Raw genomic sequence first — 144,179 nt, 5'->3', positions numbered from 1 at the left:
GGGTCCCTGCACCAGCTCCACTCAGCTCAGCAATCCTGTCTGTCTGAGCTCTTATTTCAGGAAGTTCACCTGGAATCTTCTTTGCTGTCAAGACACCTTGTGGCACGAGACAGGAACATAGCCTAACCTAATGCCAAAGTCCCCTTGATTTCATAGTGTTGCAGTTACATGTTTATCTTTTTTTTTCACTGAAGTCATGAGGTCTAGAAGCATAGTAATCTGAGACTCACAGTGAGCATAGTCTGTCTATCTCCCTCACATACACCCTGTCACTTGCTTCAGTTGGGGGCTTCAGTTGGTTGGGATTGTGCAACTAACCAGACCAGTGTAAAAGCAGACAAGAAAACAAAAACAAAATAACCCAGTATGTTGTCTAGCCATAAGACAGACCGTTAAGAACACCATTCCATACAGCTTCTGAATCTTTCAATATCACATATACAAAAAAGTCTTCAAGTTGTGTTATTCTAACCCTACCACCACTACAAGCCCCACATTTCCTAGATATCTGATCCCTCCAGCAATTGCTGTAGAGCAACTGGGGACAGCAACGTTCTCCTGTTTCACTGTTTTGGCTCCTACGATAAGCAGCAGGGCTTTGAATGAGGAGGAGGGAGGGGACAGAAGCATTGTCCTGCAGCCTAAAGGAAAGAATTACAAGTCAGCTTGGAAGTGGCACAAGTATGTTCCACTTAACGGAAAAGGACATGAAGGGTTCAAACATCAGAGCTGTGGCTCTGTTTACGTCTGTCTCCAGCCCTTCCAGAGTGAAATGTGTTTCTCTTCTACTGCAGTGTTAAAACAATAGAACATTAGGGATTGTGGTGCCTGGAGATCCCTTAGAGGATTGTGGTGTGTGTCTGCAAGCCTCCTTCTTGGTCAAAGGAAGATAGTCGTTTGTGTTCAAGCCTAGACTTGTAGATCATGCTCCTTCTTGTGGGCAGACTGGGTGGAGGGGGTGAAGAAGGATTTGAGCTCTTTCTTTGGCTCACAAGCTGTTTGTCTGGCTGAATTTCTAGAGGCTTAAGAAAATTTTTTCTGAGAGAGCAAAGGTTGTCTAAGGTGTGTGTGGGTTTTTTTGGCTGGGAGAGTCTTTTTTTCCTTTGACTGCATTCTTGGCTTAATGCTGTATTGGTATTTGTGAGAAGAGAGTGCTCTCTGGTGGCTGTAATGCTTCTAACAGTTGCTTGCAACTATTAAGTGTTGCTTGCAACTGGAAGTAGAAGAGTTTGGAACCCCCCCCCCCCTCTTCTCTACCATGTCTCAAAGTGGCATACAAACTCCTTCCCTTCCACAACAGACACCTTTTGTGAGGTGGGTGGGGTTGAGAGAGGTCTGAGAGAACTGACTGGCCCAAGGTCACCCAGCAGGCTTCAGGTGAAAGAATGGGGAAACAAATGGTTCACCAGATTAGAGTCTGCTGTTCATGTGGAGGAATGGGGAATCAAATCCAGTTCTCCAGATTAGAGTGTACCTGCTCTTAACCACTACACTGCTTTAGGTGAAGTGGAAGGAGTCTTCAGCAACTTGACCTAAAGTTTCAGGATTTGAGTTTTGTTTCTCATGGTCAAATCTTTATGCAACGTTAGGGGTCTCAGCTAGCCTTTGCCTTCTTGTTATATAGCGCTCAAAATAAAGAATGGCAGTGGTCACTGCCAGTAGATGTAACCATGGCAACAAGAATAAGTGGCTTTAAAAGGGGATTAGACAAATTCATGGAGGAGTTTTCACTAATGGTTACCAACCATGATGACTACATGACAGTTTCATGTGCAGAGGCAACATCAGGAGAAGGCCTTTAGTAATCCAAGATAATTGCATGACCACTGTATGAAACAAGCTGCTGGACTAGAAATACATAGTGTGGTGTGGTGGTGAAGAGCAGGTAGATTCTATTCTGGAGAACCAGGTTTGATTCCCCACTCCTCCACCTAAGTGGCTGAGGCTTATCAGGTGAACCAGAAGTGTTTCTGCACTCCTACATTCCTGCTGGGTGACTTTGGACTAGTTTCAGTTCTTCAGAACTCTCTCAGTCCCACCTACCTCACAAGGTGTCTGTTGTGGGGAGAGGAAGGAAAAGGAGCTTGTAAGCCATCTTGAGACTCCTTACAGGAGAGGAAGGTGGGGTATAAATCCAAACTCCTACTCCTCCTCTTCTTCCTCTTCCTCTTCCTCTTCCTCTTCTTCTTCTTCTAAAATACCTCACAAGGTTGTTGTGAGGATAAAATATAGCACAGCAATGTAAACCTCCTTGAGTCCCCATTGGTGAGAAAGGGGGGATATAAACAGGGTTGTCAATTCTGAGTTGGGAAATATCTTGAGATTTTGGGGATGGAGCCTGGGGAGGGCGGGGCTTGAAGAAGGGAGGAGCTTCAGTTCAGCAGAATTCCACTGAGTCTACTTCCAAAGCAGCCATTTTCTCCAGCTGAAATGATACGTGTTGCCTAGAGATTTAAAAGGGAGAGATCTCCAGCCGTCACCTGGAGGTTGGCAATCCTAGATATAAATGAAATAAATAATAAGTACATCAAGTGAGTTTTCTCTGGGTCTAAGAGGGCAAAAAGAGTTTGTACTGAACTGTCTATTCTTGATGCTGTTTCGTTGTTTCTGCATCTCTACACAGTGGCTTTGAAGCCTGTCACATTCTGAATGAGGATGAACCCTGGAAGGCCGGGGAAGTCTTTTAGCATTACCATCTTTCCCTTTAATTGAACAGCTCCTTGTTATTGCAGGACAGAGAAGACCATACCTCACGCTCAACCTTCTCAATGGTAGGTGTTATTTGATCCACTTCTTTATTCCATTCTTGTCATAAACAGGAATAACCTGTCTGAGTTCAACACTCACTTACCTCTACATGGGGGTGAGGGTTGCCAGCATCCAGGTAGAGCCTGGAGATTTCCCAGCATCCCAAGTGCTCTCCTGACTACCGGGATCAGTTCCTCTGGAGGCCAATGGTTGCTTTGGGGTGTGGACTGTATGGCATTCTATCCTGTTGAGCTCCTTCGCAAGTCTCCACCTTATAAACCTCCAGCTATTTCCCAACCTGGAATTGGCAAGCTTGCATTGTAGTTTTAAAATATTTTCCCTCCTTTTTGGTCACTCTTCATTCATTCCCTCACTCCCCCTGCCCCCTGATTTAAATATGAGGCTGATGAGGCGAAAGTGCTCCTTGAAGACAACATGTTTGTGTGGTCTCCTGTAAGGTGTCCTGGGACTCATGAAAAGCAGTAGTGCCTACTTAGTGAGTGTGCTGGCACAATGCCTGCCAAGGTGATTTGACCTCTAGGAAATAAGGCCTTGAGCTAAGGATGCCAGGTCTCCTCTGGCTTCCAGCAGGGGATGAGTTGCCAGATTTAGGTTGGGAAGCTCCTAAAGATTTGGGGCTGGAGCCTGGGGAGAACAGGGGCCTCAGAGGGGGTACAATGTCCTAGAGTCCACCCTCCAAAGTGCCCATTTCCTCCAGGGCAACTAATTTCTGACGTCTGGAAATGAGCTGTAATTCTGAGGTATCCCCAGGTCCCACCTGGAGGCAGGAATTCCTGCCTCGAGCCTGCAGAAAGTTACATGGGGAAACTGCCTTGCTTCACTGGTGACACATTTAAATCAGGCCTCTGAGGAAACAGTGCTGTATACAGGATTCCATTCAGGGACGAACAGCTGTAAAATGGGTGGAAAGAATGCAGGTTACACATTTGGAATGACCATTGTGAGGGTGTGTGGGATCCAGTGTCTTCTCTAAGATCTAGGATTGTCAGCATCCACCTGGGGCCTGGAGATCTCCCAGAAGTCCAAATGAGAACCAGACTGCGGAGATCAGTTTCTCTGGAGCAAATAGTTTCTTTGGAGAATGAGCTACATGGCATTATATTCACTCTACCCTTCCCAGGCTTTATGAATTCTTCATGAGTGTCCCTGGGGTTGGGACCCATAAAGATCAGATGTACATGATCACAACTGTTAACATAAAAATGTTGTGGGGCTAGCCAACCATATTTCTGGCAGGGCTGCAGGGCTTTTTCCAGCACTCTGAGGAGAAATGTAATAGTTGAAACCTTTCCCGGACAGTCATCTGCATGTCAGCAAACACTTCACCTGCTGAAACAACAGGAGAAGAAGGCCACCTACTGGCATTTAACCTGAGGGTGGTCAAAAGCTTTTGTAGCAGGAGAGGAAGGTAGGGAAAATCAACATATTGTCGAAGGCTTTCACGGCTGGATTCAACTGGTTGTGGTGGGTTTTCCGGGCTGTGTGGCCGTGGTCTGGTGGATCTTGTTCCTAACGTTTTGCCTGCATCTGTGGCTGGCATCTTCAGAGGTGTATCACAAAGGTGTATCACAGAAGGAAGAAGGACACAGTGTGTAACAGATTTCCCTCAGTGATACACCTCTGAAGATGCCAGCCACAAATGCAGGCGAAATGTTAGGAACAAGATCCACCAGACCATGGCCACACAGCCCGGAAAACCCACCACAACCAGTAGGGAAAATCCTTTTGCCAGCTGAGGAAGATGATCACAAGAATTTAGCCTAGGAATGGCCAGAGACGTTGACTGAAAGATTCTTGGCCTAAGGGAAAAAAGTGGGGGTATAGATGTCTAAATAAATAAGTATTCTTCTGTTGCTGAAAAGAATTCAGTCACTGAGCCAACCAAGACACTATTTTCTGTTTGTGGAGGGTTAAGCAATTCCCTGAGTCTCAGGACCACATTTTCAGGGGGCTCAGGGGGCTGTAGCAGAAACATGATGAAAGTCCTACTCTGCCTAATGTACACATTGGTTGGATACCTGCCATTCTGTCCCAACTGTAGATATTCTGCACTGGGGAAGTCACCAAGCCTGCAAACCATGTTCCAGATCCGAGGGTCTTTCCTTAAACTGGATGATCTCTACCCAGCTGCTAAAACATCTAACCTTTGTCCTTTTAGAATGTGCCCTTCCGCATCACCATTGTCTCTTTTCAATTTGCATGGGAGTCGTTAATAATCTCTCCATGTTTTCCAGGAGCCGGTTTTGACTACATCCTTGAACTGTTTCCTCCGCTGTTTGGCTGTGGTGTGTCCTGAAATAAAAAACATCCTTGATCCATTCCCAGAAGACAGAGAAAGACATGCAATGAGCAAAGGACACAACAGACAAAAACCAATCTTTGGGGAAGCTAGAAAATTGGTATTGCTGCTTCTCTGTCTCAGCTCCAATCCTCTCTTGCAGCTTTACCTAGAAGGTAAGCCTAAGCAGGTCTGCTCAGAAGTAAATCTCATCGACTTCAATGAGAATTGCTCACAGGTAAGTCTCCACATGACTGTAGAAGCCTTAGTAACTGCAGCTGTGTTTAATTTTTGTTAAAACGTTTTAACCTCCCTATTGAATTCCTCACCTTTACTTTTTATTATAAAAAGTAAGTTTATAGTCCTCAGGTTGTAGAACAAGCCTTCTTGTGGGCAGTCAGGCCTGGCAGGAGAAGCAATCTGGGGCTTCTTCCAAATGTCCCTAAAGTCACCTCAGTTCAGTCCTGCCCTGTTTTTTCTCCATTCTTTCTGTCTGGATGACACATAGCAACAAAGTCCTGAAAAGTTCCACATTCCAGCCCTCCCTGGCCTGCAAGAAATGGAATGAAAAACCTCCAGTTCTGGAAAACAAACTAAAAAGCACACAAAATGAGTAGATTGTTACAAAACTGGCCATTTTACATAATGTGTACTGATATTTTCTGTTATTATTAATCATGATGCAATGTTCAAAATGCAAAATGCCACAACACCTGCTTGTGATCCCCAAAATTGTTTCAATGTACCAGGTTTGCAAAATGCAGGCATTTACATGTTTTGGAAGTGTCCTATATTTTACAAAGCAAAGGAAACACAGCTTGGCATTGAGTGCTGGCAACATGGAGGTGCTCCTAGCAGGAAGAAGAGGAATGCAAGTACTTCATGCTCCTTGCAATGTTAAGGGCAAGCCAAATTCTCAGAGCCCACTAACTCCAAATTTATGTGGCTTTCAAAAATGTTTCCTCTTTTGCTTACATTCAAAAGTTTATTTGACTTAAAATATGGAGAGGCTTTAGGACTGAAGCCAAAGAAGGAATGAGTCACCTACAGTGAAAGACACATCTGATTTATACACTCTCAGAAATACCTGTTATGGCTTTGACCTTTCCTGTTGTCTTGCAAAGAACATTAGCATCAATAAGATGACCCAAATATGCTGTAGCGTTGGGTATATTAGTCACATTTGTCCTTGCAAACTTTTCCCCCTTTTAGTCCTTCAATCTTTGTAAGGTTGCCTTGATACGTTCACCTTGGCATGCAACATCTTTTTGGGTTTTGCTGGCCGGCTGGATGTTACTTAGAGGTCAGTTGTATATTGGAGCAAAAGAAATTATATCATAAAAGAATGTATTTGCAGCCCAAAGTGGCTTGCCAAATTGTTCTCCCCTCCTTCCATTTATTCTCCCAACAACTAGGAGAGAGGTAGGTTAGTCTGGAGAGTGTGGGACTGGCCCAAGGTCACCCAGCAAGCTTCCATAGCAGACTGGAGACTCTCCCGGATTCTAGTCCAACAGTCTAGCTCAGGGGTCTGCAACCTGCAGCTCTCCAGATGTTCATGGACTACAATTCCCATCAGCCCCTGCCAGCATGGCCAATTGCCATGCTGGCAGGGGCTGATGGGAATTGTAGTCCATGAACATCTGGAGAGCCACAGGTTGCAGACCCTTGGTCTATCTAGCTACTAACCATGTTGGCTGATAAACAAAATGGAGCAGTAGCAATGCCCCAAATGGTGGGTACCATGGAGAGTACCATGGACAGAGATCAGTGGATACCATGGTGGGTACCATGGAGAGAGATCAGGTAAGATGGCGCAGGCACACAACTATGCTGACTATTTTTTTAAAAAAATACTGGAAAACAATACTGGGGTATTAAACGCGGTGACTTGCCCAGGATACAAAAAGAGCCGATTTCAGATCCAGAATGAGCAGAAGACCCCTGAAAGATTATTATGCAACCATAGCAATGTTGTCCTCACATTGCAATGCTGAAACAGGCTGCCTTATTTATAACTTGCAAGCTTTACTGTATGGCCTTTTCTGAAACTCTGTTTGTTCCTAAAATTAGAAGTTGATTTCTGCAACATGACACCCAGATCTCTTCTATATTTCTGCGTTATTTGAAACTCTGGCCAAGTTAGCTGGGGCCCAGTCCAAGTATCAGTGCTCCCACTTCATCAGTGCTAGCATCCATATGGTACACACATTCGTGGAGTTGGGTCCCCTCCCCATTTCAAAGGAACACAAGGCCCTGGAATCCAAAAATGGTTGTAATGGATCAGACTTGTGATCCCTTCAGCCTCACAGCTGATGGTATTTCAGAGGATGGAGCAATAAAACTGCACAAATAACAGATGAGGGATCAACCAACTTTTCGCCTTCCACATTGCATGCCCAATTGCAAACACATGTGTATTCACACACATAAGCCAGACACATCTCCCCACAATCCCTCCTTGTCAGAAATTGCCTGAAGCGCTGGAAACTTCTTTTCCTTGCTCTTTCTGTTTAAAAGCCCAAGCCTTCCTGGAACATGCCTGTATTCTTGGTTCTCCCAGCCATCTATCAGGCACTTTACTATGGATTATTGCTCACAGCTGGTTTGAGTGAACCATAGAGGGAAGGAGGCTGTCGGGGCAATCCTAAGAAGAGTGACACTGTTCTAAAACCCATCCACTCCAATAGACATCAGAGGATGTAACTTTGCTTAGGACAGCTCTGGTAACTTTGCTTAGGACAGCTCATGCTGTGTGGATATGGAATGGTATGATCTAGCCCAGGGGTAGGGAACCTGCGGCTCTCCAGATGTTCAGGAACTACAATTCCCATCAGCCCCTATCAGCATGGCCAATTGGCCATGCTGGTAGGGGCTGATGGGAATTGTAGTTCCTGAACATCTGGAGAGCCGCAGGTTCCCTACCCCTGATCTAGCCCAATCACAGTTCTCAGGAGCTAAGCAAAGATGGGGGAACCAAGAGAGAGAATCAATGGCAAACCACCTCTGCTTCTCCCCTACCTCGAAAGACCCTGGATGGGGTCACCATAAGTCAGTCGTGATTTGACAGCTTGTATATTAATATATATCATGTGCCTCTGTTGCAGGGGAACAGTTGTTAACAAGAAGGGCAACCTTCAACACAAGCTGGTGCTGGACGGCAGCAGTGCTGCCACCAGGGTAGAAGAATTTTCTGTCTGGAAAAGCCCACTCCATAAAAGCCACATTGCATCTCATGTCTGGTTCCACTTTCTGCTTGGAATCATGTAAAAGGCCCCTGAGGAGCAAAGCTGCGTGGTTCTATTGACAGTCAGGGTCTACTAGATGTGCACTCGCATACTATACACTGGCTCCAAATCAGGGAGGCTGTGAACTTCATGATGAATGTGTTCACTGGTTGAACTTACTGTTTCTGAAGATATCAATCAGACACGTGCCGATCGCCCAGTCTGTTTAGTGCATGCCAAACAGCTGTGGATGCCTGTTGAGCAGATTTATACTGGGTAGATGCAAAACTGCACATGCTCCAAAACACTGCCATTTCAAAGCAACTGGCAGCTATAGCAAGACCAACAGGAAAGGGTGTGCTTTTATTAAAACAAACAATTTATTTATGACTGATTTGTGATTTAAATAGTTACCTGCTGAGAGGAGCACTCATTTAGCAAGGACCAGGGCGGGGAAGTAGAATGCAACTGAGCTGTGTGAAAACACACACGTGCAAAAAGAAGATTCTGCTGGACCACATGGGTAGGAAGGAATACAGCAGAGCATTCTGCCAAACTGATCACAAACAGATTAGTGAGTAGTTGAACGGATCATCACAAAACTGGCTCTGCATTCATGACTTTCAAATAAGATGTGAGGGGCCAAACCAGAGGGCGTTAAGCATCTCTGCCCTAAATTTGCCCACCTATGTATATACACCTATCATTTTTAGCCTACTGCTCTTGAGACTGAGTTAGTTTCCTTCGTGGATCACATCAGGCCAGCCTAGTCTCCATTTTCCTCTCACTTCTAACCACAACTATATCATTGGTAGTTAACTCACAATGTACAATGTGACATTGAAAGTGCTTTTGATGTGCTGCTGATGGCCTTAGGGATTGTTTACCATGTGTAAACTCTGACCAGGTGGGTAATGGGCAAATTACACCCTGGTAAATAAACCCTGAACCAGCTCAGGGGAATCATAAGGTCTTATTGTGCCATGATTTTGCTCTCCTCCTTCCCCGTGACATAGTGCTGGGTACTTCGTTGTTCCTGTCTCAATACAGTAATGGAGGCGCAAAAACAAAATAGAAGGATACAGATTTAGTTGGAGGGTGTGGGGAACTCTGTTAAAAAACAAGAGGAAATGGAAAGAATTCTAAAAGCTTTCAAGTGGGCTGCTTGGAAAATGTGGTCTTTCGTAGCAGCAGCTAACTTCCATCTGTCTGATTAATGCAGTTGCCATGGCAGATCACAGCCACAAAGACGCAGACGGTGTCTGACCTACGAGACATTCTCACTGAGACTGAGCCACTTCAGATTGCAGGTGGGTACTCATATAATGGAGTTCCATTGGGGGGGCGGGGGATAATTTCTTGTAGAAAGTCAGCATGCCATGTGGAAGGCTAAGCTAGACTTTCTCCCTGAAATCTATTTTTCTATGAGCAGATTTGGAAGGGAGTTGGGTATGGAAAGGAATTCAGTTATATGACCCCCCCCCCCCCGCAACTGAGATTTGAAGTGCTGTGAGCCAGATGTTCCTGAACACATCGAATCATTGGTCTACCTAACAAAATGCTGTCTACTCCAGGGGTCTGCAACCTGCGGCTCTCCAGATGTTCATGGACTTCAATGCACATCAGCCGATTGGCTATGGTGGCAGGGGCTGATGGGAATTGTAGTTCGTGAACATCTGGAGATCCGCAGGTTGCAGATCCCTGGTCTGCTCTGACTGATAGTGGCTCTTACCTGAGATTCTTCATTGGAAGATGTCAAAGGCTGAACCCTCTGCATGCAAATCATTCCAACCCTCCTGTCCCCTCCCATTGCCAGCTCAGTCAGCTTTGTTGGCCATTAGATTATCATTGGACCATAAAATTCATTCACAACTGGATTTTAATTTGTGGGAAAGAAACGAAGCTTCCTTATAGTCAGGGCCAAATTAGATGTGGCCCAATCCTCACACATTCCATAGGGAAGCCAGTTTCGTAGCATGGTGTAATGGTTAAGAGCAGTGAACGCTGATCTGGAGAACCAGGTTTGATTCCCCCACCCCTCCGCATGAGCTGTGGACTCTTATCTGGTGAACTGGGTTTGTTTCCCCCACCCCGCTCCTTCACAAGACACCTATTGGGTGACCCTGGGCTAGTCACAGTTCTCTCAGAATTCTCTCAGCCTTCTTCCTCATCCTTCCAGGCACATTTTCAAGGGTCAAAACAGCTGGGAGTGGTAAAATAGGCAGGGCGAGAAACAAGAGCGCCTCAGCCAATGGTGTGCTGCGGGTCAATCAGTATCAGATCCTAACAACACTTTTCAATCACTTTAAAATTCTGGTGTCATCCTCGTGGCAGACAAGAATGCTGACACATCTGGTTTGACCCTGAGATACTTGTTCTGCCAAGGTCAATATTATCTTTGCTGACAGGCAGTAGCTGTGCAGAATTCAAACAGAGGATTATTTTCATCATCTACCACTATGATGCTTTTATCTGTACATGCCAGGGACTGAACCTGAAATCTCCTGCATGCAAAGTAGATGCTGTGTCACTGAGCCGTGGCCCCACTCCAATCTAGCTGAGAGCCATTGCTATAGCACAACTGTAGCATGATATCCAATGATGTGAGGGTGCAACCTGTGTAAGAACCAGGCTGTAAGTAACAAGCCTTTATTGGCATAAAATAAACATACAAAATAAGCATACAAAATTTGCCCATTATTGCTCACAATTATAGACACTGGTACTAAAATACTAAATACTAAAATATATACATGGTCCTTCTGTAACTATAGGACATTCCTTCAGCTAAGTTGACTCACTTAAACGTCCTCGGATGCTGACAGAAGCTAGAAAAATTACTGCTGGCTATATGTGGTCATAATACATAGGCGTTGATTGGTATTCATCTAGACTTCGTCTATTATCATTAGCTTAGAAATTTTTGCTACATTCGCACACTGTGGGATCCATGTTGTTCAAAAGCATAGGTATCTTAAGAGCATCGGTTGCCAGATTGTTATACAGAAATGGGATAAGTGCAGATTAGCGACATTCTGATTTTGCAAACCTTACACAATGAAAGAGGGTATGATCGAGTGTCTCCACCTGACCCATATTGCATGGACATAGCCTCCTCTGTTTATCCAAATTTGTTGATATCTGCCATAAGAGCAGCATAGAAGGCATTAGATTGAATCTGGCCAGTGTTAAAGCTCTTCTTAATTTAGGGTTGGTGATTCCAATGTAAATAATTGGCCATGTGTCCTTGTTCAATTGGAATAAGCAGGGTCAGGGAGACACGTTTCCTTGCAGCTGTTATCATATCCCGATACTCTTGTTCTAATAGCTTAGTTTTTCAAGCAGCTATATGCTTCTGATAGGGAAGAGGGACTAACAACTCTAATGAAAGCCAAGAGTGTTGATTTTTCCCTCAACTAGTTTCAGCCACCTAGAATTTGCATAGTCTGAAAGCATGAGGTGTAGCAAACTGGAGTGATCCTGCAAATGAGTGGATCGTAGCCAGTATCTGACAGTTCTCAGCCAGGCCATGCGTGGCATATGATATTTGCCGAGTTCTAAACATAGGGCTGCATATGAAGCACAATTTGGTAAGCCCATAATTTTATGGAAGAAACGGGACTGGGCTGTGTTTATATTTTTATTTATAGCTCCGATCCAAATTGGTGCTCCATAGAGGAGCTGAGAGCCGCATTTAGCATTGAACACCTTCAATGCTTGGGATGGTATATACTACTGGTGGCCCACAGTGAAAAGAAACGCTGGAATTGCTAGGGCACTGTTGTTAGCTGCAGCGAGTGCTAATTTCCTATGTACTACTTTGCCACCCAATTAAGGTTGCTGGTAAGAGTTATGCCCAAATATTTGAACTGGTTGACTTGTTCTATGGGTCTGTTATTGATGGTCCATGTATGACCTTCATTGAGGGGTCTTCTGGCGAAGACCATTATTTTGAGATTTTTCATAGTTAATTACCAGTTCGTTCCTCTTACAATATTCAGCACAGCAATTTAAGAGACGAGTGAGACCAACTTTAGTGTGTAGGAAGAAGAAGCGGTAGTATTCGTCAGCATAAAATAACTTGTAGACGCGTGTTTAGCACTTAGTTTGGGAACATGCCCATTGGCCTTCTGGAGGGTTGGCACTAGATCACTAAGGAATATATTGAACAAAGTGGGGGCCAATGTACAGCCTTGTTTGACCCCTCTGGGAACCAGGCTGTAGTTGAGACCTGATGGGTTTCAATCCGCTTTCAATGCCCTTTGCCGCTGGATTGTCCTGTGTGAAATGGCAAAACCCACTTGCAAATAATGAAATGTAATGTAAGTGCATTATTCAGCATGTGTGAAAGTCCCACTGAAGTCAAGAGAAAAACTATTAATTTGACAGGATATTAAGGAGGGAGATCACGGCATTTGTTCTACTCACGTTGACGGACTTTATGGACACTGTATTATTGGGATGATTTAGTCCCTTGGGTGTAAATGTTTGAGATATGGCCTGCTGTTTCTGGGAACAGATCATCTTAAATGAATGAAATCAGACCATGAGTCTAGGAAGGTCATACTGTCTACTCTGACGGGCTGTGGTTTTCCAGGATTTCAGGTCTTGGACCCAGCTTATTACCTGATCCTTTAATGAGGGATACCAGGCCTGGGACTGCCCGAATGGAAAGCAGATACTTTACCACTCTGCTGCAGTCATTCTCATCTTAATGGGGTTCACCACCATTGTGAAGGGAAGGGGTTGACATCAACCAGACCATCAGCTGATAATAATCCAACCCTGACTAAGGCCTTAATTCAAGACTCAGGTCACCAGATATCTGCCATTTTTCATGAACAGGGTCCAATAAAACTGGGATAGTCCCAGTGTTGTGGCATCTGCAGCATCTTGAGCACAGCAAGACAATATACAGCTGCTGAAATCCCTGAGATGAACTAGCCTGGCAACTTCCAACTTCAAGCTCAAGATACATGAACACACATTGAATGGCTGGTCTATCGAGGTCAGAATCGCCTACTCAGAATTTATGGTACCTGCTACCTGATGCTTGTAACTGGAGAGTGTGAAGGATTGAACCAGAGACCTGCTGTATGCAAAATATGAGTTCTGCCACTGAGCCATGTCTCCACTTCAGCCAACATAACCAAGGTACTTTCTGGAGGACTAGGTGCATGGTGTCCCACCAGTGTCCCCAGTCTGTCCCTGGAATCCAACACAAAGAACATACAATCAAGGCTGGCAATTGTATTCAGTACTGGCAAAAGGAAGATTCCCTGGAGGATTATAGCCTTTCTTGTTCCTCTAACCCAGTGTTTCCAAACATTTTCAACGTCATGGTACCCTTGACCTCACTCTTCATATCTAATGGTACCCCTGCCACCCCCACCTTCCCTTCCCAGTGCCCCTGCCTGCCACCCCCACCACCTTCTCCTCCCAGAGTGAAGGGAAGCTCTGTGGGGCGGGAAGTGGCTGCTGACCTTGCGGCAGGCCCTGCCCCCTGGGCCAGCTCCATGTCCTTACTGGCACCGGCGGAAGACACCGCAAAAGTGAGAGGGGCTGGTAGCATTGCCACGGTACCCCTGGGACATGCTCATGGCACCCCAGGGTACCACAGACCCCTGGTTAGAGTGTTACCAGGGTTGATAAGGGACTATGTATGCAGCTGATAGCAACTAGGACAGAACTGGTCTTCTATCAGCTGCAGGGCATGGGGTCACACATGCCATTTGTCTATATCCCTCTTCTCTAATAGTTCACAGAGATCTTATTTGTGACAAGACCTGGAATTCAAGGACCTCAAGGCTTGAAGAACATATGGTTTACTCACTGTCACTTCAACAGCTCACAAAACTCTGTTTTAAAAGAAGAGGGAGAAACAGTTCAAAGGCTTTATAAGATGGGAAGACATGACCAACCCAAAGAGTCAAAGACTGCTCAAGGATTGTGAGACTTGTCAAAGAATAAAAAAATTGTTCACAGCAGCCATTGTCAGAGTAGTTTGTACTCCATCAGTTTTTTGATGTGATCACACTTGACTCCACTCCTCACTTCTGCTCCCATCCTGCATAGTTTTTTTCAATGCAAGTTTCATGGTGCATACAGAGACTTTTGGGTGATTCAAAGGACTTTTTCTGCTGCTTTCTTCTACTGAAAAGCTGGCAGGATCCAACCTAGTTATTGGAGAAACCACTAGTTTCTCTGTAGAAAGGTGAAGGATGACATCTAGTGGCCAGAAAACCAAACACTGGCACTTGTACATGTGAAGTGCTATTGAACGGCAGCCAGCTTAGCTTTCCAGACCAGAAAGTTCTCTGAGAGTTTCATGCATTTAACAGCAACGAACCCACATCTGCCAACATGCACACTCAGTAGAAAGTCACAACCTAACATGGTTATCTAAGGAGTGTAACTTATTATATACATTCATATTTTACATTTTATGTGCACTCTGGCATATGCTTAAGATGTATATGAAGTATCTTCCAGGGGCTTACAGGTGCATAATCTGATAACTGATGATAACAAATCAGAGGCCCTTTCCGCACGGGCGGATTAGAGTGCCCCAGGGATGGCAAAAACGCCGTCCCTGGGGAAGCGTTCACACAGGAGCAAGGTTTTTGAAAAGTGGCATCTTCCCGCCGGTGCAGTGTGAACTGCACCGGCAGGACGCCACTGCTTTTCCTGTCGCCTCCATTGACTTGCCTGTCCAGTGTCGTTCTGGAGGGCTGCAGAGACCTGCCCACACTGCCCTCAGACCCCTGAAGGTTTGAGGGCAGTGTGGGCAGGTCCCTGCAGCTCTCCAGAGCAACGCTGGACAGGCAAGTCAATGGAGGCGGTGGATTGGAGGCGTGCGGAGCCACCTCTCTGGTGTGCCGGATCTGCAGGACTGCTCACACGCTGCCGTGCGAGCAGTCCCCGAGCTTCAACTGGCATAATTTATGCCAGTGGAGCTGCGTTTCCGCTGCCATGCAGAAAGGGCCAAGGAGTCCAAGAAGCTTTACTTTAGAAAATCACTCAACCCTCTGTTTTGCAGGTGAATTCTGCAATTAAAACCATCCCAACTCTTTGCAGTACAGCTACAGTGACTGGCTTCAGGATGCTAAATCATGCCATGATTTAGATGGTTTGTTTCATGTCATAGATTAGGAACTATGTAGCAAAAAGAACCATTTGTGAAAAGAGAAAACCTGACCTCCCTTTCTCAAAAACTCTGCTGAAAAGAGGGAGAAGGCGCTGTTTCCCAATCTTCTCTCTTCTTTCATGCAAATCACACACGCAAAATAGCAACACAGAGTTTCAGTTACAAACTGGAAGAGCTCAGGTCAAAAGCATCAAGAACAGAGTGTCAGAAACACAATCCGAACTCCTAGCAAACCCTTTGATTCTGTAGTGAGGCCACTGCATACAGAGAAAAAAAACCCATTTCCAGTGTACAAATCACCTGTGGATGAACACTCTTCTCCATCAAGGCTGAAATCTTCCAAATATTCTAAATGAACATCCAGTGTACCATATACTGAGCACAGGCAATTCAAAACCTTCTCTTGTATAAGCTCAGCTTGGTCTGTGGGGAAATAGTCATCCAAGCTGGACCGGGCTATTGTCACAAGAGTGGGCTTTGGCAGATTCCTCAAGAGATGCGTTACATGATGTGGCCATTGGCTGATAATTTTGTATCTTATATATGTATCTTAATAGATTGCATTTTACATCTTTCCTTCCTCTTGAATGGTCTGGTGGATTGGGCCCACTTCCAGATGTAAAACAGAACTATGTTTGTTTATTGGATTTGATATACCGCCCCTAAGGGCTCTGGGTGGTGTACAAGTCAACAACAAACAAAATCAGCAACCACAATAAATAATAAATGTCATCTTGTTAAAAACATATTAAAATATCAAATAACTCCAACCTTACAGATCTAATAACTTCCGTAGCCCAGCTCAGCGGCATTTATAGATGTAGTTCCAACAATGGAATGGAACATAAAACAGCATACCAGGGACAGTATATACAATGTTCTGAATTGTGTGCACCAATTTTCATCCCAACATATTTATATACAAGGGAGCTCTATTAAATTACAAACAGACCCCTCTCCCCAATGCTAAATGAAGGTGGGCTAAGCCAAGATTTCAGTTCCCTTAACTAATTATTCAGTCACCATGTAAAAGTATTATCTGGACTGACAGGAAATAAATGTTTTTGCAAATGTTTGTGGGTTGGGGGGGGGGCGTGAGCCTTAAGCAGGGAGACAAAGATAATTTTAACATGCTAGATGCAGCCAATTCCATTTCACGGCTTCGCTACAGGAAGCCTCTTTTTCCGCTGTGTAGCACAGATGGGTCCTTGGCATAAAAAGTACAGCTTTTAAAATGGATATCGGTTGGGCTGCTTTGGTATTTTTTGCTTTGCTCCAAGTCAAAAATAAAGCTCTACTTAAAAAAAAATAGTCTGCAGATGATCTGAAAGTTCCCATAACAGATTGAGGAACACAATTGTGTTGCATCAATATTTCACACCAGATAATTTGCAATTTCACACCAGATAATTTGCAGCCCAGTCCTACCCTCCTTTGATTGTAACAGCCGCCCACTGGTTTTAATAGGACTTGCTTTGAAATGATTGCGCATGAGTTGTAGTCTTTAAACACAAATACAGACATCCCATCATTTTCATTCGGTTGTCTGAAGGCTTCTTTCTTGTTCTGGTGACAGATCTCATTTGGGACTTCACTGGGGGAATTCTCATTTGTTCCCCGATGTTTGCTCTCAGAACGACAACCTTTTGACCATCATACCTCACTAGTGGTCTCACTCCTGTGTATGAAATAGTCTGTGTTAGCATTTCTATTCTTTTCCATATCATTGACTTGCCATGTCCCAAGAAAGCATCTGATATCATTCTTACTAGTGAACATAAGGTAGCTGCCACATACTAAGTCACTCCAAGGACTGTTCTCACCCAGCGTCCTGACTGGTAAGAACATTTCCGACCTGCCTTTGAACTGGAAAGGTCAGAGCTTGGAATTCAAACCTTTGATGCAAAGCATGTCCTCTGTTGTTGAGCTACAGTCCCTGTTCTAGAGAGCTTTTAAGCAAAGGGTTGAAATGTCTTCTGAAAAGGCCTTATTTCCTGTACACAATGGTACGAAACCAGCTCTAGTCATGGACCACTAGTCATGCATTAAAGTCTTGTTCAGTTTGCTTCCAGCTATGCCTCCAGCCATTTGAACACAGACAGAAGGCTGCTTCCATGCACAAAATCTTCCTTCTAGTGAGCAGAAGATATAAGGTGTGTCTCACTGCTCTTTAGGAGAGCTCAGTACTACTTCATCCCAGTTTGGTGATAGATCTGAAGATTTTAGAGGATGATCTTTAGTTAAGAAGTACTTGTGTAGAGCAAAAGCAGTTTCCTATCATGCCACTCAGGGTCCAACTTGATGTGACGTTTTTAAATCAGGCCCAGGTTCCCAAGGCCCAACTTAAGAGGCAGAGCGAGGGGGAACTGCCCCCACCCCGGAATGCTCCGAAACAGCCTGCCACGCCCCCTCCATGGCTCAGCCATGCCTCCACCGCGCCCCACTTGGCCCCATTGGCGCTATGCCACTGCCCAACTTCCTTTCCCTGCAGCTGCACAGTGACTGCAAGGAACTAATGGGACAACCGGACTGAGGGGGGTCAGTACTGACATTACTGCTTGACCAGACAGCAGCATTTGGTCAATCGTGATCTCTTGACCTACCACCTTGCCAATGTTGGGATATGTGGGACATCCTTACAATGACTGTGCTCATTTCTCCTGGGTGGAGGACAGAAAGTAGCAATTTGAGAGAGGACCTTGATTCATTGGTGTGAGGGGGTGGCACAGGGGGCGACTCTTTCTCCAATATTATCTAACATCTACATGTACTCTCCTGCCACATTGATCTGGATCTTTGGGCTGGGATGTCATCAGTTCACTGGTGACACCCAGCTACATCTGTTGATGGTCAGATGGCCAGATAATGCCCCACACATTCTGGTCAGCTGCCTGGAGGCTGTGGTGATTTGGTTGAAAGGGAATTACTGAAGCTAAATCCATTGAAGTCAGAGGTCCAGCGGCTGGGTCGGAGAATGGCTGGGTCAGGTCGGGGTGGCCAACTCCCAGCTCTTGATGGCATGCAGTTAACACCTATGCCAACTGTCAAGAGTGTGGTTATGATCCTTGATGCCTCCTCATCTAGGGAGGGTTAGGTCACAAATGTTGCCCGCCTGGCTTTCTACCATCTTTTTATCTTCTTTGCCAGATGAAGCTCTTGGCTCCCTACTTGTCCCAATCAACTTGGCCAGAGTGATCCATGCAATTGCCATCTCTGGGCTGGACTACTACAACTCGCTCTGTGCAGGGCTGCCCTGGGCTTGCTCCAGAAACTCCAGTTGGTGCAGAATGCAGCAACGTGGGTCCTTACTCGGACCCTGTGGTAGCACTTATTCAACCTGTGCTCTGCCTGCTGCATTGGCTCCAGGTAGAGTACCAAATCAGGTTCAAGGTTTTTCTGCTTACCTTCAAAGCCCTAAATAGTTGGAGCTGTCATATCTGTAAGATCGCTTCTCCCGCTATTTTCCTTGCAGAGCATTATGCTTGTCTAAGAACAACTTGCTGACAATACCGGGCCCAAAGATTGTCTGGCTGTCCTCAACTTGGGCCAGGGTGTTCTTGGCCCTAGCCCCAGTTCTGAGGGAACATGCTGTCAAATGAAACCTGGGCCCTGTAGGATCTGTCACAATTTTGCAGGGCCTGTAAGACAGAGCTGTTCCTCCAGGCCTATGGCTGAAGCAGCTACGGGTTTCCATCGTGGGCCTCCCTTTTCCTTTCCCGCCTTCCTTTTGCTTCTTTTCTTCTTATGCTGTATGAGATGAGGAGTGTAGGAAATGTTATCAATTTAACTTGTTTGTTTTTTAACGCCATCTGGTTGAAATTACATTACATCATTATAGGTTTTTAAGATATTGTGTATATTTTATTGCTACTTTATGCTGGAACCCACCTTGAGGCGGCAAGGAGAAGAGCGGCTTATAAATAGATGAAATGAATGAATAAATAAATAATTTTAAAGCACCACAAGGGCTCCAATTCAGATTGGGATTATGTCACAGTGGCAGGAGGGGCTTCTTGCCTTCGAACACTTGCTCCAGTTGCCTCTAACTGAAGTGGCACCAGGGACATTATTTAGAGCTACACATCTATGGAATATTGAAAAAGAAGGAGGAGGAGGAGGATAAGGAGGAAGAGGAGCTGGATTTATATCCCCCCTTTCTCTCCTGTAAGGAGACTCAAAGGGGCTTACAAACTCCTTTCCCTTCTCCCCTCACTACAAACACCCTGTGAGGTAGGTGGGGCTCCGAAGAACTGTGACTAGCCCATGGTCACCCAGCTGGCACGTGTTGGAGTGCGCAGGCTAATCTGAATTCTCCTGATAAGCCTCCACAGCTCAAGTGGCAGAGTGGGGAATCAAACCTGGTTCCTCCAGATTTAGAGTACAACTGCTCTTAACCACTACGCCACTGCTGCTCCTGTGTGCTGTGTGGCTGTGGCAAAAGAAAGTTTGGTTGGACAATATGGATCTGACAATTAAATATATTATGTCTAATTCATCCCCTGGTGATGTCTGAAGCCTCTCTACAGCCTAAAGAGCCTGCCTCCAACGGTGCTTGTTCGGCTCCAGAATTTGCTGAGTGGTGGGATACAAGCCACTGTAATGTATGTGCAGGACTGCCAGCTCAGAGCAGCAGGAGGAGAAAAATATTTTTAAATAGCAGAGCCACATTAAGTGGTTCATCACATAGATAAAAAACTGAAAAGATAGGGTAGTTCTAGGAATCAATGGAAACTTTACAGTAAAACCACAGAGTTTCTGTTGATTCTTAGAGCGGCCCCATGTCACTTCTGCTTTTTTTTATTGGCAGTGATTTAACACCGCAGCCAGTATTGCAGTCTTTCCCCACATCTGCCCTTGCTCATACACTCCTGCCAGTTTCCAGGCACAGAACAATTATTTCCAGTAGGAGGACAATTATTTCCATACAGCCTGAATTATTTGTTCTTTTTGGCCGCTTTCTTTTGGTACTTCTGTTGTATCGAGACAATAGCATTATGAACTGCTTCCAGGTCATAATGAGACCTGTGGGTAAAATTTCTGTTCTTCACAGGCATGGTCCTATGGGAAGTAGCTATGCCACTTGGTTGAGTAATGGAGTCTGCATCAGGCTCTGAGACGGTCATGTTGTAATTGGAGCCAACTGGGCCTTCCGAGCAATGTAGGTTGAGCTTTGAGTCATATTTCTCTTCTAGGCCAGAAATCAGCAAGCCCGTTGAGGCAAAATGTGGCTCACTCTGGAAGAGGGGTTGGCTGGTTGAGGGTGCTTGTTCTGCAGAATGCTGGCTGTTAGTGGACGCCCCTGTAGTAGCTGAGTAATACCACATGCTTAGAGGGGTGGTTGAGAAGTGGGTAGAAGGACGACTTTCAGATTCTGGTTGTGCCAATGACTTTTGGCTAGGAGAAATCACCACAGAGCTGTGTGGAGTATTCACTTCCACGGCATTCTTGAATGTCTGTAGCACACGCTCATCCTTGTCCTTCTCCTTCTTCTGCCGTATTTCCTCCAGCCGTAGCTGCCGTCGCTGGTCATACATCATCTGGTTCCGTGTATCCACCAGGCCTCTGTGAAATAACAGAATGAAGGCGAGGAGGAGGAAGAGGAGGAGGAGGAGGAGGAGGAAAAGGAAAAGATAAAATCAGAAGAAGTGAGCTGAAAGTCTTTATGGGACAAAATTATCTATCCCCTTTCACTTACTGCATTGATATCCAAATTGTGATTAGTGGAAGCATGGAGATCTGAGAATGGTTTCAGCAGATGTTAAGGGCAGGGAATGAAAAAGTGAAGAAGTGCTTCCGGGTCAAAGACTACTCTTCAGTTGTAAAAAAACAAAAACCAGAAACAACCCCCAAAAGACAGAGATTCATGCAATACATGGTTTCCTCCTACTATGTACATCTGCTTTTGGGCTTTCATGATTTTTTTTGTTTATTGCTGTGCTTCAAGTGTTGCTTTTCTCCAAGCATCACAACTGTCTGGCTGTGTTGTTCTACTAAAAACACATTCATTTGGCAGTAATTGGGTGCATTCATTCGGATGATTTTATGCTATGTAACAGGGATGGCAGACATTTTGCACTCACCTGGTGAAAAGTAAATATAAAATAGACATCCTCTCCCTGTTCTGGCTGTTTATATTAGTGGTGGGGATGGGGAGTAGAGTTGGGGAAATGATGCTGTCTCTGTGAAAGGCAATCTAGGAGCTTCTTCCTGGTGCTGCATGAGGCTTCTGGCAAAGGAGCTGCGAGATGACAGTCAGATGGTTGGCAGCCAAGTTTGACTCTCGAAGAATATGGAGCAATTGCTGCCTTCTGCTTATAGTATTGCCTGGTGATGTCATGTTATCACATGCTTGCTGAACACAGGTGGCATGAAATCAACTGTGAGGTGGGCTCCTTTTGGACTAGTTAGAACAACAGTATTACCTTCCCTTTAAAGTACATCCATGACTAATGTTGCAAAGGCTGTTGATCTATTGCAAGCTGGGATTTCATCCCAGGTTTTGTTTTCTTGGTAAGAACCTAAGAGTCACTGTTTTGATACATGGGAAACTTCTGTCTATCCCACTATCTGGCAGCAGCTAACCAAGTGTCCAAGGATGCACTCAAGTAAAGCTTTTTGGAAAGAATAATATCTCTATGGTTATTTTATCTCTCCCCGAACTGCCCCATCAGATCCCTCCACTCATCGGAGGAAACCTGCTGGAGATCCCTGGCCCAAAGGATGTCCGTCTGGCTTCTACAAGGGCCAGGGCTTTCTCAGCCCTGGCTCCTCCTACTTGGTGGGGATTTGAATGAGTTCTGCAGATCCTGTAAGATGGAGCTTTTCTGCCAGGCATTTCCATCTAGCCAGCCAGCTTGACCGTTATCATTATTGGCCTCCCATGGGTGCAGTAGGGGGGTGGATTTCTTGCCATCTGTAGTTGCTTTCACTGTTTATGATTTGTTGTTATTGCTGCTGATCTATTAATGTTTGTTGGTATTTGTTGTTGTTCGTTGCCCTGCCTTGGGGAGGGCGGGATATAAATATATATATATATAAAGATAAAGATATTTGAGGTCTTCTGCCTCTGTGTGTAGATGTTCATTTTCTAGCTATCGTGTACACACACTCACAGACTCTATTCTTTCCAAAAAAGCTATTTGTGCTAATAGTTATTGCAGTGAATACTTGGAACTAATTGAAAATGATGAGAAGAAGTCCTTTTGTTTCTTCTGAATTTATAACCAGTCTATTAGCAGATGTAAAACAGAAGGACAACATGAGCTATATGGTTGTGTCAATCCCCCTCCACAAGGTCATCATGGAAAAATGTTCTGAAAATCAGATTGCTTAGAAGGAAGTGTCAGTAATTACTAACTCCAGCATAGTCACTGCACTCAGTGGAAGAGGAAATTAAGCACAATTCATGTTTTGATGTGTACCTGCCCTCCTGAAGATACTAGGTGCCAGTTATACTGATATAGGTACAAATGCAACCGAGATTGGTTGTTCTTCCCTGTTGTGTGTGTGTGCAGTCCCTGGTAAAACCTGGGAATGCCAGCATGTCAAGTGTGAGGCCACAATGTCCACACAGAGGGTAGAAGAGTTAATTGGTCTGTGCTGTTGCCACCACTGCTGTATGATTAGGTATATTAGCTCCTAGTTGGAAAAAAATGTTAACATTCAAAAACCATCTGAGAGTATTTCTACATCAACACTAGTCCCCAATATATATGTCTCAAAACAGACTAGAAACAGCTGGTATAGAGAACCTGGCACAATTTAACAGAGTGGGCTTCATAGCAGAAGGCTGAACCCAAGAAATTGTGGCTGCAATCCAACGTACGCTTATCTGCAACTGAGCCCTGCCTGACTGAAATCGACCTTAGGCTTTCATAGGGTTATGTTGTTAATGGGTTGATAAAAAGGTAGAGAAGCAGATGGAGAAGCTTTATCAGAAACCTGTGTCAGTTCTGTGGCAGCCCCAGAGGTTCCTGGCAAACCTTCCAAAGGGTTCGCTTGCTTTGCTAGGGCCCATTCTCTTCTTATCTAGAGCCAGAGCCAGCTGAGTGGGACCTTACTTCCACTGTGAATGCTGTCAGTTTTAGGGAGTGTCTTCTGGAGGGTGGGCTGGTGAATTAACTTCTCTTGGCAAATTAGCAATCAAAAATTTCTTTCCCTTGGATGCTGAAAGACCTCAGCTACCATTGGGGGGGCCTTCTTTGTCTTTTTCCTGACAGGCACCTTCTTGGGTTCACCCTTTCCTGACTGGTTCTGGAATGCCAGGCAGCATTTTTGCACTGATGGAAGCCCCGTAGTAGCACTGAATGGTAAGCTGCAGTACTGCAGTCCAAGCTCTGCTCACGACCTGAATTCGATCCTGACGGAAGTCAGTTTCAAGTAGCCAGCTTAAAAATTAACTCAGCCATCCGATCCTCCAGCGTCAGTAAAATGAATTCCCAGCTCTACTCTTTTCCACGAAAAGATGACAGTAAATTTGTATATTAATCCAGCATTTCTGGGACCTTCTTTGAAATAGAATGCTCCGTGGGGGCATTCTAGGTAGGAACTAGGACCCCTGTGGAGCATTCTACTACAAAGGAGGTCCAGGAAATGGCAGATTAATAGACAATTTTACTGTCATCTTTTCGTGGAAAAGAGTATCGTTTGGGGGTAAATTGTAGACAACTGAGGAAGGCAGTTTTCAAACTACCCCATAAACACAGGCTGCCTAGAAAAGACTGGGACATGCCGTCACCATGAATCAGTCATGATGACCCAGCGCTTGCACCTTTACCTTTCTAAGGTCTTTTACATGGAAATGCAATTAGTAGCTGACACTGGAGCTGCTAGGCAACAGTTGAGGAGGCTCATCTCTTTTTTTGGCTGCTGTCTTGAAAATTAGCAAGATGCTTTCTTTCAATTATCTGGGATGACATTTCAAGCCTTCTAAGATGTGTTGACAGAACAATCAGATGGTTAGTAATTGCCAGATGAACTGCGCCATTCATCTCCTCTGGCCAGGTGCTTTGTTTATGCTGCGCCTGCCAAGCAGTCGCTTCTTTTTTGTAAGAAATGGCATTTACAGTATCTTAATTACCAATGGGTTTGGCTGCTGCTGCTGCTTAGCAGTTGCTCCTAGCCAGGCATTGTACAGAGCAAAAAGTGATACAGTCCCTGTGTAGAAGGGTTCATAATTCTGGAGCAGATTGACACTGAAAAGCAGCCCTAAACATGGGCCCACCCCTGGCTTTCCCACCTCCCCGCAAGGGCGGGAAGGAGAAGTAGTGTGCCTGTCCCCAGCCCCACCCCCTCCCACCCAGGGAGAGGTAGCCTGCCTGCTGAGCTGCCTAACTCGTTCAAAGCCCTGCGTGAGGCATGGGTGGGCTTGGAGCATCCCCTTCTAGGATTGCCAGACATGGAGACCCCCCAGATGACAACTGACCTCCAGATGACCGAGTCCAGTTCCCTTGAAGAAAATGGCTGCTTTGGAGAATGGACTCTATGGTGTTATACGCCCTCTCCAAACCCCGCCCTCCCTAGGCTGCACTCCCAAATCTCCAGGAATTTCGCTACCTGGAGTTGGATATCTTTTTGCAGGTCTTGGACGCTGCTCCTGGGCTCTACAGGCTTTTGGCAGACTATGTTCTGTTTCCCTACATGGGCTGGGGTTTTTTTTTTTTACCATTGGGCTGACTCTGCTCAGGCCAAGGGTTAAATCACTTTCCTGCTAGGAGACGTGCTGACAGATCCAGTGGCCAATCCGCCCCTGATCATTGTTGGTTTCCAAAAGGATTTGAGCCCAATCTATCCGGTAGATTTTTCTCCTGCTCCTCCTCCGAGGATCTCAGGGTAGCATTCAGCATTCTCCCTTCTTCAGTTTATCCTAACAACTCTGCTGAGTAGATTAAGCACAAGGTCTTCCAAAAACTTCAAAGTGGAGATTTGAAGGTCTCTCTGGTTCTAGGCTAGCACTCTAACAAATACATCATGCTGGTTCTCTACCTATGTTAGATTTTATTCCATTCCTGCTCTCTTTCTTTCCTACAGAGACCAAGTAAAGACTTGAAAGGAGGAGACATTTTTCTGACTGGATCCTTAAACCTGCAAAAGCGAGAGGTATGACCTTCAGGATGAACACTTCATATAGCCTTCCTAGGCTTATTTTGTTCTCTGCGAGAAAGGAGTCAGTGGAGCTGCAGCCTCTATTGTAGTCATAGGAACGACTGAGCCATGACAAAGCATTTCCCATCTTACCCTGGATTCTGAACAAAGACTGTACAGCCCTCAGGTGGCAATCTACAGATCTTGGGAGGTGGGCAATCAGAATTTTTTTTTTTTGCAAATGGGATTTTGAGTCTCTTCCCCACCCCCCCACCCCGAAATAATTTCTGACAACCAACAGAAAAAAACTACTTGGACAATAAAATCTCAAATCCCTGATTTCTCCCTTTCAAAAAGTGATCATGTACACGTAGAATCTTTGCTTCTGACTGTGTCTGTATCGTAGTATGACTTTGCTGTCTGTGTAGAAGGTCACATTGTCAAATTTGAGGTCTATTCCTCGCCTTAGCAGCTCTGTCAGTGCCACAGCTGACAGACAACTCCAGTCCTAGAGTGGTGGGCCCTTGTGTTGGAGCCAGCTTAGCCTTTTCCATGACAAGGCATATGTACATTTGGCTCTCCCCGCCATAGACTCTGAGATAGGCTGTGGCTGCTATTTCCTTGGTTTATGCATCCAAAAAGATGTGCAGTTTTCTGCGGGAGGCAGTGGTGGGTGAGATTGGCTCATGGGTGCAGGGAATGCACACTGTCTGCAGGCTAGAGGGGGAGTTCCTCCATGCTTCCCCTTCCTGCCTCTAGGAAAAGGAAGAAAAGGCTTGTCCCAATCTTTCATGCCTAATGAAAGTGTTTGTAAGAGGTACTTCCCTTGTCACAGGCGATGTGAACCTTAGAGGACCGAAGAGGCTGTTGACAGTTGACAGAATACCTTATTTTGGACATTCCTTTTCCTGGGCTGGTACCTGGAAGGTGAAGACATCCGTTGTGACATCCCAATTAAACCCATGGCTGTCTTGGATGAAAGGCATGCTGACCCCCAGGCCCAGGTCCTTCACACCTTTGGTGCAATGTTCCAGATTGAATGCCTCCAGTACTCATCGACTGTTGGACATAATTTTGTGAAGCTTGAGGTTGGCCGCTGCTAGCGTCTGCTGGCCTGGCAGTCCTGAGCCAAGAGATTGTTGGCCTCGCAACTTCTGAAGCAGACTTTGTCTTCCTTCAGAAGGGTATTTTTCTCATCCAGTGGTTTACCTCTGAACTCTCCACACTTGCCCAGAGGGTGCAGCTTCTTGTGCAGCAGACAGTAAGACTCCATCATCCTTGTTGGTTTGGGCTTGGTCATGACATCCGACATGTCTGTCTTTCTCACTGAGACCCTGATAGCTAAAACTACATTTCCCATAATGCTTGATCTTAAAGAGAAATTTCTGTGTGTCTACAGCTAATACAGTGCTATTCTCGCTAATACAGTGCTAGTCTAGCAAAACTAAAACCTCTTGGTTCAGCACAGCTACTCAAGGACTGTACCCTTTACTGACAGATAGTATGGTATGGAGCTTAGACAAGGATTTAGGAGACTGAGGTTTAAATCCTTACTACTCCATGGATATTCGATGGGTGACTTAAGTGGGCCATCCATACACATTCATCCAAAGCTACCTCACAATGTTGTGATGTGGATAAAACAGCAGTTGAAAATGATGTAGGACTGACCCCTATTGCAATACACTTATTGTGTGTATCACCTTGTTTACTGCATGTCTTATGCTGTCTGATTGAACGGTGTATGTATAAACATAATCTGTGTTGGGAATGGCAGCTAAAACTGAAGTAAGTAAATATTCAAGAAGAATATTTGGGTCTCAAATAAAACCGCACGTAGCCCAATAACTGTAATTCAACTATCCAGAGTTTGTTCATCTTTAAATTACTGATTAATGAGGATCCAATACATCATCTCTTCCATTTTCTGCTCTTGCTGCATCAACACAGAGAAGTTTCATAGAATAGAGCAGTTTCTTTGGAGATGAAATAACCTGCATTTTTGCAACACATCTAATCTCCCTTTGGAATTGGCGGCTTGCAAAACAGCTGAGCAAGGAAAGACGTGCTCAGAGCTCTTTACAAAACCTGTCATTCATCACTTGCAGAACTGGCTTTGAAAACAGCAAAATGCTCATCAGCTTAGAAAGCACTGAAAGTGCTTCTGACAGTCTCGTGGTATCTATGCTTATATATCATGACAATCCCAGATGTGTAGCTGCAATGGGAAAATAAAGCAGGAGCTAAAGAGCACCTTAAAGAATAACAACATTAATCCAGATGAAGTGTTTGTGAGTCAGTGCTCACTTCAGCAGATCCACTAAGCCAGGAGTCCCCAATATGCCCCCAAGTATTAAAGAAGTGGGTGGGACCTGGTAGGGCTTTTGCTCAGCCAGGCTTCTGATTGGCTACAATTTTTTTAAAGCATTGCTTTGGCAACAGCTGCCATCTCAGCGCTAGGATTTGAACTGTAAAGTTAAGCTATGGTAATCATTTAGTGGCTGGTTCCATTTCCTACAGCAGTCATTTTGTGGCAGCCATTTTGTTGTTGCACCTACCAGAATTCCAAATGTCAGAATTCCAAAAGTGCCTGCAGGTTCAAACGGGTTGGGGACTCCTGCACCAGGTACACAGGTGAACATTTCATCCATCCGGTGAAGTGAGCCCTGAGCTGGGAAAGCTTATGCAGGAACAGCCATTGTTGCTGCTGGAGTTGCCACTGGACTCCTGTTTTATTTTGTCTTATGTGTCTTCACTCCGAAATGTTAGATGATGACAATGATTAAAAACGACGAGTAGTTCACAAAATGGCACAAGCATGGGTGAGAATAGTGGTTGTTGCTAGTACCATCAGAGGAAGTCCCACAGATGCCCAAGAGACTCACACAACCACATTCCACATAACTGTGCAGCCACAATAGCAACAGATGAGCCATTACAAGGAAAGTACTATATTTTCCTTGGGTACAAAATGTTGAGTGCTAAAACATAACACCGAGGTAAGTTATACAGGCAGTGTGAAAGGAAGCAGAGGCAAATGCACTTTCACTGCACACATGAGAAACAAATGAACCTTCCTTGAGTATAACGGGGGGCAGGGGTGGGTGGGGGATCATGAAGAGGCCTTTCTGCCTTCCTGTTCTGGATTTATAGCAGACAGCAGGTATTGCAGTATATTTTATTGTTCGAATTCAAGACCAGTGATTATTAAAAGACGTCTCGTCCTCCAGGCTTCATCCCCCCTCCCACCCCGGTGTGTATCTTTCTGAGCTTCCTGCCAGTACTTATCCTTCCATCTTTTACCAGCTGATCTGACTTCTGGACCTGATTAAGGCTCTTCCTCTTTATTCTCCTCCTCCTCCTTCTCCTCTATAGGCTTCAGTTCTGGCTCCTCAATTTTATATTTACTGATTTGAAAGATGAAGAAAAAGAACCCAGTGAGGATTTCTCTTAAAAAAAACAACTTTTTTTTAGTTACTCCCTCCTCCCCCAGTAACATGGTAGAGACCATCTGAAATAAGCACAGCCATAGTTACAGGGAAAGCTCTTGCAAGGGCTCTTCAAGTTTCCCTTTAGCCCACTGCATAAAATGCCCTGGTGGAGGCTAACCAGATGTCTTTCAGGCCAGGGATCACTAGTAGATTTTTTTATTTCAGAGTGCAATGCTCTTTGAGGGAAATATCAGGAAAGATGGTCCCATAGGTATGTTGACCCCAGACTTTTAGAGCTCTGAAGGTAAGTACCAGAACCTTGAACTTGGTCTGGTACTCCACCGGGAACCAATGTAACTGTCGAAGCACTGGGTGAATGTAGACCCGCAATGGGGTCCCTATAGGGACCTGAGCTGCTGCATTTTGCACCTACTGGAGCCTCTAGAGCAGGCCCAAGGGTAGCCCTGTATAAAGCAAGTTGCAATCATCTAGTCTGGAAGTGACCACTACATGGATGTTTTGCTGAGCACCTCGGTAGTTCCTTCATTTGCTGTTAAAGGCCCCTTCCGCACATGTCCACTTTCAGTGCACTTTGCAGCTGTGTGGAATAGCAAAATCCACTTGCAAATAATTGTGAAAGTGGATTGAAAGTGCATTATTCTGCATGTGTGGAAGGGGCCAAAGAGAACAAACTTGTTCTTCATGATTGGGGCGGGGGGGGTGGGCGGCATACAAAGTCAATGATTGTGAAATCCCTCCAAATCTCCCCCTCCCAGACAGTGGCGTATTGTCCCCGGGCGCTACTCTTCTGGTCATGTGGGGGCGCAAAATTGGCCCCCCACCTGAATAGAAAGTCCTGCTGTCTCGTCGTTTTCGCGTGCCTCGACCCCGTCCGAGGCACGCAAAAAACGATGAGTCAGCAGGACTTCCTGCTGCCTCCAAGCGCCCTCAGTCCCTCTCTGGATTCCCCCATCCCTTTCTTCCCCCCCCCCCTGCTGGCTAGGCTCCCAGCCAGCAGCCTGCAGTGTCTTCTGACCTCCCCTCTGGGCAGGCCAGAAGAGACTGCAGTCCCTTTCTTTTATAAGCACTGAGGCCAGGGGTGGGGCTTGGGGAGCAGGAAGTTTGACCCCTTCCTGCTCCCCAAGCCCCACCCCTGGCCTCAGTGCTGATAAAATAAGGTCTCCGAGGCTGGGACTGCAGTCTCTTCTGGCCTGCCCGGAGGAGAGGTCAGAAGAGACTGCAGGCTGCTGGCTGGGAGCTCAGCTGGCAGGGGGAGTCTGGGGGGCGGGGGGTGGGAGGTGGGCACCCTAGACCTTGCCCATGTCCATGGTGACATGGGCAGGGTCGAGGGCAGTGGGGGTGGAGCCTGGGGGCATCAGGAGGTGGAGCTGGGAAGGGCAGAGCCTTGGGGGCGTCCTGGAGACAATTTGTCCCCGGGCGCCATTTACCCCTGGTACGCTTCTGCTCCCAGATTAAAGAAGCTCTCGGAGACTCAAGCAGATTAATTTTTCTAACTCATTTTTTCCTCCTTTGACTTGGTAGATATAGAAAATAGTAACATTCGGGGTGGGGTTGGGGGAAATGTATAGATATAGCCTGGTTCAAAAGGTGCATGCTTATTTAAACATGAAAGAGAACAATGAAGCAGGAATTTGTAAGAGGAGTATAATAATATTTTTTTTGCTCACCTGTAGTCCACTTGCCCAGTCTTCCCAGTGTCCAGCCTGCGTACCAGTTCACTAACCTGCACTCGGTCCAGAGGGATCTTGGATTGCTTGGGAAACAAGAAGAACATTTTGGTATATTCCTTTAGGAATTGATGACTAAGTATTTTCCCCACTATGGAGAGGCTACAGGGTCAGAGTGCCAGCCTATCTCCTCTTCCTTATCCCATGACACTTTGGAACCAAGGGAAGCATGCTGACCCACCTGACTCAATTCCTTTCCCCTTAATATGGCTCATACACACCAAAACGGTTCTGTAATGCGAAGATGCCCTGAAACGCTAGGCTAGGCAGAGATTCTGCCTCTATCTACCCTTTCTCACTGCTCACTAGGTATCATCAGTATGCCAGTGACAAACCGCTTATTGGACTGCCCCATAATTTATCTGGAATGTTAGTTCTTGCAAGTGAACAGCCCTGCTTCTAGCACCCCTGCAAATCCTATTTCTAGACTTCCTCCAATAAGTTTCTAGCACCTCTTTATTTGTTTGACTTTAGATCATGCCTATTCTCATGGAACCAAAGTGATTTTCAGCCACAAAACCATAGCCCTTTATTGGGGCATCCCTGTGGATTCTCTTGGACTTCTTAGGACTGGTTCCCAGATTACAAAATATATGCGGCAGACAAATGGCTGCTACTGAATACTCTGAATCACGATGCACTCTGAAGTCCTCACAGGGAATGCAATTGCCAGGCATGTCTGGGCCCAATTTGGATTGGGGTCCCGGTGCACAAGGTAATTTGGTGGGACTGCTGAACCCTGCAGCACTTGTGCTATGGAGCTCCATTTTCTCCCCCACACTGTTTAGCATCTAAGTAAGCTGTCTGGAGATGTGGAATGAGATATCATCAGTATGCTAATGACACAGTACGCTATTTTTCTTTGCTGCAGAGGTGAGATGGTGGATGTTCTGAACAAGCGCCTGGAGGCGGTAATGAATTGGATGGGGGCCAATAAATTGAAACTCTAGACAAATAAAATTAAACTGCTATTGCTCAATAATTGGGCTAATGATGGAACAAGGATCCAGCCTCATCTGGATTGAGTTGTGTCCCCTGAAGAAGCAGGGTTTTCAGCTTGTGGATGCTCTTAAATCCATTTCAGCAGATGGATGTTCAAATATCACTGGTAACATGAAGGAGCTCTAATCCATTTTGGCTGGTACATCAGCTGCCACCTGTCTGGAGAACCAGTATCTGGCCATGATCAGTATCAGGTTAAATTGCTGTAGGATTGCCAGCCCTCAGCGGTGTAACTGGAAGTGTGGTCACCACATTGTGGAATGTCTTGGGTTCATCTGAAATTTTATGGAAAAGACCATAGAGTTCTGAATGAATCCTAGAGCATCCCACAATGTGGGGATATAATTTCCAGTTAAGCAGGAGCACATAGTGTTGCAGTGTAGCAGGATGCCATCACACACACACCTCCCCCCGCCCACTTTTCTTCTTTAATGGTAAATAACAGAGATGGGAACAATAACCATCTGATGGTAACTAGATTACCTTGATATTTGCTAGTTTAATGTATTTACTTTACAAATATAAATCCTGCATTCTGCTTTTCACATAGTATCTTCCAAGAATACTTAAAAATATAATAAGCATAAAATCAAAGCATGTACTAGAACCACATTTATCTTAGAGGGTATGTCGAAAACTATACATTTGGACTGGAATCAGATTTGCTTAAGGGCTAAAATATACAATACAATAAAAAATCCATGTGTCAGTGCATGGATTCCCAGCCTGATTTACAGCTGTACATTCTAGTGTGAGGACTCACTTTTAAAAGGCTCTCAGTTCCTCCATCTGGCAACAAAAAGGGCGAAGCAAGGGAGGGGCTTCAGGCTTATTGCTAACAGCATTTTTGCCACAGGGGAGCCTGTCTGCCCCTTCCTGTGGCACCACATGCTCATCCCAGAGTACAAGATGCCAGAGGAAGGGGCACATAAGGTCTCACCTGTGCCATTTCCTGTGATGAAAATGCTACAAGATGAAAGCCAGAATCTCCTCCTCCCCTGAGGCGTGTTTGCAGCCAACAAGAAAAATGGAGCTCCTTTCAAAGGTGAGGAACCCATGTCCTGACACGTGGATTTAATACAGTGTATTTTGGCTCTGTCATCACTTCACAAGCCTCAGCATCCTTCTGAATATATAGTGTTGTTTCAGGAAGCCAGGGCCATTAAGCAGTCCAAGCCCCTTTTAAGTGTTCTGAGTCATACCTGCAGCATAGCTTTCCGAAATTCTGCCACACCAATCCTTGTAGTGCCGTCTTTATCCATCTTCTTAAAGAAATCCCAGAGTCTCATCTTGTTTTTATCCAAGTAGTTCTAGGGATTAAAAAAAGAAAGAAATGCAAATGAATCCAAAATCTCATAATCTAATGGGGAAGATACATGGGAGAAGATTACTTTTAGTGTTTTCTTTTCAGGTTGTGTTTATTTTGGGTGGATACTGCATATTTTAATATTCACTTGATATATGTTTCAAAATAGATATGGTATTCACGATGAGTTCCCACTGGGGAAGAAAGGCTACCACAGAAAAAAACAGAAAGGAATGAAACCTAATAGTAACATACAAGCGTGTAGAAACACACAACTGTTACAGTGTGCCGTTTTGCTGATTTTAGTTGTCTTAACAATTGATGGGTCCGCTAGTGTTTGTTATGTTCTAATTTGTTGGGTACAAAAATTACTGAATGAATGAAACCCTGAAAGGGAGAGGGAAAGCTTATCTCATGACTTGATAAACACCATCTAGGGAAACGCTGATACAGGGAACCATTTAAGTGCTCTGGAGAGACAGAGCCCTTCACAACAACTTGATGGGTAAGTAGTTGGGCCCCTCCCCCCCCCCCCAAGGGGTGTGATGAAGCCAGAGGGGCCATAGGCTGGAATAAGAGCATAAAATGGATGCTCCCTATAAAATGGATGGCTCTGAGAGTTTTGGGATCAGCCTTGTGTGTCAAGCCCAGGCTTGACACACAAGACGGATCCCAAAACTCTCTGAGAGGAGGCTGGCTGCTGAACTTTTCTCCTGGCCATATGATGTCCCTGGCTGGACAATGGGGCGCTAGCTAATCCCCATTTGCCTGCTCATTTGAGAATTTTCATCCAGGACCACCCTGGTATACATAGATTGGCGATCCCAGTTACCCCTTCTTGTCTCTGGGCCTTTCCCCACTTACGTTTTGCAGCACGCTACTCTGAGTGCAAGCGATTTCCGCCGCGGGGTCATGTTCCCCACTGCCCCGCGCAGAAGGTGCCATTTTCTTCAGCGTCAGAAATGACACGCGCTGAAGGGACGTTAGAGCGCAGAGTCGGGGCTGCTGCGTTGTTGCCGCCCGGACTCATGGGGAGCACCGCTGGACCACGCGCTATTTGGGGGCAGTAGCGCGCAGCAAACGGTAGGTGGGGAAAGGGCCTCTGTCTCCAACTAATCCCCCTTTCCCCACCCCACTAAAGTGCAGACTGCCTACTTAGGGGAACAGACAAGTCTTCCTAACAACCTGCAGAATAGTCACATCACAATAAAGACATATGTTTGTGTGGCAAAAACAAAACAAAACCCTGAGAAACAAAAATGTTGGAAAGTATTGATTTTACATATTTTTAGATAACTTTAACATTTGTGGAAGTTATGTTACTTGTCTAACATCTTAGGTTCCAGTTGTTTTGATTGTTTTGATTTTGTTTTAAGTTATAGCTTTGCAAAAGAACCATGCTGGTAAGAGTTACTCAGTGTGCAACAGAGGAAGGGTGAATCTATGCAAAATAAAAAATTTGTCTCACATCCAAGCATAAGAACATAAGAAGACTGCTAAGTTTACTCAGGGACTTTTGGTGAGGTACTTGTCAAAAATCTTTTGAAAGTCCAAGTATACAATATCTACTGCATCTCCACATTCTATGTACTTGTTCACTTTCTCAAAGAACTCCAAAAGGCTGGTGAGACAAGCCTTCCCTTTGTAGAAACCGTGCTGATTTTCCCTCAGTAGGCTTTGTTCCACTATGTGCCTAATAATTTTATCTTTCATTACAGTTTCTACTAATTTGCCTGAGACAGATGTTAAGCTTACTGACCTGTAAGTTCCTGGTCCCCGTCTGGACCCATTAAAAAAAAATTGCTATAACATTTGCTATCCTTCAGTTTTCTGGCGCAGCGGCTGAATTTAGTTACAGGTTACATATATGGGTTGGTAGATTAACAATTTGACATTTACGTTCCCTAAGAGCTCTCAGGTGTATGCCATCACGACTTGGAGATGTATTCATTTTTTAATTTTAGTTCCTCAGCAGGGCTAGAACTTCATCTTCAAGCATGTCTTCAAGCTCTGGGTATTTAAGACTGTTAAACACAACGGCTTCTGATACTAGAAATGTTTTTTGTGGGAACATTTCTACCGCAATACAGTGGCATTTGGCCTTGGGGTATGAATATAACCTGGAATACAGTATATATTTGGGGTTTTTTTGCAGGGCTGTAAGATGGTTAAAGTGATAGACATGCATTCTTGCTATTCATATTCTGAGCTGCTTGTGTTTCAAATTCAACCGTTGCTGTGTGCAGAATGTGGCATTTGAGAGTTGGTTCTCTGGTTTGGAAAAGACAGAGCCTTGGAAATGCCTGGTGAGATTTTGGAATCCAGAGTAAGATCTGAGCAGGATTTTTGTCACCATTTAGAGAGCCTGTGCTCTGCCAATTAACAAATGTGCTTGTTTAATATAGCCTGTAGAATTTCTGGGTGCAAAACTTTGATTTTGGGGGGGTTTTTGCACAAAGTTTCAATAATTTTTAGCACCAGAAAAGATGGCCAAGAGAATATAGTTAAGTGATAGGCTTTAGCCATTTGCACCAGATAATAATACCTATTATAATTTTTAAAAAATTCTTCAGCACAACAGCACCATCTGGTGAATCTTGCAGAGAAGGCATGCTTTTAAAAATAATCCAGAATCCACAAAAACTTCCAGTCTATAGCATTCAAAGGACAAAAACAATTATTGTAATGCATGGGTTAATTATATTATTGTGGCATAATCAAAGAAAAATATATGGATATATAATATTTACAGATGCAGATTGTGAGCTAAATTAACAATGTGGAATCCAATGAAAATGGCACACACCAAATTAGCCAAGAACTGAACTGTTGATACCTGCAATACACAGCCGAATGGGAAACAATTTCCTTTATGACTAAAAAATGGTGGGAAATGATTTCATAAATTTTTGTTCAGAAGTTAAACTGTGTTGCTTGTAAAATATGTACAAAAATTGTACATTGTGTACAATATGTACAAAAATTGCACATTGTGTTTATAATATATGTAACTAAACCATAGAGTCTGCAGGGAATCCTAGAGCATTGTGCCACTGCCAACATTCACTTCCTGGTTTTTAGCCAACTGTGGCTTCATTAAGTGCAGACAAAGTAGTTGCATGTCAAACCAGAACAGCAAACCAGTTCACCCTAGGAACTGAGCTGCAAATTATAGCTTGCTGTTTTGGCTGAAATCACAAACAGAGGTTTGCTGGCAACTGTCAGAGAAGGGAGAAAATGAACATATTTTTATTTTATTAGATTTATATCCCACCCTTTCCCAGCCACGGCTTGAGCTTGAGACTCTTCTCCATGTTCTCCTCACCCCCGCCCCAAGACTTCTGCCAGTTGCTGGCTGGCAAATCTACTCATATTAATTCTTACATGTCATGAGAGAACAAAATATGTTATTTCTGAAATTAAATCCGTATGTAGGGTTGTCAACTCCAGGTTTGGAAATTCCTGGAGATTTGGGAATGGAGCCTGAGGAGGGCAGGGTTTGGGGAGTCCATCCTTGAGTCTGCCATAGAGTCTACCTTCCAGAGTGGCCATTTTCTCTGTTGCCTGGAGATCAGCTGTACTGGTAGGAGATCTACAGCCACCACCTGGAGATTGGCAGCTCTCTCAATACTCCATATCATGGTAACAGGCTTGCAGTCTGACTCAGGCCTCCCCGGACCCAGTAAAGTATACTCACTTCCCCACTTCCTGCTTAGGCATACAGCAAACGTACAGGAATTGTTCCCAAGACCTGACTCAGTAGAAAGGCCTTTAGAGAAACAAACTTTGCCCTCTGTGCAAATGCAGGAGGGAGTCCAGGCATTGGAAGGATGAGGAAAGCACCAAGACATCCTCACCTGAATCACCTTCATAGGATCTGGATGATGCTCTTGCTTCTTGGCTATGTGGCCTCCAACCCCTCCATAGACGACATCTAGTTCAGGACGCATCTCGCACATAACATCCAGTAGTCGGACAAAGCCTTCATTGACCAGCACATTCTGAAGAAGAGCAGAGAGCAGGTGTTATGTATGATTGACTAATGGGGTTTTAAATATAATTGCTTTGGGGTTGTATTTTTAACTATACTGTTTTAAATGTGTTTGTACACTGCCCTGAGGCCCCTTTGCACAGGCAATGTATAATGGGTTGCAGTCAGGATAAAGGAACCCGTTTTCATGTTTTCACATTCATACGCATCTGAGCAGGCAGCAATTGGAGCCCAGGGAAACAATCCGAGTTGCAGTCTTGCCTTCGCACGGAGAAAAAATTTACTTGCCACACACGTGTAGCTACACAGTCATACACAAACAAATCCCAACAGTCCTGCTAATGTCTCATGATATGACCACCTGCATCTGCATAGTTACGCAGATGTAAGCTGCAAAATTAAAAAAGTAAGGAAAACGGAGGCGAATAAAGTGCCGCCAGCTCTTTGCTCGCAAGCAGCTGCAATCTGGGATTTTTGAAAAGACTCGCTAGTTTAAGGATTTTCAAAAAATCCAGTTTGGGGAAAATAACATGGGGCAGTCTCGTTTTGGAGGCGGGATCTGTGCGAAGCCTCCCCCCAAATGGTTTTTTTAGCATCCTACACAGTGGTGGGATCCAAAAATTTTAGTAACAGGTTCCCATGGTGGTGGGATTCAAACAGTGGCGTAGTGCCAATGGGGCTGGGTGGGGCACGATGGGGGCGTGGCTGGGCATTCCGGGGGCGGGGCATTGCTGGGCGGGGGTGTGGCAAGGACGCAGCCACTGCGCCGGTCCTTGGGCGGGAAACGAATGCACGCAGGCGCAGGCTGCCACGCACGCCGGTGCACCTCCTGCTAGACTGCTTCAAGTTCTGCGTGCTACTGCTGAGAGGAGGGCGTAACTAAGCCAAAAATCACGTTGCAAAATCCCCAATTAGTAACCCCCTCTCGACACACACAAATAATTAGTAACCTACTCTCGGGAACCTGTGAGAACCTGCTGGATCCCACCTCTAATCCTACACCCATGTTTATTGGCCCGTGCGGAAGGGGCCTGAGCAGCCAGGGGGGGCTGGATATAAATATAAAAAAATAAAAAAATCACAGCTTCTAATATGCTTAGAATATTCTTCATTTTATCAAGAACCCTGAAACTTCTTGAGTCATTTATTATCAGGAATAATGGAAATGGCTTACTAGAATACAAAGGAAGCCTTCATGAAGCATTATATTATTTGCAGAGTCTGAAAGTGATAGATCATCTTACTGAGATGTTGAGTTCTTCCATCCTGGATTTTGAATTTCTTCTGATGCACGTGAGGAGGGCAAGGGCACCTTCCACTGTTAAGGGATTCTGTGACATCTGCAAGATAACAGAAAGAAAATATTAGCCAAATGTTTGCAAGGAATTCACTTTCTATAAATTAATCACAGGCTGTACTTCTGGGGCTAGATATTTATTTGTTTGTTTTACAGAATTTCTGCCCAACCCTCAGAATTTCTGCCCTCATAAAGGCCACCAATGGGGCTAAATGATGTATAAATGTATACATCATAAAATCACATCTTAAAAACCATTAAAACCAACAAAACACATCCTTAAAACAATTAAAACCTGAGTTAAAATATACATATAAAATATAAAAACAATTAAACCATTGGGCAGAAAGGAGGCCCCACTGAAGGGATGCCAAAAACAACAAAAAAAGTCTTCACCCAATGGTGGAAGATAACAATAGAAAAGGACAGATGGATCTAACTGGGGAGAGAGTTCCTGATTTTTGGTGCTATGACTAAGAAGGTTGCAACCCAACCTCAGAAGATAGAAACAACCAAAGTAGTACCTTGGCAGAAGATGGCAGTGGTTGGTTAAGTTCATAAGGGAGTCGGTGGTCTTCATGTATGCTAGTCCCAAACTCAGAGGCAGAGCGAGGGGGAAATGCGCCCAGAGTACGCATGCGCCCTGCGCCCCTACTGCAGCACCACCTGCCCCCACCCCGCCCCAAAATGCCCCCAGAATGCCCCCACGACAGTATGCCCATGTCTCTGTTGCAGCTCCACCTGGGGCATCGCCATCCCACCCCATGGGCGCAACACCGCTGCCCAAACTATGTAGGGCTTTGAGACTAGCACCTTGAACTGTGCCTGGAAACAGATTTGGAACCAGAGTTGACAGGCCAAGACTGGAATGATATGGTCCCCATGATCCACTCTGATTAAAATCCTGGGTACAGCATTCTTCACCAACTGAAATGTCTTGCAAGGGCCGTGTCACATAGATCACATTGCAGTAATCTTATCTCAGTGTAATTACGGTGTGTACCATAGTAACTAGATCTTTCTGTGCGGGAAAAGTTGCAACTGGTTAACTAGATGAAACTAGTAAAAGATATTTCTGGCTTTAGATGTCATGTGCTTATCCAACAGTGGGCCTGTATACAAAAAACCCCACCTCCACCCCCGACTGTGGATCTGTTCCTTCAAGGGGATTGCATCCCCAACCTGAATAGGTGGCAATTTTTTATTATTATTATTATTATTATTAATACACATAACAACACAGCACAAGTGTCTGGAATTAATCTCTGAATATGGAGTCCTTCTCAACGACCTAGGATATTAGAGGTATTTGCATAGAATATGTGCAGTTCCTAGAAGTGCTGCTTTCTGCAGCATGTGGACTGATGTTCTGTCCAAGTTTAGGCTTTCCAGATGTTTTTCAAAATTTCTTGGGATTCCTCCTAGAGCACCGACTACTAGTGGGATTACTGTTGTTCTTTTTTGCCACAATAGTTCAACTTTTTTAATTATTATTATTATTATTATTATTATTATTATTATTATTATTATTATTATTATTATTATTATTATTATTGTCATCGTCATCGTCATCGTTGTCGTCGTTGACGACGACGACGACGACAACAACAACAACAACAACAACTTATATACTGCCCTCCCCCAGAGGGCTCAAGGCGGTACACAACATGAATATAATAGATAGAGCAATATAAAATAATTAAACCATAAATAAATAAATGTAGGCTCTATAATATTAAAATACTAACCCCATTAAAATACAGCGTTCCAAGTTACCAATTACTAATATAACAGGTGGCGTCCAGCAGCTAAAAACCCTCCTGAGAGGGTAACAGCAGGGTCTACCGATGTTATAAAGGGGGGGGGGTGCAATCAGCAGCCGGCCTCCTCAAAAGCCCGGTGGAATTTAAATCCTAGGTTAGACCTTATGCTCACCAGAAGCTCGTCAATCTTGGTAGGATTAAGCTTCCCAGTAGTGTAGCGGGGGGGCGGGGGGAGGACAGGGGTGCTAGAGTCCCAGGTGTGCCGAAAGCAAGATGGGGGGAGCCACTACAGCCCCAGTAAAGCCCATTGTAGGGAGAGATGCTTCTTCTTCCACCCTTTGCTAGGGCCCATTGCATCTCCCCCGCAATGGGATTTGCTGCTAGTAATCATAATAAACTTCAGTAACATAATGAAGATCCTTTGGCAGCAGCTGCCACCACAGCAACATTTTTAAAAATCTGAAAGCTGGGCAAAAGCCCTACCTGGTCCCCCCACTTCCTAAAAACACTTGGCGGTTGCCTGAAAAAGTATTGGCAGACTCTACGGTGCCCATGGGCACCACATTGGGAACCTCTTAGAGTTAAGAAACCACTTCGGGCACTTTTTGGGCAGAACTGTAGTAGAAATTCTGTAAATAAAGAAACAATGCAGCTGACAGCCGATGTTTTGTCAGTCTGAAGGCTTTTGTTGGCTTGACCTCAGGAAACAACAGCCTACCTTCAGGCTTCGGAGGCTTCCATTGACTTCTAACCCCTTGCTCAGTTTTATAGCCCCTTCATTGTTGATGTGGTTGCTGCTGATGTCTAGCTCAACCAGCACGGAGTTGACTTTGAGAGCTTCTCCAAGAGCGAAAGCACCTTCATTCCCAAAACCATTCCAGGAGACATCAAGCACTTTCAGTGTTCCGTTCGTCTGGAGAATGAATATGAGCAGAAGTTGATGCCACTACGGCACAGCTGGCCAGTGCAGCAATCCTCTTCTCCTACGGGCCTGGCTCTCACAATGATCCAGCTCCCAAAGCACTGTGACGGTGTCAGCCCAATTCACTGCAAGGTGGCTGTAAGAATGCCCTGAAAGTGAGGATGGGAGTCTCCAACTGAAAGGGAAAATCCTATCTGTTCCTTTAAGCTCTTTTCAGACATATCAGGAGCCTCCCAGCTGTACATTAATTCTCCTGATGTGCACAGCGACATTGTCTGATCTGAGTAATACACATATTTTGCAGCTTCAGTGCATGCAAACTAACCACTAGGCTTTTCGGGATTCTTGCTCATGCATATCAGTGTTGTTCATGTGTACAAAATATATATGTTGCCCCATTCGGACGGCAAGGCAACCCCACATACTTGGAGTATTGTGTGCTCCCGATATGTGTTCTTACTGGGCTCCTGCTGCATGCGGATGCAATGTCTTAAAATGGGTTTTATTGTTAGATAGGACTATTTCCATACCTGTTATCTAGGATTCTAGGATTCTACCTTCCCAGTGCCTAATTCCAACTGTGATTTCTCCTTGGTGCCAGTCTAGACACTAGCAATTTGTCATCCATCATATGGACCTACAGGCAAAGACTTTTCTCACAGTGCCAGAGGACATTTTTGTGGGTTTGTTTTCTCGTCAGCCATTACCTCCATCCAGAATGTCCTGTTGTGTCAAAAACCAGAACTGAGGAGACAGCTGAATAAAGTGTGAGAGAATACACTGAAAAAGAATGTAATTTGCATTTCTGCCATATGAGGTAGGACTTTTCCTAAAAGGTTTACAGGGCAACTAAGCCGAGCAGTTTACCGATAAAATATAAAAACAGAAAGTGCAACTAAAGGAGAAATAATATGCTGCGGAGATAAAATATTTTGCAATAGCTTCACTTGGATTTGTGCCTAAAATGGATCCTTCTGAAAAACTTGGTGGTTTGGAAAGTTTTTACAAAAATTAAGAAGTTAAAGTGATAGTTAAGAGAACTCTATCCATTAGCTGATATTTTGAGACATTTTGGTGCCTGATGCATGAATAACTTATGTCAGCCCTGCCTCAATAAAAAGCATCACGTAACAATTTATTACAAAATTAATATGTGCTAATATGTCACATGATACAGTTCTACTACTAAAACTGAATATGTCTGTGCTCTAGCACTCTCTGGATGAGGCCATCTGAGGCATATATAACCCGCTCCAAGCTTTTGTAGAGGAAAAGCTGTGTGTACAATTAACAAATAAAGAATAAAGGTGAATAGTGTCCAGCAAGCGTGTCCTGCCTTCTCTCAACCCACATTTCCTTATGTTTTTTAAAATATTTTTATTTTGTAGAGAAGCTTATTACTGCTTCCTGGACACCTGATGATTAATTTGTTTGTTACACATGCAGAGTTCAACATTCCATTTTGTTCCCTGGTTGCTGCTGGTCCCCTCCTCAGCCTTGCTTCAGCCATTCTGTTCTGCCTCACATCTCTTGAACCCAGGACTTTCCCTATGTCTCAGCATGAGAAGAAGCTTACCCTGATACCAGCACCCAGGGCTACCGCCCCCTTCATTCGCATCTGGTTCCAGCTCAGCTTCAGAACCTCCAGGGATTCGTTGTTGGCTAAGAAAAAAGGAACACAGGAACTTGCTGAAGAAACAAAATTGGGTGGGCGAAAGGAAACGTCTTTTCAGGGGCACGTGAAGGGGCCTTGAGTGTTTTAATATCAGAATCACATGTTGTAATATATGCTTTTTTAAAGAGGTCAGGTGCATACAAACACTCAAATTCTTCAGCCAGTTGGGATCATTTCTAAGAATTAAATATCTCAGGGGACAGGGAAGTATTTTTACTTTGGCACATGTGCCCTTAACTCCAAGTGCCTGAAGACACTTTTAGAATTATGAGATTGGGAAGTGCGCATGACTGAGGGCAATCTGCAGAAAACTGGAGAAGGAAGGGTCATAGGGGAAGGATGTTGGCGATGGTGGGATGCCATTTCCAGGAAAACCTGGAAGTAATGTCACATCTGTCTAAGAATAAACTGGAAACGATGGTTCTGCTGACTCCCAGAGTGGACTGATGTCACCTGAGTTTTCCCCAGAAGCGATGTCATGCTAGTGACATGATAGCCATTTTTTAATGTTTCTTCCTTTGCTGTCTGAAGAGGAGGTAAGAAACAAGCACCAGGGAAAGGCAAGCCTTGCACCACCACAAAATGGCTGCTATTGGGCTAGGGTGGGGCCTAGAGGTTTCTCTGAATTGTTTGATATTCAGGCTACAGAAATCAGTTCTCCTGGGAAAAAATGGCAGCTTTGGAGGGTGGACTCTATAGCGTTACACCCGACTGAAGTCCCTCCCCTCCCCCAAACCCTACTCTGTACCCCCAAACCTCCAAGAGTTTTCCAACCCAGAGCTGGATACACTAGGGATCAATCACAAAACAGCTTCCATGGGGATCTGGGGTCAATCACAAAACGGTGAGAGGCTGCAAGCTAAGCCTTCTCCTACATAATGGCAGATCTTTCTGAATGGCCACTCCCTGTAGATAGAAAGATGAGGTTTCTTGATCCACTGATGTGAAGGAAAGCTAGGTCTGGCTATTTGCTATAACGAAGAAGCAGATGGGCACGTGGAAAACCATCAGCTAACGTAATGGTTCCATTGGCATGCCTCATTGGGGTTCACTGCTCTACTGAGTATGAACAGCAGTTCACTATTTCCTTTTCAACATCCCCCTCCCAGATCCAGAGAGTAGATGTTTCTGAATGTCTTTGAACTGCAGCTAGTCTCCAGTAAGGGACTAAATACATTTTCGGTGGGAGAATAATGTTTGGATCTCTCAATATATTTTTGGTGATGCTTACTTTTATGTAGCCTCTGGAGACTCCATAAATGATCAGCACAATGGAGTGGAGAAGATGTTTAATCCTTTCCTCCCTATGCAACTTTCACTGATTACACCCCCACCCCCCACCCCCCGCCCCGTAATGTAACAATCCACTGAACTGCCAGTGGTTGGAGTCACACAAAGAATTTATTTTTCTTTATTATTTGTTTATTGATAGCCTGCCATTCTCACTGGTTCACACAATACGACACTGAAAAAAGATTTTAAGAAGATTTTAATGTATGCAGGGTTCATATGGGAGCAAGAGGTCCTTCACAAATTCAGACTTGGTCTTGAAAACAAACTGGCAGTCTGGCAGGCAATGATATTAACATGAGAGTGACATATGATCCAAGTTTCTGGCACCCAAGTTATCTATCTGGTCACCACATTCTGAACAAGCTGTAGTTTATTTATATTATTCCAAGGCAGCCAAATGGATATAGCATCACAGAAGTCTAATCGAGATTCAACTAAGTTATGTTTTACACTGGGTAGGTTGCTGTTTTTTGAGACAAAGGGGCTTTTGGGGAATTAACCCAAGCTGGTAAAAACATGCTTCTGGCCACCATTATCACCTTAACATCCTGGTGTAGGAATGGATTCAGAAGCATGCATCACATGGTGAGGCTAATGGGGAATGCAGTCCCATTCAACACATAGATCAAACATATCATTTGCAATGATGACTGATGTTCATTATTATTTTTTTGAGATTCAAGATTACCCAGCATCTGTCCCAGAAGCTCTCCTGCCTTCTCAGAAAACTCATTGTGGCTGAGGTCCAGCTCAATCACTCTGTAATTGCCCTAAGGAGAGAAATGGGGCACATTCTTTGAACATTTGCTGAATTCAACCAAAGTTCCACAAGCTTCAGCCATCCAGCTACATGAGGCACAATAAAGATACGCACATCTCCAGAATGGTGCCATATGCACATGTAACTACACTGGTAGTACACATGCATGAAATACCCATGTTGGAATGGTGTCAGGTATGTTAGCTATATCCTTATGGCAATCCCTCCCCCCTTCAGTGAACATTACCTGTGGCTACAGGATAGTCTGATGTTTCCCAGATTCTCTGTTGCTAACTGTCATGCCCCCACAGAGGCTTTTGTTATTTCCTCATTAAGCTTTAATTTCCCCTTAGTTAGCATGGTTTTAGTTCATTGTTAAGTCTTCTAAGTTAGCCCCTGTCCCTTTAAGAACTTTCCCAATAGGCAGTTTCCTTTTTTTAACCCAGCTATCCCCTGTTTTAGCTCTAGCCAGTCAGTCAAAGTGAGGTGCCAAGGGTAGTTGGAGACTGGAATATTCGTGATGTACGTATCAGTATATGGTGGTCCATAGAGCATAAGTTAAGTTTAACAGCAGTTAGAACTAGACAAAGACTGAAAGAACTGAAAGGAAGCAAGACACAGTGAACTTTCTTGAAAACGGCCAAGAGAAGACACAGTCTACAGCTTCAAATCTGCTCAAGACAAGCAAGTACTCTGATTTCGATAGACCCAAGGAAGGAGTTAGGGTCTTGATGCTCTCCAGTAATAAACCTATTGTTGAACTGTTGAACCTGGCTTGTGTCTCCCCCACTCTGTCCTAGCCAAGTACAGGGCACCAAAAACAGATTCACTTGGGGGGCAGAACCCTAACCAGCCTGTTCCTTAATTAACAATTTTAAATTATGTTTTAATAAAGCTCTCTTTAGACCAGGGGTAGGGAACCTTTAACACTCAAAGAGCCATTTGGACCCGTTTTCCACGGGAAAAGAAAACACTTGGAGCCGCAAATAATTTTTGACATTTAAAATAAAGATAACACTATATATATAGCGTTTTTTTTAACCTTTTACTCCGCTCATTCAGAGAAGCGCATGGATGCGCCCGCAAGGATGAAGCTGGCGGCTCAGCCTTGCCGGCCGCCGGGAAAGCGCCCGCCCTGCTCCAACGGGGCGGGCGAGAGAGGAAGCCCGCGGTGCGGCCCAGCCGACCGTGGGCAGTTAGTGCGCCTGCCCTGCTGCCTTCAGGGCGGGCAAGGATGGGGCCAGCGGCTCGGCTCGTGGAGCCACAGTGCAAGGGCAGAAGAGCCGCATGCGGCTCTCGAGCCGCAGGTTCCCTACCCCTGCTTTAGACCCTCGCCCAAGTGCCAGAATGCAAAGCTTGCTTGTTTGCTATCTTAGTATGTCTCCATAGACTGTACTGTGAAGGGTGTGTTCCTCCAGACATACTACATTTGAAGTGTTGTGGGATTTCCAGGTTGTACGGTTGTGTTCCAGTAGCATTCTCTCCTGACGTTTCACCTGCATCTGTGGCTGGCATCTTCAGAAGATCTGAAACATGACCATACAGCCCAGAAACCCCACAACACCCCAGTGATTCCGGCTGTGAAAGTCTTTGACAATACGTACTACAATTGGTTCAGTACACACCTTACCCAGGTGTTATCCCTAATTGGGGCTTAGGATCAAAATACGCATGACAAATGTTGGGCCATGGATGCCTAAAATGATTTTTCACACACCAGATTGCTGTAACACACTTGGAAAGTGCTCTGTTGCTCTGTGCAGTGCCAAACACTGTGAGATAAGGGCCTCAAGCTTCTCTGCAGTTCCATTTTTGCCAGTGCAAATGGCCATGGGAGGGCCTGCTTGCCCCTTCTTCAGACCTGTGGAGCCTGACAGAGGGGCAAACAGCCTCCTGACAGCTGTTTCTACTGGCAAAAACAGCACAGGAGAGAAGATTGAAGCCTCTTGCAGTGTTTGGAGCCATGCAGATCCATGCAGATCCACACATGCAGCCATGCAGATCCACACAACACTTGCACAGTGGGTTACGCCAATTTAAAGTGTGATAACGAATTGGGTTGGATACTCAAGTCTTGACTTATGTGCAATGTATCACCCTTAAGTTCAGGTTTTTGGGGGGGGGGGGTGAAAGCTAGCATCTTGCTAACATGGCACTAACTCTCCTTTGACAGCTATACCCTTTTCCACCAAATGATCTGTTCATCAAAACCATAATTCTGTGCACTCCTGAGAATTTATATTGGAACAACTATTGGTGAAACTTGCCTTGTTCTGTAGTAGCGCCTGCCATCTTCTGCCAGGTTCAGGAGCCCTTTGTGCTGCCGCAGCCATTTTAAAGCTCCCCCAGGAGTTTCCTCTGCTTGCAGCTTATCTGATGGCCATTTCCATGGAAATAGTAGAAGAATAAAGTTTGTTGATCCTGGAAAACGCACGCGTGTGCGGCTTTTTCTTTTTCCTTTGTTTTGAGGGAGGTGTCTTTGCAGCTTCGCAGAATGCATATTAGAATAGCAGCCGCTCGGAGGAGTGGTCTACCGCCCATTAAGAAGCATTACTTGTAATTGTGGGTGGACCTGCCTTCCGAGATGGCCACTGGATGAGCTGCAAGCAAAGGAAACTCCTGGGCACTGTCTTAAAATGGCCGTGGCAGCACAGAGGCTCCTGAACCCGGTAGAAAATGGGGGCGGGGGGTGCTACTACATAACAAGGCAAGTTTTACCAGTATTTGTTCTAGGGAATATAAATGCTCTCTTATCAAAGTAAAATGTTCAATAGTGGATGAAGGCTGCACTTAAAAATCTTTAATGTCCATGATCATTTGAAAGGTGTGTGTGTGTGGAGGGGGAGCAGAACTAGGAAGGCACGAAGACCACTGCCGAGCATTTCACTGCAGAGCATTTCACAAGAAGTGGTGGATTAATTCACAATTGAGCTTAGATATTTTGGTGGAAAAGGGTATAGACAATTGCACACTGCAGCATTTTCCCCTCAAGTCATTCTGTATATCACTGCTAAAACAGCAACAGTAATTCAGCATTTGAATCTTTAAGTGGAGCACTTTGAGGCGTTCTCTGAGTAAATATAGTTAAAAAGAGAAGAGGCAGCAAATCCCTTGAACCTCCAAGTGATTTGTCATTAAGAGTGTGTCCTCCCAGTCTTTGTGTCTTACAGTGTTGAGCACATGTGCTTGAGAGGAGACTTGGCAGCAACACAGTCATCTCTTGTGTGAAGAACCAGCATGGCTGGCACTGCTAAACCCCCTTTTTTCTCCTGTAGTCTGTCCTCCTATAGTTTCTCCTTTGACTCTTCCAAATGTCTTTCCTGCCCATCATTTCCCTCATACTTTGGGCAATGAACGAGAGGAAAGGCAAGAGTCGAGCCGGCTCTTCCACCACAGGACCCACACCCTGTGTCCGGGGACAGGGCTGCCTCCCACCACCCAGCAGTCTTCCCCACATCCCTTCCTTGCCTGGGTAGGTTGTCCAGAGCCCCACAACTGGCAACCCTGCCCTAGACTTATCAGCAAACACTGAAACCTCCTGGCAGCCAGAAGCCAGGAGATGTTGCAGGGAACTGGCTGCATTATCTGAACATCAGGAGAAGGCCTTAGCTAAGAAGTGTGAGGCCAGCACAGCCCCACCCCAGCTGCAACGAACCAACAGGTCTCAGCATTTCCACAAAGTAGGGCAGGGCCAGCACAGTCTAGACCAGGCTGCAATCAGGGAGGAGGGCTCCGAGCCCCAAGGGGCCAATCCAAAGCCAGAAGGGCTTGACATACAGCCCACCGACCACTAATAGTCTGAAATAGGGAACCCCAAGGGAAGAGGAACTATTTTGGGAGGAATAAAAGGGACACAGAGATGGAGGCCAGGGAGAGGAGAGTGGGTGAGAAATGTGTGAGGCTGGTGCAATTTGTTTGCCATTAAAGACTGCTTACTGGAAACTGCTAACCTCAGTGTGCTTCTTCGCTCTATGAGTAGTTCACCAGAGTGCTGGCCTGCCTTTCAAGGATGGTGGGAGGCTGATCACAGTATGGGATGAAGCTGATAAGTTTGTCTGTTTGTCGTTTATGTGAACCTCATCACCAGATATATAGACCCTTTCCCCAACATATCATAACTGAGCTATTGGCCTGTTGCAGTGGCCCTCAAAGAGGTTGATTCTGTGGGTACTTTGGGATTTTTAAGAAAGGATACTGGGCACTGGGGTTGCCAAGGTCCAGATGTGTTCTGGAGATCTCTCAGAATTACAACTGATTTTCAGAGAACAGAACAGTTTCCCTGGAGAAAATGGCTGCTTCAGTGGGTGGCCTGTACAACATTATACCCCACTGAGACACTATACCCCACTGAGTCCTTCCCCTCCCTAAAACCTGCCCTCTCCAGCTTCAAATTTCCAGGAATTCCCAACCCTGAGTTTTGTTGATATTTGCTAGTGTCTGTCACAAACAGTCATGTCAGTGTTAATTGTCTGTTTGTGTGTAAATGGGATTTTGAGGTCACATTCCAGTGAGCTGACCTAAATGGCCCAAGCTTACCCTCATCTCAGATCTCAGACACTAACCAGGGTCAGCCCTGTTTATTACTTGGATGGGAGATCACCGAGGAAACCCAGGGTCACTATGCAGAGGCAGGCAACAGCAAACCACTTCTGTCCATCTCTTGCCTTGAAAACCCTGACAGGGTCATCATCAGTTGGTTGTAACTAGATAACATTCTCTAGACATAGAGAGATGGTATTTTACTATGCCAGTATGTTTTGTTGTTGTCATTACACTTTAAGCATTATTTCAGGCAGAGTATACATATTTGTACAAACAGATGAATACATTTTATATGTCCTATGGCCTTATACATATATGTATCCTCTTCTAGTCTCTCATTCATTCTTCAATTTTCCCAATAGAAAACTTTAAAAAGTAAAGGCAAGCACTGAGTCATTACTGACCCATGGGGGGAGTCGCATCATGATGTCTGCTAACCAGACTATGTTTATGGGGTATGGGGGGTATCGCCATTGCCTTCCCCAGTCATCTACACTCAAAGCTGGAGCAAGGGGGAACTGCACCCAGGGCCCCCGTGCGCCCTGCGCTCCTGCCACACCCCCACCCCACACTGGTGCCTGCCCGGTGTGTCATGCACCCCCACATCCTCTTGGCGCTACGCCACTGTCTACACCAGTGATGGCGAACCTTTTTGAGACCAAGTGCCCAAATTGCAACCCAAACCCCACTTATTTATCGCAAAGTGCCAACCCGGCAATTTAACCTGAATGCTGAGGTTTTAGTTTAGAAAAAAACGGTTGGCTCCCTCTTCCTCCGCCCCACCCGCTCAAGCAGAGGCCAGCCTGCTGTAGCCTCCAGTAAGTCCTGCGCGCACCACGCTGTGCCTCTCTAGCATTTCTGCCTCCTCTGCACACACCCCCCCCCCCCCGGCAGCAGCCACCCGGACCACAGGCACCAGGCCCGCCAGCCGAGTCCTCCCTGCTCACCACGGTGCGCGCACATCATGCTCAGTGGCCCAGGCCAGCCTAGATGTGTGTGTGTGTGTGTGGGGGGGGTGATTTTACAACCCCCACATGATGAACTCTGTGTGTGCGTGCCCACAGAGAGGGCTCCGAGTGCCACCTCTGGCACCCATGCCACAGGTTCGCCATCAGTGGTCTACACTTTTTCCCCAGCAAGCTGGGTATTTATTTTACTGGCCTCGGAAGGAGGGAAGGCTGAATCCACTTTGAGCCAGCTACCTGAAACCAATCTCTGCTGGAATCAAACTCAGATTGTGAGCAGAGATTTGACTGCAGTATTGTACTTTACCACTCTGTGCCACGGATCTCCTCCATAGACACCTTACTCACCATTAATGATTCAGAAAAGTATGGTGCTGCTTCATCCCTAAAGTTGTTCCCTGAAGGTAAAATATGGGACATTAACAAAATTGGGGGCTGTTTCAGACACGGTGGTTTCATTTCTGTGTAGACAAGCCACAAGTTAAAAAACATGCAAAACACAGGTATCTGTTTCACCACACATCTGTACAGTGACATGATGGGAAGGAAATTTCTGGCAAGCGAGCAAGTCATGAAATAATCATGAAAGTTATTTGTTACACATTGTACTACCTGATGTATGGAAACACTATCTAGGAGACCTTCCGCACATGCAGCATAATGCACTTTCAATCCACTTTCAGTGCACTTTGCAGCTGTGCAGAATAGCAAAATCCACTTGCAAACAATTGTGAAAGTGGATTGAAAGTGCATTATTCTGTGTGTGCGGAAGGGGCCTATGAAGGAATGCTGTGCAAAACTGTCTTTAGATAGTGGAAAAACCAGGAAATCAAAAAGAGCTGTAATCGGACCCTAAAACTAGTATATAACTGGAATGGGAGATTATGACATGGTTCTTCATTTACTTTCCTTTTTATGCAAATATTGTCCTAATGAAAAATCATTTGTACCCAACAGAGTAGCTGCATTTCACAGTTACTATCCAATTGCAGCTCATATCCCTAACATTTCTAACCAATAAAGGCATCAAACTGCTTTCTGCTGAGTCAGTCCATTGGCCTCTCAGGATCCATATTTCCCACTCTGACTGGCAAAAGTTCTGCAAGGCTGCAGGCAGAGGTCTTTTCCACATCTCCTGCCTGAAAGCCAGTAACTGGAGATACAAGGGATCTTACCTGAGCTGTGGCAGCCCACCATCCTGAACACACATTCCTGCTTGATGCTTGGGAAGCAGACAAAACAGGATGCTTATAAAGTCCCCGGTGAATGGGTCTGTCATGACTGGTGCCATACAATGGCTGAGTAAATACAGTGACTAGGCCAAGACTGGCAGATGGTTGGAAGACTCATTTTATGGGGTGCAAGTTTATATCATGCCCCACCAATCATAGCTGGTTCCTCCTACCACATCACATCACTCTTTTTTTTTTGTGGCTACCCAGCAGCCAAATCAGGTACATGAATGGATTTTCCAAATCATAACGTAAACCTCAGGGCACTTGTAACTCTGGCATTTCTATCCTTTTGCTGGTTGTATCTGTTCCCTGTACCTCATAGTTGTCTCTCACTGGTGGCAATCAAGTCAATAGTTACAGAACCCAACCCCTCCATCTAAGGAGCTACACATTCCAGTTTCATTTCTGACCTATAATGCAGAAAACAATCTTCTGGTGCCAGAGCCATTCTATGCCCATTGTGAACTGTGCAGGACTAAGCAATAGCAAATGTACAGATTCATGGATTCTGATTCCAAAAGCTAATCAACCACAGTTCAAACCTTTCTGGGCATTCAGAAATATGGACATTGTTTCAGTGTCCCAGCCTAGCCTCTGCTCATTTAGTGTGGGAAACCCACCTGCAAGCTGAATGGCCCGGATATTCGAAATATTATCGAGGAACATCCTGCAGATGGCTTCAGCTCCTTCCGTGTCAAGGTGATTATTGGAAAGGTTCTGAAGGGAGCAGGAAGAAGGATATAGGAAAAACAAGAGGAAAAATTCAAAGGACAAAGCTGCTCATCTATTTTATGAGTATTTCTAAGGAGCAACATGTTATATGCAGTTCTGACTGTTCTTTTTAAGGTAAAATCAGCCTGAAGTATCTGAACTTGTGAACAAAGAACTGGTGATGGGAGGTAGTTCCCTGCCCCAAATGATCACTTTCCTATTTTAAAAGTCCTCAGATGTCTCCAACCCACCCACCACGTGGGAAGGTTGCAACCTCTAGGTTGGGTTTGGAGATCTGGAATTACAATTCCTCTCCAGACGACATACATAATTTCCCCTGGAGCAGGGGTAGGGAACCTGCGGCTCTCCAGATGTTCAGGAACTACAATTCCCATCAGCCCCTACCAGCATGGCCAATTGGCCATGCTGACAGAGGCTGATGGGAATTGTAGTTCCTGAACATCTGGAGAGCCGCAGGTTCCCTACCCCTGCCCTGGAGCAAATGGCTGTTTGGGTGAATGGACTCTTTGGCATTTTACGCTCTTGAGATCTATCTCCATGCTCCACTCCCAAATCTCCATCCATTTCCCAGAACAGATTTGGCAACAGTGCCTGAATGGGAAAAAAAAAACAGTTTCTCCAGACTTTTCTCCTCCATAGGTAAGAAAACACACAGCAGAGAAGGGAAAGATTAAGCGGCCATTCCTCTCAGTCTTTGAATTGTAACATTGTATATGTCTTTTTCTTATTAGGGACGAGAAGTATACTGTGAAGAGAAATAGATGAGCTTCACCTAATGCTGAAGCTCATTCAGTAGAGTCAAAAGATAATTCCTTGTACTCAATATCTCATGCAAAGTACCCTCAGCTGCAATGCATATATTCATTAGAGATTTGTAGCCTGGGCAGGCACTTGGCAAACAAGAAGTGGCTGCGCAGAACCTCTTGCAGACCACTCCTTTTTTAATTCATTAACATCACATTTAAACTGCATGGAATTGTATGGGACTGTGCCACTTCATATTGCAAGTAATGAATATACTCTTTAGAGATCTGAGGCACCTTAAAAAAACAAAACTCTCTGCACCCACAACATCTTGACTTTCTGCCCAGCATTCCAGTGTGGTGTAGTGGTTAAGAGTGGTGGACTCCAATCGGGTGAACCAGGTATGTTTTCTCACTCCTCCACATGCCTATAGACCAGTGGTGGGATCCAAACATTTTAATAACAGGTTCTGGTGGTGGTGGGATTCAAACAGTGGCGCCGCCGCACACACACACCCTATTGGGCAGGGAGGTTGCTTTAGTAACCCCTTCTCAGCACTCAGAAAAAATTAGTAACCACTTCTAGAGAAGTGGTGAGAACTGGTTGGATCCCACCTCTGCTATAGATATAGTAATGCAAAGTGTAATTATGGCATGCACTTGAGCAAAGTCTTGAAGAAGCACAGTAAGAGTGAAATGGATTTACTTCACTTTCTGTGGACTTCTCCTGTAGGTAGACCCTTTTTTCCCCTTGACTTTGTGTTTGGCTCACACCATTAGGAATTTTTTCCTTGAAGGAATTTGTAACACTTTTTTTTGTGCTGCAAATGGATTCTTGTTACATGACTTCTATTTTGGAGTTCATATTCTAATCTACAGTCCTTTGCAGTTTTGGTTTAAATATGACTGTTTGGTGTTCATAACACATAATGCATATTTGTAAATTGTTGGTTTTACATGTGGCCAACAATGAAATCATATTAATTTGCAACAGGTTATCTTTCTAATTGTTGCTTATCTATGCCAGCATGCACAGTGCAAGCTGTATTACTTTGCTGTTGTAGTTGTACTGAAAACCTTTGCTTAGGGGTTACATATGCACCCCAAGAGACTGGAGGCAAAGCTATAATAATAGGCAGCACTGGCATGATGAATGCTTCTGTTTCTTTTTAGGTACAGTTGAAATGAACAGTTAAACGCAGGGGTTGCCTTGTTTGCACAAGTCAAAAGTGCAGAGGATTATGGGATACTTTTTTGGATTCACATGCAATTTCTTCTCTGTCTTGACCACATCAAAGTTCCTACTGATGGTTTCTTGTCTGAACCCCCCAAATCTTGACAGTGGTTCTGCAGTCAGATCACTAACCAGATTTTAACCAGAACTATCTATCCTGACTGGTAATGCAGATTTTCAGGCAGGAGTCTTCCCTACTCTTTATAGCCCAGAAATTTAAGTAAAGATGCAGAGAGGTTAAAAGTAGGAATCTTTGCTTTTTTAGCATGTATTCAATCACAGATCTCTTCTTGTAAAATGGGACAAAATACTGAACTGTTCACCGGGACACACAAAAGCAAAATTGTATGTCACTTTGCACATAAATAACACACACACATACATGAAATTGCCTAGCAAAATTTCCAATGCAGAGGTCATTCTAAAGCCAAATATAAATGAACTCCCTCACACTCCATACAGGGAAAGATTGGATACCAGCTCTTGGATGTAGCAGTTCTCCCGCAGCATCTGTACCAGGTATGTGGCTCCTTCACCCAGAATCCAGTTATCCATTAGCTCTAAGTGGGTGATGGTTGTATTGGACTACAGAATGAAGAATTCAAACATGGACAGAGAAACGCAAGTAGATTAGTACTGGAGAAATCCTTTATCATTAAGTGCTAAGGTTGCTGTACAGATTATTTTCCACCACTCTCATTATCCCAGAGCAGAGATCTATAAACCAAGCCAGCAAATGTTATTTGGGTGATAATCAATACACATTACAGTGGTCACTGTATCTTACTTATGGCATTATTTATTGGGCAGTTTATATTACATAATAGAGCATGGACCATTTACTATGTGGTGGCATTTGTAATGGAATATATAAAGTTCCCATTACTGAAGCATCAGAGGAACTGCATAATGAATCTTTACACCAAGGGTAAAATGGAACTGGGGGCCAAGCCAAGACATAATTTTCCTAATCAGAAATGCCCCTCAGGCTGCTTTAAGGCTGAGGTGGAGAAAAAGACCCAGTCCAGTCCTGTTCTCTCCTACCAAGGTTTAAGCCACTTGGGAGAAAAAAAAATTGATTAGGGAATTGGCACAGGGGGATGAGCTATCCCTGTGCTTGCTCAGCACCACGCATCTGTTCCTATCTGTAGCTGTTTCTTGCAATCTAAATTCATAGCTGGAGATTTGATCCCCAGATTCACAGTTGTGGTTTGATTCAGGACTGAGGAATAAAAACAGTATCATATACAGATAACAATCCCTAAAAACATATATAAACCAAAGACATACTTAAAACATATCTAAAAAACCCCACTAAAACAAAAACATACCTAAAAAACATACCCACCCTCTTCCTAACCCTTCCAAGTGCAGGTGGAGAACAAGTTCCAAAAAAGCCCAGTGGACTGGGGGTAGATGGCATTGGTCATTAAAATGTCCCGGTGAAAATGATGATGTGAACAAGGTGCCAAAAGGTTTATCGCAGCTGTTTTTGTACGGTCAAAATATCCCAGACTAAGCATGAAAAATATTCCTGTGCAGCCAGGAATTCCACACGATTCCTGTAGCTGCACAGGGTTTGCCCTGGTGTCGCTCTGCAATATTTACCTTAGCCCGGGATTTGCAAAAATCGCCCATTTATAGGTTCTTTTTTAAAATCCTGGTGCTACCCTGCTTGTGTTTGTACCGTGCAAAAACCAATCAGGAGCAGGGCCGGTTTATTTTCCCCACCCAGCTGCCTGATCTCCCCGCCTGACAATAATTCAAGCTGCCACTCAGCAACAACAGCCTATCAGAACGCGGGACACTGGGCAAGCTCACAGATGCTTGCAGCTGCCACTCAAAAGGAACAGCCAATCCAAACAATAACTTGGTATATTTTCCTCAGTACAAGCTTTATTTTAAATCAATTAGCAGACCTATTCACTAGCTTTCTCCCTCTAACAGCAAAATCTTTAAACCATTAAAAACACAGATCAGTTTCTTCCATTCTCACAGCACATATACAAAAATACTAATTGGGAGCAGACCAAGTTTATTTTTCCCATCCCACACCTGATGTTCATTCAAGCTGCCACTCAAAAACAGCCAATCAGACTACGGGACACAGGACAAGCTCACAGGTGCTAGCAGCTGCCACTCAGAATCAACAGTCAATCAGAACACAAGACACTGGGCATGCTCAGACATGCTTCTGAAGAAAATATAGAAGTCCAGCTCGTGTGGAGCAAACTGTAGCATTTCCTACTCTGCTCCTGGACAGAAGTGGGGAGCCATGCAAATGGAGAAACCGGGTGTCAGGGACAGTGCACGGCTGTGACCTGGCCCGTGGAACAACCCCAGCCCCAGATGAGCTCCTGGCCAGGGAAACAGCTGAGTCAGGCAAACCCCAATGGCCACCCTCCGCTTACCCCGACTCACCAGGCAACTTCACAGGCCCAGAGGCCGAGGGTGGGAGGAGAGACCCAGCCCCTGCAGCACCAGACAGAGGCCGTGCCAGGCCCAAGGCCGGAGGCAAAGCTGCAGGGAGACCTGGCCATTGGCGAGCCCTGCCAGCCCTCGCCCATCAGAGAATGCCTGAGTCCCAGCCAGCAGAACAGGGTACAGGCTAAGAAGGATAGGGGCCAGTAGGGCCCAGGGAAGGACCCACGGCAGCCAAGCCAATTGAGTCTGAGGGCTGGGGAGAGATAAAAGGGAGGAAGGGAGGGTGAGAGAGAAAGCGGAGAGAGGCAGAGAAGGAGGCAGAGAAGGAGAAGAGTAGGAGAAGAAAGAGAGAAGCAGAGAGTTTAGAGAAGGCAGCGAGCAGAGAAGTTTAGAGAAGAAGCAGAGAGTTTAGAGGAGGCCCACCCCTTAAGGAAGGAACAGGGTAGGCCTAGTACACCTTGGAAGAGGGGGCAAGGAGGGACCCAGTTGTAAGGAAAGTTAGGGATCTCACCACCCTGTGGTTGCAACGCCTACCCAACTTAGGAAAAACCCCAGTCACTAGGAGTGAGGACGAGCCTGACATTGTCTGGGAAGGGATAGGAGAGGTGGACCCAGGGTCCCTGCCGGTGACAGGGGAGGCAGGGTGCCACACTGGGATAAAAAAACCTAGGTATATATGATCCCGGTTCAACCTCGGTGTAATTGTGCCATGCAAAAATAGCCAGTGTCAGTGCCTGATGGACCTCTAGTGGGGGGACATTCCATAAAGTGGGGACTATTTCAGAAAACTCTCTGTGCAACCCCCATCCCCCCCACCTCAGAGGGGAAAGGGACTGTCAATAAGACCCATTTGCCGTGACCTCAGTGCCTGGGCCCTCAGGAGGACATTGACAGCAGTGAGGCAAGTATTACTTACAACTAGAGCAATGGCAATGGCTTTCGTTCCCTTAGGTCCAAGCCCATGATGGTTAAGGTTCATAACGGGCTCCTCCATGTTCCGAATGAAGTAAGAGACAGGAATCACTTTCACCAACTTGCAGGCCTCTCTGTACAGCTCTGCACCCGTTATGGTTGTAAACAATCTCTCGGCATCTGCAAAACGAAATCAGTGTGGTTGGCAATGTATTGCTTCTTTCTTCGTGGCAGAGAAGAAACTTTTCTGATGAATCCAGGGGGTGACAGTTTAGGAATTATGTCATCCCCTAAAATAGTCATACAAATGGCTATATCTGAAGTTCTTCCTTGGGAACTTGTAGACCTCATGGGCTTTTCTCGCTTGTGTTTTTCCATTGGCTCTGGCCCTGTACCACTTTGATTGATTTCCTGATTGTCACATGCATTTTTGTACTTTTAATTTTCACTTTGGGTTTTTTGTTTTCCTGCTGTTTTTTCTCCACCAATTCTGAGTTGACTTTTTCCTAGTGTGTGATTTTTCTGCCACTTTTCTTTTTCCTAGCTACCATTTTGTCCACTTTTCAATGAACTGGCTGTCTTCATTGTTAAACCACTCCCCTGCCTCCCAGATTAATGACTGCTATTTGTTTAAAGGGCCTGAAAATTGCATAACATCTTCTGTGTTACACAGATAGTTTGAGCAATTTCTCTGAATTCTCCCAGCTTTCATTTTTAAACAGTAAGTCTCTAAATATGTTGGGAGGCATAAGGAAAGGGGCATATCTCTTTGAGGGAAAAGACTAGAGATGTACCTTTAAAAAAAAGTGAAAGCCAGGAATTCAGAGAGCCTGCTTATCATTGAAACACTGCAGCATTATATCACTATTTTAGGGCTTTAAAAAAATACAGGGAGTGCTCTGATGCCACCAATAATGGTATCGACAGCATCCTCCCTTAAAAATCTTCATTATTTAAGTCACGTGCAGAAGAAAATAAACTGACTCCACTGTTAGGGTTGTCAGGTCCTCCCTGGCCATTGGCAGGGGACAGGGGGAAGGTAATATTGCTAGATCCAGGTTAGGAAACTCCTGGAGAGTTGGGGATGGAACCTAGGAAGGACAAATATCTCAGTGGGAAGAATCTAGGGAGGACAAGTATCTCAGTCCATTCCCAAGAAAATCTGGATAACTCTAGTGTATGTGGAAAAGATCCATTTTGACTCTATCAGCAGAGTTTAAAGTGGAGCTACTCTGGTAAGATGAGAAGGTCTAGTAGTCTTCTTGCACTCACTGCAGCCTTCTACCACTCTGGAAAAGAATACTATCCACGCAAGATGTTCTTTCCATAGGAAGGTTTTACTTTTGCAGTTGCAAGGGTACACAAGTCTATGCTATACAAGACTATAAGACTATACAGAACTCCTCAGCAATAACAAAGTTGAACATACACCAAACTTAATCTCTATCTCTATCTGAACTTAGCATAGCATATACAATGCATACATCCAACAGGATACTTTTTCCTGCCCAGGCAACAACCTCTCATTGGTCTAGAGTTACAGTTGAACTCACCAATCATGTTAAAGGTTAACTGTTGTTACTTCTTGTCCCTAGACCCGAGGCGGCGAATCTATGGCACTCCAGATGTTATGGACTACAATTCCCATCAGCCCCTGCCAGCATGGCCAATTGCCCATGCTGGCAGGGGCTGATGGGATTTGTAGTCCACAACATCTGGAGTGCCATAGGTTCGCTGCCACTGCCCTAGACTGACTGTCTCCGTCCTTTGGGGTTGGCAAACTTCTGCTAACTCAGAAGATGACCTTTTTGTGAACCTTTATCTTTTTTATATATCATGACAGACTCCAGGGGAAAAGGTCTCACTGTTTATGCTCACTTTGTACAACTACCCCAGTACAAGGAAAATCCACATGTGTAGCTGATGTGCATTATGATAGAGATCTCCTCCAGTGATTTGAGAACTATACCTGCTGGGGATGTTTCTGTGCATATCTTGCAAAATTTGTTTTCACTCTCTTCTGTTCCACTTCTTATCCCCTCCCCCTCTAATTATACTTTAATTAAAGTCAGTTAATGTTTAACAAGTTTGTATGCAGTTACAGACAAACAAGAATTTGAAAAAGCATCTCCAGATTCTTAAAAGGGAAGGTGTGTCCAAGTACCAAATTAACTGTTAATTATTATTAATTATTGGCGAATTATTACATAGTGTTAAAAGGCTATTATTAAACTAATGACCCGATACTCTTCAGGAATAATGAGAAAATATGAATTAAAGTCCTTTTGCTTTGGACTGACAAAGAGACAATGAGGAGAATTTACAATAAATAATCTTATACTAGCATTGGATAAAAGGAAAGCTTTCTCCAGATACCTTGCCTCTATCATCAACAGCTGGAAATTTAGATGTGTATCAAAAGTTTCAACTTTCTACCTTGAGTGAGAGGAAAAGATTCAGACTAGATGAGGGGTCTGCAACCTGTGGCTCTCCAGATGTTCATGGACTACAATTCCCATCATGCTGCCAAGCTGGCAGGGGCTGATGGGAATTGTAGTCCATGAACATCTGGAGAGCCACAGGTTGCAGACCCCTGGAAGAACTCAGTGTATCTGAGTGATATAGAAAAGTTGATTTTTATACCCCACTTTTCCTCTGCTGTAAGTCTCAAAGCAGCTTACCATTACCTTCTTCACCCCATAACAGGCACCCTTTGAGGTATGATGTTGTGAGGAAAAACAGTGATAGTTATATATCACGGTCTGAGTATCTGCAGATGAAAACCTCTTTGGCAAAATAACTTACACCTGATATACCTTTAAGGCAAATGAATACATTTGAACACTTGAGTCTGCAGGCTTAGAAATCTTTTCATTCAAAGATGTGTTATCTGATTTTTAATATTGTACCTACCACTACAAGTAATCTTGTGGGCTCAGAGTTTAGGATATTTTTTAAAATTCGTTAATTTGATGAATTCTCAGTTAAAAACTTTGACAAGGTCTTGCTGGGCGTTTTCCAGATGACCAATGTTTTGATAAACGAAAATGAAAGTACAAAAAGACATTCAGGTATTTAGGAAGAGAACCCACACTTTTAAGGTTGAAGCTACTGGGTGAAGAAGCCTTACACTGGGTCAGACCACTGCTCCAGCAAAGTCAGCATTATCTAGTCTGACAAGCCATGACGTCTCAAGGGTCTCACGTACAGGCTATTTTCTTATTGCTCACTATCCAATCCCTTTAACTGGAGGGGCCGGGGACTTTCTGCATGCAAAACAAGTGCTCTATCATTGAGCCACAGGTGCGTCTAAGGCCAGGATGGCCTTGACCAAGCCTAGTTTGGCTTACAAAGTTATTGGAAGGGCAAGGGAAAAGGTTTAGTTGGAAAACAATTACCTTCTATTTCAATGTCTGTGTCACAACTGTCTGCCCTTTCTTTCTCCTCCTCCTCCTCGTTGTCAGTGGTTTCCAAAGCAGATTCCATCTCCTCAGACAAGCTGGTTTCTGACATCCTGGCATTCTGGTCTGGAATAAGAATGATCACATCCATGTGCAAAGGTGAACTAGGCCTATGCGGTACTCAATTAATAACTGGCTGCACAGGGAACCCACACTGCCTGTTAATGAATCCCTGAGCGCTCCTCTCCAACCTTTTCCTCTTTGATATGCATTACACTCACCAAAAAGCCGTCATGGGTCAGTGGAGGCTCTCCACGGCGGGAGGCAGAAGATTCAACTGCTTGCTGCTTTGGGGAGTGCCTCTCTGGCAGACCAGGTTCAGAGAGGCATCACGGCTTTTTTCCATACCTCTGGAAGCCCTCTTCCTTTTCCCCTGGGGTTGAGCCACTTCTTGTGCTGACAATGAGTTACCATTTCTGCATTCCCCACATTGTGTTGACCATCAATCAAAAATGACGCCAGTTGCTTTTATCCCCTTTTTCCTATTACTGGCTGACCCAAGGTAATGCACAAGCTACCTTTTGAATTGGTGTGAGGAGGCTTTAGGGTGTTCTTCAAAAAGAGGAAATAGCTTGACATGCCACTGTCCACAGGGATTGGAAGCAAGATTTGTAATTGGATGCCACTTGACGTGATGCCACCTCTCTCACCTCCAATTCATAATTTATTTTACAATTAGGGAGAAGCAAAGTTTGGAAATCTGCCTCTCAAGAGAAATCAAATTGTATAAGAGGCTCCAGTGCTGAGGTTGCTGTCTGACTTGAGAAAATGGGCTTAATATTTTCCCAATACATTTAGCGCCATCTTTCCATTTATTGAGTTACTGACTTGCACTTTTGCACCCTCCTTAAATGTTATTCAATATTCAAGACTGACATGAGATCCACAGTTCAGTCATCCAAGTATACATACATGTGAAAAAATAGAGAGCGCTGGCTTGGGGCCACGGGTGGGAGTCTTTCAGTTCATTGGGTCAGCTCTCCGTGTTTAAACCACTAGCCTGTTCTTACTTTCAAAGACTAGCATGTAATGCAGGGGAACATTAATAACCACAACGAATTCAAACTCAAGATGAAAAGGGATTTACTGGCAACACTTCCAGGCCAGGCAAAGAGAGCCTTTGGTGCCTTTGGGAACTGGTACATGGAGATCAAACAAGTCCACCATGTTCCAGGCTCTTCTTAAAGACTGCTTGCCCCAGCTTGGATCCAGATTAGCATTTCCACATGCACAAGTATTTCAACCGGTAGAATGTGACTTTCTCCCTCTTCCTGTTTCAGCTCCTGGAATTCTTTGGGGCCTAGCAATGGGATTCTGGGAGTTCTTTCAGGCTGCAGTGGGTGGGAAACTGAGAAAGTTACTGTGGGTGGAAAGCCTTGTGTCTCTAGAAAGACTAGTCTGGATCCCAAATTCTGGTTTCTGGTCCACACAAACAATCTTTCCATTTCAATAATGGACAATTGTATTTGTCACAACTCAAGGAGCTCCCCACCACCACTTTTTGGGGTGGGGGCAGGAGAAGGCATTACTGCTGTTGACAGTTTCTTCTCAGTCTAGACTTATTCTCATTTCATGTCCTTCAGTAACCCCTTAATCCCAGAGATGGTTCTCACTTCCCTGTGCTGAATACTATCAGAGAGAGAGAGAGAGAGAGAGCTAACAATCAGTCAGAGCTCTATAACAGTAGTAGAGAAAGCCCTGCTTCTTGTACTTAGGGTTACTAACATCTGCTTGAGAAATTCCTAGATATTTGGGGATAATGTCTGGGCAGGGCAGAGTTTGGGGAGAAGGAGTTGTTCAGCAGGGATGCCATACTGTAGAGTCTGTCATCTGAAGTTACCATTGGCTCCAGAGGGCTGATATCTGTAGTCCTGGGGTCTTTTGTAAATCTAGATGAACTTTAGGTCACACCTTGAGGCTGGCAGCCCTACTTGTACCAGACACCATTCTGACCTGTGAGTGAGCTGGCACTTGAAGCAGGTTTCCTTAGGGATTCACAAGGGTGCAGGAACTCCCTGAGAACCTCAGGGCCCAGATTTGGTTTGTCCTTGAAAAATTGGGATATATGGGGAGAGAAAATATGGTTTCTGACCTTACAAATAAAGCTGCCTTATCAGACCATTGGTCTATCAAGGTCAGTATTCACTGCTCTGACTGACAGCAGTTCTTCATGATCTCAGGTAGAGCTATTCTGCACCAGCTGTTATCAATTTCTTTTAATTGGAGATGTTGGGGACTATCACTGATTTTCTGCATGAAAACCAGATATGCTACCACGGAGCTTCAGCCTCTTCTGAGGAGGAGAGATGAGGATCAGTTTATTATTGTCATTAGTGTGTTGGACTAGGCTTTGGGAGACCCAGGTTTGATTCCCCACTCTGAAAGCTTGACCTTGAGCCCAGCACTCTTTCAGCCCAACGTACCTCACAAAATAGTTGCTGTGAGGATAAAATGGAGGAGGTGAGAATGATTGTGAAGCATGGTTTGGGCCATCATTGGGGAGAAAAGCAAGGCAGAAATAGGTAAATAAATTAAACATGTGAACCATATTACTGCAATGATTGCATGGCCATTTCATTTTTGACTACACCAACATGCCACAAAGCCATCTGAGGGCGATCTGGTTGCAACATCTGTCACCCCACTGATCGCCGGGGTTGATTTGGCTGATCTGGCTGGCTAGGCAGATGTCCCCTACCTCCCTCACTGCTCCATGTGCGTCCCTCCCAAAGCTGCACATTTGGTGGAAGAGGATGACCATCCCAGAAAGGAGAGTACCATTCTTTGGTAGCTCAAGATATCCACCACCCCTTTTTTTTGAAACATCCACAATTTTATTAGTATATGGGTTCTTAATGGACAATAGTGCATACTGAGTTATTTTTTGATAAACTGTAGTCCACAGTTTAGAGAGGAAATTGTAGAGTTTATGGTAGAACCACAGCTTGATATCTGCTGAAGCATTGGTGGTATTCATCTGGTAGTTTTTATTTTAAACAATAGCCCTTCTTGACCAATAAAAGCCACCAAAGGAGGGATTGGCCAACTGGGTAAGGGGACTAATAAAAGCTTCCTTGGCAGGAGTTATGGTCCCCATGCCCAAGGAGGCAGTGATTAGACCTGTTCTGAAAAAAAAAAAACCCTCAGACCTATGATGTTCCAGAGCTCTCCAATCTTCTGTTCTTGGGGAAGGTGCAACAGTGGGTGACTGTTCTCAGCTCCAGCTTGGAAGAAATAGATTTTCTGGACCAATTTCAATCTGGCTTCAGGCTGGGATTTGGAACAGAAACTGTTTGGTTCACCTTCATTGATGACATCTGTTGAGGACTAGATGGGGAAATGTGACCCTGCTGATTCTGCTGAATCTGTCAGAGGTTTCTGGTACTATCAGTCACAGTATTGAGCCACCTCCCAGTGCTGGGACTATGATAAGAGGCACTGTGTTACAGTGGATTGAGCCCTATCTTGAGGAGTTGGTCTCAGAAGTTAGTGTTGAGTGATTCCTGCTTTGCGTCATGGCTGTGGCCTATGAGATGCTGCAAGGTTTGATCTTATCCCCCATGCTATTTACATATCTATAAGTCATCAGGAAGTATGGACTGGATTCAGATACCTAACGCTACCTTTCTTTCCCACCTAATTCTGAGGATGCTATTGATGTTCTAAACCAATGCATGGAATCAGTAATGCACAGGACAAGGGTGAACAAGCAGAATCAATCAGGGCAAGACAGAGGTTCTGTGGGACTGTAGAAGGGCAGACCTGGGGCTTGAAATCTTCCTGTCTTGGATGGTGTTTTACTCCTCTTAAAAAGCCAGGTTCTCAGCTTGGAAGTGCTCCTTGATGCACAGTCACCTTAGAAAATCAGGAGGGTGCAGTGATGTGGAGTTTATTTGCCCAGCTTGAGTTTGATCTGTTAGCTGTACTTGTTCCTGGTTCAGTTAGAACTGACTACAGTGATCCATGCCTTAGTTACATCTGGACTTAGTGCAGTGTTCTGTGCCTGGGTCTGCCCTTAAAGAGTCTTCGGAAACTGCCACTATAGTGCAGCATATTGTGGCTAGACTGCTGGTTGGGGCCAACTATCAGAAGTGTATGACTCAGATAATTCAGCAATTACACTGGCTACCAATTCATTCCTGAGTGGGGGACGTGAGGGATCATCTTCTTCCACATGTTCCTGCCTGGGGATTAAGATCTCAAGGAGAGGCCTTCCTGATTGTCTGACCAATCAAAGGAGCTTGTCTGGCTGGCATACAGTTGTGGCAGCCCCACAATTATGGGACAGTCTCCCCAGGGAGATGCTCCTGGTTCCTTCACTTTCGATCTTCAGGAGGCAATTGAACATAGGACTGCAATTGACTAATTTGGTTTTTATTTATTAGCAGTTCCAATTGGAGATTTTAAATTGGCACCTCTTGTGTGTGTGTTTAAATCATTGCTATAGTATTTACATTGTAAAGGACCTTGAATTCTACAAGGTAGACAGAGAGATAACAAATGTTTTAAATAAATAAATGGACAAAAGCCTCACCTCCTTCCTCAAAAGATTCAAAGCTGAAAAAGTCCATGGTGTCGTTAGGGATCCAGGCGTTCCACTCCTTAGTTTTTCTGTTCCTCTTACTGTATAGTCAATAATTTACAGTGTTCTTTATTTCAGACTCTTTTTAAAAAATCCTTTACTTAAGCAATCCAACCATAATTATTATACATTGCAGAAAATATTAATGACCCTACAGTGTCAGCTGAAACTGCAGAATCCCAAATGATTTTATCTCTGATCAGGAAGACTACATTTCCCAGGTACTAGGAAAGTCTGTGTGCTGAGCATGTTGCTTGCACCCTCTTAAGTTCAGGTCACTTTAATTTCATCTCAAGTATTCCATGACCTCATCTAGACATTATGACTCAAGATATATGATATATCCTGTTGCCACATAACCTCAGACTTGCATTCAGTCTTCTTCACTGAGCTGGTTCAAAAATGGATCACAATTCAGGTGAGGAGTCATTTCAAAAAATGTTCCCATTGATCTTTGATGAGGCTGTTAAACCTGAAGAGTTTGTGGAACAATAATAATGTAGTTCTATCTATTAATGTTGCTAGCAACTTTGTCCAAAGTACAGCCATGTTTGTAAAATGTCAGGTCTGCCAGCCATCTTTTTCTCTCCATGAATAGGGCAACACCAACTATTTCTGACAGAAGGCTATTGTTTCTGATTGATATCCATATTTTATTTCAACATCTGAAAATTTACCAAGTGAGTAGGTTCACACCATCCACAATTTTATAAGAATCCTCCCTAGCTACAAGAATTAAATTGGTAGAGTAGGGATAGATACGCTGTTTGATTCTCTCTGTAAATGGTATACTTCCCAGGTTGATATATGAAATGAAACGTTGATTTGATAAATAGGTTAGGCTTCAAATATTGCATCATTGTTGCCATAAAATCCTGTTGGAATCTGATCAGTAGAGACATAACAGCCATTCTTACAAGATGATGTGAATAATTTGCTGTCATCCAAATGTATTTATTTAACGGTATTATTACCCTGTATCACAACCAAGGTTCATGAAGCAGTTTACAGTGATTAACACAAATCTTTAAAAAGTAGGAAACAAGCAAGATCAAACAATAAAAAGCCACAGCATAACAATAATATATATTCTAAAATAGAAGTGATACAATCTTAGCAATAAGACAAAGAAGTAAATACCCAAGTGGTAATAAATAATAACAGTGTAAAAGCAGAAGCAAGCATCAGCACAGCAAAAAGACAAGAAAAAAACCTTAATTAAGCATAAATTAAATATAAAAATGATCTAATTTGGCACGTAAAATTCAATAAATCAGTCCAGAATGGCTTACTTTTACTTCCACAATCTCCTCAGTAAATCAAGGAACAGAATGAACTCTTTGGAGGGAAGAGGCACATAGCGTGGTCACATTAACCTTCCTTGTTATCTTTGAATTCTGAAAATCTTCAATAGGAATACCAGCCAGGTCAACTCTAAGTTCCCTGATTGCTATCAGAAATATTTATCTGTGGACAATCTCATCTTTATCTGGTGGGTCCATGACAAGGGTATTTTTCAAACTGTCATCATTTCACATTTGGTCAGAACAGATCATATTGGGTATAACACGCCTCAATATGGATCCTGAAGTTCATGAGAATTTAATGTCTAGTAAACCTAAATACTAAATCTGGTATGCCAACAGAATCCCTAATCTGAACACCCAACACCAGGGAAGAACACTCAACACTGGACCTCTTCCTGATCAAATAACTGGAGAGGGCACCAAAATCATGGTAGACCATGACAACTCTAGCTTCCAGAGCAAGCAGAAAATAAAAAGGATCAAGCTGAACATGTTAGTATGATCTTCTTGCCCCTTGCAGTGGTGTAGTGGGTAAGAGCAGGTGTACTCTAATCTGGAGGAACCAGATTTGATTCCCTATCTACCGCCTGAGCTGTGGAGGCTTATCTGGGGAATTTAGATTAGCCTGTGCACTCCAACACACAGTAGCTGAATGACCTTGGGCTAGTCACAGTTCTTCTGAGCCCTCTCAGCCCCACCTACCTCACAGGGTATTTGTTGTGAGGGGGGGAAGGGAAAGGAGTTTGTAAACCCCTTTGAGTCTCCTTGCAGGAGAAAAAGGGGGAATATAAATCCAACTCTTCTTCTTCTTACCCTAACTTCACGGAAACAAAATGTGTTCTTAGACAAGTCTAACTCTTCATCTGGTCAAAAGTTACCCAAATACTCTTTGTAATTCTGATCTGGTATCTGTTTGCATGCTGTTTTTTGGGCTTCCTATCTTATACAGACTGTATTGTTATCTACAAGTACCTAATTTGAACTCTGAATGTCCCAATACAAGTAAATAAAGACAAGGCTGGAGCTATGATAGGGTGATCATTTTCAGATAATGATAAATTAGCATGAAGATGAACAAGAAATAATTTAATAAAACAAGGGCCATGTGAGTCATGCAGTGTACACTAGAAATCTGTAATAATAACAGTAATAAAAAGAATCAGAATATGTGACACAACTATGATTTAAATTTCAGGAGATCTTTAAAGAAAGGAAAATATTTGTGTTAAACATCTGAAAGTTTTCTTCCTAATCCTTGCAACTGTGTAATAATAAATGTAGCAGGGTAATAATATGAATTTAAACATCAAAAGCCTGAAATCAAAAATAAACCATAATTTATTTTACCCTTTAAAATAAAATTGTGACTTTTAAAAATTGAGCTTATTTAATTCTGTGAAGGACCCTACTGATCTGTGCCTCTTACTGTGATCCAGGTCCTTCTTAAATTAATTTAGAATAATGAATCTGAGGTAATTACTGTACTGATGCAATACAGAATCTCCACACAACAAACATTTGAACAAAGGGGCAATGGTTTGGGTACTGTTTTGCTCAATGATGGAACACTATACTTAGCGTTTTCATTAAACACAGGTTGATTCTGCACAGGCCAAATATAATGAGTTTTTTTAAAGTGTTAGGGGAAGAAATTCCTGCAGAACTCCGCCCCCCTTCTAACCCGTTATATTTGTGTGATCCTGGGTTAAATGAAAGATGTTAAATTAGCAACTTGTAAAACTTCAACCCGGGTTTCAGATGCTTCCTGCCCTGTGTGAACTATTCCCACTCCCACCATTATGTGGATTCCACCATTATGGTGGATTCCCCAACAGGCCACCATTAGAGTGCCAATAAGTGGGTGGGAGGGATTCTTGGGGTGGGGGATTCTTGTGTGAGTGGTTCCTGCTGCTGGGATCCCAGCGATCCTGGCTGGCCTCTGCACCACAGGTTCATTTAACCCATATTGGTGCTGCCTGTGCAGAATCAGCCACAGCCAAAGCAATGGAAATATTCGACAGATCAGATGGATGCCAACATAAGCGCTTCCCAGTGCAAAACAAACTAGGAAGGTGGGCGTTACTTCAGATTTACAACGCCATAGAGGCCCCTTCCGCACATGCAGAATAATGCACTTTCGATCCATTTTCAATGCACATTGCAGCTGGATTTTACTATGCGGAATAGCAAAACTCACTTGCAAAATATTGTGGATTGAAAGTGTGAAAGGGGCCAGACAAGAGCCCTTTTCGCACATGCAGAATAATGCACTTTCAATCCACCTTCACAATTGTTTACAAGTGGATTTTCCTATTTCAGCACAGTAAAATCTAGCTGCAAGGTACATTAAAAGTGCATTGAAAGTGCATTGTTCTGCAATGTGCAGAAAGGACCAAGAGGGTCATACGGGGATGAATTCCTCCTTGGTCAACGCCAAAAGGGGACGCTTTCCCCACTTCCACTCTCACGAGTTTACTCTCGGCTGGCGTCGCGATCAGCCCAGCAGCTGAAGGAATCCCCGCCAGGCTCAGCGGGCAGCTGCACAGCCAAGTCAGCGCTCGCCCCGGTTAATTCCCGGTTCCCTCGTCGAGGCGGAGCCACCAGGCGGGCAGCACGGAGGGGCGGAGCGGGCGGCATGATCGGGACGGTGCTCTGTTACGTGCTGCTGCCCGCGGCGAAGCTCCTGCAGGCTTTACGAGGTAACGCTCCCCCGCCGCCATCTCCCAGAGGGGCCCGTATTGCGGCCGCAGGTTGGAGTCAGAAGCGCACCTCTGAGGCGGCTTTTCTGCAGGTGAGGGGAGGCTCCTCGCGCGCTCCCTTCGCAGGCCTCGGCCTGGCCTAGCCTCGCCTCACCTCAGGGCAGCCGGCGAACGGCCTGACAGGAATCCCGGGGAGCGTGTAAACACCGCCGCTTATTCCCTCCTCGTGAAGGGCGCCTTGTGTGTGGCAGGAGAACCTCCCCTTCCCTCCCCCCGCTCCCTTCCCCAGCCGAGTAAATAACTCTCCCTCAGAAATCGCAACTGCAAACTGTCTTTCTTGGGAGTCAGCACTGTTTGCACCCCATGTATTGGAGCGCCCATAATAGGCCAGGGGAGTGAGGGGAGAGGCAGGCTGCAGCAGCTATTTGCGTTCGTGTGCAAGAAGCAGGCAAATATCTTGGATGCTTTCATAAAGTGGTAAATCTTCTTGAGGTCAGTTTGCAATACCGGGAATGGGTGCTTCACAAAAGTGCCAACTGTCCTGGGCGGGAATGTTCCGCAGTTTAAACCATGCTGGCAAGTTGTTATGCTTAGTGTAAGCTTTAAAAAAAAATAAGTTTCAAATATTCTGTATGTGCTTTACAAAACGCAGGTATCACATAGTCTCCTGTGACATTCTTGCCCATAACATCTTTGAAGTGTTTATTTTAAACGAAGCGTGCTTTGTGAAAACTAGGATACCAAAGTCCTAATTTGATTTATACTCTTAAGGAAACTTTCTTATGCCAGGCCTTGCTTACATGTGCTTTAGGAACCAGCCCAAAAGCTTAGGAGCTAGACTCAATTGTCATCTGCCACAGTTTTGTATTGTAATTACCTTCTCGGCCTTTTGGCTTAGATCAGGTGTAGTGTGTACCTATTTTCTAATTTTGTGGCCACGAAACTTAATAATAAACTCTCCATGCTTTCTTGTATTAAAACTATCACAACATTTTGTAGTGTATAAATATGTATTGAATAGCTGAGGGTCTTATCCTGCAACAAAAAGTTGATCTCTGTCCCTAATCTTCCCTCCCCCCTCCCCCGTTTTTCATATTTTAATAATTGCTTTTAAAAGCTCTATTTAATTGAATATTTGAACCAATATAGAAAGCAACCCTTTAAGAAATGAATTGATCTACTCTTATTAAGTTTATCAGTTTGCCTGCTGTAGTGGGAAGCCTGTGGACCCCACCCTGTTTAATGAAGTAGTGGGAGCAAAAATAGGGGAGAGGATTCCATAGCATCTGCAACTCTCTAGGAATTCCCCTAATCTCCATGGATTTTACTGTAGAGATCAGAGGAATTCTTGGAGCATCTGGGTACTCAAGCCTGAAGTGACATCACAGCTCTCTGCATGATCGTTTCCCCAGTCTTGCCACCCACATTCTCCCAGCTGGCAGCTCTATGTACCTTTGAGTGGTTCAAAGTTAACATATAAACAAACGATGACAAGGCCTACGTGCATTTTTATACAAAATGTATTCTGATAGAACTCTTTCCCCCTTCTCTAACCAAAATGAATAAACAATGTATAGAGGGCATACTTACCAGTGACCTAAACTGCTTATTCCCTTTCTCTTATTCTAGGGAACTAGAGTTCTGTGAACCAGAAGCCTAGTACTTTCTAAGAAGATATATCTTTGTAGCATAGATACATTCACTGTCACTTGTATGCTAAATTCCCCCAGCTGGATTGCGCAAAATATAGTCATTTTCTTTCGGCCTCCATGTGGGGCGGGGTGGGGTGGGGGAGGGAGAAGATGTCAGGATGATCTGGAAGGGACTAAGTTTCCACCATCTGTTTTCTGTTACAACTTAGTATTGTACAGTTATTGTTGGGTGTGTACAGCATTGTTGTTTTAATTTTTGTATGATTATTTGTTTTAAATGTTGTAATGAATTATTATTAATCTGTTGTGACCCGCGCTGAGCCCTGCTGGGATAGGGTGGGATATAAATACCCTGTCATACATGAAATCTTGTATCGTCATATTCATTTTGGTTCAAATCCAGTGTCATTTAGGGTACTTCTCTTAACCTCAGATCACTGACCTAGAAAGTCCTCACAGCATTTATGGCTCAAAAGAGCTGTCCAGTGCTGTCACGTGTGCCTTTCTAATTTTAAGGGGACAATCCCTAAACAGTGTTGCACTGCTCTTTTTTATTGAGGAAAAACTGAGCTGAGGAGGCTGTGTATGCAGCAGCAGGCTTTGTGGCCATGTCTCCTTAACCAGGGAAGAAAAAGAAATTCCACCTCTACCTACCTACCTGCCTGCCTGCCTGCCTGCCTGCCTGCCTGCCTGCCTGCCTGCCTGCCTGCCTGCCTACCTATTTCCATTAGTTCAGTGGCATCCTTACTGAGGGTGGTTGAAGAATATAGGCCTTTAGAACTCTGTACAATTTAATAATGTCCCATTTCTCATTTACGATTTTATGAGAACTTAACGAACATTTTTTCCTGCTTTATCTACCTTATTAACAGTGCACCCTAGTCTGGTTTGCAAATTTTGAATATGAATGTAATTTATGTGCACTTTTAAAGAAACAACATTGTAAACTGTGAATGCACATGGTATGCATGAGAGCATAATATATCAGCAAGCAATTCTTAGTGTATTGAGCAGTAGAAATCTCTAGCTGAGGTTATACTTTGACTGAAGAGCAGAAAAAAGGCTTGGTGTTGCCAAATTTCAAAATCATGAATCAAATCCACATAAAGATAAGACTGTCTTAGACATTTGTAGAGAACAAATAGTAAAATCAGATTATTTCATTTTCTGGGGAAGGTAAAAGCCTGTCTGCCACATCATACCAACTCTTATCTAAATTATTCCTCTTGTTGACTCTGTTATTGAGTTTAAATAGTTCTTCATTGCATCTGATTTTGCTACCTGTATGAAACTGCTGGGTTTTAAACAACAACCGCCTTTGATTTTCTTTTGTTTTGCAGATGGTTTCTTTACATGTCGAAAAAGTGTGCTTCCAGTGAAGAGCACAGCTGCCCATATAGACGGCCTTTCAGTTTTGGAGGAGCGGCAAGCCCTGCTGCAGGAGTGGCTGGAAGAGGGAGCTCGGGGCCCACACACCAGTAATAGCACTTCAGAAACAGAGAAGCCTGCTGAGTGGCTGGAAGGCCCACAGCTATTGATGACAAGCTTAAGTGATTTGAATGTTGCCCCACAGTCTGATGGCCAGGAGCAGCAGCAGGTGGTTCAGACTGAAATGACTTCTGTACTACAGGAATTTGTAGAAACCACATTGGCAAATTTACCACTAGAGGAAAGAGAGTCCACAGAGGACAATGCTGCACGGGCAGCACTAAGGACTCAGACTCAGACTGATCCTCAGATTGTTGATGGTGTGCCTTTGTCTACAGAAGTGTGGATTGAAGACTCTGCTGTGTTAGCTTGGAGTCCTGCAGTGGAGACTGATGTGGTGACAGAAGGGGGAGCAGTGTTGCCTTTTCATAATACAGGTCAATTTCAGCCACTCCCGACAGAGATACCGTATCATGGTCAGTACAAGTGTATTTCATCCTATGGCTGTGACATCACTGTGCTAACATGGGAGTATTGTTTCTGCCATGTATGTTTAGTTGTGCCTGAAACATCCTTTGTCAGTAAGATTCCACAACCTTGGGCACACGTCTTATTCTATAACTGAACTCCTCAGCTATTTTAAGAATTTTTTTTCCCAATTTCATCTATTATTTAACTTTAGCTCTTGGAGTTTCTTCATAATCTATAATTTATAAAGGTTTATCATTCATAAAACACTGGCAGAAACCTTTTATGACCAGCTGTGACCAAACTGGTGTGGCAAAATAGTTCCGAGAGTTACTCAAGATGTATTGTCAGCTAGGATGTGGATGACGTTTCACTGTATAGTTTTAAGGAAAGGAATCCATGCTCTTGCTTGGTATTAGTGAGCACCTTTCTAGAATTCTAGCTCCTGAAGAATGACCATGGGGGTCATGGCTAGCCCTCTGTCCGGCTGCAGCAAAAATATTATATAGTGAAGTAGGCCTTTGCTTGTCAGAGCTCCTACTACAATAAGTGAATTGGTATTTATGGAGTTATAGAGTTATCCATTAATGGGCATGTTGCCATTCCAGTTCCTTCAAGGAATAGGAGGATGACCAATATTTTCCACTCAGCAGCTCAGAAAGGAGTTATGGGACAGGAATTACTGGTATATATCTGATATCTGTCTTCCTCTCTCTTTGTTTTATAGAGATTCTGTGGAGGGACTGGGAAGATCTTTCCTCTCAGGCTTGTATCCCAGAGCCAGACTCAGAGGCTGAGTCTTTATTTGAATTCAGAGTCATGTCATACAATATTCTGGCCCAAGACTTGATAGAACAGAGTCCTCATCTCTACATGCATTGCCATCCAGACATTTTGAACTGGAGTTATCGCCTTGCAAATCTCTTACAGGAGATACAGCACTGGGATCCTGATGTGAGTATCATTTGGGTCTATTTGTATTGGTCACTATGCGAGTTGTGAAATTGCAGAATTGCAAAGTTTGTGTGAAGTATTGTCAAGTTGCAGCTGACTTAAGGAGGACCCATAGAGTTTATGTGTGAGTTATTTAACAAAACATCATTTTGCATGAAGAAAAAGAATTCTAACTGTTATTACTGTGTAAATTTGCATACATTTATTTGTATAATTAGTTATAATTAGCCAATTATGGAACAGAGTAAAAACTTCCCCAGACATAGAAGCATTACCCCTGAATATCCTGTACAGCAGAGGTCTGCAACCTGTGGCTCTCCAGATGTTCATGGACTACAAATCCCATCAGCCCCTGGATTGGATCACACCAATCATAGCCAATTGGCCGTGCTGGCAGGGCCTGATGGAATTTGTAGTCCATGAACATCTGGAGAGCCGCAGGTTGCAGATCCCTGCTGTACAGTCTTTCTTTTGTCCCTCATCCACCCTGGGAATAGCATAGACAACATATTAAATCAGAAGCAGATGAAATTAGGGCAGTTGGAAGAGCAGTTCCTAAATAGCATTATTTATTTCTTTCCAGATTCTTTGTCTCCAGGAAGTTCAGGAGAATCACTATTGGGAAGAGCTGGAACCAACTCTTGTGACAATGGGTATGACTTCCCTTTGTATAACTAAGATTCCGAAACTGACTCAGGAGCATTTGTCTTAATCGGAATGTTTCGCTAGCTGCCACATAGGTTTGCTTTACTTTCTGGGTTTCATAGCACACATGACTACGAAGAGCCTCTCTACTTCATTAGAGGGTACCACTCTTTAGTAGACTGTTCCCTTTGGTAGCTTGAACAGGACTGGATCACACCAATCCATCTGTGGCTTTTATTATCCTGATAGCCAAAGTAGGCAATAAATAGAAAATGTATGTAATAGTCTTTTAGTAATGAGAGAAGTCATGCCAAGATGCTGTTGGAAATAGGGTGGGGTGGGGGTTCTTAATCTATTTGCCTTCTGCTGATTCTTCACTCCCCCCACCCCACCTCATGGGTTGCTTTTCTTCCTATGGGGAAGAAGATGTTGGATGATGGAATAGAGATCTCGTGTAGAATAACAACTAGGCAGAGAAGGTTAAACATGCACATTCCAGCCAAGCCAGTCCCCGATTGGCAGCCTCCCAAGAAGGAAGAAAACCTCATCAGTTGAATTCACACACAGATTTGTGAAATGTCTCCTTTGGTCTGAGAAGACAATGGTGTCTTGTGACTTTTAGATGGAATTTTCTGTGTCAAAGCAAGGAAGCTCCAAACCTAGACATAACTTCCTGCTTTCCACTTTCTCTTCCAAGAAAGTTGGATGTGTTTGGCTTGTCTCAAATTTCCAGAGAGCAATATATATATTTACTGGCTGTTCATTATAAAAACAAAAATCTGGAGAACTGGGTCTGCACATTGTTCCACCTTGTTTACAGAGGCCCATTATGCATAGATCACTTACCTTGGGGCTCTTTACTTCACAGCGGGCTTGTAATGGGGTCTCCTCGCATTTCTCTGTTTACCCATGAGGAGACATTTGTTAGCGAGTAGACCCTTGGCCAGCGGAAGGCCTGTTACCAAGAGTGAAACAGAAAATACAGAGGTGGCACTCTGCTGCACCACCAAGATAGGCAAAAACACCACAGGAAGCAGTTAATCTTCGGTTAAGTGAATTTTTTCTATAGTGCAGCTATATACAAAACTATTTACAGAATCATAGAACAGACTGACAACATGCTTCGCTCAAACTCCACAAATCCGACCGAACACTGCTATCACATCTGTTCAGTCTTTTATACAGGTATTGTCCAATCAACTTAAAGGTCAGGTAGTTTAGCCAGAACCAGTTTACTCTGGCTCTGTCCAGACCTTTGCCTCTTGCATCAGCCAGCTGCACTGTCATTTAGATCCTTTTCATCTGCCTTTGCTCACAATGTGCCCAGTGATGTTTTACATACTCTAACAACAATCACTCCTAGGCTTTTTCTGCATGGCCAACTGAGTAGGGGCCCTTCGCACGAACGGCCCTGCTGGCTGCGTAGCCAGCAGCACAGCCTTCACATGGGCTGCACCTCCCCCGAACGCCTCCTACCTCCTGCTTCCTTCCCTCGCTTTGTGGAGGCCAGGGGACACACCCCTGTGGCCAGAGCAACGTCTCTGGGTTCGGAGGCTAGGAGGTGTGTCCCCTGGCCTTCACAAAGTGGCAGGAGGAGGTAGGAGGCATCCAGGAGCGGTGCGGGAAATACGCTGCCTTCCAGCCGGTACCATTTGCTTGGCACTGGATGGAAGCCGGCATTTTCCAAAAACCTCAGGGAGTGAAGTTCAAAAACACCATTTTGGGGGATGGTGGAGAGCACTGCTGCATCAATTTGGCAGCATCGCCTGTGCGAAGGCTCCCCCACCCCCCAACTGTTTTACTGGGACAAAATTGGTGATTTTGGCCCGTGCAGAAGCCATGCAGCTTTTCTGCAGAGAACTCTCCAGAGCCTGGTTCCCCTAACTCTGCCCATCAATTAATTCTTAAAGGAACAGATCTCATTATACCCAGTAGTCAAGATTGCTGACTTAGACCTTTAAATTGCACTTAGTATTGCTGTTATTACAGTTACATTGATATTCTTTCCAAAATAATCCCCAATGAACAAGGCAAATCCCAACTAAAAGACGCAAAGCAATTCCCTGGACCACATGCCACTGAAGAAGGAAACCATATCTTAGAACCTCTACCCCTTCCCCCCTCCCCTTGCTGCTGGCCCCCTAGGAGGAGAGAGAGGCTTGTTATTTTCAAGCACTCTCTGTTAGTATATTGATATCTCAATGTATCAATATGAGATTGTAGAAATCAGTGTATTTTGGCTAAGCCTGTGTGAGTGAGCTTCTTTTCTGTGCCTTGAAGGAGCTGGCAACATGGAAGGGGGTGCGAGGGAAAAGGCATGGATGGCAGCATGAGGGAGTGGGAAGACTAGCTGTGGATAAAGGAAAAAAATGTTTGGGGCAAAGCTCTGCTCACTGACAAATCTGTCCCACTCTGGTGGTGAAGCAAATTAAAATCGTACTAGAAGTGGTCTCGTGTTCCGTGGAGAGAATGGGAAGTGAAAGTGGGGCTTGAGGAAATAATGTTCATAAGAAATCTTGTTGCAACAGACATTCACCTCCACCACATAGCAGACACCTTGTGCATAACAGGCCAGAGACATAGCCATCTTGTACCTGTTTTCTCAGAAGTTAGTTCCACTCAATTCAGTGGCCCTTCCTCCTATGTTTGTTCAGAGTTATGATCTTGGGTTTTTAGTTATTTAGGTTTTTAATTATTTAGGTCTTTAGTTGGGTTTTCAGTTATTTAGTTAAGACTGCCTCTTATGTTGTGTTCCACTTCAACAGCTTTGCTCATCTTTGCCAAGCCTTCTGAAGGTGTCACCTTGCAACCAGGTGAAATTAGCAGCTGCCTGTTCATGTGCATTCTCTGTGGGGACTCCCAAGTTATAGAATGGTCTGCCTAAGGCTGCTAGAAAGGCCCCTGTGCTTCTCTTGTGCAAAACCTAATTGTTCAGGAGAACAGAGCTGTGGTTTAATGGATCAACTCAAGAAATTATTTCTAGTGGGGTAAAGTTCTCCTACATGGTTGGTCTTGTCAGCAAGGAATCTTTGCTGTTAGAGTCAAATGTTACAGTTGTTAATCCCCTTGCTGACTGACTGAATAGTTTTTATCATCATTATAAACCATCTTGAGTCCCAGTGAGAACAAGAGACTATAAATGAAATAATAATAGTAATAAGTACTTTTGTGCTTGGTTAGGCTTTGTGTGCATATACAAGCGGCGGACAGGAAGAAAGACAGATGGTTGTGCCATCTGCTACAAGCAGAGCAAGTTCCAGTTGATCAGTGCTAACCCTGTTGAATACTTCTGGCCTGGCTTGGACATCCTCAACAGAGACAACGTTGGCCTGGTGCTACTGTTGCAGCCCTTTTTCCCTCAGAGCATGGGGGACAAGTCAATCAACCCCTTGTGTGTGGCAAACACTCACGTGTTGTACAATCCCCATCGGGGAGATATCAAACTGGCCCAGATGGCTCTGCTCCTGGCAGAGATAGACAAGACTGCAAAGCTGATTGATGGCAGCTACTGCCCCATCATTTTATGTGGGGACCTTAATTCTGTGCCTGATTCACCATTATACCAGTTTATCCGGAATGGCCAGCTGTACTATCACGGGATGCCAGCCTGGAAGGTAAGCGGAGATGGGGGATAATGGGTCAATGTTCTTGGACTGGTTTAGCTCTTGAATTGATAATAGTGTCTGCAGATTTTATAGCTCCTGAGATTAGTATCCTTACCTTTCTTTGTACCACTGGTATCACCTTTTTGCCTGTGATTGCTGTATACAATGAAACTGAATTGGTTCATTACTTTTATACTACAAACCACACTTCAGTTTGTTCATGTACTACTCACAGAAAAAGCTCAGGTCCAGACTAATATGTGTTGCTTCTGACATACGGCAACATTGAATAAACAATCTCCAAACGTGCAGACTAGAACGGGTAAATTTAGGGTACATCTGGAGCTTACTGCACTGTTATTTAAGCCCATTCATGCAAAACAAGACTATATGAGAAGTGGACAAAACAGACAGGGAAGTTTGTGTGTGTGTAAAGTCTCATCAAGTCACAGGCAACTTATGGTGACCCCATAGGGTTTTCAAGGCAAGAAGCATTCAGAGGTGGTTTACTATTGCCTGCCTGTGTGGTGAAGGACTTCCTTGGTGGACTCTCATCCAAGCACTAGTCAGGGCCAGTCCTGCTTGACTTTTCAGATCTGATTAGATTGAGCTAGCCAGGGCCATTAAAATACAGAAGTATTGAAACAAAAATATTATCCTTCAATTCCGAGAGAAAGCAAGCACAGAAGGTAAAATATTTTCCAGTTTAACAATGGACTAAATAATGAAACTCTGTGTCTGTAAATTTGGTGATTTTTTTTAAAAAAAGGATTTTGGTTGTTTTGCAAAATGCACTGTGTGGGGCTATGGTCTGAAAGGAGCAGGAACCCTCTGAAAATCACCTACACCTCTATTGTGGAAAAGTTATGCAAATATGTAAAAGCTGCTTGGGGCGGCACTTGTCAGTGGGAAAACTGCACATTCTTCTTTACTCCCCCTTCAGATTATATTGAAGGGCTTAAAATCCTTTCTTGGATTTTTAGAATCCTTTTTTGGTTCAACAGGAAAATAAGGAGTCATTGTGGGCTTACCATCTGTGTGGAAACTGTACCACAGCTTTTGGGAGGATGGTGGAGCTGAGCTTTATCTTCAAAACAACAGAGCTAAGCTCTGTATTCTCCTTCCCCCAACGGAGAGGTGGGAATGGGGGATTGCTGGGCTTATGGGGGGGCACACTTCTGCATATGACATGATGAAGCGAATGGGTGAGGGGTGGAGAAAGTGTTAAGAGTCGGTGTCAAGAGGGACTGGACTTGTGGATGGCATCTCTGCCTCTTCCATCCTCCTTTATCTCGCTTCTGCAGTAAGGGCACTTTTTTGCACTTCTGTATTGGAAAATGTCTCAGTTTAGCTGCATCTTTATTTACAAAGTATGCCCTGATTAAAGCAACATCCTGGTAATTGCAAGATAGCTGACTGAATAGGCTGGCTTAATCCATGCTTATCAGAGCTTAGAGGCTATGGAGGGTTTGCTATGGTCCTTACTAGGATAAGAGGCCATCAAGGAAGACTGGGGTAGCTGTGCAGAGGAAGACAATAGCAAATCACCTCTACTTGTCTCTTACCATGAACATCCTGTGAAAGGGGTCGCCATGAATCAGTAGTTGTGACTTGATGGCACATTATTCATTCAACTGTAAGACAAGAATATAAGAAGAGCCCTACTGGATCAGACCAATGGCCATAGCCGTTGTGAGTGGGGCAGGGGGGCGGGGAGGAGATGGGAGCACCGGCAACACTCTCCTGTGAGTCATGTGAGGGCTGGCTTTGGCCTCCTACTCCTTCTCCCCCCCCCCCCCGGAATGAGGAACTGGAGGAGCACTGTGCTGCCTGCCGCTTCCTCCTCTTGCTGAAGGACGTGCAATTTCAGTTCTTGCCCTGGGCACCATTTTCTGTAGCTATGCCCTTGCCAGTGGCCCATCTACTCCAGCATTCTTTCTCACACAATGGCCAGATAGGAGTGGGACTGTTCTGGTAAGTTCCAGAAGGTCCTGTCTTCAAAACTGTCCCTCAGCTTCTGCAAGTTGGCAACCTTAGACTGGACAGAACAAACCTGCTGGCTGAGAACCAAGAGCTCTATGTTTCAAGCACATATCCATGATTTCTGCCCAGTGGGTAGGTATTCGTAGTGGGCCACTCCCTGCAAAACACTGAATAACCCCTGCTCCCTGCTAGCTTTCTACCTTCATAACTGATTTAGTTGTTTAAAGGTGTTTTAGATCGAAAGAGGGTGCTTACCTAAATTTGGGCAGGTTTCCATCGCAGGAAGGATGCAGTGGCTCTTCTTGCTTGTATGTCCTTTTTCAGAGAATGCAGACTTGACCTCCCTTGCTGAACTCCCAAGCTCAGCTCCCCTGTTAGAAGCCCTGTTCAAAGCACTGGCCGTAAGCCCCATAGGGACTCCTCACACTTCTTACTTAAAGATACCGTACTTTATTCTGAAGATACAGAATGCTGGCATTCTTACAGTGCACTTACAGTGGGTTTGGAAGGGTGTGAGAATTCATGTGTGAGTCTGTGTCATATAAACATTGCATTTGCAAATAGTGGGTGTCTGGAGTTTGTCTCAAAATACTTATAAGTATTGAGTGGTCCTTACCCTTTTTGAAATGTAGTTTCCTCATTGTGTTTGGCCCTTCTGCCTCCTCAGGTGTCTGGGCAGGAAGAGTTCTGTTATCACCCACATCAGCGGAAGCTGCAGAGTCCTTTGTGGCCCAGCTGTCTAGGTATAACTGATGGTTGCCAATATGTCACTCTTTGCAAAATCAAGAAGTCAGGTGAGCTTCATATTGAAAACAAAGATATATATTGCATTATATTGTTGTCTTTCATGAACAAGCATGTCTTTACAATCTTGTCTGACATCTAGCCTTCCCTCTTTATTACAGGAAACACTGAAAGGGTGGGAAACTTGATTTAAAACAATTGGTTATCAGGGGGAAAGCTGTGAAAGAGTTCACTTAATTTGTGCATGAGTGTCTGTCCTGGCTTAATGTAAACAGGTGGATTTCATGTTGAGTACTTGAATTACATAATGTGCGGCCCTCATTACATGTTACAGAGTGTACAGGTTGAATCTGGTACCCCCACCCTGTGCCACAGCCACACATGTTGTGGGTTCTGCTTCATTCCTGTATTACTGATGCACGTGGAGAAGAGATTTTGGTTTTTCCCATCTGTATCATTTTTCTGACCTGGAATGGTCAAGGTGACAATTTTTTGCTTATTAGGGAAACCCGTGAATGTACATTCATAGTCTAAATAAGTACATTGTCTGGTATAAACCCTTCCTGTCTATGGACATAGACTGCACAGTCCAAATGAAATTGCTTTTAAGCTATGGTTTCTGTTGTATCTTGGGTCTTACCAAAGCTTAATAGATATTTTAATAATATCAGAATAGTTTTCTAAGTTCTAATCCATTCACATTTCATTTATCTCTAAGCTCCATGAGACAGAGGCTGCTTTACTTGGCCCTCAGAAGTCGATTAGTAGATTAATTCAAAGCTGGGATGTGTGTTGTAGAGGCTGCATGGTTTCATAATTCCATGGAGATCAAGATGCGGCTGCTTATCCCTCAGTGTTCTTAATCTAAGTGGGCTGTTTCAAGGCCCTAGAAATGGTCTCTTTTCTTACCAGAGAACTAAGATGTTAGTACTCTGATGCCCCCAAGGACTGCCTTGTCATGTTCTGTAGAGGTGTGGTATCTTCTACGCTGCTGTGAATATCTGAGTAGCTAGGCATTTGAAAAGCTAAGCAAAAACATAAACCTATGGCTGGCAATGGTAAAATGTGTTTGCTTTCCACATTTTAGGTCTGTTTTGGCCATTATCCTCTAAAGATGTTTGTATGCTTTTATAAGTGTGTATGTTTCCAGAATTGTGGATGTTTGTAGTGTATATGTCAACCTCCCTTCAGTGAATTGTCTTCAACCATTATAACTGCCTTTCTGCATAATTTTCTCAGACAATTTTTGCATTGCTTTCTAGTTTTGTAATCCTAGTCCTACTGTGTCATTTATTGGAGATCTTTGCTGTTTGGCTGATGTGGGTTTTCTGGGCTGTGTGGCCGGGGTTTGATAGTTTTTGCCCTTAACATTTTTCCTGCATCTATGGTTGGCATCTGCAGAGGCATGTCATGGTAAGATGTGATTCTCTCTGAGAGAGAAACACATCTTATCAGGATATGCATCTGCAGACCATGGCCACACAGCTCAGAAAGCCCACAACAGTCATTTGATTCCAGCTGTGAAAGCTTTCAACAATACATCTTTGCCATTTATTTATTTGTTTGATTTTCATATTTTGTATTCTGCCTTGAGTCTCAGAGAGAAAGTATAAATGAAGGAGTGTACCCTTTGGCTTGTGTTTCTCAAATAGCAGCCCTGTATACTATACGGCAAGCTCCTTTTGGAACTGATGGATTTTTTGAAAGCGGTTTTGTGATATGGCAAGAAAACCTGTGTAAATAGATAACAATGAGTGCTTTGGCTTTGAACTTGATCCTGGATTCTCCACAGCATGTGATATAAACCTGCATTTCCACCTCAAGCAAAAGGTTTTGCTCAGGATTATGGATCTGGACGCATCTTAAATACTTAATTTTATTGTCCTCTTCTGATCTCTCTTTCTTCCTGCAGACAGGCGCAAATATAGCCGCGATTTCTTACTTCAATTCCGTTATTGTGATGTTGCCTGTGAACGGCCTGCAGAGCTCACCATGTTGGAAGGGGTGACGGATGCCAAACCAGGTACCTAAATAAGGTTTTGTCCACTTCTTTCTGTCTCCTCTAAGGTCTCCCTTCTTGCCCAAAATCCATTTGCAGGCAGAGCAACAAACTGCCCTTGGTCCCAGTGAACCATGCCAGGATTTAGCAGCAACCCTCATGGGTTGGAAGGGTATTGATTATTCGACTCCGGCAAACCACATTGCTACTAAATAGTGTGTGTGTCTGGAGTGTGAGGGAGAATATCTCTAAATCAAAAGATTACAGATTTCAAGGAGTCAGCAAAAGTCAGCAGTCATGGGTGAGCCAGCAACAAGGTCGGAATCCATAGAACTATTCAGAGTTTCCCACGCTCCCTTTGGCTTGTGTTTCTTAAGCAGCAATCCTGCATACTATGTGGCAAGCTCCTTTTGGAATTGAGGGATTTTTTGGAAGCGGTTTTGTGATATGGCAAGAAAACTTCGAGCTTCAAATCTTTCTTATGGGCTTGGGATAAATCCATTAAACAAAGAGCTGCACCTCTACTCTTTTTCCGTTTCAATTATTTATTTATTCAACAATATTTTACATAATAAGTTTCAAAATATAAATATCACATATATAAAATTATATATATAAATATCACAATTATATCACAATTACATCACAACAAATCCAAACAGTAAATTACTTCCAACTTCCCTTCAGATAACTTAATTTTAACTATGATTCCCTTACTATATAAATCTTCTGCTCCTGAGAAAATAATAATTTAAACAAAGATAAAGTAGACTTTTTTATGTTTAAAATATTTCAGTTTATATTCTACACTCTTATTTGTAAATCTTCCTTGCTAAATCTTATACCTCAAAGCTATATTCTTATTTTTTAATTTTTGTTCAATATACTCTGTTCAGAATATCCACACCATCTTGAAATCTGTAATACATTTATCCTCAACTGATTAGTTTTGCAGATTTATACAGCTATTCATACATTGCAGGAATTTCTTCAGACTTCCACTTGTTAGTCCATTTAATCCTCACTGCAATTGATAGGTATCTAAATGATGTTTCCACTTCTTTGTCTATTGATCTGTCCAAAATACCTTAAAAATGCTTCTGGCTTAAATTTGATTTTTCTTTTCAACATTTTAGAAATTTCCTCATGAATCCCTTTCCAAAATTGTTTTGCCTTTGCATAATTCCACCATTGATGGTAGAAAGTACCTTTTCCAACAAGGATTCTGGTTGCTATTACTCATTTTAGCAATTTTAACTGGAGTTAAATACCAATAATGCATATTGTGTGTGTGTGTGTGTGTGTGTGTACATACTTAATAATAACTCATCGAGAATTTCACACCATTTTCCCAAACGTATTGTCAGTCCTTGAGTTGAATATTGTAACCGACATTCCTTGCTGAAGCTATCAGGAATTCCTTATTAACTTCCCTCTCAGTCTCTAAAACCAAACATTCTCTGTACACTCTACCTATCAGATGGTTTTATTGTCCAATAACTGGTTATCAGTGATGTAGATTTGTTCTAGAAAACAAATTCTTTTTTGTCTTGAACACATCTTAATGGTGCATAGAACCACCAAGCTTTCAGTTTTCCTTTTGTCCAATTTTCTGGCTATTTCAATTTATATTTTTTCTTATTTCCCTCTGTATGTTCATTTAGAAGATCTCTGTATGTAAGCCAGTTTTTTTCCATACCTAACTGACTTGTGAACAGTGCTTCATGCAGAGATAACCAGAGTGGAATTTATCCATAATTTTCATTCTATATTTATTCCATACTCTTCTTAACACAAATCGAACTACGTGGTATCCAAATTGTTTGTTTATTTTTTCTTTATTGTACCAGATATAGGCATGCCATCCAAGGGTCATTCCATCTTTCTCCAGATTTAAAAGTCTCCAATTTTGTAATAAAATCCAGTCCTTTAGCCAGGTGGATGCTGCAGCTTCAAAATAAATTCTTAAATGGGGTAGTTGTAGACCACCCTTAGCGTCACAAAGTGTTTTCATTTTCACCCTGGTTTTCTTCCTTGCCATATAAAGTATGCCAGCTCTCCCTGCCATAAGTTTAATGGTTTGTCAGAATTTATAATCAAAGTGTTTTAGGAAAGAAATAAGATTCTCGGTGAAATATTCATTTTAATAACTGAAGATGAACCTAATAAGGAAGAAAATTTAAATTCTTCCACTTCTTCAAGTCTTCTATAATTCTTTTCCATTTTTTGGGTAATTTTTTTGTTAGAATATATTAATTCCTAAGTATTTAACCATTTTAACTGTTTGAAAGCCAGATTTTTTTCCCAACAACATCTGAGCTTCTGGAAATATATTTTTAACAATAATTTTGGACTTCTCTTTACTAACTTTTAAATGTGAGACCTTGCCAAATTCATTTAGTTCATCATTAAGTATTTGTATACTTTTCTCTGGGTCTTCCAAATTATCAAAAGGTCGTCAGCATATGCTTTAATTTTATATTCTTCTTTTCTAATCTCAAGACAGTTAATTGAGTTGTCTTCCCTTATGTCATCATTAATTAATATTCCAGAACCATAATAAATAGTAACGGAGAATTGCGGCATTCCTGTCTAGTGTCTCTGTTATTTCATATCTAGGTATCATTTCTCCCTTTACTATTAATCTTGTAAATTATAAATGTATTTTATCCAATTTGTAAAGTTCATTCCTCTTAATACCCCTATCATAATATTCCAATCCAGGGTATCAAAAGCTTTTTCTATATCTAAAAAGATTAATGCCAGTTATTTATCATGGAGGTTTTGATAAAATATTCTACCACATTTAGCAATACTCTCATGTTGTCTTTTATTTGTCTGCCTGGGAGAAAGCCTGCTGGACCTTGGTGAATCATATTTTTTAACATGTTTATCAACCCTTGATACAATTATTGAGGTAAATAATTTGTAAATGGAGTTCAAAAGTGACATGGGTCTGAACTCATTTTCCTTTGGCATGACTTTTTCCATTTTAGGACTTAATGTAATACTTGCCTCTGTTCACCTTTACTCATCCCTTTGACCTTATCCTAATATTTATTTTGTTCTTGTCCATCAGGCTGTCTTTTATAAGCCACTTCTGAAGGTGACAGAAAAGTTAGGTCATTTTCTAATTGTAGCCGAAGATCTCCCTTTTGGATAATCTCTGCATGATGAGCTATTTCTCTGTATTGCTGGAATCAGTACGATAGTTTGTATTCAGCTTGATGTACTCAATCGGCGATCCCATTTTGCCACTCAGTGCCTTACCTAAGCACCAGGTGTTTGAACAGTGTCTTCCTTATGCAACTCATTGTGAGTTTGGTTCAGAATGGTGCGAGCTCAGCGTTGTGTTTGAATGGGTATCTTTGCTATATTGCAGAACGTCCTGCACATTGGTCTAAGGAGCTCACTGTGGAGAATAACTCTGAGGCAGAACTGTTGTGTTCAAGGTAAGCAGAAGGGAAGGAGTTTGAGGCCTGTGAATGAGGATGGCTCATAACCAGTAAGTAAGGTGGCGGCCTAAAGCATGTTTCAGAAAAAGGAAGTTTGCCTTCAGAAGCAAGAGTATTGCTTGTCTGATTCTAATTACAAAGCTCATGAAAGAGCAGATGGACTCATTGGGTTAGTGGGATTTTTCCCTGAAGAAATCTGATGTTTGCCTTCCCAAGGAAAAGATGTTGAGGGACACTTTCTGGAGAAGCTGGATGGCAATTGATCATGAATTTCCTTGGGCATAGGATTGGTTGCGGTGAAACAAATGAAACCAATCTGGCTTCCCTTTTGTAAGTAAAGGCATCAAATAAGATTAAGTGCCTGTAGCATTTATTTCTAACATCTGTTTACAAGATATGCTAACTTGGCCAGCTAGACTGCTAGCAGCATTCAGTAAACTAGCAGGCTTCCCTTGATATTTTTCATTTATCCAATGTGCTGCTATAATTTGTTAAGTTTATACAATTTGTTAAGTTTAACAACATCTCTCTAGAACATTAGATAATAACATTTTTGCAAAATGTGGTCCTCATCTCATGTAACCATGTTGGTATGGTGGATGGCAGTTAAGACAAAATGATCTAGGCAGATCTTTGATGGTAGAATAGCATAAAATTGCATTCCTGCTCAGAGGGCTTCTGTAGAATTCTGACGTTCAGTAACAATAGGAATAGTTTGTGGATACTATTTGCTTGGAAAGGTGGTTGTATGTTTGTGTTTGGTTTTTTTGTTTATGACTTTCTCATTAACCCTTTCTCCTGCCCAGATATCCAGGCAGTATCCTTCATGGCATGAACTTGACCTCTGCCTACAGCCATTTCTTGCCTGAGAAAGGTTGCCCTGAAGTTACAACTATGCCAATGGGCATGGGGGCTACAGTTGACTATATCTTCTACTCGGCAAATCCAATCCACAATGAGAATTTAGGAGGTGAGTGCAACAAAACAAACCTTTACTGGGCTGTGGCGAGCATATAGTACGCATGGGACCCCTTAGAGATGGGCATCCTCAGCATTGTTTTGCAGGGGCTGATGTTGAGAGCCAGTGTGGTGTAGTTATTAAAAGTCTTGGACTAGTATCTGGAAGACCCAGGTCTGAATCCCCACTCATGCCATTGAAGCTCAGCTGAGCGATTTCAACCTATCCTACCTTACAGGGCTGTTGCGAGAATAAAATGGAGGAGACAATGATTTAAGCTGTTTTAATTACCCCTGTTAGGCCAGTAACAGTCCCCACTGGGGAGAAAGGCAGGGTATCAATGAAATAAATTATGTGGTGATCCTTCTTCTTTATGAGATCTCTGCTGATAGCTTGTGTGGTGATTACAATATTGTATGATCACTGAGGAGACCTGGGATCAAATCTCCACGTTCCCATAAATTTTTGGGGGTGGGGGTGGGGGGGGAGTGCTTTGAGTCAGTCATTCTCTCAATCAAATTAAAGCTGTGAGTAGAAAGAGAGAATCTATCTTATTTGTCAAGTAAGAGAAATTGACTCTGGAGAGATAGTTCATGATTTTGCAGTGAAAAGACCACAGAAAATATCCTTAAAATGTTTGCAGCAATTTTGATCTGCTAACATATTTTTTAAAAAAGAAAAAACATTGACGAGACAAACCAAAGAATTACAGGATCGCAAGATCAATAGTACTCTTTTCCAGGTAGGATGTTACATTTAACAAAACACCCAAGGGGGTGGGGTGTTTGGGGGATATGGTAGAAAAGTGTGTATGGACCATGGTACAATTTCAGCAATGTGAGGAAAACTAGTTTCAGAATTGAACACAAATTTCCACTTCATGACTCCTGGTATTGCATGTATGAGATGAGCTTTGGGTGGGTGATTGGGGCTGTTACTAGGCCAAAACATGGTGCTTGGACTCTAAATGATGATTGTGTAAGCAAGATTTCCTGACTCCCAGCTGTCATAACAGCCTGAAGGGCCCCCTAAAATCATGCTCCCCTTCTCCCCCCACCCAAATAGGGAATATCAGGGAGGAGTATTGCGAACCAAGTTGGATCTGGAGCAGGAGGGAAGAATCGGAAATTCCTTACTCTCACCCATTTGTCCACTGAAAACTATGATCCAAGCCACAGTTATCACTGTTTTGTTCCCTTTTGTGATCTCAGGGCAGTGGAATGTGAGATCCTTTGAAAAACATATGGAAGATCAATCATGTTAACTGCTAGAAACACACCCTCTTCTTTGGTATCTCACATTTGTCAATTTCTCCTGCTGACAGTCTCCTGAATGTTGGGGGAATGAGCAAGAGATGTACAGATATGTTGAGATCTTTAGGGAAAATGATGATGTTTTAAGACCGAAAGCAAAAGTGTAAAGGCAGCAAAGGACTGCTGGAGAGGCCATGACTGCCATTATGGCTGTTTGTGAAGATGTTGACTCTGTCACTTTCACTTTCACAGTGCATTGTTCCTTTTGAGTCTACACATGCTTGATCACACAGTTTTTGCCTCCGTCTGATATTCACCTTTTGTTCATCTTAGGGCGCAGGATGTACCAAGATGGAGCTCTAAAACTCCTTGGCCGCCTGTCCCTCCTCTCTGAAGACATCCTTTGGTCAGCAAATGGCTTGCCTAACCCTTTCTATTCATCAGATCACCTCTGCCTGCTGGCCAGCTTTGGGTTAGAGATGTCCAGCTTCCAATCATGTGCCAAACCTCTAGAACTTTCAGAACAGTTGCTTTGAATGGGAAAATCATGCCACTGAAGTTTGCATCAGTTAACCACAAAAAATCAACTATCCACCCCAGCCTTCCCTTCCCCTCCTTTTGAATTTATTTTGTTCATCTTTCCCATGCATCGTTTTTATGAGGAAAACCGTTGAATTCACTTCTAATGCTGCAAATTTACTTTGGGCTTCTCTGCCAGGTCATGCCTGCATCTACTCTGGCTTCCACCATCTTTTAAAAGACATCCTGCCAGCAGAGGTAACATTTGGAAGGTGTGCCGTTAGCCATCCTGATCTAAAAGTCACCAGGGCTTGTGCATCTTGCTAGTGAGCTCCTAGAAGGCCCCTTTGTGGGTTTTTATTTTACCTGCTGCTGCAAACTGATTTCCCATGTCTTTCTGGCCAGATGGCTTTCTGCAAGTGTGCAGAATGTAGTTTTTGTGTGGTGCTGCTGCTTGCAACCTTAAGCGAGTTAATAGACGGGCCAGTCGCTAAAATCAGCTTTGGAAATGGAATCAAAGCAATTTCAGTTCAGTGACTTCATATGCAAAGAGCTATCAGGCCAGGCTTCAACTCTCCAGCATGAACAGAGACATTCAGAACCCGTGTGTGTCATATTTTTCCCCTCTGCCTGTAGCGTGCTATTCCATTTTATAACTGGGTTCTTCAGATGGCTGTGTTTTTCTTTCGCCTATCATCTCAGGACATTTCCAATGGCTCTGTTGGCATCTAGCGTTCCAGGGAAGAAAGGGCTGCTCAAACTGGTTGTAGATGAGTACTGTTTTTGTTGTTTTGTTTTCTGCTTGGCAACCACACTGTCGGGTACCTCAGCTAAGCCTGGCAATTGCTGCTAATTTATATTATTGAGGGTTTTTGAAAGGAGTTATGCAGTCAGCCTCCACCTTCCACATTGACACATGGAAACTACAACATTTGATTTCAGCTATGCTTATGGGCCATGGCACAACTTCTTTGCTCTGGGGGGATGCATTGGGAGTTTTCAGGATTTGTAATGTTTTCTTAAATTTGAAAAATAAAGTTTTATAATTTCAGGAAAAAAACAGGGACATCTGGTGAACAAGACGGAGAAGTGCTTTTTTGAAGGCAAAGATACGTCTACAGGAGTGCCCTCTGGTGGACTCTGTGGGGGAAACACAGCTCCATGTTTATTTTGCTGATACCTTTTCAAAGTTTACACCGCAAAACCCCACCCTCCCATTTTAAAGGAGTGAATATTGAGCCTATAAGGAGTGGATAATAATATCTGAGGTCAGGTGCATCAGTATATTCACATCTATGTAAATTCCAGTTATGCATGCAAGCATGAAAATTGGCCTCCATCTTTCAAAGAATCTCAGCCTTGTAAGCAAAAGAAACTTTTTCACATCTTGTGGATATGAAAATGCTCTTGTAAGTAGGCAGGTAGTGCACCTAGTGAACTCTCAGAAGGCAAAAGACTAGAGGAAAGTTGAATAAGATTTCAAGTGACCGAGAAAAGAACCATGCTAGATCATGAGGTCCATGAGTTAGATGGAGTGGTCCATCTAACTCCAGCATCTTGTCTCACACTGGCCAACCAGTTCTTCTGGAGATCCAGAAACAGGGCACAGAGTTTGAGGCCTTCCCCTGATATTGTCTCTTGACACTGACATTCACAGGTTTACTACAGCTGAACACGGAGGTTCTTTTAGGTCTCATGGTTAGTAGCCCCTGATAGAGCCATCCTCCACAAATCTATCTTATCCAATCCCCTTTTTAAAACTGTCTATGTCTGTGGTTATCACTGTATCCTCTGGTAGCAAATTCTATGTTTTAACGTTGAAGAGCAGTGGGAGATGAGCCTTTAGAGCACTCTGCCATTCCACCCTACATATTGAGTCCTCCCTTTGAGTAAAGTATGAAAAATCCTACTTCAGACTTAAGTAGTGTAGAACTATTTTGTTAGGGCTCATTTTTGTATTTTTCTTAAGACATATTAGCTGTTATCAGAACTTTTCTTGGTATGGGTTATAATTGATTGCCTGGTGATTCTTCCTGCAACTGCTGTACAACCTGTCTGCTTATAACAGGAAATGTTTCACAGTAGTGTGTAGTGATCAACACATCCTGGTCCCACCAGCTACCATGTTCCCTCATGAAACCATATCTAGCAAGCCTCAAAGAGAAAAAATATTTAGTGGCTGCACAAATCCAGACGGCTGCTGTTAGGATGGGGAAAGAGAACTGATAATACCCAGAATTAAGTGTGCTATTAATTTATGAAGAATCTACACTGCAATGAAAAGTTGCATATTAGTATTTCTAGGTACTATTTCTAAAGGTAGCCCCCCCTCCCCCCAATACTTTGCCTTACATTTCTGGAAATTTCTGAGAAAAATGTGTGGGTTTTTTTTTTAAAAAAAGCTTTGTCATGGGCTGGTTCTTTAGCAATGGCGGTACATATTTTCCCTTATTTAAACAAGCCACCTCAAAAGTCAGAGTGCTCTCTCCATCCATTAACATAACCTGTATGTAGTGCAAGTCTCCTGAAAAGGCCTTGTGGGAGTAACTTCCAAATGCTTCCTCACTTTATTGAATAGGAAATAAACCATTTATGTAGACTGGCTGTGGTGGGTTTTCCGGATTGTGTGGCCATGGTCTGGTATATCTTGTTCCTAGCTTTTCGCCTGCATCTGTGGCTGGCATCTTCAGAGGTGTATTACAGAGAGAAATTGTGTTACACACTGTGTCCAATTTATGAAGATGTAACAGCCTTGCTGGATCAGACCATCTAATCCAGCTTCACATAAGGACCAACCAGATGCCCCCAGAAGGCTGCCTGAAGGAAATAGAGGCCAAAGCCTCTTCCAGGCACTTCCAATTAGTGCTGGTTTTTCAGAGATTACTGCCTCTGAGCTTCCATTTAGACACCATTTTTAAGATAATTACTCTTTGAGTGAAGAAATGCTACTTTTCACCTGTCCTGACACTACAGCCCATCAGCATCTGTGTTCCTGCAAGTTCCGGTATTTGGAAGTGGGAGAAAAAGCCACATGCACTTTTTACACCTTATGTGTAGTTTATAAACCTGTGTACAGGTCCCAGTTTACAGGTGAACAGGTTCTCAAGACCAAAAAGTTGCCACATTCTAGCTTTCCCTGTTAGGGAAGATGCTCCAACCTTTTTGGGTCCCCTTTCTAGTGCTACTGTATCCTTTCTGAAATACAGCAACTGTTATTGCCAGCCAGTATTCCAAGCTGCGCAACAGATCTATAGAACATTACAGTACTGGCCATTTTTTTGTTTCCCCTTCCTAACAATCCTTACCTCAGGGTTTGCCTTTTTCTCTAATGCTGCATGCTGTCTGAATCAACATTTTCCTTCAACAACGCATCACAACCTCACAATCTATTTTCCTTGTTAGTCACAAATTCATGTGCATACACTGTTGTCCCACAATGTGACTTTCCACATCGCAGTTTTGACTGAACACGGGGTGGTGCTGGATCCCACCCCCCCAGGCAGGCCCTGATACCACAAAGGGGGGGGGGCAGCTGCCAATGAACAGCCACCCATGTCCATCACTATCAAGGAACTGCTGCTGTCATTGTCACCATATACCCTTTTGGTAGGTTTCAAAGCTTTCTCTTTCACTTAACCTTGTAAAGGTTCCAGGTATACTAACGTAGCATCAACATCTATCTGTTATTGATACTCACATGAAAGCAAAGACCCAGCACATTACACTAGAAAACAAGTACAATAGAAACTACCTCAATATTGGAAAAAGCCCAGCTTCTACCCAGCTTGGGACTATCTGGCTTAAAAGAGCTCATTTTTTGTTGGTCAGGATTTACCTAATAGTGAACTCTGCAATGCAAAACGTTTTATATACCATATACCAAACAGTTTATATCACACTGTGTCCAGCAAAAATACAACCTACAATACTTGCCACCATCAATAAAGACAACCCACTTCAAGTGTATAAATGGTACAGAAAAGACCTTTATTTTTGAAAAGGAATTAATGAGGTGAATACAGATATGAGGGCAAGAATTAAAAGAAGGTCTATTTTAGATCACAACGAGTACTAGTTTACAGAACAGACACATGATAACCCATAAACGCCTTCATTGGTCTCTGTTCTGAGCTGTCATGACAACAAAATTGCTCTGAAAACAAGGCCATCTGCTCAGACTAGATAAATACCGTTTGTATTAAAAGCTGGTTCTCTAGCACCATCTTGCTTGTGACAAATCTGGTTGAGGGTCACAGCTCTGCAGATCTTAAAGTGATTCACAGTTGTTTTAAGCAGGTGGTGAGTGCACCACTGTGGGAGGGGAAGAGGGAAAGAATGGTTTTACTGATAGAGACATCTGCTACTTAGGTCCTGCCTCATTTAGAATTCCCCAAGGAGCTTAGCTGGCTTTCTAGCCTATTAGCAGGGCCAGAGCAACAATTAGTGACAAGATACTGAGTCACAAGTTCTTATGTCTCTGAGACAGACTATGTTGGGGCCCAAAACATGGTGGTTCCGTTTCACAGTTCTCTTTAAGCCAGTGGGTTTTTTAAAACTATGTACAGTCTAAAGAGGGCAGGAGTTCCTCAATGAAAATATTAGTAATGGCCAAAAACAAGCTATCTTTCTTGGAGAAACAGACCACTTACTAGTTTCTCTTTGCAATGGAAAGCCCTGCATGGCAGTTTCTGTTGGATCTGTGGATGGGTTGGTCCATACGCCATAAGTGCTGTGTACACTTTGCATGCCAGGGTTCCACAGACATCTTTCTGCAGACTGTTTCCCAATAGTAGAAAGTTTGAGAAGCACTTGAGGCTGCTTTGAGGCAAGCCACAGTCTCTCTAGGATCTGCTGAATTTTTAAAATCAGAACTCACTAGGGGAAACTGAAAACATTTTCAGAGAGGACTAGCTGTGAATTTTTGGACCTGAGCCTCATTACCCTGGCTACTTTAAAAACCAAGAGATTCCATAGCACCTTAAAGGTTAACCAGTTTATTTGTAGTCTAACTACAATGTGTGACTATGTCGATCACGGAAGGCAAACTGCTACAGCGGCATCCCATTCACAAAAATATGAATGGTTGATGTGATGTGAAAGAGGACACTGGCCTTAGAACTGGGATGCCTGATTAGGCAGGTGTATACAAAATTCAAGTGACAGTGTTAAAGACACTGTAAACATACACACACAAATACCCCTAGCCTGCCACAGGACTTCAGGATATGGTCTGGCTAAGGTTTTTTTTACCAAATAAGGCTGACACTTAACACTTGTCGTATATTATAAAGCAGTTCCAATAATGCTGACCCAATTACTGTGCAAACAACATCCCCTCTAGACCTCTGCTGTAGCCTTTGTTAGTTTATAGGAAGAGGATAAAGATAAAAAGAAGTTCACATACTGAGGTGCTCGCATATATAGGCAGGCAAGGGGAATCCCGTAGCAGCCTTTTTTCTCCACCAGAGACAACTCTTGATGTGAAGAATCTAGCAGGTGTATATGCTGCCTTCTGTTTGTACCAGAAGAAGGGACAATATGTCTGAGAGTTGACTGTTCATTCTTTTGCATATCTCAGATTTTCACCAGTTCAGATTTATAGGAGTAGATCTTCCTGCCAAAAAAACAACAACAGGCAGCCACAAAAATAGATTCTAACTTTCCCCCTGCTTTGCTCATTGGCATCTTTTTTTAAAAAGCCAGAAAGGATAACTTAAAGTTGGAATCCACCATCTAGATAAGGAAACAGTCCAGTCCAGTCTACTACTTCATTGTCCTGCTTGGATGATCTGAGTTCAATCAGATTCAAAGCAAAACCATATAGGTTGTGACTCAAGTGGAGCTCACGAGGACAGAAAGAACCCAATGGGCAGACTCACATGAATGACCGCATTCCCATTATTCCGATTCAAACTGCCTGATGGCTCGATAAAATAAAAAAGATACTTGTGCACCAAAACCTTCAACCTGACAACTTTAAATGCAGAGAAATTTTAAAACCAAGATTGAATTCCCTACAGTCTGCCAGGGAATGCACCCCATGGAACTGCTGGTCATGCCTCTTGGTTCTCTATTAGATTTTGGAATGAAAACACAGCAAGGAAAGCAACAACCAGGGAGGGGGTTCAGTTCAGAATAGTGTAGAAAATACTTCGTTAGAACATTAACCTAGCAAATGTAACATCTTGGGATAAATCGCACAGAACTGTCCCCTCTGTATCTGCACATTATTTAAAGACAAAGTCAGAAAAGGCTTAGGACATTATTGTTGTGTCACTTCTACTCTGATGCCTGACCAGTTTTTTGTCATAATATCTTCAAGGAAGGAAGGGGACTCTGCACCTCCTCCAGGTAGAATATCTCATTGATGAATTCTGTCACTAAAAGTTCATGGAATCATTTTACTTTGATCTACCTTTGTGCAGTTTATAAACTCAGAGGAAACAGTAAGCAACTGCTGTTACCACTGCTCCCAGAATCCTTTTGCAACCTGACATCATTTTCTCTTTTAAAAGAGAATAGGACACATTAGGCTCGAAAGATCTGCCAATTGCAATTCTCCTCCAAATCCTTCACAATCAAGTTCTTCTCTCTGCTTACAGATGCCCCCCCCCCCCCCCATTTTGGAGGACAGTAGCAGCCACATGCTTGGCAGACCGTTTCAGGAGCGGAAGACAGCACCATGTTCCAATTGTGTCTTCTGTTTTGATTTTTTCATGTTAATTATGGTTCACTACCAACAAAAGATTAAAAAGCCTCATGATGCTGTGTCCCTATAAAGAGGGACTGCTTCTGGCAACTACCAGTTTACTACAGTGGCATCCGTCCTTTGGCTTAACCCATCATTACACTACTTTTAAACTTAACTTTAACATTTGGAGAATTTTTTCCAGTTTTGAAGGACAGCTCTGAAAAACTCTGCACAGCCACCATAATCATCTAGCATCTCCCTTCTTCCCTTCTGCTGTTTCTTGCGTAGAGCGATTTAGCAGTTAAACTGGGGAAGAGAAGTAATGGTAAAAGAAGTGGTGTTTTAAACAAAAGATGACCAGGACAGTTTGTGCAGGATTAGCACTGGCTTCATTTCAGCAGAGTTAAGCTATTTATTACCTAAAAACTAAGATCAGTATAAATTACAGAAAAAGTGATCTTCAAATAAAAACGTGATCCAGTCATACCGAAGAATTTGTTCTCTTATGTGTGTAAACAAGAAAAAGGCAGGAAACGGGCTTGGGGGAAAAGACCCTAAATAACACTCGTAACCAGCATTCATTTTGGACATGAGCACATTCTAACACAACAGTTTTGTATCTGGCCAATAAATATTTGTACACTTTTGTAGAAAACTTTCAGTTACAAAATAAGGGAGTGACGAAGGGAGAAGAGTCCACAACAGCACTGCACTGATTCAATCAGCTCCACTTTTGAACTGCAGTCCAAACCCATTTATCTCCCTCCGCAAAACCAACGCAACAGTGCTATTTTAACAATGCTGCCTGCTCCAACAGCCAGAGAGGCTGAACATGGATAATTCAACCCCATGCTATGTTCCCATTTCAATTAAGGTTTCAATTAAACCATAGCAGGTCACAAATCAGGAGGAAGTCCAGCTCCCTCCTGCTACATTAAAAACATAAATAGTGCTTGTGTTGTATGTGTGTGTATATGAGAGAGAGGAAGGAGTAAAAGACAACTAGCCAGGTTTCCTAGGGTTATGATAAGAAATCTACAGCCTGAACTGGCCATATCCAACATGCGGATTGAAGAATGTAATACTTTGGGGAAGGTACCAAACTTGTATGTGACTGCTGGGTTCCCCAATATCCCCTTTCAGCATTATCACCCAGCAGAGAACTCATGCTGCTCTAAAGCCAGCGGGCCTCCATGAGAAGGCTGGGACAAGGAGGAAGTCTGGCATTCCCTCTCCATATCAGCCTCCCCGATTAACCAGTGCCTAAGACGGCTCATGCAACCCTTTCCACAAGTTCTTTTAATGTTTGGGCTCACCCCAGCTCTACACATAATTCTCCTAAGCCATATTTTGTTAAGTATCTACATAGTCCTTCTTTCCATAACAACAGATTCTGGGTTTCTTCTACCCTTTCTTCAGTAAGCACTCTTTATAGGTAGAACAGCATGCATCACCACCCCTCTATCCAGGATGTTGACAAAAATACACTGGCAGAATTTCAAGACAAGACCCTGAAGTAACTAGGTCTAGCATCTATTAAAAGGAGATTCTGAGGTCCCTTTCAAACTGGTTCACACTAAGATACGGTTCTCTCCTTCCTTCATCTGATTAAAAAATATTAAAATGCTCAGAAGGTACAAATTTTTAAAAATTCTTTCACAGAAATCACCGTTGTTTATTCTATCTCTCCTCCTCTCCTCCTCCACGGAGGTCTTCATGCTTACGTCATTCCCTCCAAAGCAGAAAATGGAGATAGATGCCCAGCAAGGGAGTATGCCAAGTCAGTAGAGCATGGCCTCATCATCTATGGAAGATTTTTTTTTTTTACCTTTCCAATACTGTACAAACACTAAACCACCAACTGGCAGGTCTGATACTTTTAAAAGGTTCATTTAGTTGGCAGGATTTAAAAACACCTCTCCTATCCAAAACCAGAGGGGCAAATGCTCTAATCTACAGGAGACATCCCTGGAACCATCAATGCATGAAACACCTTGGAAAAGTAGCAATTCATGCCCCCACTATTCTGAGCAGACTGCAGGAGAATGTGGTCCAAATGCTGTCCAGCTAGGAGTCCAGAAATGTTGCAAGTCTCTTTACACTCTGATTTGGTAACCGTTAAGATCTGGCATGGCTTTGGGCTCAGTAGTTTTCTTTTCTCCAGAAGGCCTATAGGGTGGGTGGGGTGAAGGGATGGAAGAGAGGTGAGAGAAACAAAGAATAAATGAAACTCTGTGTGTGTGTGTGTGTGTGTTATTAGATCAGGATATTTCCTGCTTTCTTCTCCTAGAGGAAATGACGGTTATGAGAGATGCTTCAACTATGTTCTCTGTTTCCCTCAAAGCTACAGTGAGGGTGGGGATCATGATTCAGTTTTCCATCCCAGATGTTCTCTGAGAACCTATCCTGAAAACAAAATTTGGCTTGGCTTAGTAGACAGCTGTAATTTTCAGTCACTGTGGACTCCAAGTTCCATCCTGGCATGAATATGAATTCAGGAGAGGAACAGCAAGGCTCTCTCTGTCTCACCATGTCAGGTTTCGAAGAAGACTGGAAGCAGCAACCTCAACAACTCCAAGCTTCTCCAAAGCCAAGAACCAAGTGAGAGATGTCTCCTGCCCCCTGCTAGAAGACTCGGGGGGGAAGGGGGGGGAGATGCAAGTAGCTGATATATTGGAACTAGAATGGAATGATTTTTTAGTGATGCACCGGAAGGGCAGGTCTTTGTGGAACTCTTTTCATAAACTTATGTTGCTAATGAGAAAGTCAGATGTCTGTTCAAATCTACATGGATCATTGACAGGGCAGTTGGAGGAAGCTGTGACCAAATCCACAACCTTCAAAAGGAGGGAAAGGACAATGGTACTCAAGCAGCAGTCAAGAGTTGTGGGTACAGAGAAGGCCAACTAAGGAGGAATATGCTTTGACCCTCAGAGGGTCATAAAAGCCCTCTAAGTTCATGCACTCAAGTCACAGGTGGAAAGTTAGACAGAAGAGACACATGAGTGCAAGAGCACACCCACGTAGATTCTACATAACAGTCTTTTGCTCACCGCCTCTCTATCCGGCTGTTGCGACGATGAGGGCTAGACTGGCTTCGCTGTGGGGAAGACACATCCTTCTTCCTGTCCTTTGTGGGGGATGGTGGCCCTGTTCCTTTGCTGATCTAAAGGAAAAGGACAGGGACAGTGAGTCCTGCAACCATTTTCTAGCAGTCACAACATTTCATTTGTCAAAGCAGGAAAAAGGGGGCAAAGAAGTAAAACAAGAAGAAAGCTCACAACAAGTACTGCAAATGCTGATCTCTTTGCAAACCTTCAAAGTGCTGCACATACAATCTCTCAGCAACCCACAGGAATAACCCTTACACTACACCCAGCTGTCACAATAAGCGACAGCTAATTTAGTTTAGTGGGGAAATTTGCATTTGGAAGTCTATCAAGTTGAGGTTTATTGATGGGAGCTAGAATTCTAAACCACAAGCTAGATCTACTGCAGTTTATCAATGCATGGAAATCCCCTGACATGTTGTTACTGGGGGACAGGGGAACTCTGTAGTGGATAGCATTTCAGGGGACATTTTGAGTTATGATACAGACAGGGAGGTGAGAAAGTAGGGTAGCTGATGATCAGTTCAGCTGAGCATTGGCCATAAACCTCTAGTCTTGAGTAAGAACATAAGAACATAAGAACAAGCCAGCTGGATCAGACCAAAGTCCATCTAGTCCAGCATTCTGCTACTCGCAGTGGCCCACCAGGTGCCTTTGGGAGCTCACATGTAGGATGTGAACGCAATGGCCTTCTGCGGCTGTTGCTCCCGATCACCTGGTCTGTTAAGGCATTTGCAATCTCAGATCAAAGAGGATCAAGATTGGTAGCCATAAATCGACTTCTCCTCCATAAATCTGTCCAAGCCCCTTTTAAAGCTATCCAGGTTAGTGGCCATCACCACCTCCTGGGGCAGCATATTCCAAACACCAATCACACGTTGCGTGAAGAAGTGTTTCCTTTTATTAGTCCTAATTCTCCCCCCCAGCATTTTCAATGAATGCCCCCTGGTTCTAGTATTGTGAGAAAGAGAGAAAAATTTCTCTCTGTCAACATTTTCTACCCCATGCATAATTTTATAGACTTCAATCATATCCCCCCTTAGCCGCCTCCTCTCCAAACTAAAGAGTCCCAAACGCTGCAGCCTCTCCTCATAGGGAAGGTGCTCCAGTCCCTCAATCATCCTTGTTGCCCTTCTCTGCACTTTTTCTATCTCCTCAATATCCTTTTTGAGATGCGGCGACCAGAACTGGACACAGTACTCCAGTGCGGTCGCACCACTGCTTTATATAAGGGCATGACAATCTTTGCAGTTTTATTATCAATTCCTTTCCTAATGATCCCCAGCATAGAGTTTGCCTTTTTCACAGCTGCCATGCATTGAGTTGACATTCCCATGGAACTATCAACTAAGACGCCTAAATCCCTTTCCTGGTCTGTGACTGATAGCACTGACCCCTGTACCGTGTAGGTGAAGTTTGGATTTTTTGCCCCTGTGTGCATCACTTTGCATTTTGCTACATTGAACTGCATTTGCCATTTCTGAGCCCACTCACCTAATTTATCAAGGTCCGCTTGGAGCTCTTCGCAATCCTTTGTGGTTCTCACCACCCTACATAATTTGGTATCATCTGCAAACTTGGCCACCACGCTACCCACCCCTACTTCCAGGTCATTTATGAATAGGTTAAAGAGCACTGGTCCCAAAACGGATCCTTGGGGGACACCACTCCCGACATCTCTCCATTGTGAGAACTTCCCATTTACACCCACTCTTTGTTTCCTGTTTCTCAACCAGTTTTTAATCCATAGGAGGACTTCCCCTCTTATTCCTTCATTGCTGAGTTTTCTCAACAGTCTCTGGTGAGGAACTTTGTCAAAAGCCTTTTGGAAATCCAAGTAGACAATGTCCACTGGTTCACCCCTGTCCACATGCCTGTTTACACCCTCAAAGAACTCTAGTAAGTTTGTAAGACAGGATTTGCCTCTGCAAAGCCATGCTGACTCTTTCTCAGCAGGTCTTGCTTTTCTACATGTTTTATAATGTTATCTTTAATGATAGATTCTACTAATTTACCAGGAACAGATGTCAAACTGACTGGCCTGTAATTTCCCGGGTCCCCCCTAGATCCTTTCTTAAAGATTGGTGTGACATTGGCCATCTTCCAGTCTTCAGGGATGGAGCCTGATTCCAGGGATAAGTTGCATATTAAAGTGAGAAGATCAGCAATTTCATGCTTGAGCTCTTTAAGAACTCTTGGGTGAATGCAATCTGGGCCAGGGGATTTGGTAACATTTAGTTTATCAATGGCTGCCAGAACTTCTTCCTTGTCTACCACTATCTTCGCAAGTTCCTCGGATTCGCCTCCTAAGAAGCTTGGTTCAGATGCAGGAATGTTCCTCACCTCCTCTTGGGTGAAGACAGATGCAAAGAATTCATTCAGCTTCTCTGCAATCTCCCTGCCATCTTTTAGCACACCCTTTGTTCCTTTGTCATCTAACGGGCCTACCGCTTCCCTTGCCTGGCTTCCTGCTTTTGATGTACTTGAAGAACTGTTTGTTGCTGGTCTTGATGTTCGCAGCCATGCGTTCCTCATAATCCTTTTTTGCCTCCCTTACAGCTAACTTGCTTCTCTTTTGCCACCATTTGTGTTCCCTCTCATATTCTTCATCAGCCAAACTGGACTTCCATTTTCTAAAAGACATTTTCTTTTTTCTGATAATTTCCTCAACCTCTCTTGTTAACCATGGTGGCTTTCTTTTGGACTGGGTGCTGCCTTTTCTAACCTGTGGAACACATTCCAGCTGAGCTTTTATTACTGTGTTTTTAAATAACCTCCAAGCATCCTGGACAGTTTTGACTCTCTTGATTTTCCCTTTCAGCTTCCTGCGCACTATCCCTCATCTTTGAGAAATTTCCCTTTCTGAAGGCGAATGTAACTACATTAGTAGTTGCCACTTGTTCGCATGCTGAGATACTGAATCTGACAGCATTGTGGTCGCTGTTCCCTATCGGCTCAACAACACTGACTTCCTGCACCAGGTCCTGGGTCCCACATAGAATTAGATCTAGGATCACCTCTCCCAGGTAGGTTCCACAACCATCTGCTCTAAGCCACAGTCATTTAGCATATCCAGGAATGCTCTCCTTACTATGACCTGAACATGCATTTTTCCAGTTTATATGGGGATAGTTAAAATCACCCATTACCACTACATTTTTGTTTTTGTTGGCCTCTCTAATTTCTTTTTCCATCTCAGAATCCTCTTGTGCACTTTGGTCAGGGGGACGATAATATATTCCTAATATTAAACTGTCCTTCACACCTGGTATTGATATCCACAGTGATTCTGTAGGGGAACCAGCTCCCCTTGCATTGTCTATTTTATGTGATACTATGCTCTCTTTGATGTAAAGGGCAACTCCACCCCCAATGCGCCCTATCCTATCCTTCCTATAGAGCCTGTAGCCTGGTATAACAGCATCCCACTGGTTCTCCTCATTCCACCATGTCTCTGTAATGCCCACTATATCAAAGTCCTCCTTCAAAACTCTGTACTCTAGTTCCCCATAGGTCGAATGCTTCTACTATTAGCATAGAGACGCCTGTATACCCTGGCTCTCTCCTTAACCTGGGATTGATGTGCTTTACCCCCAAGTCTTTTGTAGACACTATCCCTGTCACATGCACATTGCTATGTTCTCACTTGTATGTGGTTGATTTAGAAAAACCTCCCTCTCTGTCTGCATCCCCATAGATACTGTATTCCGAACCTAAGTCACCTCAGCTCCTGTCGGCTTTCCCCAGTGATCAGTTTAAAAGCTGTTCTGCCAACTTTTTAATGTTGAGCGACAGCAGCCCAGTTCCTCTTTCGTTAAGATGAAGCCCGTCCTGCTTGTACAGGCCTACCTTGTCCCAAAAGGTTCCCCAGTTCCTGACAAATCTGAAACCCTCTGCTTACACCACCTTCTCATCCACGCATTGAGACCCTGTATCTCCGCTTGCCTAGCTCGCCCTGCGCTGGAACGGGTAGCATTTCTGAGAATGCCACCTTGGAGGTCCTGGACTTCAACCTGTTTCCTAGCAGCCTAAATTTAGCTTCCAGAACCTCCCGGCTACATTTCCCAATGTCGTTGGTGCCAATGTGGACCACAACTGCTGACTCCACCCCAGCACTGTCTAAAAGCCTATCTAGGCAGAGCGTGACATCCAAGAAACCTTTCGCACCAGGCAGGCAAGTCACCATGCGGTCATCACGCCTCTCACAAACCCAACTCTCTACATTTCTAATGATCGAATCACCCACTACAAGGAGCCCCCCACCTCCCCGAGGGGCATCCTCAGTGCGAGAGGATAGCTGATCACCAGTTAAGGAAGGGATCCCATCTAAGGGAGCATCTTCCACCACCTCAGACTGGCACCCTCCATCCCCAAGGTCTTCATTCTCCATGACATCTGAAGAGATGTCACCTTGGGAGTGGGACCCGGCTGTTAGGTCCCTGAAAGCCTCGTCTGTCACCCTCTCTGCCTCTTTCAGCTTCTCCAGGTCTGCCACCTTGGCTTCAAGAGAACGCACACATTCCTTGAGTGACAGGAGCTCATTGCAGCGAGGGCACACCCACCCACTCGACTTCTCTGTCCTCAGTGGCAGATAGTCATACATGTGACACTTCAGTGCAAAACACTGGAAAGCCCCCCATCCCCCCTGCTGGCTTTCTGCCTTCATATCTGATTTGTTTAGATATGTAAATATTAAAACTTTTAGTGACTGCCCCTGGAGACTATCTACTTGCGACGCATTACTATCTGTCAAATATGTCCTTATTAATTTAAAAAAACAAAAAAAAATTAAGAATTAAAATTCTGCGCCGCTGGTTCCAAGAGACTGAATTCAAGAAGCTCCCACCTTTAAGGACAAAGAAGCCCCTGCACCTCTCTCCAGGACACAAAGAGGAACAAAGGATGAACTCTGTTAACCCCTGTTAAGCCCCACCTTCCAGATTCAGCAGCCTTACAAGGAGAAAAAAGAGATAACCCCTGTTAAAAATAACACTGTTTTTAAAAGCTGTGGCTTTGAGAAAAGCCCTCCAAAATGAACACCAGCAGGTCCACTCTGCTCTTCACAGCCAGAATCTCTTTCTGCTGCTACCTCCTCTCTGCTGGTTCCAGAGACTGAACTAAAGCCCCACCTTTAAGGGACAAAAGCCCCACCTCTCAGGACAAAGAGGAACAAGAGATGAACTCTGTTAACCCCTGTTAAGCCCCACCTTCCAGATTCAGCAGCCTTACAAGGAGAAAAAGAGATAACCCCTGTTAAAATAACACTGTTTTAAAAGCTGTGGCTTTGAGAAAAGCCCTCCAAAATGAACACCAGCAAAAGAGATAACCCCTGTTAAAATAACACTGTTTTAAAAGCTGTGGCTTTGAGAAAAGCCCTCCAAAATGAACACCAGCAGGTCACTCTGCTCTTCCTGGCCAAGTCTCTTTTATTTATTTATTTATTTATTTATTTATTAAACTTTTATACCGCCCCATCCTCTAGGGGCTCTTCTGCTGCTACTCCTCTCTGCTGGTTCCGACTCAGTTCCGACTGGTTCCGTACTCAGCTGTTCCCCACCCATTTATTGTGATCAATAGTGAGCAACCTGCATACATAGTGACATTTGGACAGCAGCCCCACAGTGCAAGGAAATTTGGGAGAGAACCCATGAATCCAGTTTGGAGGCAGAAGAGCAAACAAGCACAGACTGAGCTTGTTAACTTGTGGTCTGTTATACAGTAGACTAGCGTAGATTTGTGCAAAACTGGTCTAAACAAATCAAAACTCATCATGAAGTCTGAACGCAACCTGATGTTATTCATCAACTGCAAAGTACACTTTGTTAAGGTTCTCCCATATATCTCCACTGCCAATACCAAATTAAGAATCATCTTATCAATATCTTCCCAAACAGAAACTAGATTTATTTTTTATTTTATTTTTAGATTTATACCCCTCCCTTCCCCAAAGGGGCTCAGGGCCGCAAACAACATGTAAAACAAACACCATAAAATCATTAAAACACTTTAAAACAGCATTACAAACCTAATTTCAGATGGCGGCTTACAATATCAAATATATCCCTCCCCCACCCCACCCCCTCCAGGAGGTCAGAAAAAGATGTTAACGCTGTTAGCCCGGCTGGCCATCAGGGAAAGCCTGGCGGAATAGCTCCGTTTTACAGGCCCTGTGGAAACTACTCAAGTCCCGCAGGGCCCTGATTTCAATCAGGAGCATATTCCATCTGGTAGAAGAAGAAGAGTTGGATTCATATCCCCCCTTTCTCTCCTATAGGAGGGTCAAAGGGGCTTACAAACTCCTTTCCCTTCCCCCTTCCCAACAAACACCCTGTGAGGTGGGTGGGGCTGAGAGAGATCCAAAGAACTGTGACTAGCCCAAGGTCACCCAGCTGGCGTGTGTTGGAGTGCACAGGCTAATCTGAATTCCCCAGATAAGCCTCCGCAGCTCAGGCGGCAGAGCGGGGAATCAAACCTGCTCTTAACCACTACGCCACTACTGAAAAGGCCCTGGCTCTCGTTGAGGCCCGCCAGATGGTTTTTGGTCCCGGGATTACCAGGAGGTTATCCTTAACAAAACATTTCATAAATGCTCCAAAGACCAGAGGAGAAGCTCATTGTTCTCTTTTTCCCCTGCACTTCTCAATGGCAACAAAAAAACCAGTCACTTTTATAGATGTAAGCAACAGGATGCAAGTAGACTGAACACATTCAAGGCTCAGCTTAAAAGATGGGAGACTGCGCACTGCTGAGCTACACACCACCATACCTCCCACTATCTCACCTTCAGCCTCATGTCCCGGGAATGTCTCTCAAGCTCCTTCCGGAAGTCCTCATGGCCAAGCTTTTCCAGATCCAGGATGGAGTGCTTCCACTCAATCTGCTCCACACTGTGTGGATCATGGGATACATACTGACCAAGCTTCACCTTCTTGAGGGTGTGCCAGCAACGCCGGTAGGCCTCCTCATAATCAAAGATCAGCTCACTCAGCGTGCGAAAGGTTGGTGCCTTGTACATGAGATCCTCACGTCGGCTGATGCCCAGTGCCCCATAGCGGCCCCCAAAGTTCACTCCCAGCACAATATGGCGGAAGTAGTTCCCTGAGAAGTAGGATTTGAAGCTGATGGGGAAACGCTCCAGTGTTGGCATGTTGTTGGTGAGGTAACTGTAAAGTATTCAGGAAATACTGGTATGACACAGGGGCAGGGGAACCTGACAGGGTTCCTTCACCATGTCTCCTAAATAGCTGGATCTGCTCTTATGACCAGGTCCACTACTTAGAACTAGGTAAACCTAAATACTAAATCTCATTTACCTCATTTGAAGATACAAGCCACTCAGCATGCTCCTCCTGTGAGAGGCCTTCTTATGCTTAATAATGCACTCTCAGTCCCCTTCCAATGCACTTTGCAACCGGATACTACTGTGTAAACTAAAAGATCCACTTGCAAATGATCACTAAAATGCATTGAAAGTGAACTGAAAGCTTGTGTGAAAGCATCTGTTCCCAGCATAAGACCATACTGAAATGTGGTCTTGTGCTGTCAGCCAGCACCTAAGTTTATATTTTGTATAAGACCTCCTAAACAACTTTTGTGTCCACAGTTGCTTCAGGCGAATCCAATAAGCGGGGGAACGTGGTATCATCTTTATGTAAAATATGTAGGAGACTGCCTTTTTCCCAGAAGGCCTGGGCCGAAGTTGAGCGACAAGACAAACTAATCCAAAAATGTATTTATTCAATTTATATTCCGCCCTCTCCAGCCGAAGTCAGGCTCAGGGGTGGCGCACAAACGTTTTAAAACAATTCCACTAATATGTAAAACGTAACTATAATCAAAACTCAGGAAGGCATCAAAATTTAGAACTATTAAAACCTGCCCAGCTGAAATCACACATAAACCCTCCGAGAGCTATCCAAGCATGGGTGACATCAAGAGAGGGCGACGCTGAAGATAGCACATGGTGCCAGGATACATGACTGTCCTCAACCAAAGCTCTGGTGGAACATCTCTGTCTTACAGGCCCTGTTGAACTACATAAGACCCCACAGGACCCTGGACCAAAAATGATCTGGCTCTGATCGAGGCCAATCGTACATCCATGGGGTAAGGGACTGCCAGGAGGTTATTATTGTTGGAGGACCGGAGCATCCTCCGGCGGGCAATATGGGGTGATGTGGTCCTGTAGATACAATTGTCCCAGGCCCCTCAGGATTTTAAAGGTTATAACCAAAAACCTTATGAACACAGATAAAAGTAACAAAATAATATCCTACAATATCATAAAACATCCACTCAGCCCGAATAAGCAAGTAAACAATGGTTTTGATCTCAGAGTAGATTTCAGACAATTAAGTGATTTCTGTGTATTGTCGAAGGCTTTCATGGCTGGATTCAACGGGTTGTGGTAGGTTTTCCGGGATCTACCAGACCACGGCCACACAGCCCAGAAAACCCACCACAACTAAGTGACCTCTGTTTGTGGAATGCAAAATCCTTGTCTTCCTCTGCGGTCCCAAAATGCCACCCTAAAATACCTCTTCTGATGACAGGGGAGCCCCAGGAAAAATGAAAAGTCCTTTCACAAAGAGATTTTTTTGGGAAAAACTAATCCCTTACCTATCTACAAACAATTGTCCACTAGATCACCAGAGCAATTTAAGACTTCTTTAGTCTGTGCACAGCATCAGATGATCTCCTAGACAATTCCTTCCTGGGCTGTCTCTAGCCACCAGATAAACAGTGTGTATGGAGTCAGAAAGAATTCTGATATTCCAGCATGATGTCACTAAGGCTCTTTCCGCATGGGCCATGTGAGTGGGGGTGCACCGGCATAGTCCATGCCGGTGCACCCTCCCCTCCCGAGGCCCTTTTCATGAACAGCCCCGCTGGCCCAGCAGCTGGTGGCACTGTCTTCACATGGGCTGTGGCACTCCCGGTCCCCTTTTACCTCCTGCTGGCTCCTGTTGCTCTATGGAGGGCAGGAGACACGCCTCCACGGCCATAGTGATGCCTTCAGGGTTGGAGGCCAGGAGGCATGTCCCCTGGCCTCTCCAGAGCAATGGGAGCCAGCAGGAGGTAAAAGGGGACCAGGAGCGGTGCGGGGGAAACACGGTCTTCCACCCAATGCTGTTCACTTGGCACCGGATGAAAGCCAGCGTTTTCAAAAAGCTGTGGGGGGGGGGGGGACACTGCCGCACTATCTCCCCCACAATGGTGTTTTAACCAACCCCACATCGGTCTAAACCGACCCCACATCGGTCTAAACCGACCCCACATCGGTCTAAATGGCCCATGCGGAACGGGCCTAAGACCACCGTTGTTCAGTAAAGATGTTCCAAATAACAGAAAAGCCCTTTTCATGAAATGCAACAGACATTTTTCCATCTGACAGAACAGTATGTGAGGGAAGTGGTCTTCAAGTATCACAGAACAAGAACAGCAATACTGAAATGACAACATTTAAACATTAGGGGTGACAAAGATTCACGTAAGAGGAAAGGATACATTCCCAGAATCACAGCTTCCAGACACTTGATTGGTAGGGCCTCTTTCGTCATTTCTTTGGCCAGATCCATCAGCCTAAAGGACAAGACAAGGTGTGGGGCAAGAGGATAATCAGAATAAAAAAGGGGATTTGTGTCACGGAGAGGGGACAAAATGGTCTGGCCATGCAAAGACAAAGAAAGAAACCATCTGTTAGACACAGTTCCTCAGAACCTTCCCCACTTACTAGAGAGAGAGTTCCCCTTCCATTATTCAGCAGTCATTCATTCTGCTACCTGAACCAATACAGAGGTGCTCCTCTGAGTCAGGAGACTGAATGCAATGTGGATATGAGGCATGCAAGAAGTCTGTTTAGGAGAATTCTCAGGAATTAGGAAATGCTCACCTCCACCTTTGTTTATTGTATCAATAACTCATTACATACCAGAAATGTCCTTTCCAATGACGATCTGTCTTATCTAAAAGTCTATCCAATTTATTTTATTCGATTTAGTATGCCACCCCTCCCCTTCCTGTGAATCCCAAAAGTATTCTCAAAGTCCACAAGGCTGCTTTGCTGGTGGTGATTAATAGCTCCTAAGCTGCAGGAAGGAAATCTTGGGCAAATGGTCACGACTCCGGACAGCTGCATTCAAAGCTGAGGAGATACCAAGGCACTGGCCAGCTCAGAGCTCAGCCTCAACATTTTGCCAAACTCAGAAGGGAAGAGTCCAGAAAGACCTCATCCCAGTACCGAGAGTCACTGAGAGAGTACTTACCCTGTCAAAGGCCTGCTTTTCTTGATTTCAAAGAACTGTGTCCCGGTATGATTGTACATGGAGGCAAACTGTTAAGGGCTATACCATTTGAAAGAGTAGAGGGGAGGGGGACACAAATACACCCTCTCAGGTGGCACCATCTTTCCTCCAAGGGTAGCTTTTTTCTCCCATGAGCCCAACAATATGCCCACAAAATGATTCAGTGTCAGCCAGCAAGATGACAGCAGCTCACAGAAGAACACGCCTGTTTTGCTTACTGCAGAGTTTCCAAATCCTTCTGGTCAGATCCTGCAGTGGAACTCCCAAGAATATATAGATACTATTACTTATTATTACTACTAATTATTTTTCTAACATGGATAGCTCCAGTCAGTCTGATCTTCTTGCAAGATATCAGAAGCTAAGCAGCTCTGTCCCTGCCTAGTATTTGGATGGGCAACCTCCAAGAGATATGAGGGTAACTATGAAGAGGAAGGCAATGGCAAACCACCTCTGAATGCCTTGAGAACCCTACGGGATTGCCATAAATCAGGTGTAACTTGATGGCACACATACATATAATTTACACTGCTGATAGCATTGTAGTGTTTTAATACAATTCTGCGTTAAATTTGGAGACTACACTGAGGGGATTGTTGTCTTAATAGCAATATAGAAATATTATAAATCCAAATAAAATATTCTTCCTGTAAAACATTCTGCTCTTCACTCCTTATGGCTGTACTCCCTGTCTCTCAGCCAGGATGTCATACAGGTCTCTAGTACTGCCCCCAGAAATATTTCACTCAGGACTTGCAGGTATAAGTGCTAATCACTGGAGAGCAGTCAAATATTCAATTAATGTATTTGATTCATTTACGTAACTCCCCACCTCCAATTATGAGGAAGTTCCCAGCAACGTACAAGTGAAAATCATTATATTTATGCATTCCACATCAAGCTTTCTCTACTCATGGCAAACTAGCACATAAGGAAGAAGGGCTTCAGCCAGGCCTTTTCCTCCTCATGACCATACTTATTTTCTGTCTACAGAGTGCATGCATGTGTTGCGGCTGCCAACTTCAAGGTGAGATATTCATGGAGATTTGGTGGTGGAACCTTGATGGGGCAGGGTTTGGGGAGGGGAGGAACTTCTGAGGTGTATAATGCCATAGCGTTCATTCTCCAAAGCAGCCATTTTCTCCAATGGAAGTGACGTCTCTGGTCTGGAGGTCCACTGTCATTCCAGCTCCAGCCCCCATCTGTAGGCTGCCAGCCCCTGCCCACAATTTGAAGCAGTACAATCTCTAGATGTACACATGGGATTTTTTTCCCTGGATACATGAGCTGCTTCCACTTGGCATCCCTGAATCAACTGTTACTGTTATTCTGGACACAGTCAGCTGTTCTGAGGAGATGCCTCCTTTCCGTCAAAGACAACGGAGACTGGCATCTTCCCAGCTGTCTTGCTTTTCACCAGACAGTCATGGCATCAGGGCCGTAGCAAGAGGGAACTGTGCCCGGGGCACGCGTGCGCCCCGCGCCCCTGCCACGCCCCTGCACCACGCGTGCCCGGTGCATTGCCCCCCCTCAGCCCTACGCCACTTTAGCTTTATAGCTTGGCGCTACGCCACTTTAGCTGTATCTGTATAGACTTTATCTCTTCTCAGATACAAGACAAACATTAAGTAAAACAAGCTGGGAACCCAGAAGAAGTCATAAGTGGGCAGATGGGGGAAATAACTAACTGGAAAATTCTCACTACCCCCACCCCCAAATCACAATCCACATTCTTCAACCTTAGTCTTCCTGTACAGAATACACTATAAGTTCTAAGGGGCTTGAGCAGGTCAGCTACTCCTCTCTCTAATTTTACAAATTGCTCTCCACATTTTGAGTATTATCATAGCAACGTGCTCAATACTCCTTGCAGGGGGTGGGTGGGTGGGTGACTTTTATTTATTTTTAAACCAATTTTTGGCATATCTAAGATGTCTCCTCCAGTAAACAGACACTCAGACCTCCACTGCAAAAAAAAATTTCCTAGGTAAATCTGGGTTCAAAGTCCCATTCAGACATGAAGTTCCTTGGGTAATCTTGGGTCAGTCAATCTGGCTGCTTAACCTATTTCACAGCTTTGTGAGGGATAGAAACCCTTTATATGCTGCCTTGATCTCCTTGGAGGAAAGATGGGATAAAACAACATAACAGACAACTGAGCCTCACTTGTCAGCTCCCGTATGCCATGCTGAGTCCTCATCAGGCTATCTGAGTGGGCTGTTCTTCTGCCTTTTAAAAAGCAAACATTTCCCTCCATACCTGATGAGTAACCCAAGGACACAGAAACCCCAGCCTGTTGAGCTGCCCTGCTAACCAGGCCCTGTCAGGGGCTCAGTGAAGTTCAGGTCACTTCCAGATATTGAGGACAAATGCATTTAAAAAGTGAAAACAAGACTGAAGGGATCAAAAACAGTGACAAAATCTGTTTGAGGTAACAAACTTGTCTTCTACAAAATAACTTATTTGCTTAAATTTTGTGTCTTTAGCTGAGAGAATGGATCAGACTTTGGTTTTCACCAGGATGCACATAAAGGCAAGTTGGGTAACTTATTAAATGCCCCTACCACCAAAGTGTCTAAATCTGAGGCAGAGGCAAAGCTAGGGGAAACTACGCCCAGGGCGTGCGCATGCCCTGCACCTCTGCCGCAGCATCGCCCACCCTACCCCGGAACGCCCCCACCACACCCCCTCTGGTCATGCCTCCACCGCGGCTCTGCCCGGGGTGCTGCGCCCAACCCCGCCCCGTTGGCACTACGCCTCTGATCTGAGGCCCCCTTTCAGTTTGAGGCCCAGGCCAAATGGCCCTCCTGTCTCAATCCCCTCCAAGCCACGCTGCTGGTAGACATTCTGCCATCACATTAGAGGGAATGATGGTGCCTTTTTTACATTTATCAAAAAGGCAGGGGAGATCTTGTGAGAGGTTAACATTGTCTCAGTCATATGCAGGATGCCAGGAGGAGAAGTAGCTGAACAAAGAGAAACCAGCAAGGCAACACAGGACAGCAAAACCATAGGCTGTAACAAAACAGTTGCTTCTTTTTTGAAAGAGAGCACATTCCATTTCCCAGTCTGACTGAAGCTCCAGGCTGCCAGAAATTGTTGTCAGTTGGGAAGTCATCTGGTGTTCTCCCCCACCCCCACCTCCATTTTTAATGCTTTAGCCAAAGGCAAAAAGGATACTGAAGCTCCCTGATGTAGCGCTGTATAGCCTCCAGGCGCTCAGGGATAAGAGTGGACGGCTGGAGCATAGGCACACTCGGTATGGGAATCTGCATGGGGTGGGGAGTGAAAAGACAAGATATGAAATCACCAGAACAGACATAAGCTCACACCCAGGCCCAGCATGGGAGCACATGAGATCACTGTTCCACATAACCACATGAAATGACCTTTCTTTCTATTTTACACTGCTGGTCACCTAGGGTCAATCCTGACGAGAGACTTTTTCGTCTTCTGATTTCGGTCAGCTTCGAGAGATCATTTCAGATTCTTAAGGGGAAAAACAGAGAGGCATTCAAACACCGGACAAATAATGAAGTTATAAAATGATGGACGCTAGCACTATAAGAAGCTAAAGAGAAGGTTCCTTTCATAGGCTCTGCACTCAGGGTGCAGTTGCTGCTCACAAGATTAGCCTGGCTTGTTTATTGACAGAACATTCCACTAAAACGTCTTTGTGCTGGGTTTGTTCTGTGCAAAACTGGTAAGGAGTACCCAGAGGGATGCTTTGGCCACCAGGAAGAAGATCCTCTATATGTGCAGGAAACTGAAGCACCAGAATTCACCTCTGTTTACAGTCTCAAGCGAATTAGTCTCTAGTCTGGATAAAAGGTAGAGTGAGCTGTATCATATAATTATTGAGAAGAAAGACACTCACACATGAAAGCACGTGCGGTAAAGCTTCAAATAACTGTATCAATTGGGGTGTTGTGTGGTTTCCAAGCTGTATGGCCGTGTTCTAGTAGCATTTTCTCCTGACATTTCACCTGCATTTCACATTTCACCTGTGGCTGGCATCTTCAGAGAAAAATGCCAGCCACAGATGCAGGTGAAATGTCAGGAGAAAATGCTACTAGAACACAGACATACAGTCCAGAAACCACACAATACCCCAGGGATTCCGGCCATGAAAGCCTTTGACAATAAACTGTATCAATTATCAGGAAGAGTATCAGGTAGATATTCAAGCAGGACAGAAGATTCTTGAGACTGGGGAACATTCCTGGCAGGGAACAATGTAAATGTCACAGCCACGGTTACTACACAACTACATGAAATGGAGGTAAACAGTACTCTCAAACCTGCAAAACCTGGCAATAGTCAAGAATCATGGAAGAGCACAAGACCACTAAAATCTATGCAAGGTAGACCAGGAAGGCTCTTATTCAAAGGGCCTCTGGATAAAGGCAGCTGGTCTTTAAGGTTCCACCAGAGTTTTATTTTGCTACAACAGACTAATGTGACTACTCTTTTGCAATCATACACATAGCCACAGGGAACAGCTCTTAAAAACACAGAGAATGTCACTAGAAGGATGGCACATTTCGCAGTTATTTTTCCAGTAGAGATGTACGCACACATGCACACACGCGTGCATACACAAGCCCTTTCCACACAGGCGGAATAGAGCGTCCCGGGGATGGCAAAAACGTGTTCGCACAGGTGATCACAACGCCCAGGCAGCATGGAAATGCCCCTTTTGTACCTCGCTCCACAAGTGAGGTTTTTCAAAAGGGGCGCCTTCCAGCCACTGCTGTGCGAACGGCAGCAACTGGAAGATGGTGTTTCCCTCCCGCCTCACCCAACTGGCTTACCTGCTCCTGCTGGCTCCCATTGCGCTGTGGAGGCCAAGGGACACGCCCCCCCCGGCCTTCGTCTCCAGAGCTGTCGCTCTGACCAGGGGGGCATGTTCCCTGGCCTCCACAGTGCGATGGGAGCCAGCAGGAGCAGGTAAGCCGGTCAGGGAAGTCACAGCCTGTGCGAAGGCTGCGCCTTCCCCTGCGCCCCTACCAGGACCATCTGTGCAAACAGTCCGGGGGGGGGGGGGGGCATCGGCATAATTTGTGGAGCGAGGTTCAAAAGGGGCATAATTTATGCCGATGCACCCACACTCTGTGCCCATGCGGAAAGGGCCACAGAGAGAGAGAGCGCTGAGATCATAGAACTCAGGAGCAGGCGCTTCAGAAAATGTTTGTTAGGGCTTAAAATTAATGAACCACTTCTAATATGCCCCGAAGACAACAGCACAGAAGTGCAGAACCCAAGAGATACTAGGACGTTTCTTAAAAGGCAGGTCAAAAGGTTTGAGGAAGTGAGACAAGATTTCCAAGGGGGGGGGGGGAGGAGGGAATCCCCAACACACAAAGCACTGATCATCAATTTTGCTTGTAAGGGGAAAAACATTCTGGCCTCATATTTAAGGTTAATTAACCCCTAGCAGTTCAGTGGTTCTTTACCATTAATCCATTACTGCCCATCAAGTATGCATTTCTACCATCAAATACCCCTTCCCGTCCAGATTCCTTCCAGCCTTCAGGCAACTTTATGTCGGCATGTTTCTGGTATGAAGCATATGATACACAGACCTCAAGAATACATACATCTCTGTTCCAGAGATGGCCATCAGCCAACTCCTTAATGTTTGGTTTGACTTTTATTTCCCTTCTTCCACATTAAGAGTCTTTCGGAGAAATCCAGAGCTGAGGTTTTTAATCTCAGGGTGCTGCAATCAGCAAAACAACAGCACCCAAAAAACCTCTCTTTCATTGGCTGTCAGGGGCCATTGCAAGTGGCAGCCTAAAATCCCCAGAAGACCTCACTTGTCCTCAGAATCCTGCCCTCAATTTAATATCCTGGTTAAGAATCGCTGAGTTTGCTGCTACCAGAAGAAGCAGAAGTTGCTACAGATACTAATACTCCCCATCTGCTCTCCCTCTGGAGTACATGCAACATTCCCAGATAATGCAATGAAAACCACTAAAGAATGGAGGATTCTCCTACTATAACTAGCCTCTCACTTAGACTGATGGGAAATTCAGAGTACACAGAACTGGGCCTGGAGCCCAGAATGGGTGAGAATTTCCTTCACATTCAAGACTCCAGTCTTCTCATAAGAAGAGGAGAGAAGAGTGAGAAGAGTAATGTGTCTCCCTCATTTCAGAGATAACAGGGTACACACTCTTAAGCAGAGGTGCAGCAAGGGGGAAAAGAACCCAGTGCACTGGTGCATCCTCTGCCCCCACCCTGCCCCGGAACGCCCCCGTCCCATCCCGGAACACCCTCGCCACACCCCCACAGGGGCACGCATCCGGTGCATCGTGCCCCCCCGTCCCCTTGGAGCTACACCTCTGCTCTAAAGGCTGCATCAGGATACTCCTGCCAGAGATCTCAGTGATTGGTCGGAAATTACAGCGACAAAAAATTAAAATAAATTGTCCGGGAGCGGGGGAAGCCCCCACCCCCTCCCCGGACTCGCGCCCACGCCGCCGGCCGGCCAGCGCCTTCCCCGCGCCTCAGGACAGCATGACGGCAGGGGAACCCCGACGCAGCGCCGGCAAGACGCGGGAGCCCTCCAGGGCCGGCCGCCCGGGCGATGGGGAACAGGAGCGTTTCCCCGGGCTCTCGCCGGCTGGCAAGGCAGGCGGGAGCCTCGGCGGCTGGGAGCGCCGCGCCAATGGGACCAAGCCGCAGCTGAGCCCGGCGGGCCAGCTGAGCCCTGTCGGGCTGAGTGCGGGGGTGGGGTCCTTATCCGGCAGGCAGGCAGCGGAGGGGATAAAAAGCGGAAGAGGACGGGCGACGGAGGAGAGAACAGAGGAGGAGGAGGGGAGGAGTGTGTGTGTGGGTGCGTGGAAAGGAGGAGAGGAAAGCGTGAAGGGACGAGGGAAACGACGAGGGGAACGCCCAGGGTCAGGAAAGGACCAGTCATTGGGGAAAAAGGACAGTGGGAAAGGAAGAGTTGGTGGTTGGGTAGAGGGGGCAGGAGCTGAGAGGGGAGAAGCAGCCAGCAGTCCAGCGGCTGACAGGGGAACTTCCCCAGTCCTCTTCCCAAGCTTCCTGCGCGCCCTGGGTCAGCTGTGGGCAGCCGGCTCAAGCTGTGGCTAAAGCGGCTGTCCCACTTAGTCCACTCCCCGGACAACGGGAGTGAGGCCGGGAATTCCAGCATCCGGGCAGGGGAAGGCGGGTTGGCAACAGGGGTCCCGGCTGGGACCCCACCCAGGGCGCCGGACATAAATACTGTAATCCTGTAAATTTTTCCACTCAAGTTATCTGGGTATAAGCTGTAAATTAATGGATCTAACCAATGGCTAAAAGAAAAAAATATTTTTCATAGCTGTTATTCCTTTCCAAAGAGAATTTTGAAAAAACTATGCTGATTTGTCTGTAGATATAGAGTAAGGTCAATTCTGTACCTACAAAGAGACTCCAGGGATTCAGAAGTCCACCAACTGCTATGTCGTTTTAAAAACAGCAAGCCACCATGGACGGATTCAACCTTTCCATATAGGAATCACAACTACCAAGACGTAGTGGGGCTCATGATGGAAACTTATACAAAACACTATCTCAGATGAGGACTCATTTCATCCGGGATGGAGGGTTTCATGTAGTCACATGATCACCACATTAACATTAGAAACTCTGTGTTGGATCAAACCAGAGGCCCTTCTAGTCCAGCCTCCAATCTCACACAGTGACCAGCCAGTTATTCTAGAAGACCAACAAAAGGGCATAGAGCAGAGATTCTCAACCTGGGGGTCGGGACCCCTTAGGGAGTCGAACAACCCTTTCACAGGGGTTGCCTAAGACACTCTGCATCAGTGTTCTCCATCTGTAAAATGGATAAATGTTAGGGTTGGGGTCACCACAACATGAGGAACTATTAAGGGGTCGCAGCATTAGGAAGGTTGAGAACCACTGGCATAGAGGCTGAGACCTTTCCCTGATGTTGCTTCCTGCACTGGGATTCACAGGTTTACTGACTCAAATGTGGAGGTTCCTCCACATGGTTAGTAATCACTGAAAGGTCTGTCCTCCATAATTCCACCTAACCCTTTTTTAAAGCGGCCTATGACTGTGGCCATCATGACATCCTCTGGAAGCAAATCTGACAACATAATCATTTGGTCTGTAAAGAGGTATTTCCTTTTGTCTGTCCTGAATTTAGTGGCCAGAAACTTCCCTGGGTGCCCACAAGTCAGCATTTGGGAGAGGGAGAAACGGTTCTCTGTCTACTGTGCATGGATATCTATCATGTCCCCCTCCCCAGTTATCTCTGCACTCTGCACTCTCTAAACAGGTAAGTCCCAGGCTTTTTAGACTTTCTTCTTAGGGAAGTTGCTCCAGCCTCCTGATCATCTTGGTTGCCTCCATCTGTACTTTTTCCAGCACTAAGATGTCCTTTTTGAGATACAATGACCAGAACTGCACACAGTTTTCTATATAACCAGCAATTCATATTCACCGTAGATTGCCAAGTGTCAGTTACTGATGTAAATTTCGTTGTGCGTGCACAATGACAATAAATGCTTATGCTTAATGCTTATGCTATGTAACATAAATGGGTCAAGGGCAGCAGTTTTCAAAAGATACCTAACACAGGCAGTGGTTTGCTGAACAGTCCACTCGGGAGAAAGTATGCAAAGTACTCCCATATATTACACATTCCTCAAGAGAAGGCCTAATGAAATCATTCTTTGTTTCCTGCCACCCCCACAGTTTTTGCAGTGCAGACAACCAGTGTCATAAATCTGTGTGCGAATTACTGGCACTGGGCTAGCAGTCTTGCTAAACATTCATATCTGACTCAGAAGTAGGACTGGACGTAATTCAGCCACAAGAATTGATAGAACAATGATTACTGTTGGGTTTTGGAATCCTGGAGCTTTGGCTGGTCTGCAGCATTCAGATAGCAGAGTACGAAATCTCAAAGCATCTGGTGGCGGGGGGGGAGAGGACACAAAGCTTAACAATAATGCTCAAGAACTACCACCTTCTGTGCAAATAGTGGGATATAAATATCTGATGTTAAATAATAAAGCCAAGCAAATGCAGGGGACAGTTTCATGCCCCTGCAATGCTGTCTTAAGTAGGACAGAATACAGACTTCATTATGGTGCAGTGATTCGAACGTCAGAACGTGACTGAGAAGACCCAAATTCAACTCCCCAATCAGTCAGGAAGATCAGTGGGTAAAACTTTGGGTGAGCCACTCCCTCTAAGCCTAACTTACCTCACAGGGAGAATAAAGTGATGGTGAAGAACTACAGACACTATCCTGAGCACCCTGGAGGAAGGGTGGGATAGAAAGAGAATAAAGTCATCTCTGCAATGCAGTGCTGTTCACATACAAGCTTCTTTCCAAACACAGTGAGCCCTAATGAGCCCCCTAAGACAGATCAGGGATATTATCCACAGGTCTTGGAAGAAAACTGAAATGCAAAAAAGGAGGGGTGTGTGTGGATTTTGATTAATTTCTGCCCTGTAGAATACACTAATCTGTCTGTCCCATGGAGCCATCTGCACCAGCGTCCTCATGCCAAAGGTCTTTGGGGATCTAAAGATGTCATTTCCATGACACCTGGCAAGGAAATCTTCAACGAGGAAATCTTAATTCTCTTCTCAGTGAGAATTAAGCACATGTGAACAGGCGTAGGGCCTGTCCAAGTCTTAGTGCAACACTTAATAGTAGACCTGAAGCTCAATGCCCATGAAACCAGGAACACTGCATCCTTTGCATTTTTCTCTGTGGGATATACTTATGAGAAGGCTTTCATAGCACAGCTTTCACAGCAGACATTTCTCTGTGCTAATTTACACAGCCCAGTCATCATATGACCATAGAAAATAAGTGGACTTGGCTTAGAAGCACAACTTCTGCAGAAGGTCCCGGGTTCAACCCCAAACATCTCCTGTCAGGAAGCAGGTGATGTGAAAGGCCTCTCTCCAAGACCTCAAAGAGCTGCTGCCTTTTTCAGTAGCACTATTGACCTTGATGGACCAATACCTTCCTTAGTAGCTTCTTGTCTAACTCCTGAACAATTTACCAGAGACTGACAGCTTACCTCATGCTCCCACCTGTTACACCAGCAGAAAGAAGAATCTCACTCATTCATATAGTGGAGTGGGGGAATCACACAATTTAAACATCTCACCTATGACTGACATAGTCAACCACTTCACTGCTATGAAGAGCTAGTAGCTGTTGGGTTTTGGGATCCTGGAGCTGCCTAGAAGGAAGTAGATTGGTCTGGATCTGCTCCACAAGAGAGAAACATTTCAAAAGCCACAAAGTTGGCCCAAGGTTGGAGAAGGATATGTGACTCAAAAAGACATGGCTACCCCACAAGACACAGTACCCAGGAGTTGCCAACTGCTCCCTCGATAAAGCCAAAAGTATGGCATGCAACCAACGCTGTGCCACATTCCAGGACTACCCAAAAGCATCAGTGAAGGTTGCTGGGCTAGGACTTGTTCTAGTAAAACACCACCATGCGCCAATCTGCACTGGCACTAAAATCCTTGAACCTACCCAGGTCAGGAGGTAGGACGCCAGGCTGCTCAACCAAGTCCCTGAGCAAAAAATATATTTCAACTGCCAAGACAAAGACTAGATGCATTATTCCAGGCACACTGGTGTCACAGAACTTGCTGTGTCCTGCGAGAATGAAAAGTCAGATCCAAGTAACCAGTCATTTGTACATCATGGCAGCCTCAACAATTGAGAGAGGTCAGGCCTCAGTGGTAGACTGTCAGCTTTGCATACAGAAGGTCCCAAGTTCCATCTCTGGCATCTCCAGTTAACAGGACCAGGGGATGGGTGATGAGGAAAGACCTCTACTCGAGTCCTTGGAGAGTTAGTGCAAGTCAGAGTAGACCAGGAGTCTGCAACCTGCGGCTCTCCAGATGTTCATGGACTACAATTCCCATCAGCCCCTGCCAGCATGGCCAATGCTGGCAGAGGCTGATGGGAATTGTAGTCCATGAACATCTGGAGAGCCGCAGGTTGCACACCTCTGGAGTAGACTATATTGACCTTGAAAGACCAGTGGACTGATCTGATAAAAAGAATCTTCATTATTGCTCCATTCTGCACAAATAAAACATTTTCAGGCAGGAAATAAAACCTTTCCACCATGGAGTTCCGCTATATTTACGTTTTATTTCCAGCCTGAAATATTTTATTTGCATGCTGTTCCCTAGCGATTCTTTTGTGAAGATATTTTGAAAACGTTTTCACTTGCTGTGAGATCTCTTTGAGATGTTTCTCAGACTTCCTCGTTGGTGTCATTTTCTGAGCTTGCGGCAGCCATCTGGTATTGTATTTTCATCAGGTTTTTTATTATTGGGGGGGTGTCATATTTTCATAGCTACAAAGACATGACACCTGGAAAATTGCAGCACGAAGCTTTGAAGCTTCATAGCATCAAGTTTAAAAACTTTTAAACTGGAGTTTAAAAAAGAAATGGAAAGAGCACAAATTGGCAGCCAGGAATTGTTTCAAGGGGATGACTGCAGAACAATGGGAAGTTTTGAAAACTTTTGCAAAACGTTTTCAGGGGCTTGTGCGGAATGGACTTAGGTGTGTTCAAGTCCTCTCTTTCAGGAGTTTTTCCAGTGGTGGACTTCAGAGTCTCCAGAACCACATGGATGGGTGCCCACATGGTTCAAACACCAACATTGTACAGTTGCATTTTGAAGCAGTTCCCCAAGCTGCGCTCTTCATGTAGTTAGATGGTGGATGGTCAGCATTTCTGCCCTGTCCTCAACAACTGTTAACAACAGTCACAATCTGTGTGAAGTGGAGGGATACTCTCTTTCTCCGTTTTAGCCGCACGAGGTTCCCATCTGCCCTGACTCTCCCCAGAGAGAATCTTTCTCTTTGCTCACCCAACTCAACCATCTGGCACTGCTCCTCATTATACTCAAGGGTAAAGTTTTCCTGTATTACACCCCCCCACACACACACACACTGATCTTTACTACCATGCTATTTTAAATGGTTTCTAGCTAGACTGTTCCAAACAGTATAAACACACTACATCACTTTAGCAAGCAATATTGAGATGAAGATTTACACCTCTCCCTGGTATATATGAAGATTATTGTTGTCTGCAATAGCATCTCTATCCCTTTAGCATCGCTACAAGACATTAAAATGGCAAACACCAGTGGGTGAAAACCAGCATGGTATAGTGGTTAAGGTGTGAGACTAGGACTGGGAAACCCAGGTTTGAATCCCCACTCTGCCATGGAAACTTGCTGGGTGATCTTGGGTCTGTCACACACTGTCAGCCCCAACCCAGGCTAGTATTTGCATGGAAGACCTCCAAGGAATATCTTAGGACATGGGAGGTGTTTTAGCTCCCATTGAAAATGAGGCACACTGAGGGTCAAATTAGGCATTACAGCAGCCACAGGTCCTATTGGTGGCTGCTGACACCAAACTAGAGACAAATTTGGCCATTTAAAAACACTGCTAAGTCCCGATTGGGCCTGTGGTACAGCAGGATCTGTGAACGGGCCTGTGGCACAGCAGAAATGTTGTGCCTTTTCAATTGTCTAGCTTGGCCTGTGTCTTAAAGGCGGAGGAAAAGGAGCTTTCCAACACAGCAGTGACTGAGAACAAAATATCTAGTAAGACCCTGCACAATGCAAGTGTCCTGTGAAGACACTGAAAGAGTTTGCAGAATTCTGGAAAAAGAATAAAATAAATTCCAGATGTAAAACAAGAGTCTGGAAGAACCCTAAAGCTCACCAAAATGTATTCCATCCTAAATTTACTTCATCAGATGCAAGAAATACTCATTCATTTATCAGAGGGCCAAACAGTTCATACATCTGATGAAGCAAGCTCCAACTCTGATTTTTTAAAAAGATGCCATAGGAAATTCTACCTAACTAACCTTTTAACCTGTAGACCTCACATGTACTTCACCAGCTCAATCATTCCAGAGTTAGGAAATTCCAGTATTAGAAGAACTTTCCTACAATCTCTTTCTTCCACAGCCCCGAAGTCCTGCACCTGATTAAGCTTATTTCATGCAGCTCTTCTGAAAGTTATTTCCTCCCCACTTCTATTATTTTCTTAACATAGCCTCTGACATCTTAGCTTTGCAGAATCTGATTTGGTTTGACTATTTTAAACCAAACACAACAGAGCTATCAAAGGCAACTCAAGCTACTTCAACGCTTCACTGACACTTTGTTGATGAAGCAAATGTGAATATGTTCATCATCAGGAAACATATATCATTGCTAAGGCCACAGCATTCCTAAGGTAACATTCTAATGTAATTGAACCATGGTGGGTCAGGGGCTCCACACACAGAGATTCCAATTTAGCCCCCCCCCCATACACACACACACACACACACACACACACACACACAGTTCCAGACTTGAATTTGCACAGTTGTCATTCTAAAGCTGTTGCCATTTTTCATTCCTTCACTGGTAGATTTGCTGGTAATTCTGCCCAGCAGGTTACCTTTCCAACCTCCCCCTCTAGCTTTCTTACCTTGGGTAGGTCGGTAGCCCCTCGGATCTTGAGGGCCACCTTTTCTCCATCAGGGTGAATCTTGGCCACATGTTTCCACATCCGCTCCCAGGTGGGTACATCAATGGGAAGCCCTCCTCGGTTCACGAAGAAGGGGACCCCACCGTCACGGAGGTCTTCTTCCCCATCTTCTTCTTGTTCCTCTTCTCTCTGCGCAACCCCTTCGGTGGCCTCTGACCTCCTGACCACGGCAGAGGCGCCTCTGCCGCCATCCTCTCGGCTGCTTGACATCCCAGCATTCATCAATCTGGCCTTCTCTTGCTTACAGCAAGGCCCTGTCTGGCCTCCTCTGGTTGCTGGAGAAGGCACCACCGCTGCTGGAGAAGACATGACCGTTAGAGGCAGAGAAAGAGGAGGCCCTTTCAGACACAAAGGCAAAAAAGGGTGTGGTTCATTCACATAACCCTGCAAGGCCAAGGGTTGTATTTCAACCTCTCCAGCTGCAAAGAGGCAGCTGTTGCTTCAAAAAGAGGAAACTAAAAGAGGAGCTCCAAAAGAAATAAGGAAATGATAGGAGGGATTGTTTTAATGGGGGGAGGGGGACACCCAGGAAAATCCCCCACCCACCACCAATCAAATCAGTTGCTTCAAGACCACAATCTGGATATTCAAGGAAGCAATCAGAAATGAGTGTGAGAAACTGGCAAAGGCCCCTTATGGGCAGCCAGGCTTTTAAGAATGCATTCCACTTACCTCTTAGGCCATTGCCAATGGTTAGAGCAGAGGGTCATTCCCCGAGAGCAACAGGGAAAGACCCACAAGCAGGGAAGCCTCGCAGAGAAAGTGCAGCCTTGCTGAGCTGCAGCAGCTGCAACCCAGGTGAGCTCGGGAGGAGGTCACAATCGCAGCGGGCGCTGCAGGGCAAGAGAGGCGGCCGCTTGCAAAAACGGGAGAGCCGGGCGGACGGGCGAGGCTGCAGCTGCTCTCCGGGGATGCAGGAATCTGCAAACGCGTCTTCCCGAGTAGACCCGTTAGCTCTGCGGGCGAGCCGGAGAGACAAAGGCCCGCCCGGTCTCCGCCAACACCTCGCTTTGCCGCTGGGCAAGGAGGAGGCGGAGCCGCCCGGGCAGATGCTGCGTGCGAGGGACAAAGCCGGCCGTCGAGGAAGGGCCGCGTCCTGCAAGCCCTTCGGGCGGCACCTCCGGCCAGAGCAGGCACACGAGCCGGCCTGGGACTGGGGCGCCCGGGGGCTGTGCTGGGGGCGGCTGCCGCTGGTTCCCCACTCATGCCAGGAACCAAACGCTCGGTGCGCATGCGTCCCTTCTGGGCTAGTTAAAGGGACAGTGAGTGACCCCCGCCTTCAAGCCGGGTGGGCTGCTGCAAGGTCACGGGAACGGCGGAAAGGGGTTGGTTTGCTTCGTCCTAACTTGCTTGGGAGCCGCGCAGCCGAACCCGGCTGTTGGGAGCTGCTTGTGAAAGGCGCTCTGTACATACTCAGAGGTACTTTGTCCGCTTCTTAGTTCCCTTGTTCTAGCAGGGAAAACAGGTCTGAACTTTGGGCGTGGCTTGGCTCAAATGAAATCCGGGTGGTCACGCCAGTAGCGAAGCGCTTAATTTTGTTCCCAGGGAATCTGTACTGACGAGCACCTTCAATGTTAGAATTGCTATAAAACACGTGGCTTAAGAAGAGCCAGCCACTCGTCGTAGACTGTGAACCCAGGTTCCAATTCCTCCCCCCCTTTAGGTTAGTCACACACACTCTCATCCTGACCTACCTTTCAGGGTTGTTTTTGAGAGAAAAAATGGAGGAGGGGAGGACGGTATTGTAAGTAGCTTAGTCCTATTAGGGAGTACGGAGCATATAAATATAAACAAATGAATATGCGTATTAGTACTAAGCATATACAGAAGGACTTTCTCTTACCAAATAATAGCTAGAACAGGGAGTAGGTATGAATCTAGAATTGCCAATTTTCGGATGAGGCCCTGAAGTTCTCCTGGGATTACAACTGATCTTCCTCTGAAGGCAAATGGCAGCTTTGCAGGGCAGACTCTATGGTGTTACAAGTTTGAAGAGCTCTCTCCCCACCCCACACTATGCCCTCTGAAGGCACTGCCCCTAAATCTCCAGGAATGCCCAAACCTGGAATTGGCAATAAAGGAATAGCCAAAAATTCAGGCGAGGGATAGCCAATCAGTGATTAGACATGCACTGTTTCTGCCACAATGGTGACTTTTTGCAGTTAACTTATGATGGAAGAAAGTGTGAAAACAAGATCTTCACAGGACAACAGAAATCCTACAAGCCTGAGAATACCTTATGGTTCTCAAACATGTTGTTCAAGGTTGACCTTACCAACAAGGGCCACACCGTGTTCACACGTCGTGCCATGGCAGGACCCTAAAGACACAGAAGCCATGCTCAAATTGATACATCTGGTAGAAGTTTGACCATGAGAAAAGAACTCCTAGGTCATGCCCCTAGCGGCTAGCCAGACTGGTTATTGATACCGGGATGAATCTGTGAACTCCTGCTTCATATGTTGTCATGCTGATATACACAGAGGAACAAGAAAGGATTCGCTCATTATGACTTTGGAAAAACAACAACTCCCTTTATAATCCATCTATTGGTTTCTTTGTAGCTTGTTAGTATATTTCTCCTTTACAATAGTTGCCAGTCATGTTTTTTCAGCATATGCAATGAACCTCCAAGAACTGTCTGCAGCAGAGTTTATAAGCTCTGGTGATTAATCAGTATTTCTTATATGTGTGTGTGCCCGCACAAATTTTGAAATACAATCACACATATACAGGCAGTTTCTATATTAAAATTGCTGGAGTTGGCCACCCCATAATTGGTTCTCTTGCCCTCTCCTCAAAATCGCTCTTCTGCAGGAAAAGGTCAGAATATTAAAGTGCTATGATGCTGCTTGGCATTGCTTCCGTATAAGGATAGTGGCCCCTTCCGCACAAGCAGAATAATGCACTTTCAATCCACTTTGCAGCTGTACGGAATAACAAAATCCACTTGCAAACAAGTGCGAAAGTGGATTGAAAGTGCATTATTCCGCATGTGCGGAAAAGGACAAAATAAACTTATCTAATTTGAAAAACCTGGATTGCTCATTTAAATTATATACAGCATGAATTAACTTACTTTATCCATCGAAGTAATGAGAATGGATATCCTGGTGCACATTCCAAAGTCAGTGCAAATCATCTTTCTTCTTTTCAGAGCCAATTTTTAAAGTTCAAATCTCTCTCCTCTGAAAAAAATGGGGAGGGAAATAAAGCATGGTGATTGTACCACTGTTGTAATGTAATTTCAATCATGGAAAAGAAGCTGGTGCAGAGTCAAAGCTCTACTTACGACCTGAGTTTGATCCAGTTCTGGTAGCTGGTTCAAGGTGGACAGTCAGTCTTCTGTCCTTCCAAGGTCAGTAAAATGAGTATCCAGCTTGCTGTGGGTAAAGTGTAGAAGACTGGAGAGGCAATGGCAAACCATGCCATAAATATAGTTTGCCTTGTAAATGTTGCGATCAACCCAGTGCTTGCACTTTTACCTGTTAAAAAATCAGGGTTGTGTCGTCTCACACCACTTGAAAACCAGTTAACAGTATCCCCTTTGCACTTGAATGCAGATTAAAAAAATGCTGGGGAAGAATTTTGCTACCTCAATACTCACACAGACCAATTATAGCTTAATTTGGGCATTTTCTGAAGTGCTGCCTGCTTACATATATATAAAATTATAAACATCAAATTGGTACATCTTTTCATATGCTTATGATGACCTTCGGCCATCTACCATATCAAAAGCACTGTTGCTTCAGATGCGGATATTATTTTAGGTGATACTCATCATTATTATTTAATTCTACTGCTAAAGCCTTCCCCACCTTCCCTAAGGTCAGCTTCTTTTGGAGGCAACAGCAACATATTTGGGAACCCGAGCTTTTGAAAGTGCACTGCCTAATCCCTCTGACATAACAGAGCTCCCTCAGAAACGCTTAAATTGCTGACCACCTGGCAATTAGTTCTTGTGGTGAGAAAAATGAATCCACCTTCCGCAGCATCTATCTTCTCCAGGGGAATTGATCTCTGAAGTTTGGAGCTGAGCTGTAATTCCAGGGGATCCTCAGGTCCCAACCCAGATGGGAATAGAGGTTCAGAATAATATTGCAAAAAAAAATTGGCAAGGATGCAGAAAAGCAGCATCAGACCCTTGTTTAGAGCCAAAAACATTTCATGAAAGATAGACTTGTTTAGATGTGAGAGACAAGATAATCTAGGAAAGGAACTTGTCAGGGGCTGCTCTGATGGGCTGTGAGATGTGGCACAAGATGGATGAAGGTTATGTTGCAAATGCAAAGATGGCACCAGGCAAGCTTGGGGATTGAGAATTTAGTACTATACTTTTCAGTAGCAGCATCTGGAAGCAGGGCGGGAGCTCTATCAGCAATATATATGGATGGAAGGTAGAGGGTTAAACCCTCTCTTCCCTTCAGCACACAAGAACCTAAGAGTCCAGCATCATGTTTCTCACAGTGGCCATCATTGAAGACCATCAAAATAGGTATAGAAACACCAGTATTCAGAGGTTTACTGCCCTAGATTGTAGAGATTCCCTGGTGTGTCCCCCCCTCCTTGTTCCACATATTTATCACCCAGTTGATGCAACAATAACATATTATTATTATTATTCATAATAAACTCATGAATTCTGTTGCTTTTGGGAAACAGCCACATTGCTTAGATACATATATCTTGTGCAAATCTAAAAGTTAGCTGCTCAGGTGCTTCTCACCTCAACATCTAAGAAAGCCACTAGGTTCAGATGATGGAAGAGATGCTGTTTTGTTAATTAATCAAGAGAGTATTTAAAAACAATAATCTGGAAGTTGTATATGACTTCTGCAAAGGGTGTGTGACAAATCTCGGTACTTGCATTCTTAACAAGCTGTCCTTATGAGATGTCTGGGAAATAGGAATGATCTCAGTACCACATAATCATTCTGATTTGGAATTCCTTTCTCCTTATCTCTGACGTGGGACTTTTTTGTACTTACAAGATAGCCAGTTCTGTAAACTGACACTCTGTCCTGAGCCTTTACCCATAGTTCCAAGCGGACCTTGATAAATTAGGTGAGTGGGCTAAGAAATGGCAAATGCAGTTCAATGTAGCAAAATGTAAAGTGATGCACATAGGGGCAAAAAATCCAAACTTCACATACACGCTACAGGGGTCAGTGCTGTCAGTCACAGACCAGGAAAGGGATTTGGGCATCTTAGTTGATAGTGCCATGGGAATGTCAACTCAATGCATGGCAGCTGTGCAAAAGGCAAACTCTATGCTGGGGATAATTAGGAAAGGAGTTGATAATAAAACTGCAACCTTAAATAAAGCCGTGGTGCGACCGCACTTGGAGTACTGTGTTCAGTTCTGGTCACCACATCTCAAAAAGGATATCGAAGAGATAGAAAAAGTGCAGAGAAGGGCAACGAGGATGATTGAAGGATTGGAGCACCTTCCTTATGAGGAGAGGCTGCAGCGTTTGGGACTCTTTAGTTTGGAGAGGAGACGTCTGAGGGGGGATATGATTGAAGTCTATAAAATTATGCATGGGGTAGAAAATGTTGACAGAGAGAAATTTTTCTCTCTTTCTCACAATACCAGAACCAGGGGGCATTCATTGAAAATGCTGGGGGGAAGAATTAGGACTAATAAAAGGAAACACTTCTTCACACAACGTGTGATTGGTGTTTGGAATATGCTGCCACAGGAGCTGGTGATGGCCACTAACCTGGATAGCTTTAAAAAGGGTTTGGACAGATTTATGGAGGATAAGTTGATCTGTGGCTACCAATCTTGATCTGCCTTGATCTCAGATTGCAAATGCCTTAGCAGACCAGGTGCTCAGGAGCAGCAGTAGCAGAAGGCCATTGCTTTCAGCTCCTGCATGTGAGCTCCCAAAGGCACCTGGTGGGCCACTGCGAGAAGCAGAGTGCTGGACTAGATGGACTCTGGTCTGATCCAGCAGGCTAGTTCTTATGTTCTTATGATCTTATAGTTTGCTATCCAGACACCAGCAGGTCATATTTAACTCCATACAATGGAAAGCTTCACCTGCTGATTCCTGCGAAGCAAGCTGTTGTGGAAAGCACAAGAGCAAGCAGGGTTGGTTGTTTTCTAGCTAACAGGCAGCCTGAATTCCTACTGGCAGGGTTGCCAACAGGTCTAGAGGAAAATGTCCTGTCATTTCAATAGACGATTAATTAGGGTTGTTTGCTCCCATGCTATGAAAAGCGTCATCTGCCCATTCACACTCATTTAGACTCTCATATTAAAGGGACAGGACATTTTTTTACAAGGCCTGTTGGCAACCCTACCTACTAGCTCATCCAAAGAAAAGTTTATTTTCTAGCTTTGAGCTGGATGGCCCAGGCTACCCTGATCTTCTCAGATCATGGAAGCTAAGCAGGGTTTGCCCTGCTTAGTATTTGGATGGGATACCACCAAGAAATACCGGGGTCATTACGCAGAGCCAGGAGGTTCAGGTTTCTAGTCATTACATTCTTTGTCACAAATTTATCTGCTGCTTCCCTGCTAGGCAGCTCCTGTATTTTTAACTGCTTGACTGTTCAGTTTCTCAAAATCATACTGTTGTTAAAGACATGGGGAACCATGCCAGGAAAAACAATCTCTCCTGTAATTATAGATTTAGATCACACATCAATTACCTGATAATGCATGAAACAGTTATTTCAAATGTTTACAGTATGAGATCAGAAACTGCAAATCTGAAACTGGATTTTGAAAGTTTGACTCAGCTCTTACAAGTGCTGATGCTATGTTCAGTTGCAACAAGGTGTGTTTATTCCTATGTGTCTGGTGTTCAGTCGCAGTTAAGAGATTTCCCCATCAAAGACAACCGCTCTGTCCAGACCATACCATGAGGCAAGGTTTGAAGCCAAACGTGTCTTTGCAAATACATTCATGGACTTCGCAGAAGTGGCATCATCGCTTGTAACTCATTAAGCCCGTTGACTGGAAGTGCTGAGTGCAAGTACTTAGCGGGCACTTGTTAAATATTATTATTATTTATTAAGTTTAAAGCCTCATGATTTACTTCCTGCTATTCACACCTCACTTGTACAGCCACCTAGTGGCAACTGGAGATTTTTGAAAGAAGGAAGTCTGAGCATGGCTACAGTTTCCAGGACAAGGTTTTCAAGCATCAAAGGTTTTCGTGTCCATTGTTGTGATCTCTTCCCAGCAAATAAGCTCAAGTTTACTGAAATCAGTTTTATTGCATCAGATTAAATGAACAGGTACATTCCAGAGTGGTTTTACTGGATCTAAAGTTCTCACACCAAGCAGCAGCCTATATCCCTCACTATGCACCCCCCATAGTGGGCCACTGCGAGTAGCAGAGTGCTGGACTAGATGGACTCTGGTCTGATCCAGCAGGCTTGTTCTTATGTTCCTATCACTTAATGGTTTCCCCCAAAGTGAAAGTGTTCCCAAGCCATACAGTTCCTCCAAAGTCAGAACCCTCCCTCATTAAGGGCAGGTGCTGTCTGGCTGGAAAGGGAAAACCGATACTACCAGCCTTTAAACAATTCAAGCACTATCATGAGCAAAACAAAGCACTGTTCCTTGTTTAAGCCGAGGGATTCTTTGTGCCGTGGTCTTCCAGACTCTCCTGGGCGAGCATGGTAAGACCCCCGGGCTGGGGTCTTGACAGAAGTGTTATGCAGGGGTGGTCTTAGCCAATGGGCAACAAGGGAAAGCTGCCCTGAGCCCCATACTGGCCAGGGCAAAGAACTGACCTCTTGAAGGAGAGGGGAAAGAAGGACAGCAGGCTTCTGCTATTGCTTGTACCCACCTCAGCTGTGCTTCCTGCTGACTTTGCACAGGCAAGGTCATTGCTTGGCCTCAGCAGAGGGCTGTCAGTGCGTGTGGGAAATGAGGTGGGGGTGGCAGTGATTCTAAAGCTTTATCCTGGCTTTTGGGCCACTTTTTATACTGACAAAAGGTGTTGATTTTATTGTTATCTTATGTTGCAAGCCACCCTGAGCCTGCGAGGGAAAGGGCAGTCTATGAATAGAATAAATTAATGAATAAGCCCAGCTAACAATGGTTAATGTGATGGCCCAGGCTAGGCCGCTCTCCTTAGATCTCAGAAGTTAAGCAGGACCAACCCTGGTTAGTATTTGGATAGGAGACCACCAAGGAAGTCCAAGATCTCTATGCAAAGGCAGGCAATGGCAAACCACCTTTGAAAGTATTTTTCCTTAAAACCCTTTGGGGTCACTATAAGTCAGCTGCCACTTGGCCCTTTTTACCACCTATATCAGTAGTGGCGAACCTATGGCACGGGTGTGAGAGGTGGCACTCAGAGCCCTCTTTGCGGGCACATGAGCTGCCACCCCAGTTTGGGCACTCGGCAGTGGCATAGCGCCAAGGGGGCAAGGGGTGCGTGACGTACTGGGTACGCACCCCATGGGGGTGTGGTGAGGGTGTTTTGGGGATGGGGTGGGGGTGTTTCAGGACATTCCGGGGCAATCCAGGGCAGGGCAGGGGCGTGGAAGGGGCACAGGGTGCACACCTGCCCCAGGTGCAGTTTCCCCTCGCTCCACCCCTGGTGCTCAGTCTCTAAAAGGTTCGCCATCATCGCCTATATGGTTAATGTGATTGTCCAAAAGTGAGCTGTTCCACTGGCAGTGGCTGATTAGGGTTTGTCAAACCAGGATGTGAAGGGAAGCCAAAGGCAACACCAGAACAAGGCAGTGTTTCTAGCTGGGCTAAAACTCACACAGTGTATCCTGTGCTTTGCAGCAAGGAGAGCAGATTGGAGCTATAAGACGTGCCCACAGGGCATGCTGTATTATTATATTTTTAAAGGAGGCTATGCAAAGAACTCATTTTCTCTGACAGGAGCAACCATGTTTTGTAACAGACCTCCATAATTTAGAGTGAGTTCCAAATATAGTTCATTATATAAAGGCATGTTCATGCCATCTATAGACTTGGAAGATTTGTATGCAAAATCATACCTTAAACTCTGCAAAAATAATGTTAAAAACACAAGAGTTGTCAGTGCTGAAGTCTATCACAGAAAGCAGAAGTTATATAAAAAAAAGTATAATAATTTTTGTAAAAAACCCTAATAGTTTCCAAGTTCATTTCATTGTTATGGATAGGATGATTTGGCAACATGGTTCAGAATAACACCATCCATGTCCAAATTCTCAGGTTTTGGAATTTATATGGTTAACACAAGCACTGTGCACATTATACTAACTGCACATACCTCATTTGTGCAGAATAGCCACCCTCAAGGATGTAGGTAAGGGGGGGGAGTTTCCCCGGGTTCAAACCCCTCCAATACATGTCCAAAGCTCCGCCCCCCGTTTGTGGTTTTTTGTATTTTTAGTGTTTTTTTCGATTTTGACCTGTAGGGGGCACAGCTTTTAGGCTAGCAGCACCAACATTTCAGGGATTTTCTGGGAGACTCTCCTGAAGATACCAGCCAGGTTTGGTGAAGTTTGGTTTAGGGGGTCCAAAGTTATGGACTCCCAAAGGGGGTGCCCCCATCCCACATTGTTTCCAACGGAAGCTAATAGAAGATGGGGACCTTCCTGCAACGGCTGGGCAATCATGAATGCGCTGCTGTAGATCAGTCATACTTGCTGCCATAGGGAGAAAACATGCTTGGGGGACTTTGTACACTGTTGGGCACTAATAGAATCTGCCTCCCACCTGCTGGGTGACCTGCACAAAATGGCAGGCGGATTCTCCCTGACGGAATGGCACAGAACTTAAAGTGAATGGGTTGAAGGGCGAGGAATAACATATCTCCTACCTGTTGTGTTCATTCAGGAGCACGTCCAACCCAGGATTGTGCAAAAGGATTGCCAGTTTAGTGATTTTTGAACATTCAGGGTTGAGGGGAATAGAACGGGCCAAGCTGGTTTTGGGAACTAGACCTGTGCAAAGTCCCCCCACCCCAACGGTTTATATAATGTCCTACACCCATTACATTTGGTCTGTGCAACTGAAAAGAGTTCCATCAAGTGTCTCACAATAACACTGAATAGTAGCCCCTATAAAGCAGTTGATGATGGCTTTGTACTTTCTATGGTTTCACAGCAATCATTCAGTGTAAAAATTTTTGTGCCACATGCCTACAAACAAGTTAACTTTGGGCACCTGAACTGCTGACTAAACATGTGCAAAGTATCTCATACAACATTTCAAAGTGGAGAAGAGCTTCTAGGGAAAGTGGTCATTAGTTCATAATGTAGCCAATTATGAACTAGGCAGAGATATCAAATTTCAGTAAAATTTATTTCATAGAATAATAGTGTTGGAAGAGACCACAAGAGCCAACCCCCTGCCATGCAGGAAGTCACAATCAAAGCACCCCTGACAGATGACCATCCAACCTCTGTTTAAAAACTGCCAAAGAAGGAGATTCCACCACATTCTGAGAAAATGTATTCCATTGTCTAACAGCCCTTACTGTCAGGAAGTTCTTCTTAAGGTTTAGGTGGAATCTCTTTTCCTGCACCTTGAATCCATTACTCCCTGTCATGTCCTCTGGAGCAACAGAAAGCAAGCTTGCTCCCTCTTCAACATGATATCCCTTCAAATATTTAAACATGGCTACTATTTTTTATTTTTTATTTTATTATTAGATTTTTATACAGCCCTCCCCCGGAGGGCTCAGGGGGCATATGTCACCCTTAACATTCCCTTCTGCAGACCTTTGACCATTTTGGTTGCCCTCCTCTGGACCTGTTCCAACTTGTCAACATCCTTCTTGAATTGCGGTGCCCAGAACTGGACCCAGTATTCCAGGTGAGATCTGACCAAATCAGAATAGAGTGGTACTATTACGTCCCTCAACCTATACTCCTATTGATGCAGCTCAGAGTTGCAGTGCATGTTCCAGGTACTTGGATAGGAAATGAAAATGATGTCCAGTGAAGGCCCTATAATGGATCTTCTTGAGGCGTATTAAGGTCGCAATGACCTTTGGCTGTCAGCAGTAAATTTGAACTTGATCACTTATTGAAGTTTATTGCATTCATCCAAGTACTTTCCAAAGAAATTTTTGAATTTGGTTTTCAGCTGTTGCAGTTAAATTGCCATTTCAGCCTTTTAACACGTAGAATACAATTTTAGTCAAGCATTTTATTCTCTATGTTGCGGTTTTTTTTACAGTGCTGCAACCTGCTCCAAATCCAAAGGCTGGATAGAAATGGAAATAAATCTAATAATCTAAATAAAATCTAACAGAAGAAGGGCAAGAACTATTTTAAAACTTCTGTATTATCAGGATCTGCTGAACAATGTTATTTATCCCCGTTTCATCAACAATGGTTTTATTGTAACCTTGGTTTTTAAACATTAGGGATCCAAAGCAAGGCAAACAATACAGAAAGGACCTTTTTTCCGGCTGAAGAAGAGTTTGGATTTATATCCTACCTTTCTCTCCTCTAAGGAGACTCAAGGTGGCTTACAAGTTCCTTTCCCTTCTCCCCATAACAGACACCTTGTGAGGTAGGTGGGGCTGAGAGAGTTCTGAAGAACTGTGACCAGTCCAAAGTCACCCAGCAAAAATGTAGGAGTACGGAAACACTTCTGGTTCACCAGATAAGCCTCTGACACTCAGGTGGAGGAGTGGTGAATCAAACCCGGTTCTCCAGATTAGAATCTACCTGCTCTTAACCAGTACACCATGGCTGGCTCCAATGCCTGCTTGGGCAAACTCTAACAGAGCAGTTGAGAAATGACCTCATGATATATCTGTTTCTGAGAAAACAGACCCAGAGAGAATAATTATGGTTATTGCAGCTGACGAAACTGTGTGGGTATGTGATGGTTGACAAAAACCACTCTGATAATGACCCATGTGGTCTCAAATCAACTGGGTGAACACATACACATAAATACACACAGAAAGCAGCCTTACTGAACCAGACTCTTGATCCATCAAAGTCAGTACTGTCTGTGCAGACTGGCAGTGGCTCTGAAATGCTTTCTCCTCAAGGAATGGCTAGGGGAAAAGTGAGTCATCAAAGCTGGTTAACTGAGGCCCCGTCTTACACTGGGTGCCGTCAAATCTCAGCCGACTTATGGGGACCCTGGCAAGAGACTTTCAAGGCAAATCAGAAGCAGAGGTGGTTTGCCACTTTCTTCCTTTGCTGAGTCATCCTTGGTCTACCTTCTAAGTACTGGTCTTGCTTAGCTTCCAAGATCAGACCAGGCTAAGGTAACGCCACCCCACCTCCGCCCCCGCCCCCTCAACCCAATTTGCTGCAGAAGACACCTGTTGGATCACTCCCTTTTTTTCACCGAAGAAAGGGGAGAGGGCGACATCTAGTGGAGAGGAAGATGCATTTTCTTCTCATGCTTAAAGAATTACTGCAGTTGAAAAGCCTGGTTGGTCACTTGTTCAAAGGATAGGCTCTTTCCATTCATACTTTCCTCCAGCATCACAGCTCAGTCTCCAGTGCTGGGATGTATTTTGAAAGAATGACTACCCCTCGCCTTCATTTGCTGAGGGTAGCTCGTTCCCCCATCCACAGTGTCTGGAATGCAACAGTAACAGTCCAGTAGGAGAAGCTGACATCACTGCTAAAAATAATATAGTCTTGGAAGGATGAGCCTGATCTCAGGAGGCAAGTAAACAAAAGCATGACCCAATTCAATCAGAGAGCGTTGCAGGAAGATATACCAGAAAAGATGTGATTGTTCTGCAATCTGTTATGTACAATGCAAAATATAACTCGTCAGCTACAATGTGTGAAATGGCTTTAGCGTTCGTGCACACATATTTATACGGATGGGTGCTGGCAATGGGATATGTTCATCTGCTACTCAGGGAGTTAGTTTATTTATAAATATGCTGGGAAGTCAGAAAGAAACCTTGAAGAATGGCAATGCTAGCAAATCATATTGCCAAAATTTTAACATGATATCCCCAAAAGAGAAACAATGATGTATCGGGGACAGGTGCCAGAAAACAGGGTTGTCATTGGTAAACAAGGACAGTGGGAGTGTATGCGGAAACAACTATGAAGACAATGCGCATAACAAGAATGAGGTTCAACTGATCTCTCACCTCCCTCTCCCTTGCCCTCCCTTGTGATGCCACTGGGCAATATTATGCAGAGGGATTTGTTGGCTATAGCCTTCAAACTACCTCCAGGGGAGGGTGGTATACAAGTGTAATAAATAAATAAATAAATAAAATTTTATTATTTACTAGTACCCAGCCACGCGTTGCTGTGGCCCAGTCTGCTGAAATGGGAAAGAAAGAAAAGCGAAAGTGCATGTTTTCCCCTCCCCTCCCCTCCCCTCCCCTACCTTGCATGCCACCCCTCCCTCCCCTCTCCCTCCTTTCCTCCACTAGGGTGGGTGGACCATGTGCAGATGCTGGGTCCCCTCCCCTCCCCTCACATGTCACCCCTCACCCCTCCTCTCCCTCCTCTCCCTCCTCTCCCTCCCCCTCCCTTGCATGGCACCCCTCCCTCCCCTCCCTCCCCTTCCCAGTGAAATTTGGGAATTGTACATGGATATTTTGGGAAACATTAAGATGGAATCGTAAAGTAGTGAGTATAGCGTGTTTTGCTGTAACGTCCACCAGATGGCGCTGTTTTGTAAGAAAAGCATGGTTTTACCTGTCACAGGTGTGACACCTGTATCATAGTGTAATAGTAGGTATATAAAAACACGCACGTATTTGAATGCAACGTTGTGTCAAAATTTCAAACCAAATTGTGAAGAGCTCTCGGAGATTTAAGATTTTGAACAAATTAACATTAACATTTTTATTTATATAGATTATGTCTATCCCTCTTTTATAGCTTTAAAATTTTTATTCTCCTTTAGCATTTACCCTTTGATTCTGTTTCATTTATATTCCCATACCTTTTGTGCTTCCACCTTTTTACCAGTAGGGTTTTCCTTTATTTCTTTTAGATACATATCTACTGTTTTACTATGTTTCACCCTGGAAAAAATGTTTTATCATTTTTTTATCTACTTTATGCGCATCTGTAACCATAATAAAAATTGACTGACTGACTGACTGCTAAAATGAATGAAATTGTGTATGGATGTAAAGAGTGCAAATTATACACAGACTGAGAGAGAGAGATTGATCTTATATCCCAAGTTACGGAAACCAACACACAGTCAGTCACTTTTTGATTCTCCATCTCTTCCACAATCAAACCTTGCTGTTTCTCCTTCTCCCTTCCCCTGTCTCATGGGCCAAACCAAAGAGACAGCACCCCCAAGTTCACCCTAAGGTTATTTCTTGATTTTAAAAAGGGAATTCTCACCAGGGAACTCAGTTTAAAGTGCCACAAAGGAGGAGGGATGCTGGGGTGGTGTGTCAACAAATAACACCCCCAGCCCCATTTCCAGTTAGAAAAACAGCATGGGGAGGAGGCAGAATCCCTTCCTCTCTCTATGCCATAGTGGTCACAGCCAGAATCAAAGCTGGATGGTACTTTTAAAAGGGGTTCCTTAGCAGGTAATAACTCTACAGAACGTAATGAACTTGGGAACACGGTCTCAACTAGTTTGACCTTCAGAAAATGAAGCCATTAAAACAACCAGCTTAAAAAAAAGTTGAAACAAACCAGGGCATACACAGTGATCAGCCTAAAAAACGAGGAAGATAAAATGATTTTGGGACCAGAAGTCAACTGTGAAATATTAAGAAACTCAGTCCCTTAGTTAAAAGCTTTGGAAAAAAGGAATATTTTAGCCTAACATTTCAAAGGAAAATAAGGTAGATGCCGCCAGGTGAGCCTCACAGGGGAGAGTATTCCAAAGGTGAGGGGCCATCACTGTAAAATCCATGCCTTTGTTTGCAGACTAGCTGCCTAAGCTCTGAAGGTGGAGGCACAGAGATCCAGTCTTCAGAAGAGAAAATCAATCAGCTGGACAGTACAAATGGAGGTAATCCTTTAATAATACGGGTGCCAACCTCCAGGTAGTTGCTGAAGATCTCCTCTGATTTCAACTGATCTCCCGCTGACAAAGATCAGTTCCCTCAGAGAAAATGGCTGCTTTGAAGGTGGACTGCATGGCATTATACCTTCCTGAAGTCCCTCCCCTCTCCCAACCCTTCCTCTTCGCATACTTCCCCTCCCCAGGGATTTCTCAAACCTTCCAACTCTATCCTTCACAGGGGTGTATCAGCCTAGGGACATAGGGATACACATGTCCCTGGGTGCACGCCTTTTGGTCATGTGGGGGGCACTGGATGCCCCCCACATGACAAAACAGCGTGCACCTGCCCACCGCTGCTCCCATCCCCCCTCCTGACCTCCCTGCAGGCCCTGGGGAGAGCAGCAGCCGGCCTCCAGGGACACGGGGGGGGGGGGGAGAGACAGGGCGCTGCAGTGTGCGACGGCTGCACTCTGCCCCTCCCCTCTGAGCCCCGCCCCCAGGCTGCCTGAAGCCTGGCTTCTGCCCTCCCCAGAGCCTGATGGTATCATCCCTGTACCCCACTCCTGACAATAACCTGACTGTCACATTTTGAATTAAATGAATTTTCTCACACCAAACTAGCATGCATGTGATCAGGGTATGAATCTCCATGACCAAATCACACTTTTCAAGGAAGGGCCATAGCTTGAGTATCTGCTGAAACTGGTAAAAGATGTTTTGCCACAGAAGAAGAAGAGTTTGGATTTATACCCTCCCCCTTTTTCCTCTCTTGTAAGGAGACCCAAAGGGGCTTACAATCTCCTTTCCCTTCCCCCCCAGAACAAACACCCTGTGAGGTGGGTGGGGCTGAGAGAGCTCCAAAAAGCTGTGACTAGCCCAAGGTCACCCAGCTGGTGCGTGTTAGTGTGCACAGGCTAATCTAGTTACCCAGATAAGCCTCCACAGCTCAAGTGGCAAAACGGGGAATCAAACCCAGTTCTCCAGATTAGAGTGCACCTGCTCTTAACCACTATGCCACTGCTGCTCCCTTGGAAGAAACCCAAGCCTCCAACCATAGGCCATGATCCAGCAGCACACACAAGCCTGATCCTTCAGGGGAAGTGCAATCTTCTCCAGGAGAGGCTGACTCCTCAGTTCTCAAGCAGCTTTGTCATTAGCCAAGGAGAAATACAGCCGGGCATCATCCACATATTGGGTGGTGCCATGCTTCCAATCCCCAGATGATAGCTTTTTCTGCATATGTTATTTTGTTGGTTCTGTGCTTGTATGGCATTGGGGTTTTTTAATATGTGTGTGTCCTTCCCCTAGTGGTTGATTTAGCCTTCAAAGTTGTTGTAAAATGTTAAAAGAGAGAGAGAGAGAGACAGCTATGAAAGACAGAAGCAACCACTAGAGGGAGCAAAACACAAGCAGAAAAGAAAGGGGAAAACGCAATATGGGCACACAACCAAAGGAAATAACGTGTGTGAAAAATCTAATCTGTCCTAGTGGCTTGATGTAGCCGTTAAGCGTCATGGGGGAACCAGGTGGATTCCTGTGGAACTCCATAGCATAAAATGCTATGGGGCTGGTCAGCAATTCCCAAGTAACACCTTCTGGAATTAGTAGGTCAACTAAGAGCAGAACCACCAAAGCACAGTGCCCCTGTCCCACTCCAACCCAGCCAGCCTCTCCAGAAGGATACCTTGGACCCTTAATTCTGAGGCATCCAGTATAGTAATGGGTGGAAGGTACATGTCCAATAGCAAGGAAACACTTATGGGTGTAGTCCCACGTACACTTACCTGGGAGAAGGCACCATGGAACATCTGTCTTCCAAGTAGGTATTCATGGGATTGTGCTGCCTGGCAATCAATGCTCCAAAAAGTTTCTCTCTAGCACCTGTTTCATACAGACATTCTGAATAACAAAATTCATGGGGAGATATCTCTGACACCCTGACCTGTGAGTGACAGGAGAAATCTGGCTCAAGTAGGAGTGTCCATCTAAGTCTCGCACTGCCTACTTCTGAGTTAATGACACCTAACCTTGGTCTGTCCTGGAAGGACACTTTTTGTGGAAAAAAAAGAGAGGGGGAAAGAAAGGGAGAGAAAAGGTACACAGTGATAAGACCATTTCCTTTCTCATAGCGTCTCCTTTAATGTCAGGTCTGAAATATGAAGTCATTAGGGGATATTAAAACAGTGCTGACAAACTAATTAACAAAAGACATTACGCCGGATGGGCTCAATTTATCCTTTTTAATGGTTCTTATAAATGGGCGCCGCCAATTAAAATTAATAAAGATTTACCAGCGATTGCCTGGCATACACTGCTGAGGAGATCCACTGAAGGTCGCCTTAAAGTCAGGCTCCTGGTAGCTGTGAGTTCAGTTTTTCGCCCTCATGCCCAGCAGGCATGCTCTAGCTTACCTTTTCCCTCACAACTTTCTATTTCTGGGTGTTTTCCAGGAGATCACCTTTTCTTGTTTTTTCTGCCTTAGAAATCTATCTGTTTGGAGGCTGGTTCTCAAAAATATTTCTGTCATTCCCAGTTTCTTACAAGAATTGACACAACATTTTCTTGGCAGAATTTCAACTCATGAGGTTTTGTCAAGAGCTTGGATTTATTAGTGACTGTTGATATGTAGCTTTTTTCTGGACACGTTCTGGAAGAAGTCATTTATATGACAGCAAAGTATTCCCGTAGCTGCTTGATGCACTTGGGGTTCAGGAGTATCCTGCTTTAGCTAAATAGACTTAGTAAATAGGACTGTGATAGCTCTAAAGACTGTGGTACAAAGGTATATTATGTGATGCTCAAGAGCTGTTAATGTATCTTTTTGTCACTGAGATGAAAGACCTATCTGGAGTTCTTGAAATGAGCCAAGGGCAACCTGAGGGATGATTGGAACCCAGTGGTTCCGTTCCATCAAATACTTGTAGTGCTAGGAATAGCTGCATGATGCTCCAGCTATTATCAGCAAAACAACCAATTCTAACAAGTGGATTATTGAATACAGAATGGGTCTCACCATCTACTCCAGACGTGTAGCCTGGCTAGCTCTACCAGTAAACACACTGCAGCATATAATAGTGAACCAAATCAGGTATAAACAGTTTCAGGACTGGGGTCTCCTATTACACAAAGCAAAATCTCTAAATTATATTTAGAGTTTATCAAGCACCTTTTAATTCCACTTTCCCTGGAAGGAGGTCAGGGTATTCTTCATTATGTTCCCCCTTATCCATGTTATCCTCCCAGAGTACATTAAACTGAGAGAGAATCCCCGGGCTAAGGTCACCAACAGGGTTTGTGACACAGTCTCCCTGATCTTAGACTAACTCTCTAACATCTACATCGCACAAGATAACTGCACAGGATTGCCCGGCCTCCATCAGGAGCAGATAAGTCTTTGCCCTCAGCTCTTGTTTCCTGCTACTACTCCGAGCAGCAGTGGGAGAGAAATAACCCAAAAAGTGACCTTGAACCAATGATGTAACATCACTTCCAGGTTTCTCTGAGAAGTTACATCCCGTCTGATGGCCATTTTTTAAAAAAATCTATCTCCCCCTTCCATTCTTAACAGCAGTGGGATGAAAGGGTTGCTGCCAGGAGGTCTCCCATCCTAGCGGCACTTGCAATATGCAGCAAGTCTTCACTCATGCTGAGCCAACTCCATTGGGGCCTTTTCTGATGTAATTGGCTAGTTCAACAGTGGAATTCACGCTCAGGGCCAACATGATCTGTCACCACTATCCTAAGCACCGTTACTCATGTCTAAGTCAGTTGCAGTCAATGGGCTTAGAAGGGTGTAACTCTACTTAGGATGGTAACATAAATTTTCAAGACACAATAGAAGAGTTCTATATGATGAAAATGATATTTAATCCACTGGAAAGTCCCACTGAAATGAATGGCAGTCAGCCAAAACGTTAGCCACAACACCCTAGCAGAATGAGACAATAATAAAATTAACAAATGTTCATATCGCTTTAATTATATCCTCTATACATGGTCATGAATGTGGAATGGTATATAGCATAACCTGAACTCATCAGATCTTGGAAGCTAAATAGAGTCAGTACTTGAAAGGGAGACCCTGAAGGAAGACTTTGCAGAGGCAGGCAATGGCTAGCTACCTCTGCATAATCACTTACCTTGAAAGCCCCTTGCTGGAGTCACCATAAGTCAGCTGCAACTTGACTGCCTTTTACACACACTAACATAATCAACATTCTTTCGTCTTAGAGATTATCAGTCAAATGGTGGAAAGAGCGGGGATTCCCATGACATCACAGTGCTCTGTAAGAGTCTTGAATTCAGATAGTACGGTAACTAAGAAAAATGTGATCCAAATTAGAAATTTAACTACATTCAACATAATGATGGAAAGTTGTTAATCCTCTGTATTCTGCCTGAAGCTGAGATTTTTCAGTTCCACCAGGCATAAAGCAGGATATGAAGGGGAAGGTGAGTCAGCAGAAAATGGAATGACAGACAGGCACACAGGCCAACCAGCATCAAAGGATTAAACTGAACAGATTCCTTTCTGTGCTCAGCATTTCTGCTAGAAGTGATTTTTGGGGGAGTACCTTCTGGATCCCATAAAACCATGGGGTGCTGGCATAGTTATTGTGTGGCAATTAAGAAGCTCTCTGTTAGTGAATGGGATTTACTGATGGGGGGACCGACACTGAAGGCCTCTGTGGTCTCTGTAACTGTACCGTGGCATTTTCTGGGGTGTCAAACAACTTTCTGTGCCCTTTCTGTCAATAAGGAATGTGCAGTGTGATCCTCAGCATAGTTACAATTCCCTCTATCTTGAAATCAGTATTATTAGCATTGGATGGGGTTAGTATGAATAAAGCACTAAGGAAATGTTATTGATTGATTGCATGACTTGTGCTTCTCATATGCAGATGTTAAAAAAGCATTTTTACAAAGAATCTTAAAACCATTTTTTAAAAGTCACTACATAATGTTAGGCAGATTCAATAAAATAACTAAAAACGTTACACAGACAACATTGCTACGCCATGATCTATAAAACAGGACAGAGAAAGACAAGTTTTACAGTCTCACATCTAGATTAACTATCCACTCAATCAGTTTTGTTGGTACATTTAATAATTCCCATGTTATTAAATTCCCCCCAAATGTTTTATTTCCTTTTAAAAATATGTTACTTACCAATCTTGTTCTGTCTGTAACTGAAAAATAACCATCTTTAGCCATTTGCATGACAGTCTAGAATTTAATACATCTCATATTTCTTGCGTCTTCCAGTTTGATAAGTGTGTCATGTTCCATTGGTGCAGGATGGGTTCTGCCATTTGTGAAGAAGTGTCTCACATCAGTGCCCCGCCCTCTGCTTAGCTAAGGAAGTGACAGGATACCATTATTGTGTCATAACCATTACAGCAGCCTTCCGGTCAGAGAAGAACATACAAACTGGAACCCCAGAATCTGTTAGTTTACAAATTAAGTAATACAAGATGAGTACAACAAACTTTCAACATTCCTGCTACTGTCAAGTGTAGCATATATACCCACCTCCAAATTTTCTTTGGTAATATAATGTAAAGTATTAGGACCAGATCAGCAAGCAGGAGGGAATGAGCAAAACCCAAGTTGCATCTGCTGTTTCTCTTTTACAAATATAGACATTACAGGGCTGCTTCCCCTTTCCAGATGTTCACTGAGTAAGCTACAAGACTTTTGCTTATAACTCTGGGTATAAAAAAAACTGCCAAGGATGTACGCTCCATGCATCTTGTCACAGAATGTTCCACTGACCCATGAGCACCATTCTGCTTTGCGTCCTCAGAGAGGCCAAGAGATTGTGCCAAGTCTCTGTTTAATGCCACAAAGCTCTCGCCAGCCCACCAAGGTCTCAGAGGGGTTGCTTGCTTCTCTCTGAGTATCTATGCTGCCACCAGCTGGTCAGTTAGAGTATATCCCAATAAGAGAGCCAGCGCTCTATCTACATTGCTATTCATGGGCTGGGCCCACTGCTCACATCTCCTGATTTCCTTTCCACTAGCCTCCATAAGGACATCTTACTCCAGCAGATCTAGTGACCTCCCTTCCTCTGATGCTCTTTTAGTAGCATGTTTGAGAAGGATCATGATTATGAGAAACTTTCAGCATTTAAAATAATAAGAATTTTTTAAAGGCAAAATCCCCACACATACTCTTCACAGCAAGGCATCAAGCAGGGTTACAAAGGAAAAGTGCATCCACACAATCTTCAGTCCCTTGGATAAACACACCCTAGCTGTTGTTATTCTAGGGTGGGCTCTTTACTTACAGCATTCTATCAGCTATCCATTACCTTAATTTTTTGCCAGGGATGCCTGCCCTTTGTTAACTTCACATTGTAATGGTGGCCATAAGATAGAGCCCCAGTCTGAGAGCTTCCTCCTC

At 44.3% G+C, this 144,179-nt stretch overlaps 3 protein-coding genes across 6 annotated transcripts; 1 reads left to right on the top strand and 2 right to left on the bottom strand.

Moving 5' to 3' along the window:
* Nucleotides 1–28,829: 28,829 nt before the first annotated feature.
* Nucleotides 28,830–65,508, bottom strand: LRRC74A (leucine rich repeat containing 74A). Its single transcript, XM_048484624.1, has 14 exons — nt 65,472–65,508; nt 60,875–61,003; nt 57,481–57,656; nt 54,618–54,725; nt 52,052–52,148; nt 50,545–50,594; nt 44,618–44,699; nt 42,538–42,623; nt 40,758–40,952; nt 38,224–38,319; nt 36,846–36,989; nt 32,885–32,992; nt 30,621–30,706; nt 28,830–28,908 (listed from the first exon to the last, which is right to left on the bottom strand). The coding sequence occupies exons 1-14, from the start codon at nt 65,506–65,508 to the stop codon at nt 28,830–28,832; spliced, it is 1,473 nt and encodes a 490-aa protein (XP_048340581.1).
* Nucleotides 65,509–69,443: 3,935 nt separating this feature from the next.
* ANGEL1 (angel homolog 1) lies at nt 69,444–90,248 on the top strand. 2 transcript variants are annotated; one of them, XM_048486462.1, is made up of 10 exons: nt 69,444–69,525; nt 72,518–73,081; nt 73,801–74,027; nt 74,611–74,680; nt 77,853–78,286; nt 80,928–81,054; nt 82,917–83,027; nt 86,386–86,455; nt 87,265–87,428; nt 89,003–90,248. In XM_048486462.1, exons 1-10 carry the CDS (start codon nt 69,462–69,464, stop codon nt 89,203–89,205), a joined length of 2,034 nt encoding a protein of 677 aa, XP_048342419.1. In that variant the 5' UTR covers nt 69,444–69,461; the 3' UTR covers nt 89,206–90,248. The 2 variants fall into 2 exon arrangements, with proteins under 2 accessions (XP_048342419.1, XP_048342420.1); XM_048486463.1 differs by having other exon boundaries at nt 69,444–69,617.
* Nucleotides 90,249–93,154: 2,906 nt separating this feature from the next.
* On the bottom strand, nt 93,155–124,087 carry VASH1 (vasohibin 1). 3 transcript variants are annotated; one of them, XR_007243531.1, is made up of 9 exons: nt 123,542–124,087; nt 122,810–123,165; nt 112,474–112,562; nt 109,255–109,311; nt 108,497–108,571; nt 105,771–106,152; nt 98,933–99,045; nt 94,593–98,048; nt 93,155–93,499 (listed from the first exon to the last, which is right to left on the bottom strand). XR_007243531.1 is itself a non-coding variant. In XM_048484986.1 (8 exons), exons 2-8 carry the CDS (start codon nt 123,089–123,091, stop codon nt 97,976–97,978), a joined length of 1,071 nt encoding a protein of 356 aa, XP_048340943.1. In that variant the 5' UTR covers nt 123,092–123,165; nt 123,542–124,087; the 3' UTR covers nt 93,155–97,975. The 3 variants fall into 3 exon arrangements, 2 of the variants coding, with proteins under 2 accessions (XP_048340943.1, XP_048340944.1); XM_048484986.1 differs by having other exon boundaries at nt 93,155–98,048; XM_048484987.1 differs by having other exon boundaries at nt 93,155–98,048; nt 122,810–123,162.
* Between the last annotated feature and the right edge of the window lie 20,092 nt (nt 124,088–144,179).

This window comes from Sphaerodactylus townsendi, linkage group LG02 (assembly GCF_021028975.2).
Source record: "Sphaerodactylus townsendi isolate TG3544 linkage group LG02, MPM_Stown_v2.3, whole genome shotgun sequence".
Lineage (NCBI taxonomy): Eukaryota > Metazoa > Chordata > Lepidosauria > Squamata > Sphaerodactylidae > Sphaerodactylus > Sphaerodactylus townsendi.
Note: the sequence above shows the minus strand (reverse complement) of the source record. Positions and strands in the feature narration are given on the sequence as shown.

Coding starts and splice junctions, on each gene's coding strand:
- LRRC74A (XM_048484624.1), bottom strand. CDS start 65,508: ATGGACTTTTTCAGCTTTGAATCTTTTGAGGAAGGAG. Junction 42,624..44,617: donor GCTTCTGGGACAGATGCTGG/GTAATCTTGAAT, acceptor CTTTTTTCTTAG/CCAACAACGAATCCCTGGAG. Junction 38,320..40,757: donor GAAGCCTCCGAAGCCTGAAG/GTAGGCTGTTGT, acceptor GTTATCTTGCAG/ATGTCACAGAATCCCTTAAC.
- ANGEL1 (XM_048486462.1), top strand. CDS start 69,462: ATGATCGGGACGGTGCTCTGTTACGTGCTGCTGCCCGCGGCGAAGCTC. Junction 81,055..82,916: donor TTGCAAAATCAAGAAGTCAG/GTGAGCTTCATA, acceptor TTCTTCCTGCAG/ACAGGCGCAAATATAGCCGC. Junction 87,429..89,002: donor CCACAATGAGAATTTAGGAG/GTGAGTGCAACA, acceptor TGTTCATCTTAG/GGCGCAGGATGTACCAAGAT.
- VASH1 (XM_048484986.1), bottom strand. CDS start 123,091: ATGAATGCTGGGATGTCAAGCAGCCGAGAGGATGGCGGCAGAGGCGCC. Junction 106,153..108,496: donor GAAGCTGTGATTCTGGGAAT/GTATCCTTTCCT, acceptor AATACTTTACAG/TTACCTCACCAACAACATGC. Junction 99,046..105,770: donor CCCGGGACATGAGGCTGAAG/GTGAGATAGTGG, acceptor CTTTTCCTTTAG/ATCAGCAAAGGAACAGGGCC.